General features: G+C 40.5%; 1 protein-coding gene across 1 annotated transcript; it reads left to right on the forward strand.

The window, feature by feature from the left end:
* Nucleotides 1-20,448: 20,448 nt before the first annotated feature.
* Nucleotides 20,449-82,061, forward strand: LOC111222199 (MAM domain-containing glycosylphosphatidylinositol anchor protein 1-like). Its single transcript, XM_022745824.1, has 14 exons — nt 20,449-20,627; nt 22,620-22,752; nt 35,573-35,842; nt 37,978-38,307; nt 39,643-39,942; nt 44,963-45,229; nt 45,368-45,516; nt 54,799-54,979; nt 55,136-55,159; nt 57,329-57,481; nt 57,668-57,829; nt 64,272-64,402; nt 75,811-75,919; nt 81,283-82,061. The coding sequence occupies exons 1-14, from the start codon at nt 20,568-20,570 to the stop codon at nt 81,366-81,368; spliced, it is 2,355 nt and encodes a 784-aa protein (XP_022601545.1). The 5' UTR covers nt 20,449-20,567; the 3' UTR covers nt 81,369-82,061.
* Nucleotides 82,062-144,179: the final 62,118 nt, after the last annotated feature.

A 144,179-nucleotide genomic window follows, 5' to 3' on the forward strand; every position in this document is an offset into this window, starting at 1 on the left:
ATTATACAGCAATAAGTCACACAGTGCTTCAGGAAGGAATTATCATGGGATGGCATGTCCTGAGAGAGTGGTCACTGCACAGCCAGGTGTTTTTCTGACTTTTATGGCATTGTGGATGGTTGCACTCTCTAATGTTGGTGATTTTGTTTGTTGTATTGGTGTTGGAGGAGATTAATTGGTCAGTTAATCTTAAAGGACACTTCTAACTGTGGTAAACACTATATTGAAAGCAGAGGGTAGCTGTATCCTAAAATGTCAAATACAAACAAACAAAGTCTTCTTTCAGAGATTTAAATATTGACAGGCACTGCTCTAAGATGTCTTTTATTGTAACTACAGCCGAGGGTATGTCACTCTTGTGCATATTGAACTGTATTGATTCACTTCCAACAGGCTGGGGGTGAGCAGCTTGAAAAACAGCCTGTGACAGTCAGGCAGACACTGCTGTAATTAGCGTGGTGCCATATCCTCAATAAACTGTGTGATATAAAGTGTTTAACAGTAACACTAGCTCCCATTAAGAATATTAAGGTGAACAGTTTGCATCGGCTTCTGGGTGAAAGTGTCATGCAAAATAACAGTGTTTTGACAAAAATGTTCACTTTGCTATTGTGTGTCATGAAATTTAAAGCACCTGCTGTTATAAGAAAATAAGTTCTGTTTGAAATGGCTCTTTTAGTTTTACAGCAGTGTTTGATTTCTATGCTTCCAAGTCCGTGACAGCCAGAGCCGGAGGCTATTTTCCATCCATCCATCCGTCCGTCTGTCCCATTCTTGTGAACGTGATATCTCAGTTACGCCTCGAGGGAATTTCTTCAGATTTAGCACAAACATTCTCTTGGACTTGAAGATGAACTGATTAGATTTTGGCGGACAAAGGTCAAGGTCACTGTGACCTCACATTTCACGTTTTTGGCCATAACTCACAAATTCATACGCTAGTTATGAAACAATTTAACAGAAATGTCTAACAGAAAAAAATGTCATTTTATATCCAAATAATCAAAGGCATTAAAATTAGAGCTGTGTTTCAATTGTTTAACCCTTGTGACTTAGAGTGAGGCTAGTAGTTTAGTAGCCATTTATGCTCACTATGGACCTGCAACTGCAAACCACCTACTGCCCCCATGATCCTGTTTAACACTTGCTGCTAAACCTGCTAAAATTTACTATAATTAAAAATGATTATTATTAATGTTATTAGCTATCATTACTGTTTTTATCAGTATGAGCACTACAGTTGCCACTACATTACTATCACTGTTACTACCACTACCATCACTATTATTAATATTGCTATCACTGTATGTTCTTGTTCTTTTCCTCTGTGCTCTCTCTCTCTCTCTCCAACCCAACCGGTCGAGGCAGATGGCCGTGATAGATGACCGATGACCCTGAGTCCCGCTGGGCTCGAGGTGTCTGCCTCTTAAAAGGAAGTTTTTCCTTGCCGCTGTCGCCTAGCGCTTGCTCTTGTTGTTGTTGGATCTCTGTAAATATTATTATAAAGAGAAGGTCTAGACCTGCTCTATCTGGAAAGCGCCTCGAGATAACATATGTTGTGAATTGGCGCTATACAAATACAAATTGACTTTACTTGATTGACTTGGTACTTGGGACAATTTAAGTCACAGGAAATTGCATGCAAAAATCATAAATGCTTTGGTTGAACAGGGTATATCAGGCCTCATGAACAGACTGATGCATCCTCTGGGGAAGGAGAGCAAATAGAGAAGGGTGAGTTGTTGCATGAGCATGAATGAAGTAAGGAGAAAGCTATAGGATTGAGAGCTGGAATTAAAGATGCATCCGTGGAAACTAGACTAGGGACTAAGGCGAATGAACAGGAGCAGCTTGAGTTAGAACATGAAAAACTAAGGCTTGCACATGAGAGGAAACTGAAGGAGATCTAGCATAAAGCTCAAGCAGGAAGTGCAGCGACTTATAAGTCTTTTTTCTTCTAGTTGCGCTAGATTTGATGTTGGTAAAACATCAATCTGGTCCCTACCTTCAGTGAGAAACATGTTAAAAAGTATTCATCACACTTTGCAGTAGCCTAAGCACTGCTGGTCCTACTGTTACAGTGTGTTGTAGTTGGTAAAACTCAGGAGGCATAGTCATCACTAATTTTGGAGAAGAGCACTGACTATGACATTACTAAAGCTGCTGTTTTGCATGCTTATGAGCCAGTGCCAGAAGCTTACAGACGTGGCTACTCTAAGAATCAAATCTATGTGGAATTTTCTTGAGAAAGAGATTTTATTTGATCATGGATGTACATCCCAGAGGATGGAGGCTAGGGAGCAGCTCAGGTAGCTGGTTCCTCTGGAAGCATTGAATGATTCTGTTCCAGAGGTAGTTCCCACTTATTTGAACGAGCAAAGTAGAAACTGTAAAGGAGGCTGCTGTGTTGACGGATGAGTATGTTCTGGTTCATCAAGTCACTTTTGGTAACAGGTTTCATACTGATGTTGAAGGTCCTTACAACTCTGAGAGAAAATGAGCCATAGAGAGATTTCACCAAACCAAGAAGTCTTGAACCTTTTGTGTGGTCCAGAGTGGGATGAAGGCATACCTCTTTTTCTCTTAGACACCTGTGAAACATTGGGGTTAAGTCTTACTGAGTTAGTGTTTTACCACATAGTCAGAGGCCCATTGGAATTGCTGCTTGAGTAATTGATGGAAGTTGATTTTCTGCCTAATGTCAATGTGCTTGATTTTGTGAGTTCGAAGCAAGAAGCACCTGATTTGTTCTCAGATGTGTGCACATGCACAACTGTATTGCAATGTAACATTTACTGTATGTAGGTGAAAGTAGGAGGTAGATACATGGATTGCATAGACAGGGTAGGGTCAGCTCAGTAAGTGAGAAGGCTTTGACACAGAGAGCCTTTGACATGTCATTTTCTAGGGTTAGCTGGTTACAACGGGGCATTCTGCTCTCCACTGACTTATTTTATCAGCCCTGCCAAGGAATTAGAGTGGGACTCCAAATATATGGAGCCCTTCCAAGCCGTGGAAGCTGTTTTATGCAGATCACCGGTTATGGTTACCCCCATTTTTGCTGATCATTTCAAACTTGAGTTTGATGCTAGTGGTACAGAAGCAGTGGTGAAGAAGCTGTTCTGATTTAAGAATCAGCAGGCAATGACCACCCTGTGTGCTCTTTTTCTAAAAAAAATTCTTGCAGTCCCAGAGAAACTACAGCACTATTGAGAAAGTTGCCCTGGATTTGCTGTGAGTATTTCCGTACTTTGAAGTGTATGTTAGTTCCTCTTTGCATACTTTTGTTGTTTACACCAACCACAACCCTTTGGTGTTTTAACATTGCATTTATAAGAGCAACCAAAGGTTACTGCATTGGGACAACATTGTCAAAAATTACACATTAAACATTTGTCATAGGAAAGGCCAGGAAATTGTTGTTGCAAATGTCCTTTCACATGGGGGAGGAGTGTTACATCCTGTTTTGTTTTGTTGTTTCCAGTTTCCAGCTCCAACTTGATCAGCTGATCGACAAGCACCTTTGCTGGCTTGTGGGCTGAGCCCGCAGGTCGTTTGTTCAGGTCCTTTGTTTAACTTTCTCTCTCTCCCCACCCTGCTGCAGCAGCACCTTTGGGATGCTTGTTATATGCTTTTCATTTATTTATTCACCTATATCAATAAGCACTCATGCAGTAACCTTCTGCTTGGTTTTGTGTCCATTATTATGTACAATGTTTGAGCCAGCCATAACACCGTCAAAATCAATCAATCTGTTTGTCACTGGGGTTCCTTACCCAACTCTGTTCTGTAAGCAGATTTAACTACATCCTCAAATTAGGCTAGAGATCTTTAATCAATTAGAAAAGTTCCAATTTTAATAAGTAAAGTACTATTGTTTTCCTGCAGCTCTTAAGACAACAATGAAGGAGACAAATATTCCTTAACATCTTGTCCCACTCCATTTTTGGTCTGAATTTTTGGTCTGAGTTTGTCAGCAGCTGTTGCAGAGGTGCAAAACTCTGGATTGTTATAATATTCCTACCATAAGGTTTTCCAAGCATGCAATATCAGTGAAGCAAGCATTTATAAGAGACTTCTACAGTGGCCAATGTTGATATGAATTTAGCTTATAGCAAGTATAGAATTGTGATACAGCCATCGTTTTATCACAACATTGGTCATTTTACCACAGCCTTATCAAAGTTTCATAGTTTGCTCGCAAATCAGCTGTATTTGTCGAGACAGATGGATGAGCAGATGGAGGTGATGAGCACAAACCACAATCAGCCTGCCATTACTTCCCAGACATATGCTTAATATAACATGTTACAATTACACTGTCACAGTGTAGCCTCATTTATCCAAATTTCAGGCACCATCTAGTTGTGTCAGATTGCTTTGATAGAGCAGATTTTAGCTGACCCAAATTTTAGATATCTTTTAGATTGCTCTAACAGCCTCTCTTAATAGCACTTAAGAAAGTGTAACTACAGTCAGTGAAATCTCTCAAGGATTTTCTTTCTTTACGCCTCAACAAACACCACACATATCTGCTTAAAGGACCAGTGCATAGGATTTAGGGGGATTTATTTGCAGAAATGGAATACAATATTTATAATTATGCTTTCAGTTGTGTAATGATCTAAAACTAAGAAACACTGTGTTTTCATTCGCTTAAAATGAGCTTTGTATCTAAAGAGAGAGTGGGTTTCTTTCCCTCTTCCACAGAGCCTACCATAGCCTGACAGAATGGCCCAAACGCTGGCTCTAGAGAGGGCCTTTTGTATTTTTATGTTACCTGAAGGATACCTTAGGTTCTCCTACAGTACAGGCTTGGAAAGGGAGGGGTGAGGGGAGGTTGCAAACTGCAACCTCACCGCTAGATACCACTAAATCCTACACACTGGTCTTTTGAACGATCTATGGTCATAAACGCTATAGCCTCAATTTCCACTGCAGCAGAAAACCAGGGCAGGTGTCACATATCTGATTAGAGACCATATTTGAGATGCATAATATTCTTTTAAATAGAGGTCAGTTAATATACATAATCTGCATAATCAATTATCTCAGTGACATGCAAAGCTATGTTTCATATCCTGAAAGAAACCATCTATATACAGGTTTTTCTTTTGTTTTTTTTAAGTCAATATGTTCCTGTCCCATACCATATCTTCTAGGAACTGCAGCCTTCCAGTTAGGTTAATTTGTGAGTACAGTATATGGGTGATCTACTGTAGAATCCGTGTGTGTGTGTGCGCGTGCGCCGATGTGTGTGTGTACTTGTATGTTTACATCCCTCCATGAATGTGTAAAATTATGATGTTTTGATAGAATGAGTTTAAATGACTGTATGTATGCATGCATGCACAGACACCAGTGTGCTTCCCATCGCAAATCTCCCTACAGTTTCCTCACCCCAGGTTCCCGGTGGGTGAGTATGGTGAGTCACTGATAACATGTGACATGGGTTTCCATGACAGTTTGGGGTCGCCTGCGTCCCCACCCCCATGCACTACATCAGGGACTACATCATAGTTAACTCTTTTAAGAGCAGAGCTGTTTGAAGGCTTTGTTAACCATAAAGTGTGTTTGACAAAGACAAAGGTGGAAGGGAGGACGAAGGAAGGAGAGAGGTAAAACATCAAGGAGGGAAGGTTGAAAAAGAGAGTGGGAAGAGGAGAGAAAAAGAGGAAAGGAAAAAAGCAACACAGTGTAATGTGGAGCACAGGTGCAAACAGAAAAGAAAAAAAGGCAAAATTGTAATAAAGAATGCCTAACAAATTGTGAGCCATTGTGATCTTGCAACGGTCATACCATAGCTTTAGACAATAAAAATGGCCAGGAGGAATGTGGGTTTTTTTTTTTTTGTGGCAGTATGCCAATTTCTCATACATAGTCAAGTAAGGTAAGGCTTTTATATCATTTTTCTGGGTGTAGATGAGAAAACTGTGTTTTACTGATCAAAAAGCCTGACTGTCAGATATTTATAGAGAGACATGCAGGGTGAGGTAGAGCAATGTAGAAGAATGAGGGTGAGATATCCTAACAGTCAGAAAATGTGTAAATGTAGTAAATTAAGGAAAAAATACAGCACGATTAAGAATTGTGCAATTTTGTTTCGTTTATTGATGTTTTTCATATTTAAAAAAAATAAATTAATTAATTTCGTTCGACACAAAGGTGTTCTGAACTGAGTCACCCAAAAAAGAATGAAGCCTTTAATAGCAAGAGATCCATGGGCACATAGTGGGTGCACACATGCAATAGGTTGAAGTATGGTTTGGTTATAAGCTGTCCTGCAGACCATGAGGAGATAAGACCACTCCACTTGTCCCCATCGTTTGGCTGGCTTTATCTAAAATGTGTTTTTCCCCTTCCCCTTTGTTTTTTCCATCCCTTATTTATTGAGTCTCTCTTCTCTATGAAGGTTATACAAGGCAGCGCAGGCTTGAAATTATCTTGACCTTATCACCGGCCGCTGTAGCACACACTGATATTTTTCTCAAGGAAAATAACCATTACACTGGAATGAAGGATAAATCAAATGGTTCATGGTGGGTTTCCTGTGGTGCTGACAACGTAAGAGAGAGACGGCCAATCATAAAAGAAAGGGACTGAAAGAGTGGAGTGGAAACATTTTATAAAGTATAAGTAATGTGCAATTCAAGGATCTATTGTAGATTGCAGTGTGCTACTATTGCATTATGAATATTTTGATGCACAGGAAAATCATTTTGTTTTATTTGCTTAGTATGAAAATATATTGGTGGTGCAGGAACATTACACATCCAGATTTCCACCATAGCCCTGGTATAACAACAACAACAGCTGCAATTCATTAGGGAATTGCATAGATTACATACTATATGTCACTTTTGTTTTCCTACAGCATAATTTATCTACTTTTGCTCAGCAGAAATTGTACCGTTGGTCTTTCATGAGAGGCATTAAAGAGAGTAATTTTCATTTCATTAACTTCCCCTGTGATCAAAATGACCTTATGGTTTGCTGATGGCCCTCTGTAAACCCAATTCAAATTCAATAAAATGGCATTACCATGACGTTGCAGTAATTAAGATGTCCAGTTGTCTTTTCAATAGCCTCCGGTCAATACAGCTGATCAGATTTCAGCTAGTCCCTTTTCACTCAGCTGTCGTCAATTCACCGGCCCAACTATTGATGTGCTGGGATGAGATGTGGGTAAAATAATTCTAACTTCAATGTGCAAGGTTGAGAGACGGTTTGATCCTTTTCATGCATCATATTTGTTTTAAGTTGCAGCGGATCCATATCTGCTCCGTTTGGTTGTTCAATTTGGGGATATTAAGGATAAATCCTGCACACATGGCTAACTCCCCTGCTGGTAGCTATTCTTAGTGAGTGGATCTTCTGTCTGACACCTAAACCGGCTATGAGATGGAAATGTGCGGCTATAAACTAGACAACTGACAGTGAACCTTTCATTTAATTTCCTTTAATACTTTTTACCGCCCTCACAGGTAGGATGGCTGTTCAAATTAGCCAGCTCCCCCCAGCCTAAGACCCCGCTGGGCGGCATCTGTATTCATCAACGCCATAAGGCCAGACCAATTCTAATATTATTTTATGATGATGGCATTTTTCATCCAGCCAGTCTCCAATAACTTCTAACTTAGATTTTTATGGCTTTGCTCTTCCTCTCTTTTTTTCTACATTTTCTCTCTGTCTCAGTGTACTGTGCCTCCTGCTCACTTTCATCCTCACTCACTCTCAATCTCTCTTGCCCCATCTCTACCCTTACTATCTCTTTCACAATTGACTCGTTCTGAAGGTTTTGACCCTTTCCTCTCCTTTCCAATACTTCCTCCTTTACTTTACTCATCCCTTCCGTCCTCCCACATCTTCAGTTTTTCATTTATGGCTAGCTGCAGTGGGCTGGGTAATGAAGGCAGTGTTATAAAGTATGGGAGGTGCCCCAGGGCAGGCTCACAGCCTGTGTATCAGCAGATAGAAAAATTGAAATAGGATAAGGATGGAGACAAAGGGGGAGAGACTAGAGGATTAGACTGCCATGAAACATAGAAATGATCCAAGATTAGAAAAATGTAGAAAATATTATGGAAACAAAGAAAGTCATTGCTGGTATGGCAACAGTTTCCTTACGTTATTCCATCTGTAAAATCTACGGTAGATCTATGAAAAGAGCAAGAAAACTGTCAGATATGTCAACAGATAAAGACCTAATCAATGCAAGAAATAAACCAATCTCATCATCACCTGAGGAAGCAGGTGAGCTCAAGATTTTTTTTTGAAATAGTGATGGGTTTCAGAGTTTTAAGAGACAGAAATAAAGAGAAGTGAGATGCAGAGAATAATGTATAGTGATGCAAGGAAGTGAGCTGGCTGTGAAAGAGCTATTTGCTGGTCTCTTTTATTGCAGTTTAAAGCACTAATATATTATATACCAACATACATAGAGTATATGCATTACATGCTATTTATTAGATATTGTAAACCAACATTCCACCAACATCTATTAATGGAGCATTATTATTGGACTTATTATGACATATCCATTCCCTCAAGCCTCTGAAAACATGAAATGTCTTTTTAAATGAAACCAAATTTAGTTGAAAACAAAATAACACAGAAAACATGTTTTTCCTTATACTTGAGATTACGCTTTTGTGCAAAAAGAATAACATAAAGCTTTTAACCTCAGTCCAAAGTGAATCATAACAAGTTAATAATAAAACACTTACAGTCCCTAACCCAAAATCTGTTCAAAATATGTCTGTAAAGTGTTCCTGCCTGGGGAAATCATGTGTTCCTGTAGAAAAAGGAGGAAAGGACCAACAAAAAAAAAAACTGGAAGAGGCACAAAGACATAAAAAATGTAAAGAAAGCAGGATATAAACCAGAGAATAAACCCAGCAAAAATCTGAAATGGGTATCCAGTGGGTGCACTACCACAAACACAAGGTGTTAAATTTTGTTAAGAGTGGGCTAGCTCAGCACTTTCTGAGTGCAGGCGTGTTGGTGAGTGCCACACAAATCAGACCGGAGAGTAGGCAGTAACCATCACAGCCAACAGGCAGGTGCAGTTGTTCTCTCTCAAAGCATCACCTAATAAGCTCTGTGAAGAGTTTCACTCTGGGCGGTTCCTAAAATAACTCTCATTTCCTCCATGGTGGAGTTGGACTTTTGCAAGAGATGGACTCAGCTTTGTCCTCTCTGTAAGTCCTCACACATTTAGATTTCAAACACTCTTTGCAGTCTTACTGGCTTGGCTTGCACAAGCTAAGTTATTGACTGATATGTAACAAAATATTATTTTACTATTATATTATTATTTTTTCATTCCAAAGACACCTGTAAGTAGATGGTACTATGTTGGCTATCAGACATGGACAAAACCTTACATACAAAACATCACCCTATTGTATGTGTGTGTTCCTCCAAACAACAGTGATGAGTAGCTTTTCATTTCAGTGTTTCATCTTATGTAATCTCATATGTTTACTCTGCCAGCTATGAGTTTCCCTCTAATATATTGCACCAATTTATATATGGTATTTCACAGGTATTTGTCAAGTATATTGAATTGTGCTCTGACTCGTAACGCTGCATTAGTGTGAAAAACTCGGAATCCTCCATGACCTTTGACCCTACAAAGCCCAGTGAAGGTCAGAAAGGCCACATATTGAATCCCAAAGTAATGGTTAATGTGACTGCCATAAAGTCAGAGGAAACACTGAGAGATATGTGTGAATACCTACTCACTGAGAAGGGTCCACTAATGGCGTCCGCTAATGGACCCTGAGGGGACAACTGGGACTACACATTTTATATATATATATATATATATATATATATATANACATCACCCTATTGTATGTGTGTGTTCCTCCAAACAACAGTGATGAGTAGCTTTTCATTTCAGTGTTTCATCTTATGTAATCTCATATGTTTACTCTGCCAGCTATGAGTTTCCCTCTAATATATTGCACCAATTTATATATGGTATTTCACAGGTATTTGTCAAGTATATTGAATTGTGCTCTGACTCGTAACGCTGCATTAGTGTGAAAAACTCGGAATCCTCCATGACCTTTGACCCTACAAAGCCCAGTGAAGGTCAGAAAGGCCACATATTGAATCCCAAAGTAATGGTTAATGTGACTGCCATAAAGTCAGAGGAAACACTGAGAGATATGTGTGAATACCTACTCACTGAGAAGGGTCCACTAATGGCGTCCGCTAATGGACCCTGAGGGGACAACTGGGACTACACATTTTATATATATATATATATATATATATATATATATATGTAACCTCAGAGTTCTCCTGTAACGGGCTTTAATATATTTTAGGTCATTTGAAGTGGAATGAAAGCAGGGTTTACAATTTTTTTTAATTTTTTAATTTTTTTATTCTTGTTGTCTCAAAATTCAGACACATTTACAGTATCATCTGGAGCTGTTGAATATTTATTGAGTAAGCAGATGGGTTTTCAGTTTCTTGCTTGAGGGCATGTTGGTAAGATTTGTTATTAGCTCCAGCTGAGAACCACTGAACCTTTGACCTGTCAGTTATTGGTTATTAGGTGATTAAATTATTGGGCAATTCCCTTGCGCTAGTGTCTTGAAGAACTATTTGTGAGGGGGTGACAGAGTTAGACATTGAGTTATAATTTGAGCAAAGCTTGCGGCCCAGCATCACCTCATTAAATGTAACATATACTTATTAGCTCAACTTCAATAACACCTTTATTCTTGAATCATTATATTTTCCAATTACTGTGACATAATACCAGAACAGTTGAAATTTAAGACTGATAGACAAATTCAGTTATTCATTATTATGCCTCAGTGCCAGCCACAGCTCTGGTTGGAGTCATTATGTTTTCAGTTGCCTGTACATACATACATCCGTCCATCCCATTCTTGTGAACACGATATCTCAGGGATGCCTGGAGGGAATTATTAATTACATCTCACAGAAACAGTCACTCAAGGATGAACTGATTATATTTTGATGATCAACGGTCAAGGTCACTGTGACCTCACAAAACGTTTTTTCGGCCATACACTCATTATGGCAGTGTATGTGATGACATTTTATAATCAAAAGGTCAAAGGTCAACTTCGCTGTGACATAATGTTCTGCAAAAATGTTTTTCTGGCCATTTCTTCAACGCTGTAACTCAGGATGAGAAGGGATATTGTGACCATGTTTCACATTTGGTCAGATGCTGAATTGGTGAATCTACTCTTGGGTGCCCAAGGTAGAAGGTGTGTTTGACACAATCCATTTTCCCAAAGAATTTGTAGCTCCTTTGCAGCAAATTCTATGTTTGAAGCATTGTCTACTGCTGTGGCTACAACTTTGTGTTCCATTAGAATCACCTTTATTGGCCAAGCATGTGAACACATCGTTTCCCTCAGTGAACCTACACGTTAAGACAGTAGACATGCAGCAGAACAAGAACAACAAAGCCAAGTCAAATCAGTTTTATTTGTATATCCCTATATCCCAAATCAAAATATACACTTTATACATTTTATTAAAGCCCTTCAAAGTCTCCTCTACATATATTATATGAGTCGGGACAGATATGGATATAAAGTGCAACTTGACTGGCTGGCGGAGGCATACAAGCGCAGGGTGATAACTCTGCTTCTGGTAAAAATGATGGCTAGTATTGTTTTGATAAAACGTCCTCTGAGATGTGATTTTTTTTATTTTTTTTACACAACATGATACTTTATCGCTGCATGTCTTACCTTACATAGTGTAGCATTTAAAACTTCTTATCCTCTACATTGTGTTCTTCAGTCTAACAAAGTGATAAAACAATTCCAGCTTCTCACTGAGACTGGTGATGAGACTTGTGTATTCTGTGTTTTCCGGCCTGTTGTTGTGTTGGGAGTCTCCTCACTCTTATTTATGTATTTGTTCACTGTCCCCTGTTAACCAGGAGACAATGAAAGTGAGGTTGTGCCAGAATACCACTTTAGTATCTGAGCAGGAATCCACAGAAGTGGTCTAAAGCTGTTTTAATAAAGGCATTGAGCAGATTGCCCCTGAGTGTAGTGTTCGTCCCGCAACACAACACAATAAAACACAAGCAATTTAATAATTTTAAGAGCAGCAACAGCCTATATTACTGTGTGTGTGTGTCTATATGTGTACTCCATACTGTATATTGCTGTGGTCCACAGCGCCCTGGATGCACCAAAGCTAATCAAATATGCAGCAAGCCAAAGGGTTAGACACCACACATCTGTTGCCTGGCTCTGCCCACAAATTTGTGTTACGTTTCTTTTGCCAACTTTGAGGAACAGTGACACTTGACTCTTTATCTCAAGATAAGATTTTCTTAAACCTGGTATCTAAAACACATGTACACAGTACTGCATCGAGCCGAGCTGCTGCACCATGACCTGGACATCTTTATGACCACAGAAGGAGTGAAAAGGGCAAATTTTGTCCTTTATCTGCTCCCATAGATAACTTCAGAAGGCACTTGCAGGGACATGGAAGGACTTCCTTATTTCTGCCCTCTGGGGCTGCAGGGAGGAAACTGAGATTCATGTGCTATTTTGGCCTTGAGGAGTTTGTGTGTATATTTGTTGGTGAGTGCTTGTGTGTAGGCATATGCGTGTCTGGATGTATGTGCACATTTTACTACATAGCTGTATGTGCCTTTTGTGTGAGTTTCTGTGTGTGTTTTTGCATGTGTGTGCGTTACTGTAGCCTGGGGGCTAAGTGAGTGAACTGTATGGCTTTTTGTCCCTTAACACCCTCTCTGCTGTCACCACTGCAGCTCCACTGTCACACTCACAGTAAACAATCATGCCCAAATAAGACTCTTTATGGCTTAAAATAATGGAGTCACACCACCATGAATGTTTAATACCATTTCCCAGGCTCTTTGCTGACAAAAGCATAATTAAGGCTTGTACATAACGCGCTGGCTCAACGAAAATACGCCATTTTCAGCAAATTCATAAGTGTTAGTTTGGGAGAAGATACACGGTGTAATTCCTCTTAACACAGGCTCCTGTGCCTTGCTGTTATACCCAACAATACAAAATGTAACACAAGGTGTTACATACTGTATGTAAACTGCAGTGCTCCTCGAATTATTTGCTATTATCAGGAAAGTTAAAGGATGACTGCAACCAAAAGTGAAAAGTCATGTGCACAGGAATGTTTTACAGCAGCTTTTTACAATGAAAAAAACTGATGAGACTTTTTTTTTTTAAATAACTGAAATAAAAATTGGACTCCATATCAAACATAACCAGAATGCATCCCTCTCTCTCTCTCTCTCTTTCTCTTTCACAACACTCATTAGAGCCAAGTAGCTTCTCACCACTGTTTACATGTGATAAAGAAACTCACCAAACTTATTTAAGGCCCATTGTCATTACCGTTCTTCTTCTTATTATTATTACTATTATTATTATATCACAATGTTGAATCTGATTACTTTTCCCAAAAACATTCAGTCAGGACATCTCTCAGGTTAATTTGAGTTCTGTATGCTGCAGTATTATATTAATGTGGTGCAGGTGGAAGGTGCTGCTTTCATTCCGACTAGTGTTTTCTACTGTATTTACTTTTTTGACAATATGTTTGGCGACTCTCTGCCTACCTCCTCCTCTTCATTTTCTCATTCTTCTCTATGTCTCTATCTGTAATGTAATGTCATCACCTCTGTCTACATATGTTACTCTGCTTTTATTTAGTAATTTGTCACTGTCTCTCCCCCCCCCCCGCCTTTCCCTCTGTGTTTCACAATGAAAGGACTCCACTGGCATCCATAGTTTTACCTTCTTTAAAGGGCATAGACAAATCACACTGCTGACGTTCATAGCTCCAAAAACGTATATCGGATTCCTTTGATTCTATACAAAGATAATAATTTTGCTGGGAAAGTCTCACCATTCTTGCATCACATTTGTTATGGGCTAAAGACTGAGGCATCAACAAAGGTAGAGAGACACAAACCCATGATTTGTGGAGTTAAAAAAAAAAAAGACCACTGATTTGTTATTGTAAAAAAAAAAAAAAAAAAACGAGCTAAGAAAATCAACCTAAATCAATCTTTACTTTTGAACATTGCACTTTAAACACAGGCAATGTTCTCCTTATTTCCAAATGTGGGTCTCTTGCATTTTTTATGTCCTCTTTAAGGCGATGTCTATGAGCAGAATGCTGAATAATTGACGAGACGCGAAGCTGGATCAAACGGCAAGTCTGCCTCTGTTCATGCCTCTCTATATGCGCAGTGTTTTCTCACTGCGTGAGTGGCTATGTGCACGTGTGTGTGTGTGTGTGTGTTTGTGTGTGTGGTTGATGGCCTATAAGAATGTGTTTTCAAACTGTGTGTGTGTGAGAAAGACAGAGAGAGATAGAAAAAATACACAGACAGACAGAGTTGGTTGTTTTTTTTCTGAGTTGGTGTGATGATTGCTTATTAATGCAGACTGAAATATGCTTGGAGTCTGTTGTCTATAGAAACTGTTTTTTAGTGGACAGCTCTTTTCTTCCTGAGAAACTCAACATTTTTTATCTGTTGTTGTCGACCACCATCACTGCTCAACATGGTGATGATAATGATATTGGGCTGCACACTTACATCTCTGTATATCCCCAAAGCAGATAAAAGTCCACAGGTTATATACAGTTGAAGTGAAGACAGGTAGGAGCTATTCTGAAACAGTGTTTGGATCGATTCGGCCATTATTTCAATCACTCAGTCACTAATGACGGATAACAACTGCTTTTGATTTGAATTGAAATCTGCTTTGCTGCTGTGTGGGTTGTTGGTTGTGGGTCAGTTCAATTGCAAATGAATTTGCTCAAATAATTTTTGCTTAATTTAAAGCACACATTCTAAATGTTTCCGTAAGATTCTTTTTATGGATGTTTATTCATACACATGCTAATTTTGTTATTTGCTTGTCCAGGGTCAGACTTAGAAAACAGTTAAAACTTTTTATGGTTTTGCAGAAGAAACTTCACATTGTAAAATGCTCAACTTGATCATTTCCGTGTTTAGTGTGTAACAACTCAACTATTCACCCACTTGCTCTGTGCTGAACGGTCTTTATCACATCTGTTAAGGATGATTACTGTGTGTTAGTCTTTTTCTATTTCTTATATACCATCAGTTTTTTTCTGACTGATTGTTTTGCAAATTGATAATAAATTATGCGCTGACCTTCAGTGAATTACAGTGATTACAGTTGTTTACTGGGATAATACATTTACCGTTCCATATTGTACAATAGATACTGAACATAGCTATTGTTACTGACACAATCACATCTCCTCACCCAACCACCCTCACAGACGTGTACCACAGAAGCATCACACCACACCTTATTCTCCTTCACTGCACGCTCACACTCAATTGAACCTGTCATCTTCTCTTTGGTCCCCTAATGGCTGTCTACTCCTAGAGAGCTATTAGAGTACAGGACATGTTATTGGAAATCAAAGAGGATTTGGAGTCCAGGGCATCCTCCAGCAGAGGAAAGCACCCAGCAGAGGTCAACTTGTTACAAAAACACACTCGGTCAACCCTGACCGCGAGGATGGATTGCTTCTGAGTAAATCTCTGTTTCCATCATTGCCATGGTTACTCCAGGTCTTTCGGAAAGATTTTTGAGGCATGATCATGAGGAACTTATGGCATGCAGACACATTTCGAGTCTGTAAAATATACATACTGAGCATACAAAGGTTATGTTTGTGAAATTAAATCACTGCTAAAATACAACAGATAAACTCTTAAAAATGACTGGAGGTCAACACAGAAAAAAAAAGCTGTGTTTTTGTTGCCGTTCTCCCCGCTGGGTGTACTGCATTTGCTCGTAGTATAGAGTTTGTAATTCTGACCACAGCTCTAATCATCTGATTCCTCAGATAACAAGCGAACAACATCTGTACTGGAGTGTTTCTTTCTGCTAGTTAGTTTGCTTTGAAATTTGTATTAAAACAACAAACATCATTTTCAAGAGAAAACATAATTGGAATACCTGACCAAAATTGAACTCTTTCCAAACCTTCAGGGAAAACGCTGAACAAGTTGGGTAATTTTGACTCACATGCTGGTGTGTAAGTGGCTTTCCTGCATCGCTCTTTAATATAATTCAGATGAATTGGTCTCTGAGAATATCTGGAGCAAATAGAAGTATAGTAGTTTTTGTCTTTCTAATGATAAAGGAATCTCATTAACAGGCAGCTGGTCTAACAGAATCTGGTGGCCTGATCAGGACTGTACGAAACATTGTTGAATAGCCCCTCTTGAATTAATTTGTGTCAACCAGATAAGACAGTGTACCAGAGATTTGCTGTTTCCCTTATTTTCTTTATCAAAAAAATGTAAATGAAGTAAAATTTATTCATGAAGTGCGATTTGAACCGAGTTGTTTACCACTATAGGTAAATGTTAAAGAGCTAAAATGGCAGCAGATAAAAGATGCACAAATAAAGTGTTCGTTTTTATAGACATGGCTGTTTTTCGGTTTCTAGCAGTTGTCTGTTTCTTCCATCTGAGTTAATGTCAGAAATAATGTCCAAGGATACAGGTAGCCGAGATGAACTCCATAACTGGGACCTCACTGATTTAATACCACTGTTGGACTTTTATTGTGTGTGTTGTGTCTTTAATATTGTTACGGTATTATTTTTATCCCGTGTCTTTCCAGTCTTTTTGAAGTGTATCTTCACGATACCAAGATTTTTCGTTTTTGCAATAAAACCACTTTAATATTATTTAGCAGGTGGCAACATATTTTTCCAAGACTTTGATTCACTGTACAAACATTAAGTCTTCAATTTTATTCATTGATAATTTAGCATGTAAGAAAAAGTAGGATTTGTTTTACATTTGTCCCCTTTTTTACCCCCAAATCAACAGGATGTAATCCAGAACAAACATGCAAAGGCTTTTCTTGGTGGACAGACATATATCAGAAAAGTTTAGATCCTTTGAGTAGCTACCATCGGCCTGTAAAACACAGTAGGTGTTACTTTTTTATCACATGGTATTAACTTCACAAAATATGTGTGATTGTGTGCTTTAACCACATGCATTAGTCCGAGCTAAGGGCCACACTCTGAGGGAGAACTACAGTAAAATGTCTCTGCGTCAGCACCACTGTGTAGCGTCTAAGCAGAAAACAATGCCAGACCCCCAGTGCAGCTTGAAATTTGGAGGCGTAGATGTACATTAAAAGCTGCGGCTAACAGAAGCAGTGCAGTGCAATTGATCTAAGCTGTGTACAAAGGCAGGGCTTTGGGGAAATCAGAAGCTTCATTAAAGTTTCATATTGTATTTCTGTACACTTGCAGTTTCATCTTGTGTCTCTATTTACTTAAGGGCCCAAACTGAGTAAAGTTAGACGCACCCTGGGAGTTTGGATTATAAAAGCTTTAACAACCCACTTGTCGTGAAAAAAAAACCAAACAAAAAACAACAACAACAAAAAAAAAAAAAACTATTGTCATCGTTTTATCCATGACATTAGTAAAGCAATTTTGAAAGTTTAAAGTAAGCTGGCACAGTTTTGTGTGTTCCAGTGGGATGTTCGTTTGAATCTAGTTTTGTTTTCTTTTTGTACTGCTTAAATTTACTATGTTGATACTAGCAAAGTGAACGCTCTTCCAATCAGTATTTCAATGTAAAGCCAAAAATGTGCCAAATTAAACATGTATGGGCACTGTATCCATACAGTCAAAATCTCCTTGGCTGTGTAGGAGCAATGTCGACCTCTGACTGACTGTTTTGTCCATTTACAGTTGTGTCATATTCTCGAGAATCTACCTGTCTGTATCTGCTTCTCTCTGTGTCAATCTGTCACTTTCCACTTTCTCCAGATTCAACCATAGTGTCACGAAACAGACAGAGTGACAGCAGATAGTCACACTCGCTTCACTCTCTTGACACACACGTATACACTACCGGTGCATTAGTCAGCTAGGATTCCCCCTGCACTGCAAATGATCTGTGAAAAGCATACAGAAATCCTGTGCGCACACACACACACACACACACACACACACACACACACACACACACACACACACACACACACACACACACACACACACACACACACACACACACACACACACATATACAGGCACATATTCACAAATTCAAGTATACAAAGGTGCTTGCTCTTTTGCCAGATCTCTTTCACACACACATGCACATGGCAGAACCAAGAGGCAGATATCTTTAATAAGTGCCCAGGTTTGAAGGCCTGATGCTGGCAGAGGCTTTTAGAGAGACTGGTGGTACCTCACTGTCTAGTTTCCCGCAGGGCCTTATGGAAGAAACAGTGGGTTGTCGTTTTATGAATGAGGGTGTCCATGGGGACATGAAAGGGATGGAAACAGGTGAGCACTTCACAGATCACAGAAATAAATCTCTGAGAAACTCTCAATTAACACATATACAATAGTACTAGTATCAGCTTAGCCACGTCAGACACAGTATTTTTTTGGCCATGCTGCCGGCAAAAAGCAGTTTGATTTTTTTTTTTTTTTTTTTTGAGTATAAACTAAATTTCCAGAACCATCATTTTCGTAATAGACATGAAGAAGCTTTTTATCCCTGTGTTTGGTGAATTTTGAAGCAATTATGCAGGTCATTGCAAGGTCTGATCTGTTTTGGCCCAGGATAAATAGGAAATCCTCCGTGGACCAGACAAGACTGCGTCCTCTGGAGGATGCAGTTCCTAAATTGGGACAGAGATACAGAGAAAGAACATTCAAAGATCAGATCAAATGCACATAAAAAAACAGATATGTAAAGTTAAACCTCTTCAGCAAACGTAAAAAAATCTGCTACTTTTTCTTCAAAATGATGTACTGGTGTTATACCCAACATATTTCAATATATTCCAATACCCATTCTGACTCTTCTCTTCTTTCCCAAGACATTCAGGCAAAGTTCACACATTAGACTGTAGCTTTAAAGCACGCAATAGAGCGCTATCACATCATATGATTTAGTCCATTTTTCTATGACCCTGTCATTCACCTTTTGTTTGAAAAAGTCTCATGCAGTGCCTGGTTTGTTTGGAAACACCTGAACGAGTTCAAGTCGCCTCTGTGTGTTTGTGCCAGTCTGTCGCAGATCTCTAAACTTCAAACCACAAACGTGCTCTGATGCTGTGCTGAGGCTGGACACACTTTGATGTGGGTCCAGATGTGAGTATGTATGCATGCATATGTGTGTGTGTGTGTGTGTGTGTGTGTGTGTGTGTGTGGGTGTGTGTGTGTGTGTCTGTGTGTGTGTGAGAGAGAGAGAGACACAGCCCTCATGTGACAGCTGTGCCCTTATCAACAGCACTCTCAAAAATCAAGCATGCTTATCCACACATTGTTTTTCTCAAGCGTCTCCAACCCAAAATACAATACTTACCTCCCTCCATCACATGGGCTCGGCTACGCTCACATTTGATGGTGTCAAGGAACGTAGTGGCTACACTCACATCTCACCTTTTTTTTCTACATCTTACACACATGCCTTTTTGATAAATCTACAGCACATGAGAGGAGTTGACAAAGGAAAAAGGAAGCGAGGGACAGGAGCAGAGAAAAGAGGAAGTGAGAATGAAGGAGAGGTCAAATGGAAAGGCAGGAAAAGGGAGCAAATGCTACACCGGTGTTGCTGGAAATTGTTTCCATGATGTTTGAAGTCCGCAACAGTCCAATTAGGCTGCAAAGAATTGAGATTTCACACAACTCTCTGTAAGAGATAGAGGCAAGGAAGCGAGGGGGAGGAGGGGATCGAGAGACAGGGACGGTGATGAGGAGTGAAAGTCGCAGTGAGTTTTGGAGAGATGGCAGAAACCAGGGGACAGCAGCTGAAATCCTATCCACCGCAGGAAACGGGAGATGACACTCCTATGAAGGCACAGGAAAACTAGGCAGGAGGGGGGAGGAGGTGATGAAAAAAAAAAATGGCAGAAAAAATATATAAATGTTGTGTGTGTGAGAGTCACAGCTAGAGAGGGAAATGGCAAAATGTACAGATCATTCGGACATTTGTGTTCGTTAGAAGCTTTGATCCATAGGCAAGTGTTTGGATAGCTTTGGTCAGTGTGAGTGAGCAATTCAGCCAACAAACAGCATTTGTTTGCCCTTATTTACAGTTGTGTCCCAGTTACCAAATCGCATCTCTGTCACACATAATTTCACCAAGGTTTTGCACAGAAAAAGCGACAACCATTATTCAAAAAATTAAAGGCTATTTTTACTCCTATAAAACCCTACCTTGTGAGTTTCTTAGTGTGATTTTTTTTTGTTCAGTGTGGCACAAAAAAAATCCTAATGAACACGTTTCTGGGGTGTAATAACCAGTAATCACCCCCTGCAGCAATATCTGAGTCTTCATGTTTTTATCTTTTGCTCCTTTGCTGTGCTTTGCAGATCTTGACACACCAGTTCTGACGGTGCACCAGACCATCAGCGATGTGCGTGGCAGTTACTACCAGGAGAAGACGGTGTTCCTGCGCTGCACCGTCAACTCCAACCCTCCCGCACGATTTATCTGGAAACGTGGGAGCATGCTCATCGAACAGAGCAAGGACAACGGAGTGGACATCTATGAGCCGCTTTACACCCAGGTACACATGAACACATACACAGCACAGACACACTGCCAGGTGTGCCATCGCAACCGGCTTTCTGTTTTTCTCTTCAGAAAGTGCATCTCCTCCCCACAACAGAACTGTATCCTCCTCTACTCTCAAGTTTTACCATTGAAAAAAAATTCCACTCTAAATCTCTCTCTTGCTTTTATTTGGTTTACTCCCACTGTTTCTGTTCATACATGCAGTTTTTATACGAACACTGTTATAGCACTATGGTTTTGACCTAGGGAGGTCAGGGTCATACGAATTGAAATTACCATTCACAAAACCTCTTTCCGAACAGCAGCTGTTCAGAAGCTTTAACCTTGACTCAGTGCGGAAGGTCTGTCAAGCTGTGAGTTTCTCCAAATGTCAAAGTGGTGTCATGGGGCTCTAGTAACACTGATATTGAGCATTTATAGAGTTTGGATGGTCATATCACTTTTTGTTAGCTTCTTGAAAACCAAAAACCACCAAGAGCGAAAGTGTATAGTGAGGCAACAGTGCATTTGTCTGCTCTAAAGTAAGACACTGTTGTTAGCATGTTCAGCTGAATACCATTTGTAATCAAGGCCAAGTGTGGAGGTGAATTACAAACAGCCCTGGTAACAATATCACATCCACTGTCTGTGTAGTATTTCAGCCATGTGCTGTATATGAGTTAACGTTGGCTGCTCTTTCCTGCTTTTTTATTGGGTTTGAAGTTCATGTTCTAGCAACCACAGTTCGATTTGTTACCTTTTTTCTTGTTAGGGAAATTAAAAGTCAAATTATATATTAATAAGCATTTTGAGGGGTAAATCTCCCCTGCTGTCACTGAAAACTGCATATGTGCCATGTGGGAACGGAAAGCTAGAATGCACTGTATACTGAAAGAAGAAAAACACACAGACATATAGAGACATGTTTGCACATAGAAAATGAAAATGAAAAATTTTACTATTATAGCATCGTATGATTGTTCTTTCTTCTTTGTCTGTCTCTGGCTATTTGAAACTAGCAGCCTCTTCCATCAGTCAGCCAGTTGTTCAGCTGGCCAGACATAGCCAGCAAGCTAACTAAATAACTAAATAAACAGTCCCCCAGCCTGATCTCGCAGCCTGAGTGCACAATTGTTGCCTTCAAACAACGGCTCCCCCTTTTCTCCACTTATCAAAGCATCAGTCAGCCACAAAGCAGAGCCCCTAGAGTTCAATTAGCCAGCCAGCAGAGCTCTTCTCAGGAATGCCTAAGACAGCGTTAGCACATCACCTAGTGAAGCAGGCTGACAGACATAAAGTCTCGATATGAAAAATCATCAGCGATGTGCGTCTCCATGAGGAGCACAGAGAAAGATACATGCAGTAGTTTCATGAATAGTCCAAGAGAGGATGAATGTATTCAGCTTTTTTTTTTTGTACTGACAATCAGATGATTCCCATTTTCCTGATGGTCTCATGCAAAAGCAATTTGAAATTCATCATTCATATTACTCCATATGTAGATGATAGATGCTTCAGCTGATAATCAGGGCATCATACAAACACAGTATGTTTGTATTTGGGTTTGTGTGTGTGTGTGTGTGTGTGTGTGTGTGTGTGTGTGTGTGTGTGTGTGTATGTGCGCGCGTGTGTGTGTGTGTGTGTGTGTGTGTGCGTGTGTGTGTGAGTGTGTGTGTGTGCGTTCGTGCATGTGTGTCTGTGTGTGTGTGTTTTCATCTCAGTGTGTCGTTGACCCTGTTTATCACACTGCGGCTCATCAAAAATTGAAGTGACTTTTACGCAAGATTACAACCCAGTTTAGAAAAGACTAAAATAAAAAAGCTTTGAGCTCTTTCACTGATATAATGTTATGTATTATGCAATGGAGATGTGATAAAATTAGATTTATGTTTAGATTAATATGTATGCTTCATATTAGTTACCTAAAGGATTATGTTGTGAAGATTTTTTTTAAACTGTGGTGTTGTAGCATGATGTTGTCGTGTGTGTGTTTTGTCCCGTCTAGGGTGAGACCAAGGTGCTGAAGCTGAAAAACCTAAGACCCAAGGACTTTGCTGATTACACCTGCCAGGTGTCTGTGCGCAATGTGTGTAACATCGAAGATAAGTCGGTCACTTTCAGGCTCACAAATGCTACCAGTAAGTTATTTGATTGTTTTCCAGAAACAAAGGACATGCACATGCCTTCACAAAAACAACAGTTTTTCCTTACTTTGACTTTTGCACTCTCTGAGTCTTTCATCTCATCTGACTTCTCTCTGCACGCTTGCTGTGTCTTGGCTCAGGAATCTCTTGCTGCCTGTCTCTTTCTCTCATTGTTAAAATGTCCCCCACATTCACTTGTTCAGGAAATAGCATCCTCCTTTCATCCACTCATTTTCTCACTTCCTTTAATCCCTCTCTCTCTCTCTTTCTTTCGTCTTCCATTCTTCACATGGGCTTTTCTTCTGCCCTTTGACTTTCCACTCAAATTTGCTCTCAGTCTTTCCATCTCCTTTCCTGCCTCCCAGCGTGTTATACTGTCTATCTGTCTTGTTTTTCTGTTGCTGAGAGCTCATCTCAGGGCCGTCAGCTGTAATTCAGTTGTCACACTCCCTGTTATCTCCAATTCACTCCATGCCGCTCTGTCCATCTCCACGCCACCGCCCGGCAACTCTGTTACTTACAACAACATTGTTGCTGTTGACAACCCTGTCAGGATTGTTATGGTCAGACTGATACACCACAAGGCAAAAACCCCCTGCTTGTTCAGTTTTTTACTACTTTTTCATTGTATTTATTTTCTCCATTTCTTCTTGCTGCATTTTCTAAATGCCTGCAGGAATTATTGTTGCTAGGTAGTTCTGTGCTTCATAGTTTTTGTACAAGTGTATTTCAGCCCTTTTATCAGTCATATTTAAATTCTTTCTGTCCTGTGAGTGTATTCAGTTGAAAGATCCTTTTTTTGTCAATCTTAATGAAACATTTTTCCTATAAACTGAAAGTACTATTTGTTTTCTACATGCGCAAGAACCATTTGAAGATTCAAGGACTGTTCAAGGCTTGGTGTCTAAATCCTGTCTTTCTCACGGTCAGAGGGCCTGAATAAATATAAACTGAAAATGTGGAAACAGCGAAGTTGTAATAAGTGCTTTAACTGAAAGGAGGCTGGAGGTTAGAAAAACAGTCTTATGTGGAAAACATAACATCTTTAAATCTCCAAACTGGTTGTAAAACTGAAAGATTAATACTCCCTTTAAGCAATAGTTTGACATTTTGGGTAATACACTGTTTTAGCTTTCTTGCCTGGAGAAAGATGAAAAGATCGATGCCACTCCCATATCTCTCAGTTAAATATGAAGCCACAGCCAGCAGCCTGTTAGCTTAGCTTAGAAGAAAAAAAGATGTGGGAAACAACTCTGATCAATGTCCACCTACTAGCACCTCTAAAGCTCAATAATTAACACATCATATCATGTTTATTTAATCCTTCTAAAAAAAACAAAGTGTGTTAATAGCAAGTTGTTGAGGGTCAATAGTCCAAAGAAATAGTCCAGCACATAACCTTGGTGGTAGTTTCATATTGACCATACAGACATGAGAGTGGAAGTGATCTTCTCTTTCAAAATGTAGAACTATTCCTTTAACATGAAATTTTCCTTGAGCAAGGCTATTATATACAATTTAAAAAATCTGAAGAAGTTAGTCCTGAACACAGTGTTTTTCATTAAATACAGATGTGGAATATAACTAAGTGCATTTCCTCAAGTCACTTGAACTGGAGGTACTTGTACTACTACTACTAAGTATTTTCCTTCCATGCATTTTACACCTCCACTCCACACATTTCAGAGGAAAATAATATACATTTTACTGCACTGCATCTATTTAATCAGCTATAGTTACTAATTACTTTACCAATTAACGTCTTGCATACAAAACATATGAAAGCTTATAAAATATGATGCATTGTGACAGATGAACCACCCTATGATTAGTCAATAATCCATTAGTTGTTCAGCAGTGAAGTATTTTAATAACTGTTTAAATGTTACATTTTTTCCAAACATTTCATGGGTCCAGCCTCTCAAAATTGAGGGTTTGCTCATTATTAACATTTATAAGCCAAATAATCAATTGATTAATTGAGGAAATAGTCACCAAAAGTAATCAATAATGAAAGTAATCATTAGTTGCAGCCAATATAAAACAAAATTGTTAGTTAAAATTGGCTGCACCTGAACTACAACAGTAAAATGCTGCTCATGCATGATAAACAGAGAACATTTGTGCCTTGAGTACTTTTACTTTTGATACTTTAAGTATTTTTTTATTTCTTTTAAATTTGTATTACATATACTAAGATACTTTTACTTATGGAACATTTTAATTGCAGTACTTTACCTTGTAAGGGAGTCTTTTTACACTACAGTATCAGAACATTTACTTAAGTAAAGGATCTAGTTCATTCACTCCTGTATAAATGTTATTTTAAAATCTGTGTGGATCAACAAATAGTTAAGAAGACAAAATAGAAAAGTATAGTGCATTATCTTTTTAATGGCATTAATGTTACCTCTATTGATATCCCAGTCACACACTTAAGAGGAAAGAGATAAGGGTTCCTTTTTGTTATGTTTTTATGATGGCCACAAGTTTACATGACTTGTTTATTTGTATTTTTTATTTGAAGGAAAGGTTATCAATGGAGCAATAAGGCCTCTTTCAGATAAGAGATAACGTTTCCAGGGGAGCCGGCTAAAGCGAGCTGAAGGTGGGGAAGATAAAAAAATAAAAATAAAAAAACTCACTGAACAAACTCTGTGATATGATGTTAAGAGGAGAGGAAGCAGAGTTTGGCATCTCTGTGAAAGACTGAGCACGAGAAAGAGGTGGTTGCAGACAGATATAGAAAGAGGAGGAAATGAAAGCCTGAGAATAAATCAGATAGAAAATGAAAGATGGACACGGCTTGCTGAAATACTCTGGGAAAAAGAGCAACACTAATGAATCAGGCTCAGGTGAATGTACTGTGGCTCAGTGACATGTTATTAATTAGAGCAAACACCACATAGGACCAGAGATAGAAAATGGATAGTAAATGGATTATGATGAAAGAGAAATGTCTTTAATAAAGAGAGAGACCAAAATGGAACAAAAAAGAAAAAGGACTAAAACGTGGATTTTAAGTCCTAATGCAGATTAAGGGTGACTATTTGTCTCACTTGGCTATATACATATATATATAGCCAAGTGAGATATATATATATATATATACACCTTTATTCATTAACTTTTTTTTTCTGTGAAACAGTCGTAAAATTCACAGGAGGTCAAAATCAAGAGGCAGGAAGGTGAAACAAACAGGTCTTAATGCTCCTACTGTGTGATAGGTGTTCCTCACTCTCATTCCCTCTGTCTTCCTCTCATCCCCTTTTGGATTCCTGCGGCTGAGATCAATTGTATCCCCGCGGCCTAGTCAACACACACACACAAAGACATAAATACACAAAGACACAGATACACAACCTCCACAACAATAAGTGTCTGCCTGGTGCTGGCATAATGGCTAAGAGACTTGCCAGAACAGTCAATCTGTCTGGACCTCACAGCCTCACAGAGTAACAGAAAACACACTCCTCAGTGCCTACTACTTAGTACTTAGTACTTAGTGTGTGTGTGTGTGTGTGTGTGTGTGTGTGTGTGTGTGTGTGTGTGTACTTCTTAACCTGCTCCCCAGAGTTCAGCTAACTAATGGCATGAGCAGACTGTTGCAGAACAGGATGGATGGAGCTGCAGTTCAGGAAATTTCTGTGTATTATTTTATTTTTATTTTGCAGTTTTTCTCACTTCGTACACACATTTTCTTAAAATAAACCTCATCATACAACAGTTACTTCCCACCAAGTAATAATTTGATTGGACGAGAGGCATTCCATGAGTGCTGATATAGAGTATAACAGCACTGGGACTTTTAACTATATGTATCACTCCGCTTAATCATTAATTAGAGTTACGTTAACAGTCTTTATCTATCTTAGATTGTAACAAACTTTGCGAAGATGAAAATATTTCCAGAAATAACATTTGAATTGAATGATGTGGTCGTCAGAAGTGGATGAAGGGAAGAAGCCTGGATACTTCAGCGCACAACTGAGTTAACGTGTAGACACAGTAGCAAGCTAGTGTGCACTGTGCAGGTCAGGAAAACTTCTGATGTCAGGAAATAATTAAGATAATTTTGCTGGTAAAATGTTATTCTGCTGTCACCAAAAGACTGTATAGTAAACTTGCACTGTTGGTTATTTGTGTACAAAGGGAATTAACATTGACACAGAGAAAAAAAAAAAGCGTCTTCTCGACATGGCAACCGAGTAAAACTAAACCAAAGTCTTTGCAAGGCCTTTGCTCCGAGTAGGTTCGTTTGAGGGTGTGCCAAACCAGCCAGGGAGCAGGCGTCATGAGAATGTGTTATATAGTGACATAGAAGTTATAGTTACGGAAGAAAAGCCTGGAATACAAACATGTTCCCACACTAAAAATGGATACATATGCAAAGTCAGAAATATTTGTGTTTTGAAATTTGAATATACAAATTGAAGAATAACAGAAAAAAAGAAAAAATGCAAAAAACAAAAAGGAAAAAACCAACAAAAATGCTCAGCATCGCTAATTTTTGTAAGTCTCACACTGTACATGGATTTCCTATTGCAACCCATTGACATTGTATCTAATACTATAAGGAACTTCAATTAATTTGATAGTAAAGATTTCTAATAGTTGACTGCTACCTCTGAAAACCTGCTGTATAGTATATATTCAAGTTAAGGTGGTAAGGTAGTAAGTTAGTGGTCAACCTAAACATATTCCAGCCACAACACTCTCAGAGACATCACACAGTGAGGGGATAAAAAGGCAAAGTGGGAATAAAGTAATCCAGGTTTATGAATTTATATAAATCCAGCCACAATACACAAATAACAAACCCTTTTCAGACAAGCATAAGCATAATGTTGTTATCTCAGAAAATCACCTCTCTAGTCTCAGATCTCCAAAACGACAATGAAATGACAAGAGTGACAGACGGGGAAACACTGAAAAGAAAGAAAATTACAAAAGAGATAGAAAACAGATAAAAGGAAATAGATACATGGAGGGCAAAGACAGGGTGAGAAATTGACAGATGGACACAGAGATAGAGAGATTGCAAAGAGAGAAAACAAACAATGAGTTGCCGCTTTGTTTTTTATCCTCTATAATATTTATCTAATGAGTGTATTTTGTTATTCCCCACTGAGCTCCCTTTTTGTCCTTGCAGTGTCAGTCACTGCTCGGATTAGATTCATCCAACTAGGTCATGCCATCACCGCTGATTCACCGTGCTGGGACGAGTGGATTGATAGATTTTTATATCATAATCTCAGCCTGGGATTTGAGTACGGGGCTTGTGCCCTCCAGTAACTGCCGACAGCCGCCAAATCCTCTTCCCCTGCCGCTCATAAAAAAGAACATGGGGGCAATGCTCCAGAGCTTGACATGTTATTTAAAGCGGTGGAGTACAGGGGTGAAGAGGGTAATGGAATAAGGCCCGGACATGTGTAGGGATGGAACAAAACATTAGATTGCATTAGATTAACTTCCACCATAACTGAATGTGGACTTTGGGTTTTGTCACATATTGTTTGGCCTAAAGGAGAAGGAAAATGTTCATGAGGAAATAAATATGAAAAAGTCAATTAACCAATCAGTTGCAATGTCACGCCTACACACTTTTTTTTTTCTCTTCATATCTTCTTATAAGCCACAAATGAGTGCATAATCTTTCCCTTTTCATTCTGAGCAAAAGCCTGAACACCACCACCACTAGTGGCCTTTAAGTAGATAATACAGTACTTGTAAAAAACATTTTTTAACTTTTACCATAAGGGAAATAATTAATCTTTCCCAATCTGTGGTGAAATGATACAGTGAAAATGAGCTGATCTACATAAAAAACTGCGAGGTTTAGTTAAACGATTTCTAGTTAATATAGATCAGAGACTTTCTGACACTTTCTAAGTGCTGTGCCTTTGATGAACTTGGAAGAACTCTTCATCGTGCAGCTCTAAGTGTCAAAACAGGTGATACATTGGCAAAACTGAAGATTTTTTTCTTGTGATCTGTTGATATAAATGTGACAGAATGCTGAAACACAGCGAAATGAAACAATGCTACAAGAACACACACTAACACACAAGAACACACACTAATGCACACTAACACACGAAGATTTAAAGCTGCTGACAACCTTTGAGCAGATGGAGTTAGCCAGTTCATCTCGAGTATGGGCAAGATGATTCAGTCTTTTATTGATTACTGTAACTCTTACTATAGTATACCTTCACAATAATATGACAGTTGTACAAGTGTGTGATATATATGATTAGATCAATAGGTGGCAAATCCTACTGTGTATGACTCCCCCCTTGAAAAGCTTAAGATCAATGGGCAATCTGCAATAACCCTTAGAACTATAAAACCACCGTGGGAGGATATTGTACTGCATCTGTGCAGTCAGGTTTATGTAAGGCTGTAATCTATGTCTGACAGTGGTTATGTGGAAAACAGAGAGAATTAGAGAAAATAACAGAAAAAAGAACGAGACAAGAAAAAACACACATTGATCATTATCTAAAACACCAAAGATTTATTTAAAGCTGTTGTTTACAGCACATACTGTTTGTTTATGTTTTCTTAATTTCTATACAAATGTTCAAGTTTAGATATTTAACAAAAAACATGTCTCTCGGTCCTGTGGCTGTTGGTTAATCATCTCTAACATTTCTTCACCACCTCAAGTCCAGTCCAAATAGATGGAATCGCATTTTTGTGTTTAAACTGGCAACACTCTGATCACAAACTGCAAGTTTAAACTATGTCCTAATGCACTCCTGTCCAGGCTTTGGATTAAATAGTTCACCCTGTTCTGACCTAAAAATGCTGCCTTAAAACTGACAAATTTTACATTGAATTTAGTTCACCAATCAAACTGTTGTGTTTGACTTTCTGCACCTGAAAATGCATGACAAAGCAGGGCTGTAGTTTCTTTTATCAAATTTGCAAGTGCTTGTACTATATCTGATAAGTGCATAAACATAAAGTCAAACAAACACACTTATGCTGAGTATAAAGAGCTAAGAATACACATGCATACATATATGCACACACGCTCTTCTTGCCAAGACAAGCATTATTTCCTGCATTTTTTCTCAAATAGCCTAATTTTTAAATGTACTCTGTTTTGATGATCTTTTAGTCTGTTTCTGGTTCTGATACTTGTTTAAATGTTTTGATTTCAGTTCATGATTTCTGGTTGACCACTGGACTTTAAACACTCAGGTTGAGGTGCTCACTTTGCTTCAGGGTATTATGTCTATAGAGGTATAGAGGTAATAACCAACAGTCCTCCATTTTCTAAAGCACCCCTGGAACATAAACTCCTGTTGACAACAAGAATCAACAGGAACTTTTTGGTTGCTAGTTGGACGTATTTTTGACTGATGTTGTCAAGAGAATGACAACCACTGTTCCTGGGTGCAAAACACAAACACAACTACAACTTTTATTTCCCCCTATTAACCCCTCTCCCTGTACTTCATAGCTGAATTAAGTCATGTAACAGGGCATGACAGTGAGAGAGAAAGCAAGTCGGAGGCAAGGGAAGGTAAAAAGACAGATGTTGAAGATACAGATGTGACAAACTGACAGAGAGATAAGGAATAGGGGGAGTAAGAAAGTGTGAGTGTGGAAGAGAGAGGCATTTGTTACCTGGTTGTAAACCGTTGTGCCGCACATAAATCCCTTTACTTTGGGAAGAGCACTGGCTGATCCTACCGTTGCCATCACCCACACATCCCCAGGAAATTGAAGCTATAATTCTCAAATCCCCGGTTCCTCCTCCCTCGCTTCACTCATAGTGTTCTCTCTTATGTTTTTTTTTTCCGTCTTCCCTTTCTCTCTGTGGTGCCCTCTTCTGTTCTTGGGATTACACATTTCATTTATTTGGTTGTTTATTTATTTGTTGCGCAAATTACTACTTTTCAGTGCTCTGTAGAAAATGATGAAGTATGTGTGTGTGGTGGGCATTCATGTGATGGAGAGCTGATAATCAGATCCAAGAGTCCACATGTGTGACCTTGAAAAGAAAGACATCTTTATGACACCAAGACCACAGGTGCCTCTTTTCAGTCTAAATAACTTGTGTGTGCTTGACATCATGCATGCATTCAATTAGGACACAGCTGTTCAATCCCCTCTGAGTTTGACCAGCTCTGTACTGTAGGTTGTAATTCTTCTCAAGCACGACGGGTCTTTCTCACAATGGGGTTTTCGGTTAATTTTCTCATTGATCGAGTGTCATTTCTTCCTCTGCTGCTATCTAAACTTCTGTGGCCGTAGTTCATCCTCCATCCTTGCATTATTTTTCAAATGTGCTTCACCTGATATGTTATAGAAGACACAAGAATGGAATAAAAAAAAGACAAAGGAAAAAAAAACATGTTTTAGTTAGAAGAATAACTCAGTTTTATTACAAGCAAGAATACATGCCAGATTTCAGTAATCTTCAAATCCACCAAGGAGAAACCAATCAGTGTAATCAGCAGTTGTAATCTATAGATATACTGGAATCCTCACTTATCAGACATAAGGCTTTTGCTTGTCTTCACATCTTTGCATTCTGTGTGTAATCATCAGTATGCTCATGTGTAAGGTGGTCAAACAACATATTATAGTGAATGCCTTTGGGGGCTTCGTGGCTTAATTCTTCTAGGGCCATGGGGGGATTGAGTCTTCTTTAGCATTTGTGACATCAGACAGGAGGCAGCGACAGATCCTGAACAGGTCCATTGCCAGGCTAAAACAAATAGACACACGCTAACATTTACTGCGGCCAATCTCCAGTCTTTATGACATGAGTGCACTCAGAGGAAAGCCACATGAGCAACATGTAGAGTCTCTTTGATGTACCGTGCGTTAAAATACCAGTTATGACAACATATAGAGCTGTGTAACAATATATCCCCAATCGCCCTGATACTTTATTCTACTGTATTTAACAAACAGGCAAATTACCAAGCAAAATGGTTTCCATTGAGGGTCATTTAATACTTAGAAAGCTCTTCAGCCCTATAGGGTTTTACTTTCCTAGTGCTGTGATACAATTGGAGTGGACAGTGCTATTTATGTGCTGATTACAGTTGTTACACCAGTGAAATTTCTTGTCAGTTTGAGAGCCATCACTACTGAGATTAGCTAAAGAGAGATCCCATTAGTGTGTGTGTGTGTGTGTATGTGTGTGTCTTCGCATGAACATTTTTGTCATCCTTTTTAGAGAGCGCAAGCCTGTGTGTGTGTGTGTGCACAGCTTTGTGCGCATTCTTGTATTAGCAGAAACATGCATCGGTAAACTGGTTTGCCGAACCTCTGTGCACCTCTTTCATTACAGCGATTGCAATCTGTTAAAAAAGAGATTAGATGAGAGGATGTACTGCGTAAAGTCTATTAGAGGAATGAATTACTTCCTGTACTCGGTGGGGTCAGTCTCTCGCTGAAGATTTAACTCTCTCTCAGGTTGATAAAATCCTGGATTCTCCTCCAATCTTGTCCTCTAGAGCCCATTAAAAATAAAAAATAAAAACATTGGAGTATGCTCCATCAAAATGCTCAAATATAAATATTTAAAACCTTAAATATGTTTCTTGAATTGTTCAGCAACACAGTATGTCCCATGGTAAACAATCAATTATACATTGATCCCTAATAACAATAAAAAGAATGTAGTTGGATTCAGAAAGGAAGGAAGTAACTGACCTTACAACTGCCTCCCTATCTGCTGACTGGGTCACACAAGATCCAACACTTAGAATCTGTCAGGACACTCAATTTGTTACTGTTGTTATTAAAGAAAAAAAAAGCCATACAAAAATTCATATTGTATCACAGGCCCAGTTAGTTCCACCTCTAGAGTCAACTATGAAAAGGGCTGACTTCTCTACAATGGAATACTTTCTCTTTCGACCACTTCTGAGTGGTAAAAATATAAGAGATGGCATGGAAGTGTACAGTATTGCCAAGACCCTATTTTATTTTCCTAAGCACCATGCAAGTGTTGCTAATGGTAGAAAGAGGTGACTGGCCCAGATGACAGATGACACATACTGCTGCAGGTAATTCTTTAGTCAGGTTATTGTAGGTTCATCCGGTTCAGACTCTGAGGTTGGATTTGTTTATTTTTTACAAGCATCTAAACCTATTAGAGAGTGTAAGCCTCTTTCATCTTTCTTCATCCGCTGAATTGGAATAAATTCACATTGGCAAATAAAATAGGTGTTTACCACTGCTTTATTGTGTGTGTGTGTGTGTGTGTGTGTGTGTGTGTGTGTGTGTGTGTGTGTGTGTGTGTGTGTGTGTGTGTGTGTGTGTGTGTGTGTGCGCGCGTGTGTTGTGTGTGTTGTGTGTTCTTTAGTTTTTGTGCCTAGAGGAGATAAATTCTCCAAACGAGGAGCATATATGAAGCAAATGAATTCATTTACAGAATAACTGGGAGGAAACTGTAAGTTTATTGTTTGTTTTTTATTTTATCTCTAAATGACCCTGGAAACACTTTCTTGTAATATGTCATTATGCTTCCATCTGCTCGACAATATAGAATATAATAACAAAACGCCCTTACAGGGCTGCTATAGAAAAACAAACAAAAGAAAATTACCATCCTATGTGACATGGCATCTTAATAAAGAATACATACATATTCCGGAGATTCAGGTTGACTGGAACATTTAAAAGACAATAGAATGACCTTGTTATTTTCTCTCTTTTTACTCTTCTAACTTAGCCAAATAGTTACTAAGAGCGGTAGAGTCACACATATACATACACAGATTTGCACATTGAGCTCAGCAGTACAACCACAGGTTAGTAATTCATAGCCAGTGAAGCAGCTCCAGTAGAGAAACTGGGGCTTGACTGCTTTGCCCCAGGGTGTTTTTTGCTGTAGTTGATGAGGGAGGGGGGGGGACCTTTCTATTTTACTCCACCAACAAGATTTTTGTAGCCACTCATGGGATTTAAATAGGTGACATTTTGGTCACAAACTCATTTCTCTCAACGTTACCTTCCCATCACCCCATTTACGCCCTCTGGCAAGATATGGAAAAACCTATTACAAGATGTTGCAGGTAGTGCCACCTATGTGATCGGGAGCTTTTTGAGTACTTTAAAAAGTGCTCAGATTTATGTTGACTCAGACAGTATATCCATGTGGAACACATATTTTACCATCATTAGATTGCAGGGAAGCCCTGTTCGATGCTCCATATGAAACAGTATAGTAGTGACCACACAGGGAGCCTTGTTTTACAAATACGCTCTTAACAGCACACACAGGAATTATTATAGCCATGAAACTACCATTTAGTCTACTAAACTACTACTGGCCACCTGCCGGTACAAGTTTTTTCTCTCCTATAGCAGGTTAGGTAAAAGATGGATGTATTTTTAGTTTTGTCTTTTTTTTATAAAACAGAAGTTGCTACATTTTTTGATTCTTGGCCTCTAAGGAGCAGAACTGACACTTGACACGCAGATCCCTGTTTGGGATAACATGTTAGCAAAACAATTGCCTACCTACATACACACTGTATAAGCCCAAGTTGAGCCCATGTAGTTATCAGTCCAATGTCACTGTGGATGCGTTTCTTTCCCCCCTCTCTCCAAACATCCTCTTAGATGATTAATATCCTCTTTTTCATTTTGCCCTTTCCCCCTCTCCTGCTTTAGCCCTGTATTTTATTCTCTTCTTCCCCCGTCAGTGTGCCTCTCGCTCCCTCTGCTCTTTTTTTTTTTTTTTTTTTTTTGTATTTTGAAACTGCTGGGTTTCAATCGATCTCTGTCTGGCAACAGGATTTGTTATTTTTTTTTATTTTTTTTGCCTCTGCAGTTGCATTTTGGGTCATCTTGTACTTTTCCTGTTAGGTCAGTCATAGGAAATGGACGCAGTGGCTTGGGGAAGATACGGGCGATATGAGATCAGGGGAACCGGGACATGAATTACCTTTGGTTTACTGATTGCTGTGTGCTGAGAAAAGACTGGAAATTCAAACAGCCTTGCATGAATGCACAACGGCTCACAAGCACTAACACACAGTGAGAAACAAATACACTCATGTTTACACACTACATCATATTTGCATTCAGAACAAACGGCTACTGTGTGCTGATTTGATTGGAGGTCGAGGCTTGCCTGTGTGTCTTGGGATTTACACAGTGAAGCGGCGATCCTCTATAGACATCTGGAACTTCCTTCCACTGAATATCCATAAGTGGTTCTGAGTGTATGGGAGTTCATCATGTTCATAATGCATTTATACCAATTTATGTAAATATATATTTTAACCCCCACCGACCTTTACTTTGGCCAAAACAAGGATTGTGTTGGACACCAAGTAAATACATTTACATTTACCAGTATCAGTAGCTGTGGTGTTTAAAGACCAGGATGTCAAACCAGTAATAAAATTTGACCCTCATAGTGGGAAAATTCCTTCCAGAGTAAGACAATGTGTCGATGCCACACACTTTTATATGCACACACACACACACACACACACACACACACATACACATTAACATAACACTACAACACTCCCATTCTCACTTTTAAATAATGTCATCACTTGCATGCAAAATCCTGTAACCATCCTGCAACCTCACTGGGAAGCCTTTATTAGCATCTAGATGTGACAGGTGCACAGACAGTTAACATTATTACTGTCAGACTTCAACATCTGTACGTTTCAACATCTGTAACTACCACTGCTGTACAACACTTGCAAGGCACAAGAAAAACAACTTGGTTCTGTTCTGTGTAACGACAGAAAAATTGATTTGCACTTGTAATCCTCTGTTCTCTCTTCCTCCCCTGTGTCTGCCCCCCCCCCAGCTCCCCCAATGATCCGGCTGTCTGTCAACGACACGGTGGTGGTGGATCCCGGGCAGGATGTGCTCTTAACCTGCGAGGTTACTGCAGGTTTCCCCCTCCCCACTGTGACGTGGTCGCGTTACCCCGGCCCGCTTCCCCTCAGCGCCCAAGTTCGAGGGCCAACACTGATTTTGCGGGCGGTCACGCCGGCCGACGCGGGCTTCTACAACTGCTCGGCTGTCAACAATGTGGGCAACCCTGCGCGCAAGAACGTCAATCTGGTTGTCAGGAGTGAGTAACGCATGTGTGTGTTTGTTCCCAAGGGAGAGAAGGGCAAGAGGTGGGAGATTTACTGGTGAACCCTTGTGGTGGATAGCAAGTAGCCCCCCCCCCCCCCCGCTTGGTTTGGATTAAAAATGCTTGGTCCATAATAACATAACTTAGATTCCTTATTTAGCATCTCTGAAACTAGAAGTAATAATGTGTGCAATTTTAGATTTATTTATGTTGTGACCGTTCTTTCATTTTAGTAATTGACGGAACAATAGACAGCTTATAAAAGCAGATTCGGATTGTTTTTCATTATTTTTGACAGAGCAAGTACACACGCGCGCGCGAGCATGCACACACATGATAAATACCTCAGTATTCTTGAATATATTTGATTAAACATTTAGTATTTTTCCTTTGCATCACTCCAGTGCATGCCTATTTCAACCACACACTTGAAGTTTCCCTACTTAAAATGTCCGTTCTTAGCTTCAATAAGACTATGCATGTGAATGTGTGCGAATATATTCGTGTGTGTGTGTGTGTGTGTGTGTGTGTGTGTGTGTGTGTGTGTGTGTGTGTGTGAGTGAGAGAGAGAGAGTATAATATGTGTCTGTGTGGTGTGTGACACGCGAGCAGTTGATCCATCATTAGAGAGAGCTGATGTGAATCTTGTCAGAATAGGCGGGTTAAGTATCGCTCTTTTTCTAATTCCCCTGCCGTTAAAACAGAAGCCTTCCACTCTCCCTCCCCTCCGGCTATTTTTAGGCCCTTTAATCATCTTTATTCACTCCAATTAGTTAGACTGGAGTGGAAGCAATTAGCGACAGTCTCTTCTGTTAGTTAACACAGTAGAGAACGTATGCTGGATGGGTTTCTCCTGTTAGCTTAATGGGCCTGAACGCATCGTCACACCAGCACAGGTGGCAAGACATTGACTGAGACGGGCACACCCACACACACACACACACACATGCGTGTTCAGTGAGTGCATGGGGACAGAAGTTGTCAGATAGACAGATCGCACATTCACATTAAGGTGCACACAGCATCCTCTCCACGCTAAGCAGGTAAAGTTGCAGGATTGTGTTAACCATATGGTCACTGCCTCATATCCATGGCTCCACCCAAGCATCTTGTTAACAAGCTCAAAAGAAGTTTAAATCAAGCCCTCCTCTCCTCCTCGCAGCCTGTCTCTCCCCTTGGTGGGGAAACAGAGAGCTGTTTTGTATTCAACATGGAAATCTGTTGGGGAAACGCAGCCTTTGAAACTGAAAATTAAATGTGACAGTGTGAGAGTTACTCTTTGTCCTTGATTTTGTTCCCCCCCTCCTCCTTATCCCCCTGTTATTTTATTCTGTATCAGGCTCCTTTTGTCTCTCCCTCCTTCACAATTTGCTTCTTCCTCTCTCTTTCTCTCTCTCTTTCTTCTCCAATTTCCTTTTCCTTTGGTTTCTTTTTGTCATGCTGCCCCCTCCTCATGCCTCACACGCTATGTCACACACTCATCTACCAGTCTGGCCATCTCGCCCCTCCTCCATCCACTGTTTTCTTGTAATTGCTGTTTTTTTTACTTTCTCACCTTCCCTCACTCGCACACTACACAACCAGTTCCTTATTTTTGATGTCTAAAATGTCCTAAAAGTTCTTTTCAATTTCTTTGAGTATTTATTCCTGTTTTCGACAAACTCTAAACAACCTTTATTGGCGTGAGATACATAAATATGTGACGCCGAAACTGAATTTTAAAATAAAACAAAGGTCAAAAAGAATGATAAACACATACAATCGTCTACAGCTGGGAAAAGGGACACACATTGTCATTGTTGGCACTCAAACATCATAATTCAATCAAATCAACAATTTACAGTAATCACTGCTCCAGCACTTCAGTGAGGACTTTCTGGGTTTAATGCCATTACCGTAAAACTGTTCAAAGTAGAAAATATCCAAACAAAATGATGTTATTCTTTATCACTTCTTCCATTATTTTTTTTATCATTTCCCAGTCATTTCTAAATGATAATGTTTTGCTGGTAACATTCCTCCTCCAAACATTGTTTTTTAAGACTTCACCACAACCAGTCTCCAACACTGCATCATATATTTAACCCTTTCCCCTCTCTTCTTCTTCATCCCTCTACCACCACACACAGCGATGGGCAACCTGACCTTCCAAATTACACCAGACTCCAACAAGGACAGCGAGACCATCCAAATGGGTCGGGACCTCAAGCTGTCGTGCCACGTCGACGCCACCCCACAGGACAAGGTCAACTACACCTGGTACAAGAACGGTGCACCTGTCTTCAACTCGGATAGCCTGATCCTGCTGCGCAGCGACCCCGACATGGCACCCGGCACCAGCAGCTTGGAGATCGTGGACATGAAGTTCAGAGACTTGGCTACCTACAGCTGTGTGGCAAACTTCCCAGGCAGCAGGGTCCCGGAGCTCCGTGTGGATGTCAACATCTCTCAGAACAGTGGTGGGATTTAAATGATTTATTTATTATCTAACCCTGTCAGACTGAGGCAAATTTCCATGAAGCTGTAGTGAAACAACTAATTTACGCTGTCAAAATAAAAAACTAAATTCTCTGGTTGATAAATTTTTCAATACTACATACAATAATCCAGTGGGCTGTAAATGAGTGCATGTATTTACTGTAACTATTTGTTTGGTTTCATGATTGACTGTTCAGCCTGACTTGAACGTTCTCCCCATTCTCTGTTAGTAAAGACAACAACAGCAGCTTTGTTTAATGTGCAACGGGCCATGCAAAGGTACGGTGGACCTTGACGCACTGCAGCTTAAGAAAAAACGAATGCAAATAGACGAAGTACTAGCAGAGAAGAAGACATCTATTAATTTGATGAATACTCACAACACAACCAAATAGACAAATGCGCTGCAAGTAGCACAGATGACAATGGGAGCTTTTTTAGGGGACACAAAAAAGTGATGAACCCGACCAGGACATGCTTGTTCCTCTCCCAGCCACTGTACAAAGGTTAGATGGACAGTACATTTTAGGAATAACTACCACTCGTGTACAAGGCGCAGCCTGTTGTGATTGTACACTGTAAATCTTTGAATCTGATTACATTATTACAGTTTGAATATTTGTTGTTTTTTTTCCTACACCCAAATGGTAGTTTGACCTTTGAACAAAAAATGAGAACCTTAATACAATACTTTGCCTTTTCCCCTTTCTGTTCTGTACACACCTTGTCCCCTTGTTACGCAGAGAATTTGAGAATCACTGTGGCGTAATGTTAGTTCTTAATACTGAGCAGTAATCTTTTTTAATGTCTCCTCGTTGCATTGAGAATGTGTGATCGTCCAATGAAAGGAGCCTTGTAAATGTCATTTTTCTTTCATATATTTTTATTCTCCATCTGGCTCCGTTATACAATTTCTCTGCTCGCACCATCTGTAATTTCAAACTCATGTCCACCTCCCGACTTGTTATATAAGAACATATTCTTTTCCATTCCATTGTACTTTTTCTTGTGCACTTAATCATAGATTCATCTACCGACACCATTTAGAACAGTGATAGTGAAACCACTTTTCCTCAGAAAGGGTTTTCTTTTAGCTTATATACATAAGTATTTATATTTTAATAGTATAATTCTGAAATTATATTATATTTATATATTTATTTATACTGCTGCAGCAGTTTGTGTCATTGCAAGAAAATTCATACTTTTCAAATACATTATTCCTGTTTCTTTTAACTTATGTAGAAGTAAGAGATAAAAGCTTTTCTTACTATTCGTTTACCTTTTTCTCTTCCCTTCCCTTCTTTTTCTTCCAGTCTCTCCTCCGGTGCTGTCGGTCCCGTCAGGAGGTCAGATGGTCATTGTGCGAGAGAGAGGTAACGCTGAGCTGGTGTGCTTAGTAGTGGATGGCAAACCACGTCCACCTATACTATGGTCACGGACAGAGAAGGACCTGCTGATGCCATCAGGGCAGACTGTGGTGGAGACGCCCGATGGCCGCTTGAGGCTAAGAAATGTCAGCCGCGACATGATGGGGACGTATCGGTGCCAGACTGCTCCGTACAACGGGCTTAACATCAAACGCAGAGAGGCACAGGTCCAACTCAATGTGCAGTGTAAGTGTGAATCAGATTATTTCCACCTGGGAATTCAGCATACAACAATTTACAACAAGTTTCACTTTTGAGTACAGTTCTTTCTAATGGCACCTTTGTGTATACAAAGTCTGTCTTTGTTGCTACGGTAATATCAGAGATCCATCAAATCACTGCACTTTTCTTTTTCCCCACCCTCAGTAACGGCATAATCTTCACACTTTGCTCAAAACTAAGCCGTAAAGACAGCTACGGTAATGTATGGTAATGTAAAGAGTGTGAAAAAGGAGATTTTAAGGAAACAAGGACACACCTCTACAGCTTAAAGGCTGATATCTTAAAAGCCTGCCCTTTCCCCTTTGTGAGCACTCCAGTGGGGTCTGTCTGTCATCGTAAAACTCCCTGAGGATGAATTTTGATAAATGGATAGGATCTGTCTGGTTAACACACACTTTCAAGAGTTTTACTGACTTACTTGCACAGCTCCCTTCATGTAGTTCCATAAAACTGAGCAAGCTGAGAAAATGTCATGAGACCCTATCACCTTAGATAATCACATTGTAACCTCCTCGTTTATTTAATCAAACCAGATAAAATCACTTCTCACCTAAAGCTGCAGGTGCATGCTGTGTGGTTGCTGGGCTTTAGAACTTCACAACTTTCCAATAATTTGCCTTGCATTTTATAGCAAAATCCCATTTCTTTTGCTCAGGACACTTGTATATGCATGGGTAGCAGGAGGTTACAAATACATCCTCCACCCAAGAATACCTTCACGGATCCGTTAAAATTTCTACCCCAACTGGATGCTCTCCATTTGTGTTAGCACATCGGGGGGGCAAAATCAGCAAATCATCATATCAATATAAAAAAACTAATGTAACAACAGCTTGCAGTTACATGCCACTGTTGTTAAAACCACTGGGTAAAATCAAAAATAATAAAAATAATAAAATAATCTTCACAGAACTGTTGAGCACACCACACCAAAATTCAGGTATTGAAGTTTCTTTGGCGCTCATCCAAGAGGTTTGATCAGTTCTGAACTGAATTTAGGTGTGTCAGCTTTGTATCCATGGTTTTTAATAACTTATTCATTAAAAACACTCAAAAAGAGAAACAGATCTGTTGTGAGTGTAGTCATAAACACACTGTTTACTCAAAACCTCAAACATCCATTAGCTTAAAATGTTGTTAGGTGAGTCACTAATGTACTGTTTAGGCTGAAGCATGCCCTCTTGCACAGCAGTGTATCGTTGCATTGGTAAGTGTTTGATTCAAATCAGTAATTTTATTTTAACAGGAATCCAATTCAGCCCTTTCAACACACTCCCAGTGTGCCCTGTGTACAAGGTCAAGTTAAAAAGGCTGCTATTAATCACAGCAATGAAATGTAGAAGATAAAAGAAAAACATAAGGATACAAACAGTACATGTTTTGAGGTACCACAGTTGTAGCAGCATATAATAATTTATATGCCGATCAAGCGAAAGTGTGAGCAAATTGTTTATCTCTGTGGATGGAGCAGTTATGAGTATATATCCTGGACAGAATCACTAAAGTCACTAAATGTTTTTTATTAAGTGATTTTCCTCCTGTGCTTAAAAGCAGGACCTAGTAAGCATTTGCCCTGAGAATATTTGGCCAGTTAGGACCAATTTCTCACTCTGACATGGTTGATAAATACAGGCCCAAATCAGCATCCTCTCCTCTCCTCTCCTCTCCTCTCCTCTCCTCAAGAAAGAAAGATTTACCAAGCTTGCTAATGCAGACAGGGTGGGAAGGGCAACACTCTGTGAGCTCTGCTGTCCACACTGGCCAACTCTGATTAATGGCCCAGGTGGCCACCCCACTCTGGACAGAGAAAGAAACAGTGAGACGAGACAGATACATGAGCAGGACTGAGAGAGTGAGAGAGAGAGAGAGAGAGAGAGAGAGAGAGAGAAACAGGGTATGGTGAGGATGGTATGAAAGAACTTGTGTGTGACTGGGGAAAAAGAGAAACAGGTTGGTAGATAGAGAAACACCATGAAGTACGAGAGATTTCTGTGTATTTACAGCCAACAAAAGTGTGGGAAAACAGATCATTCCTCTTCTCTCCTCTCACTGCCATTCTTTATGCCCCATTTTACTCCATTTGTTTATTTTATCGGGTTTGTTTTGCCGCCTTCCATTTAGCACCACTGATCGATGTGAGGGAAGGATGCCATCATTTTTTATGGCAGCTATAATTAAGTGGATACGCAGATTTCTGCCATTCTTGCCTCCCCTGCTTCCTCTTTTCGCCTTGTATCCTTTTCTTTACTTGCCCACTTTCCCTCCCAGAGAGGTGGCTGTTCTTCCTCATTGCCATTCTCATCATCATCAATCAGCTAACTGCTGGCCATGAGAGAGGACCTCTCTCTGTCTTGTCATTCCCTTTCTGCATCCTGCATTCTCTCATTCCCTCCCCACCTCCCATACTCAATCATCGACTTCTCTCACTTTCACACCACACTTCCCCCATCATTCGTCTTCCTCATTGTCTGCTTCTTTAAGAGCACTTTCTCTCTCCCTTTATCCCACCTTACACACACACACATGCACACACACACATGCACACGTACACACACACACATGCACACGTACACACACACACACACACACACCCACCCTTCTTCTCATGTAAATTGATTTTGCCTTTGTGTACTGTAAATGTTTGGCTTGGTCAGTGTTGCATTCCCGGATGGAATCCATTTTGCATTCAATAAGACAGATAGCAATGGCGTGTTTACATGGATTATGGTCTCCTGACTATGAAACATTGCAGCGTGTTGCTGTTTGTCCCGAATAAGGAGCAAATAAATGCAAAAACAATGCTCCAGAGATTTGAAAAGTTGAGTGAGAAATTGAAGCAACCCAATGACTTGAAAAAGTTGAAACCTACTGCTGAGAAACTTACATAATTGTCAAAGTGAATACTTATGGTCGGGTAAAGGAATGTAATAACTTGTCCACCAAATTCTGCTGGGGATTGGATGATTTATAAACTGCTCACAAACCAGCTCACAACACACCTCCTCTCTACCCTCCCTCATCCCCTACTGCTATCACCGCTGCTCCACAGTTTGTCTGTTTTTCTTTACCCTTGCCACCTGTTTCCAAAGTCAGATAGCCATCGGTATGCACATGTGTGTCTATAAGCACGAGCAGGGTTTGTGACCATACACTAATCAGTCCATATGATTACAGTGTGACCTTTGACTGCTTACCCATCGCTCAACTTTATCACATGGTGCTGCTGTGGCTGCAGGAAGTACCTACACAGTGGTTCCAAGAGGTCAAAGGCATAATAATGACTGGCAGCAGGAAATATCAGTTTTGCATATCAGTGGAGCAAGAAAGTAGGAAAAAGTTTGGATGTTGCATCCGTATGCTGAGAATTTTGACTAAAACAAACACAGAACGTAGAAGCTTAGAAGTTAAATGTTATGGTTGTTTCCAATCTCTTTAGCATGCAGGTGCCTACTCATGTTCCCCTGACTGGAGTACAAGCACAGAATGGTAAACTGTGATTCCAAACAAAGGATCGGTTTGGCTGTGTATACCCGCGCCCGTAGCAAAAAACAACGATTAAAAGCTTGATTCGCAGAGAGGATAGATTGATTTTTGCAAGAGCTTCAGATTTCAAAAGAAGCTTCGCTTGACAGTATTAACTGCAGTATGTTATGGTTTACAGTTGTTGGGGATTTTATTAACTTTGACTATCTGAAATGTTAATGCCATATACTGTTGTGGTTGACTCCTAAAAATTAAAATGACAGTGGCCTACTTCCCATTAGAAAAAGACATAAAGAATGAGTAACAACCAGTCAAACTTTATTTTGTATAGCACTGTTCTTTGGGTAAGTGCAAAACTACCAAACTGATAATAAGACTACTATACAAATATCAAAATAAAACATATATAAAAAAAGAAAACATTAAATTAAATACTTTGATTAAAAAAACAATGATGACCATCAATGTCAAACAAAATGTTTAAAGATATCAACACAGGGGTAGTCTATGTTCACTGGCTATGATTTCCTCTACTATCAGGTGCTGGAGCATCATAATGATTTGTTATTCATATTTCTTTCCGAAAATTCCTGTTATTGCTATTAGTTTCTTCTCCCCTGGGATGGTTAATTCTGCCCAGAGATTTCCACATTGTATCAAGCACAGTAAGAGCATCTCTGTTTCAGTATTCTGCCCTGCTCATGTTATCTTTGTGTCTCTGTTTCTTTCTCTCCTCCTCACTGTAGCCAGTCTGTGTCCCTATCTGTCTGAATTACAGGCATAACATAGATTAGAATATAATTACACATCTGTGTCTGATATACTTGATTCATAAGGGACTTGAGTCGTGCTGCCTCACCTCTGGGGGCTTTAACACCAGATCTCATCACCGTTAGTACAGCAATACCACCATTAGCATCTTGTCTATTATCTACATGATTAGCCAGGGGTGAACTATAGCTGGCTGGTGATTTGTGGCAGAGTAATTTGGCTGTGTTGCGTCTTGGCTGACCCCAGGGCAACAGCAGCTAGTCAGTCATTAACCTCAGAGACACACACGGCTGCTGACAGGTTAATTACAGCTGGTTAGGATGGGTTAGCGGCAGGGAATGGGTTTCTTCCTCGTTGAAATGCCTGATCCCTCGTGGCAATAACACTTGCTCTGTGTCTGTCTGGATTTGTCAAAAACCAATGTTTTCTAATGATGCGAAGGAATTTACGCCGCAGAGAAGAAAAGAGATGACGAGGCAGACGAGATGAGACGTGGATGATGGTGATGAACATACATCACTACACTCCATTTCCATTGTCCACATCTCTGAGCTCAAAACTCCCTCTCAGACTTATCTGCTTTAGTTTATCTCCATCTTTTCCTTTGTCATGGAAATAGATTTCAAAATGGATTTATGGATGATGGGGGTTTTACATGGATTCACCTGTTCGCTATGCTTAATCTCAAACAAAGTGTGTCTAATATCTTGAGTTCTGTTGTTCCCCACAGATCCTCCCATATTGGACCCAGTCTTCCAGGACATGCGTTCCAGGAACTATCAGATGGTGACCCTGCGGTGTACGGTCCTACGGTCCAACCCGGCACGTCTGACAGACATCCGCTGGTTCCGTAACGGTGATTTCATTCGAATGCCGATGCCGGACCTTAAGGAGACGCCAGAGCTGAAGTTCAAGCTGGAACCTACCAACAACGGCTCTTATGAGTGCCGAGTCAGCAATACTGCAGGAACATCAACATGCACATTTAATGTCTCTGGTGAGTGAAATTTAGACAATTTAGTCTATCTATCTATCTGTAGATTATAAACATATTCAAGACGAGACAGTTATCTTCTTCACTGTTATTTATCAGTGATATTTTGTTCTCTCTCTCTCTCCTCCCCCTATACCACAGCACAACCCTACAATGCTGAGTTTTACTTTGACACACCCAACCCAGTCCGGATTCTGAAAGGTAACAACTATTCCTACAATCTGCAGTGGACACAGAGAGATCCTGAAGCCACAGACCGTATCATAGGCTACTGGATTAATATCCGAAAGGTAAATTATTCCCACTCGAACACATGCACAGAACTGCACATATTTACATGCGTCCACACACACACACACACACACACACACACACACACAGATCAGGGAGGTACATGTTGGACTCACCACTTTTGTTTGGAAAACACTCATGAGACTGACATTGATCAGTCTTGCGTAAAGCAAACTTAAATCACCTGCCTTTGTTTGTAAGTTTAGTTTCGCCTCGACTGAACAGGCTCACAACTTGTGAAGACAAGAACACACATACGCAAGTCCATTTAAGTAAACATGGGGCTTTATGAGCTTAGTGAGTGTCAGGCGTGTGCTGTCAATCAATGGCGACCTGCACTGAATGAACAAAGCCACGGCAGCTTCTTTCTTTCTTCTCTTCTCTTCTCACAGTAAACAAGGTTCTCCTGCAGTGCGCAGTTCTGAAAATCATTTCAGTAAAACAAAATGAATAGAAAAAAGACCAAATGCACACAAAACTCTGAACTCTGAAATTTAATTTGGATTTTCAAAATTTGTTCATCCAATTTGCTCCCATGAACTGCCTTTTTCGGTTTTCCCTCCTTTTCATATCTTATATTGTTGTTTCTCTTCTTGCTCATTCTCAAGAATAGCTGTCTTGTCTCCTTCATTTGTCAGGTCACATAACTCAGTCCTATCAAACACAGGCCTTATTTTCAACTTTCCACTCTGCAGAGATGTGAAGATGTGTGGACAGCTCAAAAACGCCCCATTAGAGGGCTACGCCTGTGTTCACAGAACTAAAGTTAGAAGGCGTGACCATCTTTTTATACTTCCCACATACAGTTAAATTACTGTCACTGAAGGATTTTAGCTTGGAGACAGATAACAATGTGTTTACTCCTGCTCTTATAACAACAACATCACAAAACCAGGCTTTCGATACCAAGGTCATTTTAGCCAGAATTAAATCCAGAGGCAGTTAAGAGAATACATGGTATTTTCATGTTTTAGCTTGTCCTTAAATGACTTTTGCTTTGCATTGATGTGACTTCATTTTCACAACTCTGAGGGTGTTAAATTAGTCACAAACTTGAATTTAGAATAAACATGTACTGGAATAACCTCATAAACCTCAACTCTTATGTTGCCTTTAAGTAGTTATTAAGCCAGACTACAAAATAAAAATGGAGATTTCAGGAGATAATATACACTTATTTTAATTTATTTTATGTATGCTAATGTATACATGCATCATATTTTATTATATGTAAATATGATATTATACAAATATGATATTTAAGTGACACATAATACATACACATACATCTACACACAGCTGTTCCATTACAGTTACATTACCATTACATTATAATAGTGTGCCAATAAACCTACAGACTAATGCTAAGACTAATCAGTAATGAACAACATCATGACTGATTTTTATACCTTTTAAATTTCAGGCTTTACCGCTGACCCCAACCAAACCCCTTCTAACTGTCTCGGATCCCATCTTCTTGTTTCTTTTTTAAACATCTATTCACAGATTACTGGTCTTGAGTCAGAAGACAGGAAGGATAACAGTGAATTATACACATCTGGCTGGGGGTTGGCGTTCGTGTATGTGTGTGTGTGTGTGTGTGTGTGTGTGTGTGTGTGTGAGTGTGTGTGTGTGAGAGTGAGTGAGTGAGAGAGACACTCAAAGAGAGGGAATGCAGGGTCTGCCAGCTTGCTTTTGTGCGGATGAATAGCTAATTCCCCTCCTACTTTAGGACTTGGCTGCTTACCTTATTAAGTAAGACTCTTCAGGGAGATGCAAAATGAACACTGGCCTTCCTAAGATGCACATTAGGTTGCATGCTTAAGCTCTCTGAAAACTCTCACTCTACTTCTCGCTTGTTCACTCTCCCTTTGTCCTCTGTCTTTCTGCTGGTATCCTCATCTCACTCCCAGTATTTTTTTCCCAGTCTCTTCCCATTTCTTCCTCTTCTTTCTTTCTCATCCCTCAGTCTGCCCCTTGTTTCCACTTTTGCTTCTCTCTTTCTCTCTCCCTCTCTCTCTATCTTTCCATTCCTCCCGGGGTACTCTGTTATAACCGCTGACTTAATGGCATTTAATGTTGAGTGAGCCGTGGCAACTGAAATAGCGCTGATAAATAGTTGCTGCAAATTGTTATGCTGACAGTGTTAAAATAATGGGTTGCATTAAGTGGCAGGTTATGACTTCTTAAATGTTGTTAAACTTTAATTTAATTTCAAGGTTTTTACCTCCAAGTTTTTATGTGTGCATTAGAGAGCGACCAGAAAGAGAAAGAAAAAAAAAAAAGAAGAAAGAAAGGAGAGCGTGAGCGTCAGCATGGAAGTGAATGAAAATGTGCGAAAGGGAGAAATAAGATGCAAATTAAAGAAAAACAGCAAATCTCACTGGTCCTCTCGACTATTAAATAGAGTACGAGAACATTCAAATGTAATACCATCTCAATTTCACAACCCATCTATTTCTGCAACACTTTCTCCAGCTCATCCTCTTAACACCTTGACACTCTATCTTTTTAGCACATTCAGAATGATGTGAGGGTCTCGAGGGAGACATGCAGACACAGAGGGGGATACAAGAGGACTCAGATCAGTTCATGTAGAGCCGTGCTCTTTACTGCGGGTCTGAGCACATGCTTTTAACTTTTTGCATTCAATGTGCCCATGTGCTTTAATGTTCGCGTTATGTTGTTGTGTAAGTGGGTGTGTTTCTATTTGGTTTTGTGTATATTTATAGAAATTTGTGCTATGTATCTATATATGAATTCATTTCTTTTTACCTGCATGTATAGTGTATGCCCATTCCTGTGTGTGTGTGTGAGTTTGTGTGTGTGTGTGTGTGTATGTGCATGTGTGTGTGTGTGTGTGTGTGTGTTTGTGTGCGTGCGTGCGTGTGGCAGGCAACATCGTTTGCTTCGTGACTCATTGCCAGGCTGTGAAGTCCCTGTTTACACTTATTAATTTAGTTTTCGCTCTCCCTGCAGGGGGTTTCTCTGTGTCGGAGTTAACAGAGTTCACAGGCCCTCCTTGCTTCACTAAACTGTCCGTACACACCTTTTCCTCACACCACAACCTCAACCCCTATGTTTTCTTAAATGAGTACTTTGATTTGTGAGAGATAATTATAATGTGCTAATTTTTGCAAGAGACAGACTTATGAAGCCGTTTGTGGCTAATTTCACACTTTCCTTCATTTAAGGAAGCTCAAGTTTTCTGTCATCAGTCGCACTTCATTTATTAATGCAGTGCTCCTTTCTCATACATATGCATTTAAGGGAGGATCATGAGAAATGTCATTCTTGATTCAAATTTACAGATTTTCTCTCCTGCAGATTTGTTCACATTTATTAATGATGGTTGCAATTCAGGGAAGAGGAAATTTAAGTAACCTAATTTTATAGAAATTTCAACAAGTCTTCCAACCTAAACAACCATATAAGCCATTTTGTCTCTACGCCCTTACACGACCAATAGGAGCGTCTCCTGACTTAGTGACCCCACAGTGACAGAAATCATTGTGGTTGGGTTTAGGGAAAGATCATGGTTTAGGCTGGAATAACTACTTTGTTAAAGATAGAGGGTCTTTGTTGTCATGGCTACAACAATAAACATGCAGTTAAGGTTGTGGAATGGTCATGGGTAAAAGAAACAATGTTGATCAGTTTGAAATGGGAAACAAACAACGTTCTCCCATGTCCATCAAACCCAGCCTCCTCCTGACGTGGAATTCATTGCTCTTTATGCTACGTCACCTGACTTCCTCCTTTGTACCATCAGAATTACTCCAGCTGCTAGAGGTCACCTAACAATAAAACATTACTATGGGTTGTTATAACCTGTTTTCACAGCTTATCACAGCTTTTTTTTTTTAATTTTTTATTTACATACCTTTGTATCTCTTTTAATCCCAAACATTTGCATTCTCCGTCCTTATTTTACCTTCCTTGTTTCTTTTTTCCCCCCTCCCTCCTCACACCTTCATCCTCCCATCTCGATGTCTTTCCACCTCATCTCTGTATCGACCAGCCGTCTGCCTGCAGCTGTGAAGTTATGTGTTGTGTATCACTGAAGTTGTGTCGCTGCCGGTCGACCCGGCTTCATATGAAAGCTACACCCAGGTTCACAGTCACGCACATTCACGCAAACGCACCCGTGCAAACACACATCCCCATTATCATATATATGAGAAATTAAAAATATTCATGATAAATTAGAGTTGTACATTAAATCAAATAAATGAATAATTTATGGACATAGCCAGCCCCACTATGCAGATATACTCAAATATTCATGCACTAGCATTGAGGCATTGACACTGATACGTACAGAGACACTGCACACATGCACAGATGATGACCTGTTCATGTACACACACCTGACATCAGTGGACTGCTGGGTCAGTCATCAAAGAGATCCATTAATGGAGGATAATAGAAAAAATTAACCTCACACTCCTTATTGTTTGAAGAAGGCCATCCCCTTTCATGCTGTCAATCTGAATTTCTCTCACACACAAGCCACCCTGTGTCTGTGTCTCTATCTCACGGCTGCCACCTCGCTCTCACCCTCTTTCACACATTCTTTGTCTTGTTGTCCCTTTGTTGACAAGTCTGGTGGAGACACAGCTGAAAACACTGTCTGGCTGAAATTTCTAAAAGTATCTGTGTGGCACAGACACACATGGGTGTGCAGATATACACACACACACACACACACACACACACACACACACACATACACACACACACACACACACACACACGTCAAAGAGAGGTAGATGGACCTCCATATCAGTCTATCAACCAACCACCTCTCTCCCTTTTTAAATATGTCACTCACTCACTCCTGTCACTGCTCACTACTGTCTCCTGCTGTTGGTCCTCTCTCTATGTGCTGTATATCTTTCTCACTCTCCCCCTGTCCCTTTCCCTATCACCAAGATACACACACACACACACACACACACATGCATACACATATATTATGTCCACTGACCTGGTAAGGGAAGCAGACAGAGACAGAGGCAGGGAGGCAGAGACTTTAACCTGCAGTAGGAGCAGCTGAATTCCTCTGAGTCACACCTCAGCACCTCATTGATCCGCTGTGTGTTTCCAGCTCCATGGAGTGTATGCATGTGTGTGTGTTTGTATGTGCATGCTTTTAGTCTAGTTCATTTTCTTTCTGTCGTCTACCTCCCACACACTTTTAAGACAGACCAAACAAGTGTCTGTGCACGTATGTGTACGTGCACAGACCTTGTCCACTCATGAAGAAAGCACATTACACGTACTTCTAAAGCTCCGACTCCTCAGCATTATTAACTCGTCTCTCCCTGCTAACACACACTTGATGCATATTACATGAGCATAGCTTTTCTTTCCTGAAATATTCCACATAATTATGCATGTGCTGTATGAGCAGTGTGTAAATGTTTATATGGATGAATGTGAGTGTAAGTGGGTGTTAAAAGGGCACAATACATTTTACTATGTAACTGCTGCCATGTAAAAATATCATTCACTGTATGATAATGTATGTTTCTATATGTAGCTAGTTGTGGTGGCAGCTTCACAGATCTTTCCACACACACTGCAGCTGATTTGTCAACAATAATAATAAAAAAAGCTAAAAGCTAAAATAAAATTACTGGCAGTGATAGTATTCATCCAACAACGCCACCACTTTTTCATTATATGGTTGATCCAAGGTTGATTCCAGCTGGAGTGATGTGATATACCCAGTGATGGGAAACTGGCTATTTAGATTTATTTTGTAAAACTTTGAATTACTTGTACTTTACAGTACTGTATAGTACTCATTCTCATGTCTACTAAATTTGACAGATATAATTACTGTATGAATACAAGATAAATACAAGATTTTGGCTTGTGGCCTACACAAATCAGTGTCTGGTTGTGGCCCTTTTCCACATTTGAGATGTTTATGAATTGTTCACAGTTCCACCAAAGAGACATTTCCCCTCTAACTTCTCATATGGTTTCATTTAAATAAGTTTTTGAGAATCCAAACAGATAAAATTCCTTAATATATTACAAAAACTATCCAAACTATCCAAAAATAGTAAGAATAGATTTTTGTTTCCTCTTATTTCTTCTTATCAGCCCAGAGTTGCCTGTGAGAGCCTGGGAGAGGCCCAACCTCTAGTTTGGTAACCATGGACAAAACTACCTAAATGTGTATAAAGTAGTAAAAACTAGCTTCACATCACCCAGCAGCACCCAACAGTAAAATGCTACCACACATTGACAGGGTTGTGCAAGTTCACACCTCGCAAGAGCTCAAAGTTCAGTTCACACAGATTAAAATGAACTAGTTCACATTCATGCTTCACAATTTTGAAGTTTGAAAGTTCACATTCCCAAAAATGAACTAGTTCCATCCCCTGCCCCCATCAATGCCACATTACAGTGTACTACTAAAATCACAATTTTAAAAAAAGCCAATGTACAGTAAGTATATGTTTTATGTATGTGCTGTGAGTTTGACTTAGGTGAAGGAATTTTGTGGCTGTTGGCTCATGATCTCACCGTTTTTTAATGCTTTCTCCATATATTTCAAATGATATTTGGAATTGTTTTTTCAAACATTTTGCTGCAGATTGACTACTCTAATCTAATCTAATCTTGCTAAAGAAACTCTAGTTTTATAGATTTTCAACGCAAGACTTTTACTCGTAATGGAATATTTTTAGAAAAGCATAAATACTTCTTTTACCACTGAATATATCAGTTTTCATGACAGTCATCATATTTACAGTAATAGAGGCATTAGAAATGTAGAGAAAGCATACATTTCACTTTCGATTTTTTTTTTTTTTAATTATTTCCTCATCTCAATCACAGACATACAAAACATATTCATAATGATCTGGCATTGTCATTCCAACCAAACTGTTATTTGTTCAGAAGATTTATGCAAATACCACACATTTACCTGATAATTCTATCAGGACCTTGAACAAGTCGGTGGAAAACTTCGACAAGACACATTAGTGGTTGAGAAATCGAAACCTGTGACTTTTCTTCTTTTCTTTTTTTTTTTTTAAATCTCCCATTTCTGAATTCTTTCCAGTCATGTAGGCACACTGCTAATGACAGTTTTAATTGAGTGTAATGGAAGATCAACCTTTCTTTAATTTCTAGATTGCTCCAACTACAATATAAGCAAACAGGAGTTCAGTGTTCAAAGGCCCCTCAACGCCCTATATTATTTTTTGTGCTCACAGCATCGTTGTAGAAGAAAAGTTTGAGGGAAGGTGAATTAGAGGAGAGGACATTATTCAGCGGGGGAAAGAGTGGTTTATGTTTAGAAACAGATTATTTAGTCTGCTTTGAGAGATACCTGCTGCACAAGGTTGGATGTTCCATGACTGGCAAGAGAAGGTGAAAAGTTAGAGCATCTGAAATGGAAACAGCCAGACTGGCACTGAGAAAGAAGCTTTAACAGCCATTAGTGGCATAGCGCCCTGTGGGGAAGGAATGATTTGATACCAAGTATGTTGCTGAGCACAAACTTGCAGGGATCGGGCTGTGGCTGCCATGTGGGACTCGCGCAATAATTGGAGTCATACCAAATTCTTGGCAGCCTCGGCAGGAGTCACCGTGGTCTTGTCAATAGAAATGATCAGCTCAGTCTAGCTGAGTTTGAATATGTGGTAGTGAGTAGACATCCAATGGGAATAGCACACCTCAACTTGAGTGTCAGAGGACAGGAGGAAAAGCGGATTTCAGTGTGGCAATATCATGAGCATACAGTACTGTAGCAATTATAAGCGATGTTATGGGATGCATCAGTGCCTCTATGCCTAACCAAACTGTTACTCTTTGGACTGGAGGAGCTGGGTAGAGGTGGAAGAGCAAGCGGCGTTTTTTTTTTTGTTGTATCTTGTTAAGGATACATTTTTTGTGTTGCCTCTTTTGTGGCCAGTATTTACTTTTTAAAAAATCTTTTGTAGTCAGAAATGTGGCGTGACTAAAACTAGTAAGTATTTTCAGTCTAATAAATAAATAAATAAATGAAACAAACAAAGCCATATACAGTAGATCATTTAAACCGTTCTATAATGGGGAGTCTGTGTGGATATTATGTGCCTGTCATACACTGATTGCTCACTATGCAAAGGCTCTGTGATATAGACATTTATGATACACACACACAAGTGTGTGCATACATATAAACACATACTGTACATCACACACAATATACACAGTACACACACCTCTGCTGCATGCATAAACTGATAATGGCATGCTGTGGGTGTACTAAGGTGTTACGGTGGAGTGGCTGACCTAATGCATTAGATTGAGCTCACTGTCAGGTCTTTAAGTAGCTGGGATCAGAGGCAGATACACAGCTAATGGATCCTTCTCTCCGTGGGTGGAATAACACGGCAATGGCTCTATTAAAAGTGTTCCTAACAAAAAAAAAAGAAAGAAAGAAAAGAACAGAAAAGAAAAAAACACCTAAGTTAACTTTGAAAAATAAGAAGAAAAGAATTGGACTGGATTAACAGTATAACCATTTTCTATTTGAATATTCACTCAAATAATTCATAACCAACCCAGTTTATTTCATATTTTGATGGTAAATCTTGGTGCAGGAGACCACTGAGACACTAAGACTAACATAGCCTCTCCTGCCTTCAAAGCATTTAGCGAGAAAACATTTTAGCAAACTATTCTTTTGACAGCTGGTTTACTTTGTTTTGGATAAAAGATGAGAGATTAAAAACTTCAATAGTATGTACATATACAATCCAATTCCTGAGCTGTATTGGTTGGCTACAGGCCCAGAACTGGCTGTATGCCCACACCTAATTTCATTGACCATAAATGGAAATGTGAGGAAACATGCACAGATATGGAAAAGTAAAATAACATGATGACACGGTGTGTAGATAAATGATTATTACTTACTACAACACAAAGCAAATGCCTGTGGAACATTGATCACATGCTTTAATCACATTTGAGCAAACCATTTTTTTCTAGGAAGAATATGAGCATGAGTTTGACTTTGTTTGCCTGTTTGGACGTGTTATGCTGTAGGAACTCTGGATGTTGCAGGGAAAACCCTCCAGATGGGTCAAGAGCTGAAGTTTTGAGTTGTTACAGGGAAGTGATGGGAGTTTCCCATCACTTGGATGACTTCTGATTGGTAAAAATCATCCTTGAACATATTTGTGTGTACACATGTTAACATGTCTGCATCTTGTGTGTATATGTGTGTGTGTGTGTGTGTGTTTTTTTTACCTGTACCAATCTAGAACAAGCAGAACCTGCTGTCGAAGCTAATAAACCTAAAGGGTAAGGAGCCAGAGAAGGGTGTGCTGATATCTCACACCATATCAGACCTGAGAATCCCTCTGTCCTACGAGGTCCAACTGGCCCCCATCACCACCTACAGCACTGGGGAATATGTCACTCGCATCATCCAGTACTCAGAACGTAAGGCACATTTAAAACCATTTTTTATCAAGCATCTTTTGTCTATATCAAGTCATTATATTTCATACATTTAAGAACTATTCACAAATCGAGATAAACTGGTGGATGGTGCATATCTCTGAGTGGTAATCAATATTATTATAATTTTTCTTACAGCCTACACCTACCCAAGGCCTTCAGGTGAGACTTAATTACCTCTGCTCTTCCACATTTCACAATCTTCAGCTTGTTGTTGTGACCTGATTGATGACAGGGTGGTGAAGTTAGGAAGGCACGTTGAATTTTGATGAAAGCTAATTTAGCTTGTATGCTGCAAGCGATGTCAGCACAAGTTTGTCAAGGCAAAGTTTGCCACGGCCCAGCCTTGGCCTTTATTAAATCTTGTTGCTAGGGAGGAGAGTGGGGTAACAGTAGGATGTGAGGAAGCAACCGATCGCTGGAAGCAGATCCATGACATTTTAAATGTCATGAAAGAGTGGTCGTGATTGGAGGATATGGTTATGGCGATGTGATTAGTGAAAGGCACTGAAAATACCTTATATGGGCTATTAGCTTGAAACTCACTTAATGAAGCTGCATTATTTTACATACATACATGTTACATCTCACCTTAAATTTCTATCTCCTTTTCCTTTCTGTCAGACACATCTCTCTCTCCGTCTCACCCCCTTGCACCAACTCCTGCTCTCGCCTTGCCTCTCATCCTCTCTCTTTTGCCATCCCTCTCTCTTTCTCAGTCAATTGCATCTTGTCTATTTTCCTCATTAAGAGACACGCAGCATTTTTCTGGCAGGAGTGGCAGTTGGCTCCGCCAGGGTGAGGCAATTAAAACAACAGCAGATTGGAACAGACTGCGAGAACAACAGTACAAATTGAAAGGAGCGCATGTAGTGGAGCAGGGTGTGAATAGTAATAGATTAGCTGCCCTGAAACAAAGAAGCACACACGAGCCATTCTCATGGGGAGCGTGAGCCATATGCATCTGCCGCGGACTGTGTGTGTGTCCAGGGAAGCTTTCACGGAATCTGTCAGCTTGGATGGCTTTAGATAGCTGTTACACTGGTTTGCTTCAATTTTCATTTCTTTAGTGAGTCTGTGATAATACCAGCAGACCCCTCCAGATGGACTAATGAAGGTGACAACACCATAGAGAGATGACCCTCTGCATGTCTTAACAAGAAACGTCAGCATCAAGGATAATGACAATTCACTCACAAGACAAAGAAAGAACTAAGAGCTGTTCTCAAAATGTGTATGTCCTTTATGCCATATGAAGCAATATTAAAAAGGCAAAATGTGACTCTAAAACATACGAATAACAGTTTATTGGTCAAGTGAAGACACATCTGAGCTTCCCCCAAAATTTGCTGTAGGAATTATGCATCTTTCAATTAAGAAACAGTCACTTGAATCAGTCAGATGGGAAAAGGTAGAGCTGTGCATCTAAATTCATCGCATTAACAACATGCACACACACTCCCACCCCCACCCCCACCCCCATACTGTACAAATGAGCCTCTATGCTCGCAGTCGGAAGAGGTTCACACCTTCCAAGATAAATGAGGAAAAATGTTTTCCACAACGATCCATACATTGACATTGTTAGACTTGGTCTGTTCGACCTTGCTTTTGAAATGCTAATATTAGTTAGTAGTAGTCGCATTTTTGTTACTGCTTGAAAATTATCAAGAAGCTCTTAACCCATGCAGTATCAAGTGGCCACTGCCACTTATTGTGCCACATCATTTGTTCATTGATTGTTGCATTGATGGATACTTGGCGTTTTTCAAATTGACGATTTAACAGATGTTTCATTTAAATCACCAACAACCTATAGTGTAAAACAGTAGGTCAAATGTTCTGCTCACTATTGTTGTACTGCTCTTTTTCTCTATTATCAGCCTGCATACCTTGTTTTGTCAGAAATCTGTCTTCAAGCAGGAGAGCTATTTGACAATGTTTTTTTTTAATGTTATTTTTCAATTTTTCTACATTTGAAATATCCCTGCTCAATTATAGTTGCCTCTAAAATAACGTAGGAGTTATGCATCAGAATATGCATAATATGTGGAATCCACGTTAAGTTTCATGTTATATACCCTGCCTCCTACAGTGTCCCTATCATTTTGTCAGTAATTGCCTGGCTGTCTGATCTTCACATTTGAAGTGTGCGGCAGAGGTTACTATACAGCTGCTGTACATTGTGCCATTAATTTTCCTGGGAAAATTGGGTAGGAAAAAAAAACTAAAAACATTAGGTTGGTGTCACCTGTAGTTTGTTACCTGCCTGTCATGTCACTGAATGTGTTTCTCTCTTGTTTTTTCTTCCTCCATATACACACATCCCAGACCATGTGTGTGGTTTTGAGGATGAACGGATCTGTGGTTTCTCTCAAGATCGGAGTGACATCTTTGACTGGACGAGACAGAATCACCTGACGCAGAATCCGAAGCGATCTCCCAACACAGGCCCTGAGACTGACCGCAGTGGAACTAGGGAGGGTGAGGAACCATTTTATGTGTAGCAGCAGAGACAGATCTGTATATTGTACAATGTGAATAGTTAGAGATTTAGGAAAACAGACGTAAATGAAAATCAAATTTCACTCATATTGATAATTAATAAAAATGTAATTTTCTGTTGCATTCAAGACCCTGGACAATTGAGTGCTGTTTTGTTGGTTTCAGGTTACTACATGTACATTGAAGCATCGCGACCACGCGTTCAGGGAGACAAGGCTCGTCTGCTGTCTCCGCTTTTTAATGGGACCTCAGTCAGAGGCCCCAAGGGCTCCGGCAGAGTACCATACTGTGTCTCCTTCTACTACCACATGAAGGGCAAACACATCGGTGAGTAATAGAGAGCAGAATAATGCTCATGAACACAAACATACATATTATTTTCTACCGCATGAAATCATCCACAGAAACACAATGGCACACATGGATATACACTGGAGAATATGCTGACGCATAACACTATCATATCACTGGGCTTCTGTCAAAATCTGAACTCTGTGCTTGACCCTCGCTTGTAGAGCTTGTCAGACACAACATCGTAGGTGTGTGTGTAGGTGTGTGTGTGTGTGAGTGTGTGAGAGAGAGAGACAGAGAGAGAGAGAAGGGAGGGGTTAGGGGTTGTGACCAAAGTTCTGTTTGTATGTTTCTGCCTGAGTGTGTGTGTGTGTGTGTGTGTATGTGTGTGTGTGTGTGTGTGTGTATGTGTTTGGAGGTGGATGAAGGGGGCAGTGGGTGTTTGATTTATGGCAGTGGCAAGACACAATCAGTCATTTGGGGGAGCTGTTCATCATAATATGCTCTGTCACACAGCAAGAATGCATACATCTTGTAGCCTACACACCTGCACACACACGCGCGCGCGCACACACACACGTACACACAGGCACGAATTCCCTCAAAAATACATATGGTAAAGCTTTCAACACATATACATACACACACATAGACACACTGATTTATGTGCACATAGCCCAAACATACAGGCTTCACTCTGATGGTATAGAGGGGCACAATATTTGTCTGCACATGTGGGTGTACCAATTATTTAACTATTCTGTGCAGCAACTGTATAAGTGAGAGCAAGACATCAGGAGGTTTTAATATAGAGTCACTCAATCACTACAAGTTTGCTTTTCTCACTTATTCCGCTACCTTTACAGCCTCCCCTCAGTTGATTGCAGCAGATTAGAGAGTGATGTGCCTCATCTATATTCTGTAATAAATCAAATACAAAAAGTCAAACATAACCATCTCACCTGCAGCCAGGCAGTGACATTATTTAGTGAGCCTATGCGCTTGGACAGATTTGTTCATGTGAAGGTTCAGCCCATTTTATCGCATAGAACCGTATGCAAAAATTATCTTCTTTCATTTAATAACTGGAAATACAACATAGATAGATAAAGCCAAAGTATGCTGAATAAATGTTCTCTATCTATTCTCTAATTTTTATAGTTGACAATGAAAAAAATGATTGTGTAATGATGAATGGGATGGCAGTGGCGCTAAATCCTTTGAGAATCAACACCTAACTCTGTCACCTGTGGCTCTCACCAGTCCACCGTATACAGCTGTGAGTTCCCAGTTCTTAGGAAAACAAGCTAGGCATCGAGACACTGCCTTCCCCACACAAAATAACAGAAAAACACCTAGTTGCTTTAAAACCCAGGCACCTAGCTGCTACTCAAGAGGTGGTGGACAGAAGTATTTTATTTCGAGAGAATATCAGACTTGCTCTGTAACTCCTGAATGTATAAGTAGGCAGTTGTTAGCTAACACCCTAGCCGTAAACGGCTGTGAGCCAGTACTTTATCTGGGCTAGTTTGTTATGAGTTTTTTGTCACAGTGCTGCTTATTGTACCCTTCAATAAGAAGAATATTCATTTTCTTTTAAAAAAATCTAACAAAAAAAAAAAAAAACAGAAAAAACATCTAGTTACTTTAAATGTTAAATGTATGCTTATTTGACTTATGATATATTGTAGTGAGTTTATTGCTGTTGTTTCTTCTTACTATTCTCTGTCATCTTTTACAATATATTTCTGCACATATTTATTACATTTATATTACATATTACAAAAGCACTTCATGAGTAATCTGCGATGGATACTACAGCGCTTACTTGAGCATGTGTGTTGTGCGGTTTGCTCAAAGGTCTTCTAGGTGCTTCACAGCAAAGCAATTAGACAAGACAATGCCACATCAGTCACACAGCGTTTGCTTACGATTAGTACAATCTGTTACCAGTTACGCCCAGCTCTACTACAAGCCTTCCGTCAATTTACGCTGTAGTTCTGACAGTGTCTTCCAATCTGTTGTCGCTTTAATTGCCTTACCTTGGCGAAGCTCACGCTCCTGCCAGGGAGACACAGTTTGACTCTTAATGACAAAAAGAGAACAAATGAGGAAAAGACAGAGGGGGTCAGTGAGAGGCAAGATAAGACAAGGAGAGACGGGGGAGTATGAGGGTCGGCCAGCCTTGGAGGAAAGAAGAGAGGGGTAAATGAAGAGCGTGAGAGCAAAGAGGATGGTAGGAAAAATAGAAGGACTGAGACAAAGGATTGAGCAAACAAGTATGAGGAGACATAGAAGTGAGGGAAAAAGAAAAAAAAAAGATGGAGCAGAGAGTTGCAGGAGAGTCCATCAACCTGGTAATGTTCAGAGCTATTGAGAGGACGCAAGAGCCTGGGCTTTCTGCTGAAGTACTGTTTTAGTCAAACTTCACTAGTGTTAATGTCCTCGACTGTATAGTGTTTAAGTGCTGTAAAGTGTTAAAAGGGTTGTATATGTTGAAAACATTTAAGCACTTTGACACAATGCAATTTTTAGAAACACTGCTGAGATATTACCCTTCTCTGACCCACATATACTGCTTGTGAGCTGTTTTGTAATCCTGATATAAAACAGGGAAAAGTATCTTTTTAGGATTTTGCAGACTAAGGAAAGAAAGCATAATGCTCTTTGACTAGTTTGGATTTTGGGCTTGTAATAGGCCAGCGCTGCAAATAAAGACCTCCCTGATTTTGTTCACCTTAATGTGTTTCTCTTTGGGCTAGCTGGCAGCAACAATAAACAACATTTAATTAGCTTTGTTTGGCACTGGGTAGTATTTTAGACTGGCTCAGGTTTGCAGAGTGCCACTGGCAAGCTTACTTGGAATCATTGTTTTTTTTTTTCTCTTCAGAGTGATGGAAGAGTTTGAGGTTATTTAAATGTTGTACTCCTTGTGTGTTGTTTTGGATAACACTTTTATTAAAAGTAAGACTTTAAATAAGGTCTCTTTATAAATGTTTGCAAGTCTGTGTGGCAGAAGTATGGTGGCTGTGTAAGCTGTGTTATAAACATCTGACATATTACATTATGCTATTTTAAACCAAATAGCAAGTGTTAGTGTTCTTTCGTTTTTAATAATTTATACTTTTTATTTCACTGTGTACCTCCAGTGTTTTAGATTTAGATTCTCATTTTGAAGAAAACATTATGATCAGCTTGTTTCCTAGCAAGGCTTGATTAAGAAATTATTTATCTCCACCTAAATTTGTTCCTCTTCTCATGCTCCAGAAATGGTTGTATACTCAGAACTTTGAATAACATGCTTCGGCTTATTGTTTGGTTGCAGAAGCAACACAGTTTAGCACAGCTTTGACTCCGAGGCTAACCAGCAGCACAGACACACATAGGACATGAACCCTATTTAGACAGAGATGAGGGACAGGCGGAGGGGGAGAACCAATTATCAAAAGAGAAACAGTCTAATTCATTTAAGTTCAAATATAGAAATATAGCTGTGTGTGTGTGTGTGTGTGTGTGTGTGTGTGTGTGTGTGTGTGTGTGTCACTGTCTCTGTGTGTGGCTGTGTACCTCTGCTGTCTCCCCCACTCATGATTCTGCAGACAAGTAGCCCTGATAGAGCTGTGCCTTCTCCTCTGCCTCTCTGACACTCTTACCAACACACTCTGCTTTACCTCAGTCCAATCAATAGACTGCTTATCAGAGTCCTCTTTCCTCTCCCCTCTGTCGGGGGTGTGTGTGTGTGTGTGTGTGTGTGTGTGTGTGTGTGTGTGGGGGTGAGTGGGTGGGTGGGTGTGTGCTGATGGGGAGGTTGCAACAGAGAGAGGAGGAGGAGAGAGAGAATGGGTGGTGAGTGAGGAATGAGACAATGAGGGTCAGATATGTGGAGGTAGAATGAGAGAGTGGGCTCAGCAGGTGAAAGTTGGCAACACCAGAATTAGCCGGTGTTTCTTTCCATTATATAACAGTGCCACCCATGTCCTTTCAAATTTAATATGTTGAATAGTTTCATGTGACTCTCTTATGTGGCTTTTACAGTTATAATACCTGTACATCATTTTTTTACAATGAACACCCTGCTGTTTCTGCGTGGAACATGATCCAAACTGTAGGTAACAATGCAAAATAGCCCTGCTGTGGAAGCAATAGCTTGACGTTTTGGGTAAATGTGCTTATTTGCTTTCTTGCTGAGAATTAGATGAGAAGGTCAGTACCACTCTCAAATGCGGTGCTGAATTTTCTTGGTGTTTCATTATTGCGATTCCATGTTCAGATAGGCAACAGGCAGAAAGACCTGAAGAAATTTGTGATTAATCCAGCATTAGCTTTTTACTGCTTACTTGCCTACTAATTCAAATAAATATATGATAGTAAATATGTTTTCTTTACTTGCTTGTGTTTTATCTATTTGTATGTGTTTTCTTAAGCTGCATCATGTTGACCTCTCAGGACCACCGTAGACATGACTGCCTCCAGTCCTTATGCTAAGCTAACTGGCTGTTGGCTTCAGCTTCATATTGAACAATCTTCTTATCTAACACCCAGCAAGAAAGATTCCTCTAAGATTTCATACGCACCCCAATTAAGAGTAGCTAGATATCCATCCATTTTGACAGATCTGACAACTTCAAGTCTCAGCACATCTATGAATTGATACGTTTAGCTTCTGTCATGTTTGATTAAACCAATGATTCACATATATGACAAACTGGGAATGTAAGAAATTGTATTTGAGAATTCCTAGATTGCCCCAAGCTAATTGAACGTTGTGTTTATCATTAGAGTTCAGAGTGATGACTGGATTGACAGTTTGCTTTCCATTGCTTCTCTCTGTGACTCATAAACATGCAAATTAAAAACAACCCACCTAACTTCTCCTGTTTTCCCCCACATCCACTACATTTGCCTTGGTCACACTTCTCATTTGACAGAGTAGGAAGTTAATTACTGCCAGGCTGCTACTTCAAGGTTTGACTAACATTACCTCAATCAAAGATACACATGCACGCAGCAGAATGATAAACATTTGTGCCCATGCACAAGCATAAATCTACAGGCAAACTCATACTGCAGCCACACACACACACACATGCACACAGTATATGTAGTATTCGTATAACACAGAGATACCATGACCCCTGCCTGCATATTTGTTTAAGAGACTGGTGGTTGGTTAATGTTCCAATTAGGAGCTGGCTGGGGATCATTAAGAAGATGAATGATTCTCTCACAACTTAGAGACCCGAGAGAGAGACAGAGAGACTATTTGGATCACATCACCATGGCCCAAATGGTGTCATTCTCCAGCTTGTTTTTCAGTGTCCCGGACAACTGATTTTTATGTTTCCACAGTAGCTAAAATTTAAACCAAACATTATGTGGAAGTGAGCGAACCCTGTGTGTTAGAAAAAAAAATCAGTTAATTATCAAAGGTCAGTTCATTAAAAAATCTTTCCTCTCTAGCTACCTTCCACTGTTATTTCTGCGTGACTGTCTCCCCTCCTTCTTCCTCGCTGCTGTCCTTTTGTTCCATAGCTGTGTCATATCACTGCTCATCCAAGGGGCTTCACACATTTAATCCACACCCAAATGTCACCCACATACAGCATCTGACCTTAGAGCTTCACCCTCGTATGCACGGTATATACTGCATTTGTTTTTACTTCCTATATAAATGAGGTGAGCCCATGACACAGCCATGTTTTTGCCTTTAGAAATGAAGGTAATTTGAAGTATGTGGTGCTCACACAATGATCCAGCAGTGTGCCCTCTCTCTTAGAGTTTGATCCCACGGATTTTTAGACAAAATCCTCTCTATATAGTATTTAATATTGACAGCTAGGTAGCAGCTAGATACTTGGTGATGCTGGGTGACTTGATGCCAGTGACTGTCAGAGTGGAGCGTGCTACTTGTAAATTGCTGCTGGTCTTTAAAACATGTAGCGGTTTCACTGGGATAAAGGTGATGGTTACAATCAATTATCTTCGGTCTCCTTTGCGACTCTAAACAATTAATTACAACGTCTGAACATACAGCGGAGCTATCATTAGGTGGTCACATATCTTACTGTGGTTAGTAAACGGGTAGATACACATTATAATTTTTTCACTAATTGCAGTAAGGACTGGGGCATCTCAATTGATTAGACACAATCAGATCACAGTCTATTTATTGTTCACTGTGTGTCAGTGTGTGTGTGTGTTTGTGAGTAAATAGCTTGTCCACTTTCAATGTGCTCCTTCCTGACTGTCGGTGGAGATAATCATGAGTCGGTTATTATGTTTAAAACGTTTCGCCTTTAGATTTCAGTAATGATAAGCTCTGCTCCCATCTTGCCATAGCTCATTGACAGTTTCTGATAATCTGTGTGTGTGTGTGTGTGTGTGTGTGTGTGTGTGTGTGTGTGTGTGTGTGTGTGTGTGTGTGTGTGTGTGTGCCGGTGTGTGCCTGTGGGAATGCATGTGTTCATACTTTTCACAGGCACTCTCAATGTGCTTCTGAGAGTAAGAAGCATTGCCTCTGTGGACTCGGTGATATGGACGAAGTCCGGTCATCAAGGCCCGGACTGGAAGAAAGCGTTCTTCGACATCAGCCCCAGTGGACCCTTCCAGGTAAGAGATTGGTGATTTCTTTTCATCCCGACACAGTCAATTACAAAAGCAGTGAAGAATGTGCTCAACTTAAACACTTAAACCAGCAGTATAATCTTTAAAGAGAATGGTTGTCTTGTTAGAAAAACAAATGAACAACAGTTAAGTGGATACAACTGAAGAGCTTGTGTTTCCTAGAGAAAGTAGTAAAGCTCCCCCCCGGTCCTGCAGCCTTACTCTAAGCAGCTGAGATGTGTTGCATGCAGTGGCATAACTGTTAGGAGTAGTTGTAGAGTGCTCTGTACTGCTATGCTTGATGTTAAAAGAACTCAGCCTCTGAATTGCCTCCAGTGCTCACTTTGCTTCTTGAGGGTTAATTTCCACCATGTGCTGACACCACTGTCAGGTCTGCTTTGGCTTGCTCTAAGAAGACGAAAACAGAAGAAAAAAATCAACCCAAAGAATTATATGCTTTTATGTTCACTGTATTCCTTTTTTCCTCTACTGCTGCCATTTCCTCTCTACTGTGTCTTTCCCCAAGAGGAAGGCCTCCGCTGCAGCCTAGATAGAACAGGGGGCATTTTTATACTCTGGTGGCTGTTAGGAATCAAGGGAATTCCACAAAGAATTGGGATTGAAACTCTGCTTGGAATCTAATGAATTTTTTAGAGGAAATTCACTACAGTGGCTTTTTAAAATCTCTGAAGAACCAGAGAACATCAGTGAATTTAGATTTGAGCTCCCAGAATTAAGGCCACCTCATATACAGTGATGTCAGAGTTAACGCGTACACAGAGTTCCTTTTCTCTCCCGTGGTTGGAGACAAAGTTTTTAGCAACAGTGAGTTGGCAAGAGTAGCGGAAGAACTCGAGCTCTCTGTTGGTGAGCATCTGCCCTGTTAGTGTCCCTGCCAGCACCTGGGCCACCGCAGCTAACCACAGTCTGAAAATGAGAGTTTGACCACTGGAATCAATATTATCACATAATTATTTTCCGAGCAACACAAATTTGTGCAAAAAGTATTACTAATGGATTCAATGAAAACTATGATAAATATAACCCAAAGCTTTTATATGAGAGACTTGGGTGCATTTTTCTTGAATTAAATAAATATTGGTCCAGCATTTTTAGCACTGAGGGGAGTTATTGATAAATGAGGAGCCTCTGAGTGAACATTCAGCTCATTTTCTGCTGAATGTCAGCACCAAGCCTATCCACACCGTAACCAGAGGATTACTCGCTTGATCAAGAATTTGCTGATCTCAGGGTGGAGAACAAGCTTTCACACACATCCAAACCGTATACATGTGTATCTACGCACTCTCATGACCTCAGGATAAAAATAAATAAAGAACGTGTATTTTTGTGATGCACCGAGTAGATACACCAGATTGGTATCAACGCCAGTACCAGATTTTTTTTACATAGATTGGGAAGTGGTCAGATATCACTAATCTACACTGTTTCTCAGTCAGATTTCAAAACCTTCCACGACAAGATAATTGGAAAGAATGTTGTATGCATGTATGTATGTACGTACATTTGTAGCTCAGAAATGATGTGTTGTTACCGCATCATATGAACATCACAGAGTGCAACAGTCTCAATCGTTTTTACGCAAAGAGGTATACAGGTTCAAAAATGAAAAACAAAACCAAACAGATTGGTCCCTGTATCGACCAATACTTTATGAGTTTATTGGCAGAATGAGGATCAGCAGAGAAAGAGTAGGTTCAGTGCATATAGGACGTTGTTAAGGAGTGTGGGTTTGTTTACTTTGGTTGGTTGAACTAAATGTTTTTTTGAATATAGTCCAAATACACACATCAGAATCAAGGTTATTGCCAAGTAGGTTTTCACATATGAGGAATTTGCTTTGGTGTTTTGGTGCATGTTGGAACCCAGTGTACTGTAAAAAATAAATAAATAAATAAATGTATATGATTGATCAACTTTTTGCTGTTGCACTTTTATTTTTAAGGACTTTTCCATCAGGAGTGCGCCTGTGCATTTGAGCATATGTAAACATTGCAAAACGAAAGTACATCACTGACTCCATTAAATATTGGGTTTCTTTCATTGAGGGCAAAAGAGAGGGACCAGAACCTCTCTGTGCTGTGTGCAGCGAAGTGCTGCCTCATGAAAGCATGAAGTCATCAAAAATGATACGCCTCTAATTCAAGATAAGTCTGCGTTTTTATTTTATTGGGTTTTTAGCCCTAGTTGCACTTTTGTTGCACTTTGTTTCCTTCATTTCATGTTTTTAACAGTGCATGAAAGCATTATGTAATACTGCACTATTTTTCGTGAGATAAATTGGTTCAAAAATGTGGGTTGTGACTTAATGATTCAGGAAAATGAAGCTAAGCCGTTTGAGAACCACTGAACTAGAGGATACTTGAGGCTTACACCTAGGCCAGTTCCCAGCCTGCCATATGTGATTTGCTTTTATGTGGACATTTACCTACCAATGTCTCTTCTGTTGAAACTAACTTTGAATTGATGTGAACTATTTCTCATATCTAAAATTCTGACCAAGCTCAAGTTAAGCTCAAGGGGTATAGCCTTTCCTAGTTTGAGCTGTACAATCATTTCCCATTGCCTACATTCCCCTGAAGTTTAAAGTTTAAGTTTACCGAACACATTCAGTCAATAGTGGAAGAAATAGTCTGGGAGACATAACAGTCCTCTGTTATGTTCCTGTGTTTGAGCACTGTCTGTTGACACATCATTGAGGTCCCATCAGCTCTTTGGCAGCTTCGCTTGCAGTTAGCTCTTCCCTGCTGGGATGTGGCCGAGTAAACTAGATGACTCAGTCCTCCTTTCTGACTGGACATGATGCTTCCTCTCTCACTCATTTCCCCAGCCTTTCTCGATCTCTGCGTGTCAATTTGTGAGTGCGTGTGCATGTGTGTCAGGAAGTTTACAACCGAGCAGAGGGAGAGGGCAGAAAAAGATGACGGTTTTGTTTTGCATGCGTCAAACTTCCTTTGTGTGTTTTTCAGTCTTTCTTGATTTTATTTTTTTTCCCCCTCTGCGCATCTTCTCTCTGGCACAGTGGTGGGACAGACGGACCAGTTGGGTCGATTCTTGCCCTGGTCCATTTCACACCCTCATGTCTCAAGGCTAATGACTACTGCCTCTAAAATCAACAGACTCAGGAAAGAGAGTCTTCAACCATCCCACTGTTCATACATTCACCTACACACACATTACTTCTATATGTATCTATCTGTCTGTGTTATCTTCACACACAAACCAAATCACATGCATAAACACTGTGTTAGATACAGACACATGCGCACATAAAGACAAACTCTTTTTTTAAAAACACACACACACACACACACATACCAGTCTCCTATCCCCTGCAGCAATTAGCTATGACAGGTCAATTAACAGGGTTATTTATGAGCAGGGGATGCCTGCTAGTTGTGTTGTAATGATTCCAGATACTCTGTACGTGCATAGGGGAAATTGAATCCATGATGAATGTGGGCTGAAGGCCTTAGCTGCGAGCTGCATTTGCTCTTCATTAACTATTCCTCTGCAACACCTTGTTTCTTTCAGCATTAAAGGGAAAATTAAGTCTGAAACAGTGGGCATACAATATGATTTAAGGGCACCTCTGTGATCTTAGCAGTAAAGACTTTATTGTATTTGCAAAATTTGAAGCTCATGCACAAATGCATACAATATACAGTATAGGACCCATTTGTTCTTCTACACGTGCGGCTAATTGGGTGTGATCTCTTAGCCAGTCACACTTTCTGGCCAGCCTTCATTAGTTCAGTACACCTTGTTGCAGACGAAGCTAACAGGTCCATCATGTCATGTGTCATCTTTTTCTCAAAACTCATAAATCTTTTTCCCGTTCTCGGACAAACACTATAAGATCAAGTCCAGGTCATTTTAGTTAAGTTTATACTGTTTTCAGTTGTTGAAGCAAAGTCAGAATTAATCAGACTTTGATGTGTTTGCCGTAAAATAAGAAAACTACCTTTAAACAAAATTGCATCCAATCCACCAAAATATTTTTTTTTCTCATGTTATCATGTTATCTCATCTTATTAGCCACCATAGTGATGTTAAAAGAGGGGTGCATGCCAAAAAACATTAAACTCTTCAATTACTGACATACTGTAATATAACAACAATCTCATTCTGAAGGGATTTAAATCAAGACACACAACAGGATTTAATCAGGTAGAATTTATCCTTTATCACTTAAGTGTTTAAAAAAAAAAAGTGCATTTATTTACACCCCAACTCCAACACAGCCTGAAGTGTTTCACTTTATATTTGTATGTGTTAGACAGTATGTGAGGAATGGTGGGGATGGGAAATGGGGGACTGTATTACAATTGAGGTTCAGGGTCAGTGAAAAGGTAAAATGCATGTTAGGGGCCAGATTGGAGGAATGCGCAGCAGATAAAGAATCAAGGGTCTGAAGGTAGAAACAGAAACAGGGTCTGGCCACTCTAAACAGCACAGAGACATATGTTCACATAAGTGACACATGAAAACAAATGCAGAGTCACCACTCACACACAACAAACATACAATATACAGTATATGCACGTTGTGACAGGAGAGGCGGCCAGAAGATAGAGCCTCTGTCTTTCCACACATTGTCTGTGCTGTGTTAAAGCAGCCAGCTCAACTGGTCCTGACAAGCATAACCTGCTGAATAAGAATTAAACAGTCACGAAGAAGACAACAGTCAGAACTGTGTATATGTGTATGTGAGCGAAACAGGGGGTGTTTTAGAGACGGATAAACTGGACGTGTAAGTAAGAGAGAATGAGATGCGCATGTGTCAGCAATACAGCATGTAATGCAACTTTACTGTATTCATCCTCCCATTTGTATCTTAACTCAGGCAAAGGCAGGTGAGGTTGGGTGGATGAACGAGAAAGGGTGCGTGCAAGAGAGGAGTTGTCTCCTTGTCAACTGAAGATTGTCTCATATATGACGCATATATGACTTGCGTAGTCTTTCTCATGTCTGCATGTCTGTTTGTCCAGTGTGCATTGTCCTCCATTCAGTACGGCCTTCCTTCACTCGATTTGTTCATGCAAACGTTTGTCCAGTCCATCATGTCGAACGCATCAAGTACTGTAGGAGTTCTCAGCCATGTTCCAGTGAGGATCAATAGTGTGCAGGTTATCACAAGTTCTGTCTCTGAGTGAACGCGTGATAATTAGTGAAATCAGCCGCTGTAGTCCGGTTGGAGGGACAACCTGTACCATCCTGTAACGACAGCAAACAGCTGAAAACCACATAGTTTATAACCTTTACAATAACTTAATAACTAATAACTTGAAGATATTTCAGTTTTTCAGTTTGCGCTCTTTAAAACACACACACACTCACTTACCCACCACACAAACCACTAGGTAACAAATAGGGTTGTTAAATAATGGAGAGAGCATGCAGCCTTGATCCCAGCACCAGCCAGAGGAGCTGAGCTGCTAAACATACTTTGTTACTCTCGCTCACCTCCTCTCTCACATTTCCTCTCTTCTTACTACTTTCTGTTATGTATCGCACTCCCCAGTGGCCTGATGAAATGAAATACCAATGGTGAACACCATTTCTCTACTCCATACCTGTCTGTCTCTCTCGAGTTTTCTCTCTTGGCCTGTTCTTCCTACTTTCTTTCAGCTATCGCCGTCTCTCCCACCACCACCCTCTGCTGCTCTTGTTACTCCAGCTGCCCCGTCTTTCCCCGGTCTCTTCTGTCTCTCATTTTCTCGATCTATCTCTCTAAGTCTCTAGGGAGTGCCGGTTTCCTTGCAATCAATAATAATGATTGAGCTGCCTGTTGTTGACAATTACCTGACACAACTGCTGTTGTGTTTTTCCATTTAACTTTTTTTTTTTTCGGAAAGAAGTTGGAATTGTAAAGAATGGCTCTCTTACATTTATTTTGCCGACTGCTATGGCTCCAGTAGCCACACTAGTAGTTCACACTAATACGATCTAAAACGATCAAACCCCCCCCCCCCCCCCCCCCCCCAGAATGATTTCAGTCCAGACGAGCGTTTTAGTTTGAAAACTCCAGCGTTAAGTTTTAGTCTGCTCAGGCAGAAACAAAGACTTTTGGAAACGATGACGATACGTTTTAGCTCCTCAGAAATAATCTCTGCGATGTAAAGAGGAAACAAAGTGTTTACTCTGAATTCGGTTGCTTAGTTGCAGAAAATACTACAAATGAGGAACAGCAATGAAGGAAGAAAGGAGATTTCTTAGCATTATAAAATGCAGAATTTGACTGCACAACAGCAGGTCACCAACACTTGTAACTCTTTAACCATGCTGCATTCACAACTTTGTCTGGAAAATGGTAACATGATGGGAGTGTGATGATTCCGGAAAGGATACGTCGTGACTGAGAAGACAGGAAGAGAGGAGGGAGGAGATCATTGTGTTTTGGCTGCTGGAAACAAAAGGGTTGGGTTGCTGTTTTACAGTATGATGCAAAGACTCGCCACCTTTGGCAAATAAACAGTAACCAAACAGTGTCGATGCTATGCAGAGTCCAAACAGTATCCAGTGTGCATGATTCATTGCATGAATTCTTAGACAGTGGAGTCAGGCTGTTGACAAGCGTTTAGGATTAGTCACAAGTGGTTTGTTTAAATTGTTTTGTCACAGTGAATTATTTATGCCTCGTCGAAACAGAAGAGGTGCGTGTATTATTGGTCTGATGAGCTCACGTTCAACCTGCATTTGAACCCATTCATTTGAGACCGCTATCGCAGGTTAATCACTGGTCGCCATCTCCCACAGGGATTCCAGTCTGCAGCTGCAGTGTGACACACATTTAAATCATATATTATGTAGAATTACATTACAATAACATTAAGTTTAATGCATACTAAGATTTAGTATTGCACATCCTTTGACTTGAGGTATTTGCAATACACAAAGAGGAATGGCCAAAATTAATCTAGTTTGTACAGTAAACATTCTGCATAACCCACATAACCCTGATTGACTTGACAGAGCTCCTCCAGAGCCACAGAAGATATTATTTAAGTTTTCACAGCTTGAATAGTTCTCTATTTAACTATACGTAAAACTGGTAGAGTGACCCTTTAAGTTTCATTTTCAGCCTCCCTACATGCTCGATGTGTCCCTGTCTTACTGTCAGTCTTTCTTGATCTTTTTCAGAGAAGTTTGGATGTTGGGTTCATTTTGAATGGCAGTAATATCAACATTAATTTCCCACTTCAATGACCTGTGTACCAAAGCTGGTTAATGTGCAAACCCAGTTTAATTAAGGTCCAGGTAATGTTGTGTATAGAGCGGATGCTCTGTCTGTGGCTGTTGCTTTGCTGTTTTATACTGATTCTATTTCTCTGCAGTTGAAGAAAACCATTAACCCAAACTCCCAAGAAAAATAAACAGCTATAGTCTTGCCGTGTCCATTATCTGTTGTTTCAAATTTCCCCTTTGAGCAGCATTCATATGATTTTCGAATCAGCTGAATTCCCGGGGGATCGGTTTTTGGATTAGATGTTATTTCGTTCCACGGACTGCAGGAGTGAGTGCATATTGACACTTGTTTGATTTGTGCTTCATGTTGAGAGCATGTCCACAGAGAACACAAACTTTCTAGTCCTGTGCACAGCTCGCTGACTGCATACACTGAAGGTCTTTGAGGTACTGCCACTCGGCTCAGCATTTCCCCTCTCTTTGTGCTCCGTCCAACAAAAGTAATGATGTCTTTGAGAACAGCTATCCTTCCTGCCTTTCTAAAACAGGAGCTGTAGCCCAGCCAGTGGCTTGCATTAATACAAGGCTGTTATTGTAAACAGGGGTAGAGCCAACCGATAAGGAAGCATTAGAATTTAAATTGTTTACTGCCTGCTGGCTATGATTATTAACATCTGTGTATATTCCAGTCGTAAATTCATGAAATGTGAACACCCTCTTTATGAGCTTTTCTGCTCTTGATTTGGATTCATTGCATCTTCAGGGAAACAGAAATCATTTTTTTGAGTTTTCCATTCACATTCCTAAAAGTCTCTCCACTATTACATTGTCAATCAGTATCTGTGGTAATTTCTATTGTTGTTATGAACCACCATCTGTCTTCTTTTGCGAGCAAGCCAATCACGTTCATGTCTAAAATCTCTAATTATCAGAGTGATTATTGGCCTTGATACTGGTTGTTCATTGAGATCATGAAATCAATGGAGTTCCCAAAAAAAAAGGAAAAAAAGAAAAGAAAAAAAAGAGGTAACATGTTGTAGTAGATTATTTGTGTCCCCTCTCTCTCCTCTGTGGATTACCCAGAGGCCATCTGTGTTCCTCGCAGTGTTTGGTACCTGGGGGGCTTGTTGGAAACCAGGCCAACCCACATTTGCCTGCCTCACACTGCAGTAAGTCTCTTCTGCACTGGTATTTCAAAGCTCTCTCTCTCTCTCTCTCTCTCTCTCTCTCTCTCTCTCTTACGCTCTCTCGCGGCTGTGTCCCCTCTGGTATGTGGACAGCACATCAATGGGAACATTAAAAGGTTACAAGGCTTGACAAAACGACACATTCACAACTCCAACCTGACACTTTACTGTACACCCTTTGATCCTACAGTCTCTCACACACACACACACACACACACACACACGAGCTGTCTATCTCACTTTGGCTTCCTCACACACACGCTCTCATATGACAGGAACTGGGAATTGAGAGAATTTTACACGTGATTTTGAAGAAGAGACTTTGAAGTCTACCTTTCCAAAACAGTGTGATGGTTTTTAAGTATTTGGTAAATGTCAAAGTTAAATATCAGACACATTAGATATAATATGAGCCTTTAGTAGCCCATGACCCTATTTTTACTTCCCACAATCCTGTGACCCCACCACTTACAGACCTGTCCCTGTTGCCGTGAGAGTTTTAGAAAGGCGTTCGTTGGTAATCTACTTTTAAGTGCGCAGATCGTTTATAATATATATAATCCTAATAATTGAATATTGCATCCTGTATACTTAATTTTTTTTTCATTAAAAATATATCTGACGAATATGAATGATGGAAATCTTGTCTGAAAATGTTAAATGACTTTATATCAAGCAACCTTGCCACACCCAAGGTTGAGAAACTCTTGAGATAAACTTGTGTATACGCTTCAGCACAGTGCCCAGCAGTGATGTTTAAGTGTGAGGAACTGTCGGCACAGGCAGGTCACACTTCAGCTCGATCTGTCAGCAGTGAACATTAAGTGAAAGGGCACAGGCCTGTTTCCCTGAGCCTTTTCCAGAAAAATAAACACATGAAATCATTTTTTTTTTTTTTGCCATCCTCTGCTGCAAAGCAGGATATTGCATTGCTTTGTGCCGTGCAATTCTGTTTGATAATCTTAGAGAATATGATTGCGTTGTTATGTAACTTAAAGGAGATGGCTGTTTGTGCTGTTGTTCTGTGTACTGTGTCAAGGCCAGTGTTTCTCTGGGCTTCCCTCTCCCAATTATTTTTCTCATCATCTCTAATTATACAACAATCTGGTGTCTCATGCTCGCAGGTGTACAGGGGCAAGCGTGCAAAAAACTCCAGTGTCAGTGCAGGTGTGTTTGTATGCATGTGTGTTTGTTGTTGGCTGTAGGGATCGTATTGTGTGCTGGGCTGGTTCTATTAAAGAATATAATTTAAGGAAGAAAGCCCATAAATGAAAGAAAATGGTAACCATAGGCACACGGTGAATAAACAGCATTGTATGTTTTAGATGAGAATGTCCTTTTGACCAATTACTCTCTACCGTCCCTGAATTTCATTCACATCTTCCCTCTGCCTAAGAAAATCTAATAACCCTTTTAAAAAACGAGGGAAAAAACCCATCCAGCCTGTGCTGCTGCTGCACTTATCTTCCTACTCCCTCCACACCATCCAGTCAGCTTCAAGGTTCTCTTAATTATTTTATTTATTCCTTCAGAGAAGATTTCTCCTTCGGGGACTAAGTTAGAAAGCAAGTGGGAAAGAGGTGGTACTGCTCTTATGTTTCCCTCCCCTCTCTGAATGTTGCTGAATTGGAGGGAAGGAGAGAGTGAGACACGGAGAGAGAAAAATGGTTCGGGCGAGCTGTATATGCACAAGTTAGCGTGTGCTGACATGCTGGGCAGTACTGGGATCAGCTGACTTAAGCTTAAGTGAATCACGGTAAGAAATGTTGAGCGATTCTCCAGCAGGAGCACAGTAACTGAGACAGAGGTGAGGGAGATTTACAGAATTATCATTTTCCACTAAGTTTCTTTATTCACCTTGAACTTGAACTTTTCATGATTACACTGCTGAGGTGAAATGGAGAAATTACTTCACATGCACACAGTCATGCTGCTCCTTGTCTATGGCAATAAATGGGTTATTGGTATCTGCCCCATGAATTTCTCTTTGATACTTCAAACTGACACAGCTGTTAGGAGCTAACAGCACAACGCTTGCAGATTAAAACGCAGGTAATGGAATGCCTGGGCAGTGAGAGATGGTTACTGTGGTGTTTGCTCCGCCATTCTCCACCTTTCATTTACTTAGACCATATATGGGGTCGGGGCAGGCTTTTCTTTGGGTTAATTGAATCCACCCTGGCTGCGGCTTGATATATTTACACACAAATTGATGGCAACCTTGCTCTGCCTGTTTCTTAGGTTAAATACTCTGTGCTGGGTTTCTAAAGTGAGGCCAGTCATGCATATTTACCACTCGATGTATGCACCTGTTCGCTCTGTACGTACAAAGAAATGGTTTACAGGTAGAATGCAGGCAGTTGTTTTTCCATCAGCCTCACCTGCTACTCTCCCTGCTCTGTTGGAAAAGCCTAAGCGTAAAGTGCCTTGCTCAAAGGCTAGTTGGCAGTTGTAATAGAAAATATATTTATGTGTATGTGCCAACGCACTACTAGTCTCTAGAAACCACCTAAACAGATCAAATAAGCCATGATTACTATAGGATTTACACAGCAAGCACCTGGACTGTCATATTTGAAATTAAACATTATAAAGTACCAATGTCTGCAGTATAGCAAATAACGGCTACAGTGTTGCTTTCGTTGTTATTGTGGAGCAACAATGTTTTCTTGTTTGTTTGCTTTTTCCCTCCTGATATTCCAGACAGAATACACTTGGTTTTTGATTAGCTGGGTGCAATGGGCTTTTGGTGCCTTGGTACACCACGGTAATTAGGCTGTCAGTCAAAACCAGATGGCTGGTGGCTAAAATGGAGACGTTGTCTGGAAAGTTTTCAGATCGGTCTCCTGTTTAATTTTGTTGTTGCGGGGTCCACAAATTATTATGGGATAAGGACACATTAATGCTTCTATATCTGCAATACTGAAGGATTAGTGCTAATGTTTCATCGTAATGTTTAGATATTGTCAGATGTACTCACCCAGCATCCATCTGTGTTTTTGTCTCTTCCCTGAACAGATTGTGTTTGAAGGAGTTCGAGGCTCGGGTTTCGAAGGGGATATTGCCATTGACGACGTGTCCATCACCTTAGGGAAGTGCAAACAGGAGAACACTGTAGCCAGCGCAGGTAAGACAGGTAAGATAGACTTTTTTTTGAGTGGAGAGATGTAAACACAAAGAATCATCTGGGATTAACTGTTTCCACCCCACTCATTGTCTGTCTACGTTCAAGAGAACTGAATTAAGGAAGGCAATATAATTCTTAAAGGTCTAAAAATGTTGATAGCTTTGTTGTTTTCAGAAGACATGACAGTAAAGCGCTTTGCCAAGAAACAGACTTAAACTGAGCTGAAATGAATTGATTTCAGCAGAAAAGAAATGAATTGAAGGGCAGCAGAGAAGGGAATTACTGTAGACAGGATTTCAAAGGAACAAGAGAAAACGAACTAAATGTCTTCTCAAGTGTTTTGGAAGTGTGGAAATATGAGAGAAAAATGTTGTCAGTGTGGGGGCTGTACACAACTGGACACCACTAGCATGGGGGCGAACTGGAAGGCTCACCTCCATCGTTTTATTTACCCTTTATCTTGTCATCCTCTAACTTTCCACGCGACAACCCCACTGCCTCCTCCACACCCACCTTAATTATTTCTTCTCACCTTCTGTTCCATATTAGCAACCAACCCTTCATTATCTGTATACCTCTGCACACTGCTCTTCATCCTTAAAAGCTTGTTATTTACCCTTTAGAGAGGGGGGAGAGAGAGGACAGAGAGGAAGTGTGCGATGATAAGGATTTAGAGAAAAAAAAGATCATGAGTGAAGTGGAATGTGCAACACAGCAATATCTGCACAGTGAGAGATAGAGAAACACAGCTGGATCCAACAGGGAAAGTTGTTTTCGCTCCATAAACTGATCATGATTTCTTTACACTCACGGCAACTTGCAGGACAAGTCAAACCAAGCTGTCAGCCCGTGAATAGAATACCAGATTACTAATTTGTTACTTCTGAATACTGTTCGTGAGGGTCCACTTCTCTATAAGGGTGAAACCAGAAAGACAAAACAGTGAGTTTCAGTGTATGATTGCATGTCCATGTCAGCGTGTGGAGAGAGACTCAAATAGCCTAGAGGGTATGGGTGTGGAGAAGAGACAAGAGACAGAAAAGGTCAGAGAGTGAGTGAAGGTGTGTGTGTGTGTGTGTGTGTGTTTGTGTGTGTGTGTGTATGATGTGTGTGTGTGTGTGCTGGTGATGGTGTGTGTGTTGTGGTGTGTTTGTGTGTGTGTGTGCAGGGGTAAGAAAGAGAGAGAGAGAGAGAGAGAGAGAGGGGAAGAGTTGGAGAGAGAGAGCGATTGGTCCCTGAACCAAAAGAAGAAAGAGAAAATGTGACTAAAACCTGCCTTAGGTAGAGTAAGAGCTGCCCTCTGCCAGCCAAGATGTGCATACAAATACACACACACATGGATATAAACATCAGTAAACTCTAATCATAGCCTTCATTGTGTTCTCTCTGTCTACTGATATGCACAACAGCTAGTTGGCACCGTATCTTATTTGACACTGCCATCACTTTGAAACTGTGACTGAATGAGAATCACATATGTGGATCAACATAATAGACTCACTTTTACTTAAAAAGTATCACAACATTTGAAAAATTATGTAGTTTGTAACATAATTTGTCCACTGTTTTGAAGTGCAATTTGAGTTTGAGTCAGTTTTGTGTATATAGTCAAACAAATCCCAAATTTGCCTCAAATGGCTTTATGGTCAGTGCAGCATATGACAGGCTCTATCCTTAGACTCTGAATTCAAATGAGGAAAAGCTCCCTGAAAAACCCTCTAATGGTGAAAAAAGGAAAAATCCTAAAGGTAGAACAACAGAGCAGGGACCTTACTGCTGCAAGTTCTTGTAGTATGATGAGATTCTATGGAGCAACATGTGGTGAGAACATGGTTTTGTTCACATTTACTGCTGTATGCCGTGCTACAAGGACAACATTGGAGCCATGGAAACAACACAAAAGCGCAAAGATGAGAACGTGAATCATTAACAACCCGCACTTACCAAAATGAGACGCATGTGTATGAGTGTGTTTGTGAGTGTGTGCTTGGATGTGTTGCAATCTCACACATATGTGCATGTAAAGACACTGGCGGATGAAGTGAATAATGAATGAAAGTGTAAACAGGAAGAAGGAAAGCTCTTCAGCTCTCTGACTGTGTGTGTGTTTGTGTGTGTGTGTGTGTGTGTGTGTGTGTGTGTGTGTGTGTGTGTGTGTGTGTGTGTGTGTGCTTTTGTGTCCTGCAGGTTTTGTGCAGGCAGAGATGTACAGCGCAGACAGATGGGTAATTATCAGGCAGGCAACTAAAGAGTCCTTGCCACTGTAAGAAACACAAATGCATCTGTCTTGAGTGGAGTTGGCGAGGTAAAATGAGGATGAGAGGAGGACTAAACTCAACTCGTGTTTATGTATAATTAATTGAAAAGGAATGTGACTTAGAGGAACATGCAAAATCAGTTAGAGCATACCTTCAGGTACAGTTAATACAAAACACACAGGATTTATTAGCAAGTAATTTTGTGCCAGGTTCATCTGGGTCCAATCCAAAGTTCTTGGGCATGACGATCTTCATATAAGTAGGTGTTTACCAGCATCTCCAGAACACAGTGGCAGTGTGGCAGTGCAAGTTTAGATGGATGAGGCGAGTGAGATAGTGATTTTCAATGCACAAGTACAAATCAGCACATAAAAGCAATAGCAGGTTTGATCAGCAAACTATTATGACTGTGTGTGTGTGTGTGTGTGTGGTGTGTGTGTGTGTGTGTGTGGTGTGTGTGTGTGTGTGTGTGGTGTGTGTGTGTGTGTGTGTGGTGTGTGTGTGTGTGTGTGTGGTGTGTGTGTGTGTGTGTGTGGTGTGTGTGTGTGTGTGTGTGGTGTGTGTGTGTGTGTGTGTGGTGTGTGTGTGTGTGTGTGTGAGAGAGAGAGAGACAGAGAGAGAGAGAGATTCAGGATGTGTCTGAGCCAGAGTACACTCCTCCGGTGAGAACTTGCTGCTCCCTACATCTCATATGGATGTGGTGGGACAGTATGTGAGCTAGCATCACCCAACTGATACATCACATCTGTGTCTCACACACGCGCACACACACTGCATACAGAGTAACTGACACACATACATCTGCATCCACCCAGAGGTGTTTTCAGTGGAGACGTATTATATTTGTTTGGACATACACATATGCAGGGATGCACATATACTCACAGACTCACACACATGTGACAACTGTAGCATAAGCCTTCTTACACACATACATGCACACACATTTATTTCAGGTTAACTATGTGCATGCACAGGGGACTATTATCCTGCGGTTCTCCACAAATGAAGGATGATTGCCTGTGACACATATGGTGCAACTCCACCTACATAAATTGCAGAGCTGTGCCCAGCTCAGTTGAAAGTGTTTGAAGGAGGAGAGAAGAGGTGGTGGAAGGTGAGCTTGTCTCTGACTGGTTTACTCTTAAACTGAATTCTCTTTTTTCTTTATTGCTCTTCTATCAATTTGCCCCCCCCCCCCCCCCACATCATGCTCTGGGAACTTTCTAAATGGGTGAAGCTGTAATCCCAGGAATAATATTTACACATAAACAGCTCAAATTTAAGACAGGAAGTATCTTAGCAGATGTGATGTTAACATGGACAGTTTGCGTCAGAATTTTAAATGTTTGACTATACTGTGACATGAACTTTTTTTTGGTTTTTGATAGATTATTGTGAGCTAAACAAAATTTCATTCTGTTTAGCTCACAAAGAAGCAGATGTAAATGCTCTAATTTATGTGAGTGGATTGAAATGACCATGTGCACTGCCTGTAGAGTGATACACACACACACACACACACAAACACACACACACACACACACGCACACAATGTCCATAGTAATTCATTATCTTTTTAACTCCAATTTAATTCCATGACAGAACAGACAGATGTATGATCTATAGAAACCGGTATCACTGCGGCACAGTCACTTGAAATAGACTTCCCTGCTCCTTTGCAAGACTGTGTGTAGAGAGCATGAAAGAATGCAAAAGAGAAAGAGAAAGAGAAAGAGAGAGAGAGAGAGAGAGAGAGAGAGAGAGCAGGGGTAGGATGGGTTAAAGGAAAGATAGAAAGAGACAGACGGACAGAAAGATGCAAAATGCCATGTTCCATTTCAATCTGTCACTTGCAAACTGTAGGAAGGGGAGTGTATGTGTGAGTGTGTGTGTGTGTGTGGGGGGGGGGGGGGGGGGGGGGGGGGGGGGGGGGTCTACATTTATGGATCAAAGCTTTATTATAAATATTGATTTTCTGCCTGGAGGATGGACCCTTGATATGAAATCATATTGATCTTTTTAATACAATACCTTCTTTTTATTTATGAAACTGTCCTTGAGCGGCTTGCATGTGTAATTTGTCGCTGTATTTGTGTAAGAGAGCATAGGTTGTATGTATATAAAAGAGGAGAATGAGTGTGTTTTTGTACACAAGAAGAATAAAAAGGAAGCCTGAGGGAATTTCATCTATGCAACTGTTGGGCTCTGAACAATGAAATGACCACATAAAAGATGTGTGTGCTATATCATCTCACTGTGCAGAAACACTAACAACCAGCAGGAAAGAAAATCAAGAAAGACAACCCATCATATATTAGCCTACTGATGATAACATCATTTGTAACTTATTTTACTCATTAAAATCTCAAAGCTGTCATAATAATGTGTGGGATATCAGCGCTGAATCTCTCTGTTCCTCCTACTTGTTTACTCATCCACCCCCTCATTCTTGGTTCAGTCTCTCTCTCTCTCCATCCTTTCAGATGCATTTTTCTACAACCTCCTTCCTGTGTTTGACATTGATAACATGGGTTGGTGTTGTTCACATGATGGTAGGCAGTAGAAAGCTCTAAACTCTGTGACACAACAGGGCTTTTTTCACTACACATGCCTGTGCACTCAGCCTCAGGCTTAAAGACAGCCTTTGGCCAAAGAAATGAATATATGCATGCACAGTTATCTACTTAGCCTGCGGTTCATGTAATGTCAAGTTTCGCCTGTTCTTTATAAAATAATACTCGAACTTGAACCTGTTTGAATTTTGTTGTGATGGCCACTGGTAAAACAAAATCAACCATTGCACATGTAAAATATAAGCAAGCGATGAAAGCTCACCTTATACAAGAATGAATTATGAGTAAGGACTAATTGACATGTGATGGTTGGAATGTAAACAGCCCTCATGATTGCACAGCGTGCCTCTAATTATAGGCAAGTAATACAAAAATAGGCGTGTGGAGAGTTCATCTTCAGGTGCCTTAATCACTAGGACTGGTGCCTTTTGGAGTTTTGCTTTAATACCTGATATACCACAAGCTGGCCGACTGTTACTTTCATGTATAAACTAATAAAGAATCTGTGCTTTCTTTTTGGCTTCCACAGTTCTGATCGGTGGATCACACTCACTCCCACTGGCCAGCTGGCTGACCTTTGGCCTCTCCTGCTTCCTGTCGCTACTCTACAGATGATGAGCACTCCCCACAACACCCTCACCTGTCTGCTCTGACAGACACTGCCCTGACTCGCGCTCTTGTACTTCTCTCTCCACCCTTCCCCTTGTCCTTCCCTCCACTTACCTGTCTGTCCTCTTCACTCGTCGTCTTTCTATCCTTCATGCATCCATTTCATCCATCTTGCTTAGATAGATGGTAAAACAAAGCCACAAAGCGTTGTCTAGTTTCTCCTCCTCTGCTTTCTTTGAACATTTCGTCCCCAGACACTCAGTATAGCCAACTGACACTTGTACCATATTTAAGGTGAACATACTTAATGATCTTCGACAGATGAACTTAACAACATTGATCTGATTAGACTCACGTTATCCATGTCAGTGTGTCACTTTGTCACCTTTTCCTGCCCTTCATCAACCCTCTTCGTCCATACTCGCACCCTCTCATGTACCTCCGCTCCCTTGAACCGCAATCCTCGACGGCCCTTCCACCCGATTCCCGAGACACACCAAAGTGTCGGACACTCTACCAAAGATGACAAAGGACCTGAGGGAATAAAACGAGGGAACAGGGATTCCAGGAAGAAAGTAAAAGAGAGAAAGTGGGGAAAATCCTTCTTTTTTTTTTTTTTACAGAAACGGTCTCCCTTCTGTCCCAACCTTTGGGACCATGGGAGCTACTGAATGACAAAGAGACAGATGAAAAAAAAAACTGATGAATGAATGAATGGATAAACAAATGAATGGTGAGGAAAGGACAAACCAGAAACAGAGGGAAAAAGAAGGGTGCTCCTGGTAGCCTCTCTGCTTTCCCTCTGCTTGCCACAAGAGACGAACCTCAGTGCGGATTATACGTGTACATTTATCTATATATATATTAAATATAACAAAGTTCAAACTAAAACACAACTAGGACAGTGGAGGACTTTACAAAGTGAAATTAAAGAAGCACAACGTTTATACAACCTCTACTGTTCCTTTGGGTTTTATTCTACTTATTATGTGATGTTGCAATTTGTCAGACCTACTCAATGTTTTTGATATTTTGCTTTCTCGTTTTGTTTTGTTTATGGCGTTATAAGGGTCAAAGGCAATGGGTAATAAAGTATTATATTAATATTTATGAGAGGAAGAGAAGATGATTTTGTGGTCCAGAGCCTGAATTGAGCATGTGGAGGGAAATGAGAGGATGACCCAAAGCCACCTGGATAGAAACCTCAACTTCTCTTCGCACAAACAGTACAGTACTGAACACACACACTCAGTTCTCCTCGATGACATCACAGTCTGGCTCTCAGCTCACCCTCTGCCTCAAATACATGTCTCATCTGCGAGTGACAAAGAAGGAAAACCAACGGATCATAGATGCAATTTTCATATTTCTGCTCCCTTTTCATAATCTTCCTGTCACTAGACATCATGACTCAGATGTCTGGAGTTATCAACCACAACAAAATAGCTGGACATGTCTCTAATGAGGAAGAAGGAAAAAGTGGTGTTTTACAGGAGGACAGGAAATAGCCTGGAGTTCAGTTGAATATAAGTTGAGAGCACTTCTTTCTCCACAGGTTAATGAATGTCATGTATGAATTTCCCATACACTTGTGAATGAAAGATGGAGAAGACTGTCAGTATCTGGCAGGTGTGAAGTGTGGTTTGCATATCAGATTCTCTGTCATTGTTTAATTAATGTTGAATGTCTGTAGTGTAAACAATTTTCATAATCACATAGATATGATTGTTAAAGTTAAGCAATACTCATATCTATAGATCTATATACAATAGTTTATGATTGCATTTAAGATCGCGGTTCAGTCTGCAAAAAAAAAAAAACATTTAATCCAAAATACATGATACTGGCTACTTCTCTCATCTTTTATCAGTTCTGAATGATCATTACCAGTGTACTCGCCATTCATGCAGTTCACAAAATATCCGTTGTAGCCATTTACATCATTCAGAGGATAGTGTGTCTGCATTTTGCTGCATCATGTTTCAACCTGTCTCAAGAAAATTCCACATTCACCCGTCACACTGCTTCAGTAACTGATAGGCTTGTGTATGCTAATGATTACCATGTGCGTTACATGTGAATCAGTCTTTTCAACACCTCATGTACTTTGGTCTGTGTCTTGTCATGTTGAGTTTATCATTACGCTTGTTTTTTCTTTGTTTTATTGTCTGTTTTTATTTTCTTTATCGTGGTTGTTACAGATTGTATTAATAACTGTTCAGTCATTAATAGTACATAACAATACAGAAATGATGTGCCTATTTGATCTGCCCAGTCTGCTGTGGGAGGTAATTTCCATGTTAAGCTGGCACTGATGCTCACTGTATGTGTAGACATGTTGGAGAACTCTGAATAAAACACCGCAGACAGTAGTGTATTATAAAAACAAAGGAATTCCTTTGAAACCTACTGTAAGCAAATTATTGCAGAAATGTTTTCTATATGTTATCTTATCTCTGTGTTGGTCTGATGAGTGCACCTGGTGGCACGTTGTACCTGACTGACACAAACTGTTCTGGAAGAGAGGCCGAGTGAAATGCTTACCTGTAAATGTATCTTCCTCAATCTGCAGTCGTATACAGTACTCAAAGGCTAAACGTAACATATTTTCAACTTTTTTTTATAATCTCTCCAAAATGCTCCTGTCACTCTCCCAAAACACCCATAGCAAAATGTGTTTGTTTTTAGATATTCATTCCACCTGCTCATATGGCTAAGGGAATGGGCTATATGTGCTATGTATAAGCTTAAGTTGTACAGTATCATAACATTATCATAGAGCAGCACACTGTAGGTCAGTATGTTACCCATACTAAATACATTTAGAAATATCATTAAACATTGATGTGCATGGCATTTCATCATGCTAACTGTCAGATCATGCATCATATTGCCTCATATTTCAATGACTGAGGTAATGGGGACAAAGCCATTGTTGTCATTGCATTTGGACATGTGACAGCTGCAAATGAATAGACACAACACTGAGGAAATCTGAAGATGAAAAACTGAAATACACACATGCTGTGGTTGTGTTTTGGCTTTTTATGACAACTCAAGTCTAAAGGGGAGGACACTGTTTTATTGCACCCACCTGAGAGCAGAATATCAAAGCGTAACACACACGTGCAAATACAATTAATCCAAATCATTGCTCAGCTTTTCTAATATTATCAGTGTGTTGACTGATGAAGCAACAAGCTTAAAATATGGGACATATGGCAATATGGCGGTGTTGGAAAGTAACTGGAACTGTATCCATCTACTCCTGTATGATAGAGCAACATTTTTTTAACCCAACATGAATAATACTCCCATACTGGCACACCACAGTCAACTTTCATTCATCATAAGCAGTGCTTGATTCCCATTTAGATAATCATCCAAATGGGAAGCTTTGTTTTCAACAGAATGTAAATCAAGCAGCTGTCATTTTTTGTTAATATAAACCATTTTAACGATGGTAAATGGTAAAATAAACCATTTTGATAATGGTCATGTCATATCATGAGAAAGCCCAAAGTGAGGTTTGCATATATCTTCCATAATAAAATCACATGCTGAAAGTTTCACTCACAATTCAAGTTATATTCATTATTTCAGTAGAAAAAAAAAACATTTGTGTGCTTCATTTGTTTCAAAATAACAGCTGTTAATAAAATTTAATTTAAAGAAGCACTGAAATAAAAAGATTTTATCATTGAAAAAAAAATCTGTCCTAGGTGACATGCTTTGGTAGCAAACATCTTTACCATGCTGGTCGTCATACAGTGCTGTAGCTAAGCACAGTCAGGATGTGTAGCACAACTGCCAGCTAGGACATTAATTCAGAAGTGTGAGGGATTTAACTTCAATGACCAGAAATGTAATGAATCTGAAATGTATAAATAGAACCAAACCTCTACAGTTAGATAGAATAGAACCCAGTACCTGTACAGTTCTTTGGTTTTTAACGAGCAAACATAATGGCCTTATTAATCGACTCTGAGAAATGTGATGAGAATGAGAATGTGATGATTTGTCCAAAAGTAAAAAACACTTAGACTGTACACCAGGTAGACGGAAGGCGCCTCCCGATTTAACTTGAGACTTCATGTCCAGTTTTAAATGATTTTGATAAAGACAAACCAAAGACAAGACAACTAAGTAAATGTTTACCATATGAATTAGTTATGAAAATGCCCTGTGCTGTTTGATTTTTTCTTATCAGGCAGGTGACACAGTTAATCTACTTACTATCTGAAAATCAGTCTGTTTTATAACGTTTCATTTGAAAGGTTCATCTATTTTAGTTGCAACCCTCTAACATAGGTTAAGTCTGTGAAACACTGCGGCTCAGTGTAGTCTTCTCAAGAAAGTATTGAAGTTTCCACTAGCTGCTTCCTGTTTCTGTCCATGTGTTTATCGAGCCCCTGTAGAGCTGCATATGCACACACACAAAAGCATACAGTACATACACACTCACACTTACAAACAGATTTCTGCCACCATGCAGGTAAATAACAACTGGAATGACAAAGTGACTGTTAATCCTCCACCTACTGTATACTGTGTGTCCTGTCTTGATTAGAATTGACCTGCAAGAGACTGTTTGGACTCACTCGGCCTCTGTCCGCTGCTTAACTGTAAAATCTGCCAATACACTGAGCAACTGCCTGGCAATAGATCAAGCATTCTGCCTGGAAACAATAAATAAAGTGAGGCACTTGTTCATATTTTCTTTTCTTTTTGTGGGACATAGTGAAAAACAATCAGTTTCAGTGCTGGTAGCACTCCCAGCTACTGCTCCCCTGTAATGTTACTTTATTATGGTATTACAGCCTTAGTTTAGACCGTCATGATCTTTTCCCCAAAACGCTGTGATCCTTGCCCTGGTTTCCCAAAAGAAGGTTCAAAACAGTGTTGATTTGGTTTAGGAAAACAGTGCTTAAATTTGATGTTTGATTGACTATTCTCTCTCAAAAAACATCTGGCTGATCCACACACTTTGCAAGTCCACAAGTAACTGAATCCCAGAGTGACAGTGGACTTTCTGACATTTTACCGACATAAGACGGTGTAAGTACTGTGTTCTGTGGCATCAAATGTTTCACCAAGCAGCATCTAAGTGATAAGCCTTCGAACCTTATAAATGACTTTTTAGGACTCACCTGACTATTGTAACTCACTGTGACAAGCGCTGTCTTTGCATTAAGTAAGTTTTGGAAAAGAGTGCATCGGTCACAGCGACAGTACACGTACTGACTGTCAAGTTTTACAGCGCACAGCAGTCTATGTATTGATCCACTTTGGAACAAAAGATGTGAAATGCACCTTCAACAGGAACAAAGGGGAGAAGGGTAGCAACCAGTGCTGGGTGTTGTATATCTCTGTCATGTACTGAAGTATTTTAGAGGAAAAATATATTTGAAATTTGACTCTGAAAGGTATAAATAAACATTAATGAAACAAAAAAAGTGTAGTTATTATCGTTTGTTGCTGCAGAAGTTCTTGAAGCTAATATACTTTCAAGAATTTGAAGAGTTGAAGCTACAGCCAGCACCCATTTAGCTTAATTTAACATAAAGAGTGGAAACAGTTAACGTGGCTCAGTCTAAAGGTAACAAAATCCACCTGAGCTCATTAATTAAGGAGTCACATTTCATATATTTGTTTACTTTTGTACAAAACAATGTTTTTTTTTTTCTTTCAGGAGGTTATGTGTATAGGGTTAGGAACTTGGCTGAACACATTAACTTTCTGGAGTCTTCACTGGTTGGCTGGCAACATCACCATGGTGACAAGACGCCAAACCTCAGTGTGTTGTTTTTACACTTCCATCTTTGTATGGATTAAAGAAACAAGATAGAATCTAACATATTAATAAGAAAGTAAGACTGTTTCCAGTCTTTGTGCTAAGCTAAGCTACGTGGCTACTTGCAGTAGCTTTTTATTTACCACACAGATGATATGACAGTGTTGATCTTATCATCTCACTTTTGGCAAGAAAATTTGTCAAAATTTCCAACTATTTATCATGAAATCAGCATCAATGGTATTTTTATGTCTTGGCTTTGAAACGGTATTTGTTTCAAGTACTTTTTAGCCAGTGGCACCATGATAGAAAGCAAAGTATGTATGTTGAGTCACATTTACAGAGATTAAATAGGTTTAGCTGCAGACTTACTGCACTGCTGGCAAAGTGTTTCAAGTCAGTACTCCTGAGACTGCCTGAGATGCTGCCTGGTGTGACCTTTCTTACGAGAAAATACATCACAACAGCAGGGGGGTAATTACAGGTGCCTCAAGATAATAATTACCACACGCATTTTATCACTCATTATGTGTGACTAATAGACCAACATGTTTGCTCTACTTAACAGATAAAAACATGAATAGTACTGTACATACAACACATAAATTAAACTGTGTGTGGCTGATTAACCTCCTCTATTTGAGTAAAGGCAGGTAACTTTCTCTGTCTGTTTGTCTGTCCATACAAACACCTAGTGTTTGGAGTATGGCAAGATAGTGATTGATTTTTGGATGAAGAATTTCTTTAACAGTTTTATTTATGTGTCTTTGTCTTGCTTTGACCCTTATGTGGGAGTGACAGATAGCATGTGGTGGATGCAAGGCACACAGCAATAAGTGAGAATTCTTGGGAACTGATAAATTACTAAACAAATTTTGGCACTTGCTCGCTAATGACTTTACTGCCACGGCTGCCAGCTCATGCATGCCAAATTTGTGAGATGTGTGTAAAAGTGTAATGAACTCACACAAATAGCTTTTTCTCATATTTCAACACCTCAGCCTAGGATGTCACCACAAAGTCATCCCATCACGACAAATGCAGTAATCAGAACTCATTTACACTCCAAGGGCATGTGATTATCTTCTCAATTGCATTGACATTATCACTGTCTTCTAAGTGTGTTTTGCACTTTGCTTTTCTGTTTCTCCCCTTTTGTGTCTTTTTCCCTCAGCCTTTTGTCATCTCACTGTCTCCCATTTCTGTTCTCCCACAACTAAAATAGACACAAGCCAAAAATATACAGTAAGTATAAAGAATGTGTCTGTTTTTGACCTTCTTGTAGCACACTGTTCCTGTTTAGCTTGCTTACTTCAGTCTGGAGAGCTGGAGGAAGTGATAGGTGTCACATTGTAGAGGTTTTCAGCTATTTTTGCTCAAGTCGTTTGCTGTAAGTTTTGACCTTTGACCTATGGCGAGAGAGCCTCCTCTCAGAATAACCTTCAAGGTCCATCTGAGACATGACTGCGCTCTCTCTCTCTCTGTCTCTGTCTCTCTCTCTCACACACACACACACACACATACATACCTTCACCAGCTCCACCCTCATTTTTCACTTAAATTTTTTTTTCCTCATGCTTTTCCTCATTAGTCATAGTTAATGTAACAATGTAGAGAGAATTAAATAACAGGAGTCAGCTTACATTCGGACATTTTAAAAAAATATTTAAAAAAAAAATTATTGTAAAAAAAAAGTATCAAGATGTGAGAAACGTGCTTCCATGCAGTCCCCCCCCCCCCCCCCCACCCCTTCTCTTTTCACTCTCTCTCCTCTCCACTCCTCTCTCTCTTATTTGAGCAAGGCAGAGATGTACAGATAGAAGTCTAATTAACGTGTGCTTTCTACTTTGAGACGCCTCTTAGTGGAGCGCTGGGTGAATGGGTGTCTGCTGAATGGTTCAGAGCTGCGCTGTTCTCCTTCAAATGTTGTCTGTGACACTGGGGAGGTGGGATTTCTTACTGAGCCTGTAACTCCAGTCGTCTCGCACTTGTATGAAGAGGAGAGAAGGGCTTTGCTGCCACGCCTGGTTTCATTATTGATAGTATTGAACTTTGCTCCAGAGAAATCCTTATGACGTCAGGATGCTTCTCTAGAATCAATGTACATTTGTGAGCACAAAGTAGTCCAGCAACTGGTCATATCCCAGTTAAGGCTAGTTAAGGCTTAAACTAAGCAAGTTCTTGAGTTCATGTTTCTGTGAATGAACCAATTATAAAGAGAGACTGTCCTCCCAAGAAGAAAGACCCATGAGTCATTTTAGCAAGTGCTCCAAAATGACATACTGTATGTTTGTATTAAAGAGACAAAGCTCTCTAAAGTGTATAATAATAATAAGGAAGTCAGGTGACATTATTATAGAGCGACAAATTCCATATATGAGTGGATCAATAAAGCTCTGGGCTGTTTGTTTCCTGTTTGCAGTGTTTTGGAGCATGACCACAATTGTTCCCTTAACAAAGTTTATTATTGTAAGAACTTCTTTAATTTATAATCTAAACCACAATCTTTCCACAAACCTAACCAAGCTGTTTTTGCACCTAAACTGAACCAAAGCTTAGCCACAGCCCTGTGACGTCATAGAACAGATTGATTCGTCAACATTTTGTAATGGTTTTGACAAATAATGTTTCATTTAGAATCATATCAGACCTATAGAAACAACAATTCATCCATTCATTCAAGTGTCAGGACTTTCCTATTGTTATTTGTATGTTGTATTTTCTCTCCTTGCTCTATCTCTTTGTATTATTATAAATATTGTATATAGGAGTATTGTATACAAAGTAGCTGTTGAAATGTTACATCTGGTCAGGACCCTTCTATCTCAAGAGGCCTTCATGCAAACAACACAATTTGAACAAACTTCCCCTAAAGGTACTTAAAATCAGAAAGAAATTTCTGATGACAGTATCTCATATTTATTCCTTTCCACTTCTTAGAAGGTGAAATATTCCAACCTAACATTATTATTTCTGTTTCTGACTACACAGTACATGTGATGAAAATACCTAGCTGCATTGACTCTACATATTTCCCCATATATTTAGCCAGACATATTTGGTATTAGAGATTTTAAGATGCAAGAAGGCTTGGCTGCTCAACATAAGTTTGTACAAACATGGGATTTAGAAACAGAGGAAAGCGCATGATTAAGTGCTCACATGTCAAGGTGTGCACATACAGCACCACATTTCAGATCTCCTCTTCCTTCCTCCCTCCCTCCCTCTCTTCCTTACTTTCATCCTTTATTTTCTCCAGAGAAAGCCAATGCATCTCATGGATGAAAGCTTTGTGTTAAACACACACCTCAACATGTGCATTGCTCTCAAAGGAGTGACAAACTTGCAGAGAAAACGTTCTGTGATGCTTGAAGAGTGAATTCCATTTGTTTGATATTCAGCCGCCAGAGATCTTATGAGTTTTATTCTAGACACTCTGAGTATAAAGGGGAAAAAAAACTCTACATCCATATGACTGTCCTCTTTACATTATTCATCAAACGCTGCTCTTCTGTGGCTTCTTTAAATGCTCCCTCCATGGGCAGAAATCTGAAGGTAAAATGTTGAATTGTTCAGATAAATATTTCAGGGTCTCAAGAGAACGATTTACTATAAAGGACTCCAAACGACCAGAATATCCAACAAAGGTCACATCTTCCACATCTTCCTTTCACAAATCTGTTTTCTGACTGTGTTTGCTTCCATAATGTATTCCAAATAATAAGAAATATATATGTAAATATAGATTAAGATCAAATTTGAAATAAACATTCAAATTCTCCTTTCTAACCAGCTCATAAAAATCCCAAAATAAATAAGGTGATCGTACAGCAAAATATCCATTTGTAATGAACACACCATTATTAAACACAGCACTTTGTTTAAGCTTAGGGGAAAACTGGTTTGGTTTAATACAGAGAAAGTTCACAGTGACTTCAGACACTACATTTAATCAAAACTGTCATCTTTCCCTAACTTTAACCAAAGTGCTGTTGTTGCCTAAATCTAACCACAGACAGGACTGTGGATATGAACCCTGGTCTCTGGTGGGACAATCATGCGCTCTGTATTCCCACTGTCCACCCCAACCACCTTGTGGTGACTCAGCTACCGTAATAAATGCACCGTATCATTCATTCCCAATATATGTTTCTTCTGAATGTAATCCGGCCAGCAATTACGTTTCCTACTAAATACATTTGGAGTTGCAGTTTAATTGTATTGAAACATAATTTTATAAGGAGATAGAGTTTATTTATTATTTGTGCCTTATTTATCTTTGGAAGAGGTGGAATTACTGTGCGAGTGTATGACCTTGGATAGCTCAGTGAGGAGATAGTCTGTTGTGCTGGGATTTTCTGTGAGCAATTACAGTGAGTTGAACAGAGGACATATAATTCGGTGTAGAGGACATGGGAGTTTCTCCTTGAAAAAGCAAGTGTTCTGCTTCGGTTTGACACCCAGAACTGACTGTGTTATTCTGACCGTGCTTGGAAGTTAATTCTACCAGTGTTTAACAGTAACAGTTAAATGTTAATAATTACAATAGTTTTTTTTCCCTCACAAATTACAGATATAAGATCATGGTAAGATTGTTCCAAATATGAGTTCAAATATGAAACAGAAGTGATATAATCTTGGTTGTACAATATTTTGTGGCTTAATTAGGAGGAAGAAGGATAGAATCCTATAAACTATACCACACAAGATGTTGAGATTGTTATGGCTTAACACTTGTCTGGACATTTAACGTTTAACACCAGATTCTGTGTAGGCCAAGGTATAAAAATTCGTGAAGCACTTCTGATAAGCACAGGACGAGGTCTACAGCATCCAGCAACCAGTATCCGTGTATGTGCGGTGGCTGTTTTCAGTATAAGCAGCAGTTTCCTGACCTTTGAAAACCTTGAGCTGTGAGATAAAGTAATGGAACTGTTTGTTCAACAGTCTGTATTTGTTGCTACCTACGTTTATTTTGAGAGACCTTCAGACATGTTTTTCAAGTTAATTTATGTCCTGATGGTATGTTTTGAACAACTATGAACAACTGAATTCAGAGGAAGTAACAGGCAGTCACGTTTTAGATGGTTCACATTTGCCAAGTGGCAGATGTACATGATTTTATGGATTACTATATGTGTCTGTTGATAAGTCAGTCTGCCCACCACTTTGGGCTGAGCTATTTCAGAAACCATTGGATGAGTTGCTGTGGAATTAAAATACATTCATGCTTCCTAGAGGATCAGATCTACTGATTTTGATGATCCCCTAACATTAACTCTTACACCATGCTGTTAAATTTTGAGTTGTTTTTTGTTTTTTCATTAACTATAAGGATGGAATGCAATGAATTTTGTAAAGACATTTATGGTCCCTAGAGGATGAATCCTATCATGACTTTGGTGGTCCTCTGATTTTTCACCTAGTGCCACCAGCAGGTCAAAGTCTTGCATTATCCAGTTAAATATCTCTCTTCTTGATGACTTGGCACAATACCTTCTACAATCCTTCTACATTTTCCCAGATGATGTATCCTGACTTTTCCACTAGCGCCACCATGAGGTTGGAATTTGTGACTTTAAGTGGAACCTCAACTATTGAATGTTTTTCATTGAATGAGATTTGGTATTTGGTACGGACATTAATGCCCACCAAATTGTTTCATAAGACCATGTTAAAGTTGATTCTGTGCATCAGTCATTGTTGAATGACATATGGAAAAGGACGCAGGTAAAAGAACAAGGAGGGGCTAGATAATCAGCACAATTTTATTTTAGATTGAAAAATACCAAGGAATATGACCTCTACTTATGAATACTGATGTTTCTTGGCATCTAGCGGGAATTAAAGTGATTCAGATTGCTGTAATACTCACAGCTATTGATTAGTCTGTGCCGCATAGGCAAGGTCAAGCAGAAACTCTCTGACTAAGAACAACAGAGACAAAAACAGCTGCCATACAGGAAGGAGGTTTAAACACGTTTGGATTTACAAGAAAATACCATTCCCTTTTACATTTAGTTCAGTGTTATCCCAGGTTAATCTCGAAGGAATAACATTTTAAACACATCCTGAGTGCTGCAGTCTGTGTATGCTATACATCTTACAACTCACAAAAATCAAAACACTTTTAAATAGGCCAGACTGTGTTAAAGTCAGGTCAAGTCAATTTTATTTATAAAGTGCCAAATCATAACAGAAGTTATCTCAGGGCACTTTTCATATAGAGACGTTCTAGACCACACTCTTTATAATATTATTTAAAGATTCCCTCATGAGCAAGCACTTGGTGACAGTGGCAATGGTTGATAAAAACACATTGATCATATTTAGTAAAAAAGTGCTAAGCAAGAATCTTCCAGTTTGGTGGACCATCCATCAACACACTACAGACTTTAAGCAACTGACCATCGACAGTAGATGCAGCACACTCTCAAAGGTCAAAAACAAACCAAGGTTGCTGTTGAGCAAAACTGTTTTATTTATTGAACACACCCTATCCCTGAATTAATATTTTTTCATAGGAATAGAGGAGCTCCAAAATATGAAGACTTCTTCAGATAGTAGTCATCTCTCAGGCTAAAAGAAACATTCAGTCAGGCTGAAGGACAGAGTTGTTGATTTAAATGGCTCTTAAAGAATATGTTGTGAAAAAAAAAATAGTCTGACTTTCTTTTTTAACTTTTCTTGAACCATGTGAAAAAAGTTTCATCAAATTTTCAAGTTTGCTAGAACCTTCACACGTTTTAATAATTGGATTTAAAAATATACTATATATTTTTTAAAAAGGTTTTAGTTTTTCTATTCAAAATGTGTTAAAGCTTATTTCTGTTAATTTCATTTACATCCATCTCCGAACAGTGATGGCAGTGTCAGATATGATAACAGTGCCAACCAGCTGTTGTGCATTCTGTAGACAACGAGAGCACAATGAAGTCTATCATTACAATTTACTGATGTTTAGGTGCATATATGTGCCTCTCTCTCTCTCTCTCTCTCTCTCTCTCTCTCTCTCTCTCTCTCTGTGTGTTTTATGTGTGTGTGATGGGGTGAGACAGAGATAGCCAGAGGTTGGTAGAGAGGGTGTGTGGCACACCCATTCCCAGAGGTGCCTTTATATGCTCATCCTTTCACATAATGGCATTTTCTCTGTTAAATATAGCCTAAGAAAACCAGTGCAGGCATATAATGGCACATTAATCAAGAAATTTATATCATCCTAAATGCCTCATGTTTTTTAACTCCATTCCACCATTCACTTTCATTCACACGTCACTCTTTCTCTTGCCTGTAGCAAATCCAGACATAAGAGAATATCTGTTATTGGGAATTAAGAGATTTTAAAAGCAACTACAGATTCTGTAGGATGTGCTAGATGAGCAATTGTCTAGATTTCTGTACATATTCTCACCAGGCAGGATGCTGAATATTTTTGATTATGTGTTGTGTCAGGTCTCTGTAAAATACTTTGGAATATTTGGAATATCATAATCAGAGGCTACATTAGCAGTTCAAGACAGCTGTAGTAGTATTTTTCTCTATAATCTTTATTTACTCTTGGCAAATTGTCCAACAATAAGTTTTTTATTAGCATGAAGTGAAATGATGCAATGGGAAGAAGAAATCTTTATGTTTACATGTTCATGACTAAGAGTTAGGTGACATCAGAGGGGTTTAGAGGTGGCCACTGAACAGGTACAGGTGCAGATGAGCATTCGGTACTTTGTAAGTTAGTAGAAAAATGTCAAAAGCACTCTAATTACTAGTGGGCTACTTAAAAATACACATTTTATTTATAATTTACGTCCACATTTATTACATTTTAGGTCATTTTGAAGAAAGCTCTCTGAGGACTACAGATATGCTTAGAATGAAGAAATATGTGACACACAGTAGCAATTGTTATTTTTTACAATGGTCATTTACAATAAGTTAATAAAGAAAGGCCAGGACCTTAGTAATGTTTTCTTGCACACAAACTTAAATCAAGCCAGATGGATTAAACAACAACATGGACTTGTAAGAAATTCTGTATTTCCACTTTTCAAAGTCAGTAAAGAGGAACAAATAGTAATCCTCAAGATATTTCTAATTTTGTGTGGTGTGTTTAGCCCACCTGCCTAATTACACAAAGTCAGACATTTGGAGGTCATCTGGAAATTGTTTTTTGAAAACATAATGGACATAAAACTCTGAGTTGATCATAACAAGTGCTTTTAAGTAGAATATTTTCCACTGCTAATTTCACATGCAGATACACTGACAGTGCTGTAAAGGAGGCTCTTACATAAATCAGCCAGTAGACTGCTGAAGTCAGATCAGTAGAACTGGGACAGAGGCCAGATGCCAGGATGAAATGGTGTTTTGTACTCTCTTACGTTATTTAAGGCTAATTCTTCCACTACAATCATCTTAACTAGCAGAAATATACTTCTGGTAATGATGACTATGAATACAAAGTACAATAAACTGTGACCTTGTTATTTTTCTGAACTGTGAACAACAGTGAGCCTAACTTTTTTTTTTTTTTTTTTTTTAACATCAATATATATTTTTTATTCAACTGGAAAAACATCAGTGTTGGATGTCTGCCCAAGTACCTACAGGTGCCAACACCATGCTCTTGGTTGGCATTTATTTGGAGGATCAATATCCATTAGGATCATACATATTCAACTTAATACAGTAAAATTAAGTAAAAACAATTTTTCAACACTTTTCCTTGTTACATTGCTTCATACCCTATTAAAGCTGCACTAATCATATTTGTATATGAATAATGTGTGAAATGATTACATGTAAAGTTATTTATCTATTTTTAAAATAAATAAAATTTTATAAATAATACTATTACTAAAAATAATAATAATATATAATATGTTTTTATTTTCAACTTTAACAAGAATAGCACATAAACATAATGATGTACATATACATATACATCAGAAGTACCCCACCAACAAGGCTATACCAGATTACATGTAATGTGAAAGTAGTCACTCGTACTGACAACGTACAGATTTCCATGATAGATAGATAGATAGATAGATAGATAGATAGATAGATAGATAGATAGATAGATAGATAGATAGATAGATAGATAGGTGGATGTACAGACACATACATAAATGATAAAAAGTGGTTTAACTGCAGAGGAGCTACAGTATGTCTCTGACCTTGTGCGGATTTTTCCAATTCTCTGATTTCTGCTTCAGACAAGCTAAATATCTGTGTGGGTAATTAAGCCAGTGGTTTCATTACCGGCCAATTAGTCCCATACCCACTCTCACTGAATTGCCTGCTTATCTGTTCCTCTGTTTGCACACTCTATGCATAAATGTGCTCACACACACACACATCCACACACACATAAACATGCACAATCAGTATAAACTATGTAGTCCACATCAGCATGGACCAGATAGAGAACATTGCACTAAGTATGTTTGCTCTCCGATGGTGCTAATAACTAGATAACAGTTAATACAATCACCAATGTGACTGGCTTATCTTTCAGTTCTGTTATTGAAAAGTTGTTGGAAAAGTTCGAGCTGAAGTATAGCTTTTGTGATTACCTGAAAGTCAACCACAGGGGGAATGAAAAATAGATCCACTAAAAACTTAAATAAATTATCAATAAAAAAACATCAAATTTCGCAAAAGCAGCATGATTTGAAATATAGAAAATCCTTGATTAAACCCAAACTCCTTTTCTTTCTCCCCCTCTGTCTCATTTTTTCACTGTGGGCTCTTTTTCTTACTGTCTCAGCTCTACTTCCTTTGCATGTTCTGGTCTGTTGGTCTCTCCCAGAGTGCTGGCTCTCCCTTGGCCCCATGCTTTTTCTTTTTCCCTCTCTTTCATGCCCTCCTTTCTCAGAACTTTATTAGGTGAGATGTCCTCTGCCAGAGCATGGCACTGGCTAGACCTTACTTGCATTTCATAGAGACGTATTGTGGTACCACCAGCATCCTTTCTTCTCTCTGTCCACAAACGCCTGTCTGCTACTACCTCTGCTTGTGAACTGCACCAACAAAATTCAGCCAAATTCCAGCCGTGCCAGTGGGTGAGGGAGACTCTTGTGGTGAAGATGCTGAGAGCCCCACAATGACTAGAAATTGGCTGTCTAACAAGACCCCAGAGTTTGGGTTTGGAATAAAATGCAAAGATAAATGCTCTTTGTTACATGCTCAGTGCTTAGCCAGACTTTGTGTTACAAAGTCACACAAAGACAAAGTAGGTTTTGTAGACATAGAGCAAGAGGAAAAACAAAGCTGTGAATGTCCTCACTATATTGCCTTTGCTGTTTTTGTGGAACTTTGGTTTGTACAAATTTATTGAGGGAAATGGTGGAAAGGCGAAAAGAGAGCTGGCGGTGATATTAAAAAGATTCTTACCGGAAAAACAGACATAAGCTGTCGAAACTGTGGAAGAAGGCAATAAATCTATATTGTGCGTGTGTTCCAGGCATTATTTTATTGTATGAAATAATGACTGAAACAGCCCATTAAGACTATATGTTAACCAGCACTCACTTCCAAGCCATTTCTAAGCTGCTACTTCACTGCTAAAATCCTGATTTTATAACTGATATTGTCTAACAAAATCACTATACACACACACACACACACACACACACACACACACACACACACACACACACACACACACACACAAAACACAACGGCTGTGCAATGATTTCGGCTATATTTACTTTTAAAATAAGAGAGAAAAAGCGACAGAATACTTGTCTTATTTTTCTCTCACACAGCCTGATCATGAGCAGCTCATTCATATCTACTGTAGCGATAACGCTATAATTTAGAATTTGCTCTCCTTGAAAGGGGGCACCAGTCCTTGGGGAGGATAACAATTAATTAATTGACTAATGTGATCAATCTCATATCAGAAGCCATGACTTCTTGATTCAATGGATCTCTATGTCAGAAAAACACAACAAGACAACGACTGGGTGTAAATAAATAAGTTTATTAACTAAACTATTATCTACAGAGTAAATGCAACGTGTAATAATCATAAAGATGAAAATAATACTGAAAGGAGCGTTGTGATGAGTTGGCAATGGTGGGAGAGTGTCACAGTGCAGGTAAGGCTGGACCCAAATGCAGCCAACACAAGGATGAAGTGCAAAAATGTTTAACGGAAGACACTGGTGAACCAACAGAACAGGAAACCAAAGTAGAACTAGACCAATAACCGGAGAGACAGGGGATAACAGCTGACATGAACAGGCAACATGAACAAACCGAGGACAAACCAGGCAAGAGCACAGAGACTATATAGACACAAGGGCAATTGAACACAGGTGAAACACATTAGGGTGGGGCAGACAATCACCAAACAGAGAAACAGGACCAAGACAGGAAGTAAAAACATTGAGACACACAAGGAAACCAACTACAAAAATAACAGGAAGTGACAAAATCCAAACAAACTCAAACAAAAAGTGTCTGCATCCACTGATGCTCAGGGGCAAAAACAGGGCAAGTCAGGGGGAGGGCCGGAGGCATTAAGGACAGGCTGGGCAGGTCAGTGGGGTGACCCGGAGGTCAGGCAAACAGACGGAACCGTTTTGGAGGACGATGGCAAAGATGTGTCTTTCTGGAGGTCGAGCCAGAGGACGACGGCAAAGACTGTGTAACCCTTTCTGGTGGAGCTACAAAATATATAAGAAGCTGTAGTGAACAGATATCACATTTATCTATGGCTAGTAAGATCAGAAGCTCTAGATATGACTACGGAGCCAAGGATGAACCAAACAACACACCAGGAACTCAGACACAGTATCTCTCCTTTGAGAAAGAACTACTCTTTCATTTAATAAAAAAAGCAGGGAAGGATGAATAGAAAACAGTTATACAGTATACAGTAACACAATACAATTCTCACCTGGGTAAGTATAAAAATAAAAAAAATAAAATAATTCACAGCTGTATCAATAGTCTTTAGATTCAATGTTCAATTTAACCCCTTCAGCTCAATCACTTAGTCCTTGCAGCAGATAATACTGCTCAGTCCACTGGAAAGTGGCAACTGTTTGTCCTACCGCACTGTTGAACGAGTTGACGGTGTGTGGAAGCAACGTTTCTGGAGTTCAGGGTTCCAATCTTCTGCATGCAACTGAGTCTTTAGTTCTTCTCCATTGGGCTGTAGCTCGCCATCAAACATCCAATAGTCTCTAAGCTCCAACTCCAGGTGGGACGGGAACTCTCTGGATCCACAAAAACCCAATTGAACCCAATTCAAGCATCTAATCAGTACACCACCACATAAAGCTAGAATATATCTTCTAATTTCTCTGATTACTCTCTAAATTACCAGAGAATGAACTCATGAAACATTGTAAAGGGGACTTCACAATTATTAAGGATCAACATAGATTCAAAATATTAAAGAACTATGAAATAACTACTGAAATAACCTTCCACATAAATTAATTATAAACATAACCTTCCACATAAATTAATTATAAACAAAATATTTCCTCTTTCACACTAGCATAAAATAATATAATAATAAAAGGAACACACATGCTGTGTGCACCCTCTGCCATGCAACAGAAGCCTACAGTAGTCTACAAAACAATTTAAGTGCAGCTTAATGCACTTTAAGTGCACAGTAAAGGTACGTAAACAACAAAAAAATATTTAGTGTGCACAATTAGCAAAGTGCAGATTTGTGTGCTTAAAAAACACAAATTAAGGTGCTTAAATCTACACAAATAACCATTCAGCATGTAACAGATATGCAAGGGTTCAAAATAACAAAGCTAACATATTTAGCATAAGTGAATGGCATTACCATTGTGTGTTTGTTAGCGTTAGCGACTAGCGCACTCGCGTTAGCGGCTAGCGATTAGCACGGTCAAACTCTCACCAATGCCTTTTTTCTCCATGACTAGTGATGACAGGTCCTTCTCGCCGTGCTCTCACAGGATCGCGGTAAAGTTATCCAGCAGGGTTTTTTTTTGTTTTTGTTTATTTATTTATTTATTTTTTTAAATCAACTTTTATAGTTTCTTTCTTTGTTTCACGTGTTGCCTGTCTTGATGGTTGCTCTCGCTCCTCGCTGCGGCTCAAGAAAAAGACAAACCCCACGTGCGGAGGTCAACCAGGCGGGAGCTGACACCTGATTGGTTGACCGAGCCAGCATCTCGACATGTAAAAGGCTAATAAAAGAAACAGGAAGTAGAGGCTGGCAGAGGAAACCTCAATCCCTTCAAAATAAGGGATTGAGCAATTAAAAATGCACAGATTATTTCACCTTGGTTACAACTGGGTCTCTCGGCCGTCGTAGGAGGCAGAGCTCCTCTGGAGGTTGAGCGGGAGGACGGTGTCGTCCCTCTGGAGGGCGAACAGAAGGCCAGCCAGCAGGAGGCCGGCAGCGAAGAATGGGTATCTCCGGAGGTCGGACCGAATCATCGCGGCGGAGACCAGGGGGGCTCCGTCTCGACCTCCGGAGAGGTCCCCCCGCTCGTCCTCCGGAGAGACCGGACAGACCCATTCTCCGCCGCGATCCTCAAGCTCGGTCTTCGCTCCCGCTCAACCTCAACCTCCAGAGGGGCTCCGGCTCAACCGGGGCCCGACCTCCGGAGAGACCCGGTCTTCGCCGCGACCCGGCCACCGACTTTCCGCTCAACCTCCGGCTCGACTTCCGGACCCGGTCTCTGCCGCCGTATTCCCGCTCAATTTCCGTCCTTCAGCACAACCTCCAGAGGGGCTCCGGCTCGACCTCCGAAGCGACCCGGTCTTCGCCGTCCTCCCGCTCGACCTCCGGAGGGACCCGGTCTTCGCTCCCGCTCAACCTCCAGAGGGGCTCCGGCTCAACCTCCGGACAGACCGGAGAGATCCGGGGCTCTGGCTCAACCTCCGGACAGACCGGAGAGATCCGGGGCTCCGGCTCAACCTCCGGAGAGACCCGGTCTTCGCCGCGACCCCCCCACTGAGACCTGGCCACCGACTTCCGCTCAACCTCCGGTAGTCGAGCCGGAGGTTGTCTCCAGACACGGTCTTCGCCGCCGCCACCACCACCACCACGTGGCCGGCCACCCCTCTGGAGGTTGTGCTGAAGGACGGAAGTTGAGCGGGAAGACGGTGGCCGGGTCTCGGGGGGGGGGGGGGGGGGGGGGTCCTCTCCTGAGGTCCAGCGGGAGGAAGGCGGCGGAGACCCGGTCGCTGCCCAGCGGGAGGAAGGCGGCGGAGACCCGGTCGCTGCCGTCCTTACGCTCAACCTCCCGCTCGACTTCCGGAGAGACCTGGTCTTCGCAGCGATCCCCCCGCTGAGACTCGGTCTCTGCCCCGTCTTCCCGCTCGACTTCTGACTCTGGAGAGACCTGGTCTCCGCCGCTATCCTTCGGTCCGACCTCCAGAGAGACCCGGTAGCCGCCGGCCTCACGCTCAACCTCCCGCTCGACTTCCGCAGAGTCCCGGTCTTCGCCGCCGTCCTCCGGCTCGACCTCCAGAGATGCTCCGGCTCAGCCTCCGGAGAGACCCGGTCTTCGCCGTCCTCCCTCTCGACCTCCGGAGGGACCCGGTCTTCGCTCCCGCTCAACCTCCAGGGGGGCTCCGTCTCGACCTCCGGAGAGGTCCCCCCGCTCGTCCTCCGGAGAGACCGGACAGACCCATTCTCCGCCGCGATCCTCACGCTCGACCTCCGGAGGAACCCGGTATTCGCTCCCGCTCAATCTCCAGAGGAGCTCCGTCTCGACCGCCGGCCGGGTCTCTGCGGGGGAGCTGGAGGTTGAGCGTGAGGCCGGCGGAGACCGGGTCTCTCTGGAGGTCGGACCGAAGGATAGCGGCGGAGACCAGGTCTCTCCAGAGTCAGAAGTCGAGCGGGAAGACGGCGGCAGAGACCGGTCTTCGCCGCCATCCTCCCGCTCGACTTCCGCAGAGACCCGGTCTTCGCCGCCGTCCTCCGGCTCGACCTCCAGAGGGGCTCCGGCTCAACCTCCGAAGAGACCCGGTCTTCGCCGCCGTCCTCCCTCTCGACCTACGGAGGGACCCGGTCTTCGCTCAATCTCCAGGGGGGCTCCGTCTCGACCTCCGGAGAGGTCCCCCCGCTCGAGGCTCAGCCTCCGGAGAGACCCGGTCTTCGGCTCGACCTCCAGAGAGGCTCCGGCTCAGCCTCCGGAGAGACCCGGTCTTCGCCGCCGTCCTCCCTCTCGACCTCCGGAGGGACCCGGTCTTCGCTCCCGCTCAACCTCCAGGGGGGCTCCGTCTCGACCTCCGGAGAGGTCCCCCCGCTCGTCCTCCGGAGAGACCGGACAGACCCATTCTCCGCCGCGATCCTCACGCTCGACCTCCGGAGGAACCCGGTCTTCGCTCCCGCTCAATCTCCAGAGGAGCTCCGTCTCGACCGCCGGCCGGGTCTCTACGGAAGTCGAGCTGGAGGTTGAGCGTGAGGCCGGCGGAGACCGGGTCTCCAGAGTCAGAAGTCGAGCGGGAAGACGGCGGCAGAGACCGACCTCTCCGATCTGAGCGGGAGAGATCGGAGAATGGGTCTGTCCGGTCTCTCCGGAGGACGAGCAGGGGGACCTCCGGAGAGGTCCCCCCCGCTCGACAGACCCATTCTCCGCCGCGATCCTCAAGCTCGACCCGGTCTTCGCTCCCGCTCAACCTCCAGGGGGGCTCCGTCTCGACCTCCGGAGAGGTCCCCCCCGCTCGACAGACCCATTCTCCGCCGCGATCCTCAAGCTCGACCCGGTCTTCGCTCCCGCTCAACCTCCAGGGGGGCTCCGTCTCGACCTCCGGAGAGGTCCCCCCCGCTCGACAGACCCATTCTCCGCCGCGATCCTCAAGCTCGACCCGGTCTTCGCTCCCGCTCAACCTCAACCTCCAGAGGGGCTCCGGCTCGACCTCCAGAGAGGCTCCGGCTCAACCTCCGGTCTTCGCTCCCGCAGAGGAGCTCCGTCTCGACCGCCGGCCGGGTCTCTATGGAAGTCGAGCTGGAGGCTGAGCGTGAGGCCGACGGAGCCCCCCTGGAGATTGAGCGGGAGCGAAGACCGGGTCCCTCCTCGAGAGGGAGACCGGGTCTCTCCGGAGGTCGGAGCGGCGGAGACCAGGTCTCTCCAGAGTCAGAAGTCGAGCGGGAAGACGGCGCGCGATCCTCAAGCTCGGTCTTCGCTCCCGCTCAACCTCAACCTACAGAGGGGCTCCGGCTCAACCTCCGGACAGACCCGGTCTTCGCCGCGACCCGGCCGCCGACTTTCCGCTCAACCTCCGGCTCGACTTCCGGCCCCGGTCTCTGCCGCCGTATTCCCGCTCAATTACCGTCCTTCAGCACAACCCCCAGAGGGGCTCCGGCTCAACCTCCGGACAGACCCGGTCTTCGCCGCGACCCGGCCGCCGACTTTCCGCTCAACCTCCGGCTCGACTTCCGGCCCCGGTCTCTGCCGCCGTATTCCCGCTCAATTACCGTCCTTCAGCACAACCCCCAGAGGGGCTCCGGCTCAACCTCCGGACAGACCCGGTCTTCGCCGCGACCCCCCCACTGAGACCCGGCCACCGACTTTCCGTAGTCGAGCCGGAGGTTGAGCCTCCAGAGGGGCTCCGTCTCGAGCAGAGACACGGTCTTCGCCGCCGTCCTCCTCGTCCTCCTCGTCCTCCTCGTCCTCCTCCTCCTCCACCACCACCACCACCACCACCACCACCACCACCACCACCACCACCACCACCACCACCCCTCTGGAGGTTGTGCTGAAGGACGGAAGTTGAGCGGGAAGACGGTGGCCGGGTCTCTCGGGGTGGTGGTGGGGGTCGCGGCGAAGACTCGGTCTCTCCGGAGGTCGAGCCGGACCCCTCTGGAGGTCGGACCGAAGGATAGCGGCGGAGACCGGATCTCTCCGGAGGTTGAGCCGGAGCCCCTCTGGAGGTTAAGCGGGAGGAGGGCAGGGAAGACCGGGTCTCTCCGGAGGTCGAGCCGGAGCCCCTCTGGAGGTTGTGCTGAAGGACGAAGGGAGGGCGGGGAAGACCGTCTCTCCGGAAGTCGAGCGTGTGGCCGGCGGATCTCTCCGGAGGACGAGCGGGGGGACCTCTCCGGAGACGGAGCCCCCCTGGAGATTGAGCGGGAGCGAAGACCGGGTCCCTCCGTAGGTCGAGAGGGAGGGCGGCGGCGAAGACCGGGTCTCTCCGGAGGTTGAGTCGGCTCGACCTCCCCTCTGGAGGTCGAGCCGGAGGACGGCGGCGAAGACCGGGTCTCTGCGGAAGTCGAGCGGGAGGATGGCGGCGAACTCTGCCGCCGTCTTCCCGCTCGACTTCTGACTCTGGAGAGACCTGGTCTCCGCCGCTATCCTTTTGCGGCGAAGACCGGGTCTCTCCGGAGGCTGAGCCGGAGCCTCTCTGGAGGTCAAGCCGGAGGACGGCGGCGAAGACCGGGTCTCTGCGGAAGTCGAGCGGGAGGCCGGCGGAGACCGGGTCTCTCTGGAAGTCGAGAGTGAGGTTGGGCCGAAGGATCGCAGCGGAGACCGGGTCTCTCTGGAAGTCGAGAGTGAGGTTGGGCCGAAGGATCGCAGCGGAGACCAGGTCTCTCCGGAAGTTGAGCGGGAAGACGGCGGCGGAGACCGGGTCTCAGCGGGGGGGGAGGGACCGGGTCTCTCCGGAGGTCCAGCGTGAGGTCGGGCCGAAGGATCGCAGCGGAGACCGGGTCTCTCCGGTCTCTCCGGGGGTAGAGCAGGAGGTCGGACCGAAGGATCGCAGCGGAGACCAGGTCTCTCCGGAAGTTGAGCGTGAAGACGGCGGCGGAGACCGGGTCTCCGGAGTTCGAGCGAAGGATCGCCGGAGGACGAGTGGGGGGATCGCGGCAGAGATCGGGTATCTCCGGAGGTTCAGCGGGAGGGCTGCGGCGGTGACCGGGTATCTCCGGAGGTCGATCCGGATCCCATCCGGAGGACGGCGGCGAAGACCGGGTCTCTCCGGAGGTCGAGCGGAGCCCCTCTGGAGGTTGTGCTGGAGGACCGGGTCTCTCGAGGACGGGCAGAGGTCGGGCCGAAGGAGACCGCGGCTGTGACCGGGTATCTCCGGAGGTCGAGCCAGAGGACGGCGGCGAAGACCGGGTCTCTCCGGAGGTCGAGCGGAGCCCCTCTGGAGGTTGTGCTGGAGGACCGGGTCTCTCGAGGACGGCGGCGAAGGATCGTGGCGGATACCGGGTCTCTCCGGAAGTTGAGGCGGAGACCGGTGGAGCTCCTCTAGAGGGTGAACAGAAGTTGACTGGGAAATCAGGAGCAGGATTCGGCCGGAACACCGACTGGGTATCAGGAACTGGAGTCGGCCAGACCACTGGGTGAGGAAAAGGAACAGGAATTGGCCGACCAGAAGTCGGCAGGACCACTGACTGGGCACCAGAATCAGGAGTCAGCTGGGCCGCAGACAGGACACAAGGAGCAGGTGAGACGTTGGAACAGCTGATGCGTCAGGGTGGTTGGCGAAGGCTCCTGGTCACTGGAGAGCAGAGGTTTTGGAAAGTGGGATATTTGGGGCTCGGGCTGGAAGCTGGAGTTCTGAACACAGGTGACACACATTAGGGCAGGGCAGACAATCACCAAACAGAGAAACAGGTACAAGACAGGAAGTAAAAACATTGGGACACACAAACTACAAAATAAAACAGGAAGTGACAAAATTTTGTCACTTCCTGTTTTATTTTGTATTTTATACATTTTGGCTCTACAGCTAATGATCACTATTTTTATGAATGAGATTTGATGATTAAATATTGCTGGTGTAACCAAGGTTAAACCTGCATTTAAAATGCTCCGTGCGGTTATTTTGAAAGGATTGTTTCCTCTGCCAGCATATACTTCCATATACTTCCTATTTTTTAGTAGCTTTTTGCATGTCGAGATGCTGGCTCGGTCGACCAATCGGGTGTCAGCTTCCCCCTGGTTAACCTCTGCGTGTGAGTTTTTTTTTTTTTTTTGAGCCGCAGCGAGGAGCGAGAGCAAGACAAGCAACACGTGAAACGGAAGAAAAACTATAAAAGTTGATTAAAGTCGACAAAAAACTTGCTGGATAACTTCACCGCGATCCCGTGAGAGCACGGCGAGAAGGTCCTGTCATCACTAGTCACGGAGAAAAAAACGCATTGGTGAGAGATGTTTTGACCGTGCTAATGCTAACGCGAGTGCGCTAGCCGCTAACGCTAACAAACACACAATGGTGATGCCATTCACTTATGCTAAAGATGTTAGCTTTGTTATTTTGTGATAGTGAAAGTGAAATCTAAATGGGTGCAGTGTAATATGTGTTTTGTATATGTATTTAACCCTTGCATATCTGTTACATGCTGAATGGTTATTTGTGTAGATTTAAGCACCTTAATTTGTGTTTTTTAAGCACACGAATCTGCACTTTGCTAAGTGTGCACATTAAATATTTTGTTGTTGTTTAAGTACCTTTACTGGGCACTTAAAGTGCATTAAGCTGCACTTAAATTGTTTGTAGACTCTACTGTAGATTGCTGTTGCATGGCAGAGGGTGCACACAGCATGTGTGTTCCTTTTATTATTATTATTACTTTATGCCAATTGAGATATGTGAAGGTGAATGCGAATATGTGAAAGAGGAATTATTTTGTCTCTAATATTTTGAATCTATTATTACATATGTTGATCCTTAATAATATTGAAGTCCCCTTTACAAAGTTTCATGAGTTCAAACTGTTATTCTCTGGTAATTTAGAGAGAAATCAGGGAAATTAGAAGATGTATTCTAGCTTTTATGTGATGGTGTACTGCTTGAATGTTCTGACCTTATCCACAATAGGTCAGGTTTTTTGTGGATCCTGAGAGATCCCATCTCACCTGGAGTTGGAGCTTGGGGACTATTGGATGCTTGATGGCGAGCTACGGCCCAATGGAGAAGAACTAGAGACTCAATTGCATGCAGAAGATTGGAACCCTGAACTCCAGAAACTTTGCTTCCACACACCGTCAACTCCTTCAACAGTGTGGTAGGACAAACAGTTGGCACTTTCCAGTGGGCTGAGCAGTATTATCTGCTGCAAGGACTAAGTGATTGAGCTGAAGGGGTTAAATTGAACATTGAATCTAAAGACTATTGATATAGCTGTGAATTATTTTGTTTTTTATTTTTATACTTACCCGGGTAAGAATTGTATTGTGTTACTGTATACTGTATAACTGTGTTTTCTATTCATCCTTCCCTATTTTTTATTAAATCGGAAGAGTAGTTCTTTCTCAAAGAAGAGATACTGTGTCTGAGTTGTTCCTGGTGTGTTGTTTGGTTCATCCTTGGCTCCATAGTCATATCTAGAGCTTCTGATCTTACTAGCCATAGATAGATATCACATTTGTTCACTACAGCTTCTTGTATATTTTGTAGCTCCACCAAAAAGGGTTACACTATATTTCGACATCAACCCAGCATGAGCAGAGTGTTAAGACCGGCCTACTGTGAGTTACGATATAGCTGGAGACCCTTGACTGGATCCCAGGTTGCTGTGGTTGGTGTGGTAACCCTGGAGATGCAGGATCTAGGTGGATTCTCCTGGAGGCCGTGTCCCGTTATCACGGTGACAGATTCTGCCGGTGATTCAGTGATCAGCGATTCAGCTCTGGTGGAGTTGCTAGGAGACTTTCTGTCTCAGGGCACTCTTGATTTCTGGTCGGCTTCTCTGCAGGTGGTCGTGGGCAGATGTCTCTTGCGGGTTGATGCGAAATAAACTCTAATGCACTTCACTTTGGCTGAATAACTGTGGCTTATTGGCTTATAAAATAAAAGATCGCACATGTGGATAAAAAGAATGTAACTGGCAGAGAAAGAATAAAGAACACGGACAAACAATAAGGTGCAAAACGGCTAACAGCCGTGGCTAAAATCCTGTGGCTAAGAGCCATGATTTTGTGGCTAGGAGCTTAGAGCTAAAGCTACAGGGCTACAGAGCCTGGCTTAGAGCCAATGAGCAAAGTGTGAATTGATCACAACTGTTTTATCCCCTGGTGGCTGGTGCACGTTCCAGGTGTGTTGACTGTCTTCTCCGGTGTTTCAACTTGGAGAAGAGAGTAATTTTCCACAATTTTTGAATATTTTAATTCTAGAGTTTACCTATAAACTCGCTCATCTGTCTTCCACCATAGCCATAAAACATTAATTGAAATAACATATAAACCTAAACCTAATGGCACTAATAATGACAGACAGGAGTAATACAAATGAGTTACAGAACAGTTAGATATTTAATTATATATTCTTCCTCAGATCTGTGTCTGTGAAGAGTGTTCTGCTGGTCACTGCTCAGGATTGGAATGTGGGTTGTAGTTTATGACTCTTATCTAGAAAGGGACAGAGGAATGGAGGTTTGTGTGTGTGTGTGTGTGTGTGTGTGTGTGTGTGTGTGTGTGTGTGTCTGTGTGTGTGTCTGTGTGTGTCTGTGTCTGTGTTCATGCATGGCACAGAGAGGCCAGGATTCACACCCTAGTGATAATCTGACCTTTTGGTGTTACTTTTGCTATATAAGAAACAATCACATATCAATAGGCAGAGTCCTATTGCTAGAAACTGGAGATTTTGCCTTTGCTTTCCAGTTTGCCTGGTGTCCATTTGTTGATCCTCTTTGACCCTTGGTCTCGTTGTGTATCCCTCTGACATGCTAACAGCATGGTCTGTTTGTGAGAGAAGGGTCATTGTCTCTGTTTCATATCAATTGATAGTTTGATGGTGGGAAGAGTAATGAACTGCAAATTGTGGGTCCGTAACTTTGCATGTCCTTACAATGAACTTCTTTAACAGCTGGTGACTGATGCCAGGCCAGGTATGTCTGCTACACTACGTTAGCTGCTGTGCATGTGGACTGAATGAGCTGGTTCGCCTCTCGGTATCCCAATGAACAGAGTAGACTCAGAGGCAGGTGCCTCTTGCCCGCAGAGCAGTACTGAAGACAGTTTGGAAAGTAACAATAAGGTTTGTCCAGAAAGTCGCTAGATTTCTCGCTAGGCACTTTTTTTTTTTTTTTATAAAAAAGAGTCGCTAAAGTGATTCTGAAAAGACGCTTAATCTAGTGACAAAATCTCTCAGTTGGCAACACTGAGAGAAAATGGAAATGAAAACAGAATTCAGCCAGAAAGTTACCTATCTGGTTCCACTGGTCTGATACACAAGGTGTGGACTAAGACACAAAAAGAGCATCAGCAAAGATAGAGTGTTTATTTGCTGAATCAGATTGTTTATTAAGTCTGTTGTCTGTTGTCACACAGTAAACATGCACCGCTTGTGCCTGTTTTAGCAGGGTACGTTGGTAGGGAGCTAATGAATTGAACAAACTCAGCTGGGCTGAGTTTCTTTGGCAGAACAGAGAGGACTCCAACAGAAAACTCTCTCTCCCTTTCCCTCTCTCTCTCCCTCTCTCTCCCTCTATCTCTCTCTCACACACACACACACACACACACACACACACACACACAGTGGAGAGCACAGTGGACCCAGGCTGTATATTAGAGGTTCAGAGACAAAGTCATGCTCGCTACAACACTCTCCCGTGTAAGAGCGGAGAAGGATACATGGAGATGGAGGGAGGAAAGAGGGTAAAAAAAAAACAAAAAAACATCCAGCACTTTAATTTGCAGGAACCTCTCAAACAAAGCATGGCTTAATGAATTGGAAATGGTAACATCCACAGAGGAACACAGCTACAAATACAGCAGAGGCTTGAGGTGGGTACTGCATGGAAAGTAATCCCATCTCTGCACAGAATAGCCTGGACAACATGGCAGTGCTGGACTATAAATGAGATGAGGAATCTATTTTGTTTGAAATGTTTCCAGACGAACCCCCCCCCCAATAAATAACATAGTATGTTGAACATGTCTGCTTGTATTTGTAGTTTTGGTATGGCTGTGTTTTTCAGTTTTCGCCTCTGTATTCACAATGCGATCTTAATTTATTTTTTTTTATGTCCCAAAAATATGTCTGGCAAAGTGCTGTACAATGCATCAGGATTTATTAGCATGTTTGGAACCCAAATAAAGAAAAGTGCTCATCATGCGCCCTGTAGTCATTCTGCTGCTCGCTGGCATTGACCAACATCAGACCCCGTTTTATCTCATGATCCAGCAGCAGATATGCCCAGTGGATCTGTCTTTAGTGTACACTTATTGCTCCATTCACTCTTTTCAGGCAAAAAAAAGGCATCAGTAACCAGTCAATCAATCAATATGTTTATGTCTGGTATCAAAGGTTTGCTTACCACCTCAGAGACTCAGCGGAGACTGTGGGTCAGGTCGGCAGAATGAACCAGCTGAGGTAGTTCAAAAGGCTCTGCTGAGATTAGTTTCTTTTGGAATAAAAGCAGCTATTTTATCTATTATCTATTTCTATATTGAATCTATTTTAGTTCAGATGTGTAGAATTTCTCTAAAGCTTAATACAAGGTCAACTCAGCTTCTCTGAAAATACCCACCTCTATCTGAGTGATATTTTTTTCACAATAAGGTGCCAGTATTCAGAAAATGTATATTATTTTGCATGCATTATTATCATTATTATTATTAGCGGCCTGGATTCAGGCACAACACTCAGTGTTAGCAAATGATGTAATACTGCTACAGTACATTATACTGTAAAAATATCCTATGACATCATTGCACTAGGTTTTAACATTAATTGAACATAATGAAATGAAACCAATGTATTTCCTGTTGATAATGGACATTTAGGAGCTGTTAGCTGTAGACTAAGTGACAATACTGTGTCTCACTGCAGCCTGACCATAGAGACTTGTACTTCCAGGCTCTCTGTCTTCACATGCAAAAACACTCAGCCACACTCTGTAAATGTCGAAACCAAGGCGGCAATAGGGGAGTGAATAAGCAAACCCTTTCAAATGGGTCTGTCTTCACAATGGAGTCATGAGAGTGGCAGTATAATACACATGGTATTGAAGATAGCGAGCAAAAGAAAAGGAAAAAAAAAAGTTTTTTTTTTTTTTACCCATAATAAAGCAAGTGGAGCTCAGCAGGGTATGTTATGCAAAGTTTTGTTCTTCTAATCATCCTCATACTGTATCCAGCAAATTGGTACATTGATGAGTTAGCTATACAGTTACAGCAAAGCATGAACAAACTGGAATATGAGCTTTGAGCATATGTATCTATTCTAAAGTGAATAGGGTGCACAGTAACCTGAAACAGTCTTGCCACTGAAGAAAACTTCAACTTGCATTAGGTAATATTTTTGATATGAACACAATGTCTACACAGACCACATAGCAAATGTTACAGAGCAGAGCAGCAGCTTCAGTGTGTAGACTATCTTTGTCTATGCACAATAACAATAACACAGTATTGAGTGTAGGTCCCTCACATTTTGCCAACATTCAGCTCCCAGTAGACAGTCACTGTAGTTATGAGTGTAAAACAGTACCTAAATGCTAAAAATAGCATGTATAATATGTGAGTTGTTAGGTGCACATCTGTGCACATGCAAGATTGATAACTGAAAAGCACAGCTGAAACGCTTCCTGTTTAGACACACTGTCACATTTAAAACTGAACGCAGTTATAAGTAATACCTATCATTGCAGCTCTATGCAGCTATCTGCCACTTGTTTTGGTTTCTCATACTAAACGGTTGAGTCCCACTGCTCTCCTTAACCTCCCATACAAAACCACAGGTAGCCACTTACATCGAAGTATGAAACAGTAGAGAATCAGTGTAAACTAGTGACTGCTGATGAAATTTGACCTGGAAGTACATGTTTACATTTGTGAGGTGGTGAGAAATACAACTCCATTAGTTTCCTGATCTAGGCAGTTTTTTTGCTTTACGTAGCTTTAACTTAGCCATTACAACCACATGGGGTGTAATATGTCAGAGCCTTATTTCTGTGAGCTTACCTGAAGTGTTGGAGTTAAATTGCTCAATGCAGTTTTAAATAAATACAGCTAATTTCCATCAGAAGAGGTGTAAAGAATTAACCACTGTATGCACCATATATACTGTATGATATTACCTGTTTAACATTCTACATGAATGTATAGAATTATATAAATACAGAATTGTTAGCAGCTTACTTGTGTGTGTAGTGTAAATATATTTGGGTTTGACTTTGCATGCCTGCTCACCTGTTTGTGTGCTGCAGTCCTCTGATGTTCCAGACCTGCAGCCCCTCTAACCTCTCAGCCATAAAATAATTTATTAATGGACCCATGAAGCAGGAGGAAGACTGGGCCAATTAATACTGAGAAACAAAGCTGGCCTGTGGGAGAATGAGTGGGTGGGGGGTGGGGGTCAAGGTGTGTGTGTGTGTGTGTGTGTGTGTGTGTGTGTGTGTGTGTGTGTGTGTGTGTGTGTGTGTGTGTGTGTGTGTGTGTGTGTGAGTGTGAGTGCACTCAAGCGGGGGAAGGGAGAGGGATGGAGTTATGAATGGGAGACTGAACAGGAGTAAGAGCAAAAGGAGGGGAAGATGGGGGGGCAGGCAAAGGGGAAAGGTGAAGGTAAAGCAAGGGAGTGAAAAGGAAGCCAGGGGAAGGGAAGGGAGGAAAAACTAACTGAGACAGGTTGGTGGGAGAACAAGGAGTACAGGAAATAAAAGAAAGAAGGAAGAAGAGAGGAGAGGAGAGGGGTAGTAGGCTGAAGTAAGTGGGGAAGCATTTTGTTAGTTTTCACTGTTAAACAGGGATGTGACACATGACGTAGTTGATCAATCACTATTAATTATTGCATATATTCTTTGGTTATTTGAGTGTGTGCTGGAGTGTTGCATCTTTGTTTTTAAAAGAAATAACTTAGTAGATAAAGTGAGACTGTAAAGTTGACTGAAAGAAGATTTGTGCAGAAATCAGGCGAAGCCTGCATATATTTCAGTTTCACTGGGTTCTGTGCTCTGACATGAAAATATTTTCTGAGTATTACAAGAAAAAAACACTGTCCTTTTATTCCTCACTTGAGCCTATAGGGCCAGTTTTTAAAATTACATTCATTTGTTAAAAGACTCACATTCCTCAAGCAATTCTCTTTCTAGCTCTTGAAAACACATTTGTAATTCTTTCCTTCCTCTCTCCAAGTCCTTTATTAGGGACCAAATAGCATTTGGTGGGTGAACACTGATTTGTATTCCTTCAGCTCTAATTAAATTTGTTCTGGTAATACAAAAGAGAAAACCCATCAACAAACAAGATAACAGCAAAACAAACAAGAGGGTTGCATGCATAGAACCAGACGAACAAACGTGCTTTGGGGCTGATTGTGTTCAGATGTGCTTGATAAAAAACAACTTGGCAGAAAATGAGTAAATGAAGAAATGAAGAGGTTTGATTCAAGTTTATTTTATATATAGATATTTTTTGTTTTGTTTTTTGCCACTTTCTGTCATGTTCATTCAAAAGGATGGATATAGATAATGCAAATGAGCAGTATGACTACAAATTACTTTTAGAGTGAGAGTTCAAATTGAGGATGCAATATTTATTCAAGGCACCAGTAGCTCTGTTGTAATTTGGTGTGCTTTCCTCAGTCCATTTCTTTATTGGTAAAAACCACACTCAATAGTCATTGTCTACTGTGAATTTGTGATTTTACTGAATGGTGAATATAAAATTAAAAAAGTTTTTCTTACCTTGTTTACGTGTACACATGGTGTTTTTTTTTACAATACAAGACATATCATGAGTGAAATAAGCAGGTAACACTATGTCTACGTATTTCCACCATGGAACTGCAGTTAAGTAACAGCCTCCAAAAATTCAGACAGCCAGGTATTCATACGTCATACAACTAAGGAACCACTCCCTAACCCTTACTTCGGGGACAGGGGGCGGGAGTCAGTGTCAGCCACTGCCAGTTTCAAGCTAACAAGCAACATAAACAAATAAAATATGCTAGCTACGCTAACCATTCTGATATGTCTGCTAGGACATTTTGGTGCACAACAGACTCCTCATGTGAGGTCTGACTGACTTTAAATAGCATAACATCAGCAAAAGTGTGACATTGTTCTGAACTATGCAGTTTTCGTATAGTCACATTGGTTGACATCTAGTTGCACTTGATGAGCGTTGCAGTCCAGTGATGCACTGCCACATACCCTGCTCAAAACATATTCCAGCATCAGCTGATCTGATTATGGTTTTGGTTGAAAGTTATACTTGTGCTATAGTCCTGTAAGTGGATATTGTATTTAAGGAGCTGATACTGTATTTTTACAGTAATCATTATAGGGAAAAATAAATGACATTTTGTTGTCTAGTGAATATTTTGCAGATGGACTAAGCTTTTGTCACTTATCATATAAATTGGGACAGGATTTTATTAGCAGCAGTAGATTTCATGCTGGAAACTAAAACAGCCACTTGGATTTTCACTAAGACAGTGTTCTTCGCAGGCGGAAGTATAGTCCAAAATTCAATTGCACTACCTGCAGTGACACAGCTTCACCACAGGTTTGTTCAGACCCACAAAATTACCAAAACAGTCATGGGCACAACAAAAAACAACTGCCAACTTTCCAGCATTTGCACCATCACCAGGTGTTTGCCAGCATGAAAATACAGCCCCTTATCTTTTCTTTATTTCCTTTATTTTGTCAATTATCTTTAGTCCCCAACTAATGGGCTCAGTGACTCAACCACAATGAAGACTTCATCAGAGCCCATGCTGACAAATCTGAATTCAAGTCAACCTGAGAAAGCCTCTGCTAAACTAGTGCACTGTGGGATTCATTTGATCTTGCTCCTCATCTCAATGGTGGACATGAGCAGGAGAAAGTGGTCTCTATTAGGATGAAGTAGGAAATGAAGAGGACTCAGACTTACACCATGCTCTGTCAGCGAGTCAGAGTGCAGAAAGAAAAGTGTGTTTGTTTGTGCACACTCAGGAGTATATATATATATTTATATATATATAGTTTATATATAGTTGTATATATAAGCATATGTGTACCCTTTGCAAAGCAGATGGGAACTATTGTGCAAAGGTGAAAAATAAAACTTTGTATGGAATAAAAAGCTATGATATACTGGTATTGACAACAACTGTGATATTTAAAAACAATGAAATATTGATATTAATAATACACATTTTGTAATATAATGAAGGCCGATGATAGGTTGCCTTTCATTATCCATTCAGGGTAATGATTCTTTTTGTACTCTTTTCTACAGCTATGGTTACAGACTGTCTCTCTCCCTACACTCATATTTGAGTCTAATTAATTTGCCAAAAATAAGACAAAACACGTAATAAACAAAGCATTATCAGTATTATTATTATTTAAAATTTTAAATAGATATCGCAATAATATTGGTATCGTGAATTCTTTTCACCACAGTGAAAATCTGATATCCTGACAGCCCTACTATAAGCATTTTTGAATGTCTGCATATGTGTATTTTGACTCCGACTCCTTTGCCAGTCATACAGACCAATGACTGTTTTGCTACAGACAGAGAACACATGCCCACAAGCACCAGTTTGCATTGCACATTAATGACGTCATTCTCTTTATCTTGTCCATTTACTCAAAGCAAGCATTTCTGCTTGCTTGATAAATGTGACACAGCTGAACTTTTATGCACAAATATCCCATTTGCACACGTTATATCCCTCTTTGCTTTCATCTAGATCTCTTCTCTTTGTTGCTCCACACGTGTCCTCTCATATCCAGTCTCTCTTTCAGTTAAATGTTTATCACACCTTTATCTCTATTCCTCTTCCCAGCTCTTCTTTGCTCTACCTCTCTCTCTACTTCATCTGGTTCTAGCCGCACTATACCAGCTAATCAGTGTCTAATCTCACTTTTAATTCTCTTCCCATTAACCTTTTGCTATCGTTTGTTTTACCATTACCCCTTCAAACACACACACACTTAAATTGCCTCCTGAGCTAAATTGCGGTTTATTTCCACATCATGACAGAGATATGCTGAGTTAATTACAGGGCGCAAATGAATATCACAGCAAAGGCAGGAGGCAAGGGGAGGGAATGAATGGATATGGCATGTAAAGGAAAGCTTATACCACCAAATAATGTTTTTCCAGATGATGCCAATAGAGCCTCTTTTAATAAAATCAAGTAAAATCTGAATCAGTGTTCACCATAAGCTTAAAGATGTACATAAAACCAGTTTTAGCTAAATAATATGACGTCCATTTTCAGTTTTCTTTTCTATATCTTTTACTTGTTGAACTATTAGTGTTCATTCTAACAACAGATGAAACTCCCACATTTTGAAAATTATTCATCTGTGATTGCTTCGAAATCATTAATCCCTAAAATGCTGCACAAACATCAACCTGTTGCATTCAAATGAGAGTTTCAGTGGTGCAACTTGTGGACATAAGATGCTTTTTTAAAATCTTAGTGAGATATATTTTATTTTTTAAAAATTACATTACATTACATTTTTAGAAGTTACATATCAAGTCACTGTATTGGGATATAATTACCTCTATTGAATACTGAGGAAGTTAGACAACAGACAACAGACAGATGTCAGTCACCAAGTACATCAGGTAGTTTAACCGTGTGAGCCATCAAGCACTTTGGTCAACAAAAACACCAAAACTGTCACATCCTCTGCACACTGTGACCTGCAGTTGACTGTGCTTTGCATGCTACATCTTCATTTACAAAAATAGGGCCCAAGTGCTAAAGCTTCTTTATGCGTAAAAGTCAAGTAAAACTGGTAAAACTAAAGTTGTATTGAAAAAATGTATTGTGTTTATGACCATGTAGAGGATCTATATCAATGTCAATTTTTTTATTTTGTTGAAAGTGCTCGGGCCAAATGCGTCCATATGAATATGCAGTACAGTCCAAATGGTGACCTAAATTTTATACTGTATCATTAAGATATGTATCTATGGACATAACATTTTGAACTTGAATACTTTGATTAAAAAAGTGGTAATGGTACTGATTGTGAAGATGTGAGGATCTCCTACACAGGCGTAGCATAAAAATAATTGTAGTCTTGAATTATGGTCACTGCTCTTGCTTCTTTGATATTGCTTTCTTGCCCATCAGTCCTATTAAGGGTGAAATACAGAGGGAGTTAGCAGATTTTCCTCTATGAGATAATTACTGATATGGTTTATTAAGACTAAAAATTTTACTTTTACTCTGTCTTAGCTGAAACTGCTTGTGTAGAAATCAGCTGAAATTGCTCTTGACGTTTTTACTATAGCTGAAATGTTCTGCTAATTATATAGAGATGAAAACAGACCTGAATATACTCGCTGCTACATGTAAAAAACACAAACACAGGTGTCAACTCTGACATTTTAACGTAATAAAAATATATAATTCTAATTAAGAATGTTTTAAGAAATCCACTTGTTTACTAGTTTGAGTTCATAGGAAGCAGAACCTTGGCATGGTGGAATTCACGGAAGCAGGGTTAACAGTTATGGCTGGCAAGGCACAAATACAGTTTGCATTATCTACACAATAAAACTCCCACAGCGTAGGTAAAATGTTATTTTGCTGGGAAGAGCTCCAGGAAATAAAGCCCCACTGCTTTGAAAACACCTGTTTATGATGTTCAGCAGGGTGCAATAAGCATGGACCAGTCTACACACAGACACTGTATTGAACCATAGAGAAGCACTCAACACATATACAAGACTTATTTATTTCCTAACAATCAATGTCTTGTTTTCTTGCAATTTGGTTTGAAAATATTAAAAACTTAAATTTTTTCAATATTAGTTGTACTTTCTCCATAAATCCTTCTTTTCTTTGGCCTTATCTTAATTTTCCACAATGCAACTTGAATGTAAATATATAACTCACTGAAATACTAATTAGTCTGAGAGTTTTATACAGCGGTATCCTGCCTCAACTTATTAGTTTGCCAGGACCCTGGTCAGCAGTCTTCTACTCAGTAACACATAAAGTAACTGGTCAACTTGGGGCCTAAAGTCATTTAGAGATGCTTAGTATTGATCTCTGCTGTTGAAAGCTAAAAGCCACTAAATCACAGTCTCTGTGCATTTGGCAGAAATATTGCCTGTGATAAAATCTTAATTTTCCACAGGATTATAGGTAGTTAACGACACATTTGTAACTCACTAAGAGGAGAACAGAATGAATAAATGTAGGCCCAATAAATGATCACAAGACATGAGCTTGGTCTCCATTAACTCAAGAAGGACTATTTTCACCTCCAGATAATCCAAGTTTTTACCTGGGAGTCCTGATGTAGGCCTATGAATTTTATATGAGATATGATTGACTTTCTTTGATGTCATACAGCAGAGCTCTGCAGAGCTGCTGTGATCAAAACCATGATAGCTCTAAAGATGGTAAATTACATATTTAATGTGCTCATACCTTAATAATACAACACAACTATTAAAGAAAAATTATTGATGAATAACTAAATGATAATGAGTAATACATTGTTCCTGAATGTCAATTAAATAACCACAACAGTAATTTGATTTATTCGATTTTTATTGTCCTGTTTCTGCAGCAGTTAATTTTATGTGTTTCATATCTTTTTCATATCAGTCATGTTTTGTACAAGAAACTGACAAATTACTAGTGCACTAATAATTTCACTGAGAAATACAACAAACCATACAACAACAGATAAATTAGATTATTCAAGAAAAATAAAGCTGTCCAACAGTAACAGTCCAGAACAGGCCCACCTAAATAATCAGTTCTTGATACTATAGGATATAGCTAAGAGCTCCCATAATCTACACAGTTTTATATACTCTTGAGTATTTTGAATCTATAAGATTGCATTATATAGTATATTTTATTAGCTTATGATATATTTCTGCGCAAATCCGTACATATTGAGCAGATTGAGCATCATCATCAGATAATGGGCAGATAATCACAATATCATTTTGATTTATGGGCTATATAATTTTTTTCTCACTCTCTCACTCTGTTTCTTTTTGGCTGGACCGCAAGAACAGGGCGAGCTCTTTGAACACAAATGTCCGACTGACTGAGTGATAGAGTTGAGTATGTGATGGAGTTGCACCATTGGTCAGCCAAATGCCACGTGATGGACTGATAATGTTACATTATTTGCTTGGCTGAGTGCCAAGTTTCCCCAGTGGTTGTTGCTTTGTAAAAATGATTAAGTTTGAACAAGCAGTGTTTCCAGTTTAGTGCTGTTGTTGCTAGATTTCCTGACTTTTTTAGACCCCTTTAATGACTTTTTTTTTGTTACAAAAAAGCACCTAGCAACCCGTCTGTAGACTTTTAGGACAAACCTTAGTGACTTTCCATCGATGAGAGTTGCCAGTATTGCCTGGTTGGGCTGTCCCTCCTCAGGCACACCTCTCTATGTTGATGGCAGCTGACGTGAATCAGCTTCTAACTCTTTCTCTAAGTGATCATTTTAAAAGTAAATAAAGCCAAAATTACAAAATAGCCGTTGTCTGTAATGGACTTGTTTGGGGATTTTATCAGACAAAGTTGCAGTTATGCAATCAGGATTTTAGCGGTGCCGAGCAGCAAGTTGGAAATGGCTTGGAACTGACTGCTTGTTAACATATAGTCTTTAAGGGCAGTGTTTCAATCACTAGTTCAATCTCGTTCTGTTGTCCGACAACAGAAACAGAAAAACATATAAATGAGAGCAGCTTTATTGGAAATTCGGCTCTATAAAAATACTGTATGTGAGCACAGAGAGTAGGAGAGAAGCAAACAGATAAAGGGCTGAAACCAGTTGACACTATATGTAAATAGCCTATGATGCAGTCCAGCCATATGTTTTGACCTAGTTTTGTTTCTCTGTGAACATAACATTAAACTTGTACACAGAATACTGACCACAAGTTTAAGTGAGACTTTTATCATTGAGAGGGACATTTAATTCTCCAAGCTCGCATAAGCAGCAGGATATAAGTAACATTAAAACAGCTGTATACAGATCACCAGAGAACGAAGGAGACCACCGTGTTTAGCCCTCAATGGAGCCTATTTTCAGATCCCTAACTAATTTTTCTTCAGCTGAGTCAACAGTTCAGAGAAGGCATAGTGGAGATCAATGAAAAATGCTAATTTTATTTGACCACACAACACACTGAGCCATTCGCAGATCTGCTCTTCATATATATATATATATATATATATATTTAAAATGAGCTGAAGTAGCGATGGTCCATTCAGGACGAATGGAATTCCAATTGAGTCTCGGAGGAGACCATTAAAAATCTGGAGCCTAATATGCTTACTGCACCTCATCTTTCCCTCAGCACTTGACTGCAATTTACCTGTAAAGGTTTTGGTATTCAAGAGGTTAATGTCAGTATCCTGTAATGTTCCCATCTCCATGCAAGGCCTTGGACTGTACATAATTAGATAGCTACAGACTGTGCAGTGACAAGGCTAGTGGACAAGTCATTTATCAGCCTCATATGATGAAAAACTGGCAGTTTTCTGTGGTGGTGCGTTATTTTTACTCTGTAAAGTCCAGATTAGCCACACATCAGAGGCTTGATAAGTCCAACAGCAGCCACCGACCTGAAGAGACTGTTCACCTCTGTCGTCCGGGGATTGGGGAAACCTTCTACCTTATTTTCACTTCCAATGACTAGTGTTAGATGAGGAAGGCAGGACTTCAGGGGAACAAGAGGCTTAATTGGCCAAGCTGATGGCAACGCACTTAAAGTTAGAAGTGCATGAGGCATAGATCATAGACCCGGACCGGTTCCCAGGTGAGAGCTCTGCTGGAGGAGCTTTATAAGTCTCAGAGCAATTTGCTGTGAATGAAGACAGGAATATAAAGAAGGAGAGAGAGAGAGGGACACACAGAGCATGGATAAAGGATGGCTTACCATGTTTTCTGCCATCTATTTGCTCGCAACTTCCCTCCTCCTCTTTCAAATAATTTTTCCTGTTCTGTCTCACCCTATAGCCAAACTACCAAATGGAAGATAATTAGGCCACATTGTGTGACAATTCCCAGAGCACTAAGTGCTGCAAACTCTGTACTATGTAGTCTTGGACATTCCATTTTTCTTCTTCCTTCTTCTTCCTTTCTTTCTGTCCTTCAGTTTTGAGATGCTATTTTTGGCAAATCTGAAAGAGTATGGCTGCTAACAATGCCATTCCAACATACCTTCCCGGGTGGTTTCACAACACTTCACATTTTAAATCATCTGACACAGACGATTTTCACATGACTGCAGCTCGACCTTACAACTCACATGTGACCTCAAAGATTCTCATGTGCCCCTGAGGAGTGAATGACCCACAGAGGTTTTAATATCTGCTCATGCACCATGAATGAGTTGTAAAATGTCCATAGCAAGTTGCCTCATACATCTGGATATGGGTGAAGGTTGATACAAGTACTCTAGATGCACTTGATGGTATGTACTCAGTTCTGGTCAGGATTGGTGTACATTGTTATAATTTATTTCATCCTGGTGGTTTGATGCCCCATTTCAGCATGATATCTTATATTTACAGGTCCTTAAGTTTTAATTGTTGTCTAAATTTGCTTTTGCTTTATTATTATCATCTGGGAACCATCAACTGCCCAAATGTAATAAAGGTGTTATAATCACTTTCAAAATATTTACCAATATATACAAAAATGCTATTAAGTTCACAAGCTTAATCCCTCTTGCTGCTTCTTTAAAGTTTATTTTTCTTTGTTTTCTTGATTTTCAGATTCATACCGTCAAGATTTATGAAGAGTCTCCTCTAAGCATACATCAAATAGGATGCTGGGTGGTAGCAAGGTGCTTCAAAACACAGATGTTTGTTCATATGATCTGTACATGGGCTTGCCCTTGGCATGGAAGACTTATGTAGAAATGTGTTATGTGGCGTCCTGTCTAACTAAAAAATTGACTGTGATAGTGATTTTTCTCCTCTTCCAGCTTTTTGGTGGAGAAGTCAAAGTAGGGAACATATATCCTGCAGAATGAAGAATGAAGTACCACTTCTGAAGCCCTTTGGTGTTACTCCATGAGCCATGTTTCTCTGTAACTAATGTTTCTCACTGAAGTCATGAATAATATAAAATAATAATACTCGAGCTGCCCTTTCCCATCATGACTAGTTTGTCCCTCTGTAAAGTAAAAAATGAAAATGACTGAGCTACTACTTTGTCAGCTTCAGTAGCTGAAAAATAAATAATGATTTTTACGAACGGTTTCGGTCCACTGTTGGCCACAGAGGAGCTGGGGCTCAGATTTGTCATAATCTTACATACAATGAACAACTAAACTATTTATTTTTGATATAGATCTGATTTTCACAGATTTGCCATTCCTGCAACAACAGCATCATCACCCTTGTTTATGTTCATGCTAGAAATCAAGAAAGAAATCCAGTCCTTCATCAAAGCAAAAAGGTATAAAAGATTGAGAATACGTGACTTCAGGGATCCTGTGCATGTAACATGTCATATAACTGCTATTTCCCCCAAGTCTTTTAAATGTTTAAATATTGTTTGAATAAGGTCTATTGAAAAATAAAAACTTTTATCTGTACCTGCCTCACAATGCCTGTTTTTTGGCAGGACTGTAACAGCAGGGCCAGCCCCATAATCGCAAATGGCCCTGACTGACTGATTGACTGACTGCATGATCATATTTCCACCATTGGTCAGTCAAATGCCATGTCACTGAGGTGTATTGGCCATTGCTCTTTCAAAATGATTTGGCACAAATAGATTCTATTATGGGTCATGTAAAGTCTGCAGGTTTGCCAGCTTAACACATTTTTCGCTAGATTTTGAGACTTTTTTTCAAATAAGACTAAATATAAATCTACCATATGGCTGGACTGTGAGTGGGTGCCAACCATGGTCTTAGGGCTATACCTTCTATTACAGGCAGTCACCCAGCCAGTTTAGTTTCCCGGCTGCTCAGAAGCTGCAGGGATGCGTAATAGTGCATCCAATTCACTGAGCATCGCCTCCATTATGGCAAATAAAGTACTTTCATTACATGTATCATTATTACTAAAGGAGGCAGAGGAATAACTAAACATAAGTCACAGCGAGCAGAGAGAACAGAGTTGAAGGGAGAGAGAAGCCATATGTAAGCTAAGCTAAGCTAAAGAAACTAACAGATCTGAAGAGTATGTAAAAAACAGAAACATCTGTAACTGGAAATGAGACAATATGCTTACTGCAGCATGTCAGCATAGGCAGAATGCAAATAGGACGTGATGATGTCAGTTGTTTACAGGTTCCACAACAGTTTTCAACTACATCAATTCCGCACATTGACCATATGCGGTCCAGCCATATTCTAGGTTTTGACCTCGTCTTGTCTTAAATGTCTTTCTAAGAAAAAGCACGCTTTCTGTCATCTTATGATTCATGGGATGACAACTGGGCCAGTTCACCCCCTGCTGTTTGCATGGCTGTTTAATGAAAGAGTCTATGTTTGTGTGTGCGAGATTGTGTATGTGTGTGGGTAGAAAACACAGACTGGAAAATACAGAAAATGTTTTTAATTGGTCCTACAGCTCATTGCTTCACTTTAAATACAGAAAACCTGATTATTTATCAGACACAAAACATTTTTTAATGACTCACAGTTACATTTCGGCCGTACATACAAAATGCCATTCAGCTGAATTTTAATGTAGTCACTGAATGAGTTCACCAACTGAGTTAACTGTTCTCTAGTCAGCTGGGCCATCTAACCCTGCATGAAACTGTTGTCATGCTACACTGGCACTGAGGTGGTAAATAATAGATAGACCAGGCGTTACTTGATGCCCTGCTAATGTGTCAGTGAACCCAGAGAACAGGAAGGAGTGAGCAATTAAAATCCTCTCATTCTGTATCTCCTTATTGAACAGCTAATAAGAGAAGTGCTCAGAAAAAATCGTTTGGCTGTTGTGTAACACTGTCAGTGATGACACAAACTGTAAACAAAACTATCAATACACCTTTTCTTACGATACACAAGAGAAATGCCATTCCCTTTTGCTCCAAGTTTTTCTGAGTAACTCTAAACAACACATTGGTGACACCAATAATACATAGAGTCTACATCCTTTTTTCTCCCAAGCCCATTTTCCTAGAACTACATAAGCATATAGAAGTCTAGATCTTGTTTCATGCTGTACAGATCAAATATCCATCACTGAAAACCTCATTTGATGGCAAAGAAGCTACAGTGAACTTTGCATGTGGAAGAGAGTGAGAGAAGAAGAGAGATGCTGTGATTTTCTTTCTGTGGTGGAGCAAAATGGTGAAAAGTTAGCATCAGGAGGAGTGTTTTGCTGGTGTGTTTGTTAAGCATGTCCTGGAGCTGTAGGGAGCAGTGTACTGGGAAAACGGCGCATTATGGAAGAAGTGAGGGAGGGAAGTGGCAGAAAGGAGGGAGGGAGGGAGATCTTTGATGAGGCCCCGGGAGTGTCTCTAATGAGAAGCGATGTGAGGGAGCTGCTTCTTTCTTCCATCGCAAACGGAGCTGTGCCACACTGTTATAATCAAGCCAAAGACATAACCAACGGCCTTAATTAAAAATCACAAAATCACCATTCTGCTTCATGCCTTCTGTAACACAAACTCCAGCAGGAAATCTCTGAAAGAGCATACAAAGGGGAGACAACACTATCAAAGGCTTGTTTTGACAGGCTGATTTAAACTGTAGCCAGCAAATGAGATGATCTTTTACTCCATGATCAGCCATTTTAGCAACTATCAAGACGGCCAACAATAATATATATAATTTTAAATGGTGATTCTGTTATTTAAACATAGTTCATTAATCACATGACTCCTTTCAAAATATGTTGTTCCTTTTACACGCAGGTTTAAGACATTGCAACTGGTGGAAAATACAGAGGGAGTTTTTAGTTTATGTACTTTTAGCTCTCCTAGCACATTTGCTCCAGAAAAAGAAATTTTTCGACAATGGTCTGTTACAACATTCATGTTCCCTGCAGGATGAATAGTAATCACTTTGCTGATCCCTTAACTTCTCATTTGAATGGGTCATCAACAGGTGACCCGTCTTCAGGTCAAAAATTTCAATTGGCCAAGTACTTTAGTTTAGGACTAAATATGTGCAAAACATTTCCACCAGTCTTAGCTCTACTTGCTCTAACCCTAAACCTAACCCAATAAAAAGGTTCTGTGATTGATGCCCAGACCTGGGGCCTGACTGTGTTTTACTAATCTATGACTTGAAGTGTTGCCTCACACTGAGAAGGTTCTGTGTCTGAACCCTGGGCCTGTGGCCTTTCTATGTCCAGTTTACATGTTCTCCCTGTACCTGCATGGGTTATCTCTGGGTACTGCGGCTTACTCCCACAATCCAAAGAGTGGCACATTGGTTTTATCAGCGACTAATGCCTTAATATACTATGACTTTTTATGCCGCACTATACTATGACTTTTATGCCTTTTACTATGACATTTTTATGCCCTACTATACTATGACTTTGTAATGGGGTATAATAGTGGTCAGAACTGTTTGTCACACTGAGAAGGTTCTGGGTTCGAACCCCAGGCCTGGGGCCTTTCTATGCTTTCCTATACTATGGCTTTTTTTTGCCACAATATACAATGACATATTATGCCTTATTATACGATGGTGTTTCTTTATGACTTGCTAAACTATGATGTTTTTATTCCTTACTGTACCTTACTACCCTGTGATTTTTTTGCCTTACTATACTATGAATTCTTATGCTTTATTATACTATGACTTTTTATGCCTTATCATACTATGAAGTTTTTATGCCTTACCATACTATAGTGTTTTCATGCCTTACTATACTATGACTTTGTAATGGGGTGACAAAGAGAACAGTAGTTAGAACTGCTGCCTCACATAGAGAAGGTTCTTGGTTCGAACCACGGGCCTTGGGCCTTTCTGTGCTTTACTATATTATGACTTTTTTTTGCCTTACTATAATATGACTTTTTATGCCTTTCCAGACTATAATGTTTTTATGCCTTACTATACTATGACTTTGTGATGAGCCAGCATGGTGGGAAAGTGGTTAGAACTGTTGCCTCACAAAGAGAATGCTCTGGGTTCAAACCCTAGGCCTGGGGCCTTTCTGTCCTATACTATACTATGACTTTTTATGCCTTACTATACTATGGCGTTTTTATGCCTTACTAAACTATGACTTTTTTATGTGGTGGTACAGTGGTGCCGTGGTTAGAATTGTTGTCCCACAGTGAGAAGGTTCTGCGTTTGAAACCCAGGCCTGAGGCCTTACTATACAATGACTTTTTATGCTTTACTATACGTTAACTTTTTCAAGCCTTGCTAAAGCCTTACTGGGACTGCATATTGGTCCAGTGGTTAGAACTTGTGCCTCACACTGAGAAGCTTCTGGGTTCGAACTCTTGGCCTGTGGCCTTTCTGTGTCCAGTTTGCGTTCTCTTCCTGCGCCTGCATGGTTTCTCTCCGGCTACTGTGGCTTCCTCCCGCAATCCAGAGACATGCACATTAGGTTAATTGGTAACTCTAATGCCTTACTATACTATTACTTTTTATGCCTTATTGTACTATGATGTTTTTTTATGACTCACTATACTATGACTTTTGATACCGTACTATACTTTGACTTTTTTATGCCTTATTATAGTAAGTCATAAAAAAACACCATAGTATAGTAAGGCATAAAAATATCATAGAAAACACCATAGAAAACAACATGCTTATGCCAACGTAAAAATGCTGGCACAAACAGAACCAGACTCAGTTGGAGGTTTTAGTGATTAATTGGGTCTTTTTTTAATGAAGTAATATTTTTTCTTTGGTTTTCTCGCAAAACAGCACAGAAGGTCGTCACTAACAAAAGCCACTTTTAAAAATATTTGGTAAATATGTGTTAGATAATCCTTACCAACTGGACATTTCTTCTTGATTTTGCACTGTTAAACCTCTGTGATCTCAAATCAACACTTTCATAATCCATCTATAGCAGACTGCCTAAGTGTCTAAGTGTCAGGGATTTGTCAGCATTTAAGCAGGCAGCTGCTGCTTTCTCTCACTATGGTTCTCAGCGTCTCTCTACCAATCCGTCTGTCCTCGCACACATGGCACGTCACCACCAAACGATTTACCAGCTGACTGCACACGTACATATGTGCTTATGTGTGCACACGTGTTTGTGTATGTTTGCCTGCATGGATAGGTGTGTTAGTGTGAGGAGATCAGAGAAAGACCTTTTTTTGCTCCCTGCCTCACTTGCACTGTGACTGGCAAACTCAGATTAGCATGATTTATTTGACACTGGTAAACAATGCAGTAAATACATAAGGCTGTTCAATCAGTCTGAATCCTAGTATCCTAACCTGTCCTTCTAAAGCCATACTGTGGAACAAATGAATACGTGTGTGCACAGGTGTATAGGAGAAAATGTAACACTATAAATTACTTTAATATTCATATCTATCATCCATGTCAGGAACTGCTAACACAAACCTGCAACCTATGAAGTATTATAAGTTTCAAAGCACCATATTATAGCACTCTCTCTTCGTCCTCCACAAATAAACCTTTCGAGAGGGACAGATGAATTCAAAGTCAATCATTATCCAAAACGTTTGTTTGAGTTACAGCTTGCCTCATTCTAAGCCACATGCTGGAAATTTATGGCCGTTTTAACAACTTTTGAAAATACAAGAAAGCTGAGCATTTGACAGGACCAGACAGAGTTGTTAAGAAGAAGGAAAAAAAACTAAACAAAGAAAAAAAATAGAACAATATAGCATTAATAAAGAATGAGTTGTGGAATGGATATGACATGTTGGCTTAAGAAACCAGTGAGCCTATTCTTTGGAAGTGACTGTATAGGTTAAATGCTATGGCAGCACTCCACTGTCACCAAAGCTATAAGGATATGAATAATGCAGAAAGTGGATTACAGTGATGTATAGTGTTTGCTCAATGGCATAGTATGATTTTCTCATTACCAGGATCCCCTTTTTATCACAACACTTCAACAATCATATTAAGGTAATGCGTGTAAAGAAACCAGGAAGAATAATGTACTGTAATAGACTGTCACGATTATATATTCAATAAACTATTGGCAAGATGGAGGATGAGCTGTTGAAATGAAATGGACATTAAAGCAAAACCTAATTGCTTCACAGTAACATGCTATATTAACATAACCAGTATGTTTATTAACACAAGTAATAATTGTAACAAATATAAAAAGACAAGGTAAGTAACATAAATAAAAAGCTGAAATTAGAAACCATATTTAATCAGACTCACGTTTCGGCTCATGTCACACCTGGGAATTGCTAATTAAAAATCAATGCTTTACTGCAGTTTCATCAACACACTCGCTATGACAGCCATGTGCAGGTAGTTTGCTTTAATTTTTAATTATGCTTTGCATGCTAATATGAAATATAAACCAAACATCTACCAGTAAGGACACCTTTTCATTTCATGCTGGGATGCTCTCTTGTGTTTATGAAACAAGTGAGTGTGTCTGCCAGTGGATTAAACGAAGATGATGTGTGTCTCCTTACCATCAGGGCTTAATTAGCTATTTACAAAATCTGCAAAATATCTGTGAACTGATGGCACCTCTGCCAAAAATGTGAGAACCAATTTGTCTAACTCAAACAAGATTGGCATCATGTAATAGTGTTGGGACAGTATACTTGGTTATTTCACTCCTTTTTAAAATTGTAGTTTGAGTAATACTGTTTAATCATGCATGTATTGGAAAGTAGGCTGAATGACACTGCATTTTCCCTAACCTCAATGACATTGTACCAAGGGCAGATATTATAGAAAGAAATAACATAAAAAAAAAAACATTGCTGCTGTACATTAAAAAATTGTCACTGAATGTAATCTGAGGCTTTGGAGAATTGCCAAAATAACAAACATTCTTCATGACAATAGAGTTGTGTCATATGGTAAAAAGTTCCTACTGTCTTCTAATTCAGCTACAGAAATGTAAATGATTGTGCTGCAAAAATGTGCTAATTAAACTCTTTATGGTGTCACTGCAAACACTGATTGCAAAAAATCAAATTGCCCCTTATTATAAGATACAAATTATAAGATATAAAATATTTTATTATCCCTTGAAAACAGGGCTGATCCACCATAATTACAAACCATAAAACCAAATGGAGCCACTAGAGCATCCTGCTGTCAGGTAGATAACACATCAACATGAACACACAACACCTGAAACACTCTCATCTAATCCACTCATCCACCTCACCTGACCTCTTGATACTTGGTAGTTTAATACCTTCTTCTTTAACACCTAAAGCTTCTAACAGCTTTAATGACAGCCAAATGCAGTTTTCACATCTTAGTATGTTTGCAGAATCAGTAACATGATCTTCTGGTTGATATCAAAAATCTTACATTTGTGTAAAAACAATGCAGGTGCTGTTTCGGCTTTGTCCCAAAATTTTCATCATGACTTCTTCAACTTCTACAACGTCCTTGTTGTTTATATGAGCTGGTGTGACCACTGTTTTTGGTAACATGATAGACTGGTGCAATCATAAGTAAACATTTGGTTCGGACAGACAATTGTTAACCATACTGTATGTTAGAAAAAATAATGATATGATCATAACATTTTATGGCAAAAAAGGATAAAGCATCTGCTGCAGTAACTGAATAAATGTATGGGGCTGTTTTTGTGAATTAACACAAAAGTCTTTGTGATGCTATGAGAGCAAATGTGAAATGAATTCTCTGTACTTTTCTCCTGTTGATAAGAAAACTGATAGCAGTGCAATAATGACTTAATCCTTGCTTAACAACAATCTGCTTTAAACACTTCATAAGAGGACATAATGCCACAATCCTAAAATCTCTCTGTGACATGGCCAGTGATTTTAGGTGTATATTTCCTCCACAGAGTCTGAGCATGTCCAAAAGAAATGCAGAGATGGCATTAGTCCCTTTGGCTTCCTTCCCTCCTTGTGTCTAATTCAATATTATTACAATTATTAAGATAAAATAGTGCATAGTGACTGGTGACACATATATGCAGAAAGAGAAAGACAAACAGGACACCTGATAAAATCCTTGACAAGGATGACACTATAACCATCATGTACTTTTTACTCAATATAAGTGCTTGATTTCAGCATAAATGATGTTTGTCTAATACAGCCTCTCGAGCACTGAGGATTAATTGAAGCTGTTAAATTGATTAAGACTTCTAAATTACACCACTTAACCAAGAGCACTCTACTAAATACCATAACAACTACTGCAAATAGAGTTAGATTGAAAGGAACCATTGTGCTGCTTGAAGAATGATATTTGGATACAGTAACTATTACAGTCTGTGTCGACATCATGATAAATCAACATTAAGATATATTAATTGAGTTGGGCAGTCAAAACAGTTACCTCTGCCTTATATTTAACTATACACTACAAGTGTCATTATATAAATTTGAACTATTTTATAGTTCTAATTTAGAATTTTCCAACTCCTATAATTACTTGTTATCCACTTTGGTATAAAACAGAGAAGTCAATCCCACCTAGTTCCAGAAAAATGTGACTTACTAAGACCTTTAAAAAGAATGAGGTTTTCCGATCAATAAACTCCTGGCAAACAGTGAAGCCACATTCATTAAGGCCTTTATAAAACATATATTTCTTCATGGGGGACTTCAAGGTCCTCCATTAAACTTGATTAATTAATTAACCTTGTGCTAGTTTTAAATGACCTGCCTGATACTGATAATGATAACCCATTCACTTAAAGCAAAGAAACAAATTGTGCCTTAAGAGCGCTGCTGGCAACACCTGAAGAAATAGTCTGATCTAAGATGGAGGTGGAGGTGAGAAAAGCACTTGCATTTTTACCGCACAAAGCCATTCATGAATGCCTCTATATTTATTCAATACCATTTAAAAAAATTAAAAAAAACCCACCAAACTGTTTTAACATTACATGATCAGTGATCACTCCATTGACCAATCAGTGACAAATCCTTTTGTCAAAAACATTGTATGCTTTGTGTGTGTGTTAATGTGTTAAAAGAGTATGTCTATGTACAACATGCTACATTCTGTCCCTGTGCGAACAAACACAAGCAGTGGCCAGTGATAACTGTAATGCCATTTCATATTGAAAATGACAATGTTCTCACATTTTCTGCTCTGCTATAGAAAGTTGGTGTAGTAGCTTGCTTCATCCCTGACACCATGACCTATGCAAGTTAACAAAACATGTTCCCAAAATTGATCCTGCAAAAGGGTAAGAATTATGTTACTATCCTTTAATCTAATGTTGTTGCCCTTTATTCCCTGATGCCTCTACCATTGAAGTTTCCCTCACTACCATAGTCCTTGTAGTGTTCTCTCGCTTATCCATGAGGTGCTGAGTGATCGGCTACTTTTCATGCACCAAGGCCAGGCCGATCTTGGACAGTATCTTCGATATTTAAGCAGCATCACAGCAGTTTAATCTTTTTTTTTTGAACAACCACTACAATGTTAACTTGACCCCCAAAGTGAAATTCATGGACATTTGCCATTGTTGTTCTCTTTTCAGCCTTAACTGAATAAGCATAAGCAATGATGAATTGTTGGATTAATCATTTTCCAGGTAAAAGAAACCCCACTATAATATACATGTGCATTGTCAGAATATTGCTTATTTAAGTGTTCATTTTTTAAGGTGTACTTTGAAGGTCAGAATTTTAAACAACAGCGCTTCCTGTAGCTTTCTTTGAACTCTGCTGTCTATATTTTCAAAAGTGCATCAGCATGTGTGACAGATACCTAAATCGAAATGATCCTGGCAACAAAGGGAATGACAACACTTCTTAGCAGAAACAGCTGTGCTTCAACGATAACTGAGTCATACTATGGCAGGAAGCACAGGGCTTAAATCCTCTGACTTCCTGTCCAAGTTTGACACCTGAAGAAGGGCGAGAGGAGAGATGACATACGACCCTGTCATCTCAGCTTCATAGGGTAGAACGGCTCATGAAACTGGCAAATATGACGCAAAGTATCCACTGACAGGGGTACATGCGCACACATACATACACACACACGTAAAGTGACTCATATTGTACATATATGCATGTGAATTATCCACATGCTATTTTCATTTTTAGAAAAAAAGATAGGCAGTGTACAATCCTCTTAGACTCAGTAGGAAGGACAGGCAGACCTACTCAGCCATGGAAATGTAAATGGAGGTCATCTTAGTGAAAAGACATGCTGAAAAGAAGACAGAATATCCCAAACAACTCAAACCAGCAAAAAAAAAACTCACATACACAACATTGTATCTGAGTTATTAATAAATTAAATATTATTTCCCAATGTTCATCCAAAGAAGACTAAGGGAGTACACCTACACTTGCAGCTCCTAGAAACAGCACTAAAGCCAATCGTGCTTTGGGCTGAATGCTCACATCAAGCGAACGACCAAATTTCATGGCAATCCATCCACCTCATGGTGGCACAATGAAAAGTCAGAGGATTAATGAAGTCTGTAGGATTCATCCTCTGGAGACCACGAATTAGAGATATTTTCTGAACCAAAATGGTAGACCAACTGACCAACACTGCCATACATTGCCATGAAAATATAATGCCTCAATACACTGAGGAGACTGTATGTTCATCATTATGCCATTGCGTCTTGATATAAGAGATTTTCATTCCTGGAGAACCTTTGTCTGTGTATAACTATAGACTTAACATTAAACAACACCAACACATCTTTTTAGTCTTTGTTTAGTTAAAAAGAAACCTAAAGAAACAGTTTATCTCTAAACTGGAATCACAGTTCAACCCCGAACTTCATCTCCTTTTCAGTTCGTGGTGAAACAACCCTCGCTTGTGAACCTGAATCTGTCTTTTTTTTTTTTTTTTCAGGTCAGTTTCTTGTGATGTATGGCCACTACTAGTTTTACCAAGGGACTTTCACAGTGTGTTTACTTTTCTGCTCCACAGTGCAGCCTGTGTAACTGTAACTCTGATAGCAGGTAGTCCTGTTTGGGGATTTAGGACAAAGCCTGCACATGCACACTGTAGTACACTGTATGTATGTGAATGCTAATGTGTACGCATATACACTTGAAAACGCCTAAACTCACATGGACACATATGTACATTTATGTATCGACATGTACACAAACAGGAGCAGGGGTGTGTGTGGTGTGTTGTGCTTGTTGGTTGTGGCAGTGATAGATGCTGCAGAGAGGAAAATTGTACAGAGGGTGTGTACAATGGCTCTTGGGTTGCCTACAACACGCATGTAAATCAAATTATATCCAGGAGCTGGATTCTCACTGACAACACAACATATGGCCTTGTGCATATACATACATTCATTCTCCTTCCTCTCTCTCTCTCTCTCTCTCTCTCTCTCTCACACATACACACACACACACAGACACACAGACACACATATACACAAATACATTATTGCAGTGCAGATGTAACTTAAGAACAGAGTATATTGAACTTTAAATATAGTTTATGTTTTTTAATTTATTTGTTCCTGAAATCTGCTTCTTGCTGTAGTTTGATAATATGGAAAGTTCTAAACAGTATTTATTTAATTCCCACTGTGGTGTCTTAGCTGATTTGTGAGTCAAGGATAGAAATGTTTAGGAGAAGACTCTAGGGGTAAAGGAAGGCGCCGGAGGAGGGGGAGCACCCCCTCCGCTCTTCTCTCCAAAACATTCCTAGAAGCTGACTTTTGCTTAACCTACCAAGATTTATGGTATCTTCTAACTGCATGACCATGTTTGGACATAAATGTTGGCTCTGTGTCTCTATAGGTTACTAGGATTTAGCTATGTTATGAATATGTATAAAGAGGCTATTCAGCGTATAAATTGTATGGTTTTGGGGAAAAATGGGAGAAGATCCTTTTTGGCTTTGGGTCCTCTCACAGGCTGTTTTGATGCTTGTTCAACGATGCTGTGCCTTTTTGTAATAAACTTTTTTATATACAACTGAGCCGGTGTCAGCAGAAATTCCTTCATCATCATCACATCATCGCCAAGGAAGAAACCACACCACACTAAATGCAGCTTGGTAATAAAATGTCTACAGCTGCTTTATGCAATGGTCTAAATCCTTTTTTGAAGAAATTGGACGTGGATAAAACTGCTCCTTAACAGCACACTACAGTGTATCTTGACTCCCTGGGGGTTTATACTACACTAGAGCATGTGCATGTACAGGCAACAAAGGTGCTTCTTTAGTGTAAATGTTGAGATCACCTATGCACATGCCTGTGCCAATACTGCATCATTCAAGAAGAACCTGCAGGGCGCAGTATCTGCTCCTTCAGTTACATCACTGGCTGGACCGCTATTTGAAAATTTGGGTGGGGTGGTGGCATATTGTCTTTGAGGTTAAAGTTGGAGCCATGGCTCAGGGTTGCATCTATCACTCTGAGCCAAAGAGGTAGGATTTGTGTGTATAAAAACCAGTGGCTGAGAAGATTAACTAAGGGCAACTAATTCTACTGCACACCTAATTCAAACCATTGGAAAAAAAACAAATCAGGGGATCCTTCATATTTCTTACTGTATATGCAGGACCCAAACCAATCTGCAGTCTACAAAAAGATAAAATATAAGGCTCATACTTTTAAAGCTACAATTGCCAAAAATCTATTTATGCACCATGTGGTGTTAAAAGTGGGTGATCTTTAAGATGGACTGCTAAACAAACCAGGGAGTTCGGAATTTCAGTGTGTGAATTTCAAGTTACAGTACCTTTTCAAACTTAACAAGTCAAGGCACAAAAAAAATATCAAATTACCACTCACTGATCATCTTGGAGATAAGTTTGTCCCCATTTCAACAGCAAAATATGAGTTCATGTGCAATGATTGTCATGAGTGTCATGACTCAAGCCCACACATACATTGAGCCGTGTGAATCTGAAGAGTGAGAAGAGAAGATAGTCAAGAAGTGTCAGAAGCTCACACCAACGCACACAACACTTCCATGTTTATAGACTTTGTGCAAAACATGCACACAAGCTGAGTCCTCCCTCTAAAATGTTTCACAGCCAACTATCATCATGGTGGCATGCCAAAACAACCAACACCTTGTTACCACTTTATTATCACCCCACCTTCTTCAGCAATGGGCAACACCTCCACCACCGCTTTGTATCTATGGAGATGTTCACCTTTCTGCACAGACACACTACACATCCTCATGTTTTCACATGCACGCAGTTCAACAACACTTACACACAGCGCAGTCACCGAGTCACAGATACACTCCCACAAATGTGACATTTAATGGTCATTCTCTATCTTGAAAACACATGCCTACATACAACACTCTCCTACACAGGGAACCATGCTGTGTGTTAAGCGACAGGACCCAGATGGCAGCCACCTGGTGTGTGCTGATGGACTCCTGCAATGACTTCGGACAGGATATGGACACGCACACAGATGGCGACCCACTGAGTGCGGACGGGAGATGGACATGCTGACTATTGATTTGCTCAGATCAATGGTTCACAACCTGGTCATCTGACACTGGGGGAATGGCACCCACTGAGTTGGCACATTGGCCTGTCACATTTGGCACACACAGTTCAAAACACAAGTTTTAACCCAAACTGTCACTGCAGTAAATATTTTGAACCCCCAGGGCAAATGGATTAGAATAGCTTTTATCTTGCCCTCATGTCACAGTTATGTGACTTGGTGTGGTATGCAAAAAAAAAGTCCTTTCTAGATACCGATAATACAAAAGTACTTAATGTGATTTGGGCTGTGGTTTCAGAGACAATGGTTCATGCAGAAGTACTGTAATAGAATAAATACTGTTACACTATTATTAACCCAAGTCACAAATGAAGATTTAAAACATGTACCAGTACAAAGTACTATATTAGAAGGCATTAGGTGAGGGTGGGTTGAGCTATTTCAGTGCTTCTTGAACAGCACAGTACAGAAGGCAGTTAAAAGCCTCACATGATCTGAGACATGCAGCAGGAAACCGCAGGCATTAGGGCCATTAATTTTCTTTCATTTCTTTCTCATTGCTATTCATATGTTAACTGAGCACAGCTCAGTGCCACAGCAGCTTCATTTACCACATCACTGTTTTATGCTTGAGGGGTCTATCCTTCATGTCAACTCACAGACCATCCATACATGCTTATAGACACCAAACACACCAAAAAAGTTTTTTTTTTTTCATGTTTTAAAACAAAACAGGAAATGATCTCAACTCAACATAACATTCTGACAAACAAGCATAAAACTGTACTGTATGTATCACATCGACTTATCACACATGGTCTAAAATTTTCAGGTTGGTGATCTCTCTGGTCCCCCTCTGAGGAAGCCTCTTCCTCCCACTGAGTATACTGGAGCGTTAAAGTCACAGTGGGAAAAATCATGGGGCGGATATGTTAATTTGCAGAGGCAATTAATGCTGAACACCCCAGAAGCCATTTAAGTTTCTTGGCTTATTAATTATGCACTTTGTACATACTAAAATATCCTCCTATGCTGAAAAAAATGAGCTAATTAGCACCCCAAAAAATTAGTAATTTTTCTTCCTAAGACCTTTAAATAGGACAAGCACTGCAAATAAAGTGTGTGAAACCAAGCCAAGTTATCTTTTAACCCTGCTGTCATCCCTCGCTCATCCTTCATTCCTACATCTTACCTTCCTTTCATGGCTATATAACCTTCTCTAAAAGCGAGTTTATTATTAATGCGCTGGCACAATGTGCTCTTCAGACTGTCAGCGTTAATCAGCAGACTTCCGTCCCTCTGTTCAGAGGATGAAGCGAACACACAGCACTTCCTTGTCAGGTGTTGAATTACTTTATCTCAGTGCCTATTTGCCGCCTCCAAGGTAGACCCGTTGTCACGGTTACCTTTGGAGCACCTCATTATTCATAAAGGTCATTCTGGGATGAAAAGCAAAACTGAAGGAAGGAGGGATGAAAGAAATGAGCAGATTACTTTGCAAGACAAAAGTGCTCGTTGAGTTCCAATTTTCATATTTCCGTCTTCAGTTATTCTATTCCTGCGAGTCGAAACAGCAGAGCCGAATTCGCAAATGAAGGGAGTCTCTAGAGCTGGTGCAGACTAAATGAGAACTCAAAAGTTAGTCAATATAAGGTACCTGTGAGGTGCCCAGACCCATTTTCCACCAATGGAGTGCTCGAGTGGCACAGTGTCTGCTGGATGTGTACATTTTTTTTGCTCACATGTTGGCCATAGAACTTGATCTACTACTGTGTATATGGGCTGTGTTGCAGTATTTTAGCCCTATTAGTAGGCAACAGTACTTTACCATGCTAATGGCTAGCCGGTCTCTAAGGCTGTACATTGGCACTGTGGTGGTTCGTGGTGGCTAATGTCAGCATGCTAATGTGCTCAGAACGACAATGTTGACATGATATCAAATTTTTTCTACATTGTATCTCCACGTAGCATGTGTGGGTGGTGCATTGATGGCTGCTTCATGCTCACAGGTAGGACTACATTTCCAGGGTAGGACTAGTATTTCCAGAATTTACCACCGACAAAAAAACAAGAAAGGGTACTCCCCAATATAAAGTCTGCAAAATGCCCAGGAGATTTTCACAAATGCTATTTTAGAATTTGAGAGGTGGGTTTACCCTCCACTACACCCTTGAGTGGTAGTTAATGTGACTAAAACACTAGACTTGTGAAATCAGGGTGTTATTAATTTTGTTTTTCTTTCTTGTTAGGTAAAGGTGCAGGAAATGCATCCACTGGAGTCTGACCTAACGATGATGAATCTCCAGGATCTGGGGCTTCTTCATAGATGACAATGACAAATGCCCACAGCTATCTTCTTTTCTTTAACCCATAATTCTAATCTGGGGCCCACTGTTCTAAACTTACTGCAGAAACTAGTATATCTTTAGGAACTGGGTTAGTAGTCCATGTGGATTTTGTCCAGGTCCACTTTAAAGCCTCAGATGAGATGCACCTGTATTTGACATCACAATTTTTAATATTTCGAGTAGCTCCTCCAGGAATTTTACAGATGTCTGCTTATTTGCTTGAATAACTTGGAATAAAGACACGTTGAGAAATGGGTCTGTATCTATATATTTTCGAGTGACATGTATATATATGTGAATGATACTGCTAGGATCAATGCTTTTCACAGGGAGCAAACTGAGGTGGAGAACGAGGTCAAGGTTTGTTAAGTATGTATCTTAAACTGTTATTGACTTTAATTTGGGTCTTTACAACTGACATGCTGTGTAGCTCAACATGCGTTCATGAATAAATCAGCAGTATTGGCTGCTCTAGTTACAGTAATTGCTTGCATCACATTTTAATAGAGGTAAACACTCACCATTCTCCACAGAGATCCAGGAGTGCCTCTGGGGTGACCAGGCATCCCAACAAGTACAACTCACAATGTTCATCGAGGGGGAAGCCAGCAGGGACTCATAGACAACTGAAATCCAGCTGTTGTTGCGGAAGCAAGAAATAGATGCACATATTAATTTTCAGATCTGAAAAACAAAAAATAAAAAAACATAACAAAAATAAGAACTGACTTCTGTAGACCTGGCATACATCATCTGTAATTTCACATCACTCAAAAAGAAACCGACGACACTTTAAACCTGATTTAATGAACTTCAACATTAATCCAATCAAAATTTCATTCCTGGGTTCATGGTCCCATTAAATTTTGACACCAATCCTTTCTCTGGTTTGTACAAAGGTCACTGAACATCTCTGAATAAGAATATTGTTTTTGTGTTTTCACATTTATCATAGAATTTCATTGGTTTTGCATAAATCCATAAGACAAACCCGCGTCCTGTGTCCCTCTTACCGTCCCTCTTACCTTGAGAGTGTCCTCTTTTGTTAGACTCAGCATATAAACAATTATAATATTATTATAATAAGACTTTTACTACACATAGAACTGAAGGACAAAACATATTTTTTTTAAGTGACAGTGGAAAGAGTTCCTGATATAAATTCATATTCTCAGTCCCTCCTCCTGGTGCGCATATCACCTACTGCAGTGATAAAAAAAATAAATAAAAGCAACCTTCCCCTTTTGCTGTGGGAGTTTTTCTCTGCTGCCCTCTCCGTTGGTCCAAAAGGTCACTGGGTCCTGTTTACCTACGTGAGGATCCATAATGCATGGTTTGTATCGTTTACTTGAGGGACTCCCAGTGCCACTCATCACTTCCTGTGCTGTATGTGACAAGGAGGCCAAAGGAGAGAGAAGATAACCAAGTGTCAGGTCAGCCCTTGGGATAACTATATGCATACATACAAGTGCACACATATACGTCCCTGAGCCCACAGGAGGAGACGAGAGGCACTTAGGGGTAGATATAACAGTCTCCCACGTGCTTAGTTTCATGCTACCACCTCGTAAGAATGAACTTTGACCCAGCGTGTGAGATACCAGTGGATGACTTGCCTTCCTTTTGAGGTACTGAATTATTAACAAGTCAGATACAAGCATTCTTAGTTTTTGTTCTTATCTATAGAATAAATGTAAAGTTTATACAGCAACACCCGCGGCAGCATGTGCAAGAAACATAGGATCATAAAAAAGTCATTATAGCTTGCAACTTATTTTGACTGAAAACATTCATATGCAGTTAAATGACTATCACCGTTAGGTACAATGCAGTGTGTTTAAACAACAAAGGATCTTTATGTTATACACACAAAAAAAGGGCAGAAAATTAAATGATAAAGAAGTGAGGTACATCCAAGTGATCATATGGATAGTTCAGGGGTTGCCACGGCGTGCAACCTAGACACAAGGTCCTAGACCCTCACTTGGAATCAAATTTGTGTGTGTGTGTGTGTGTGTGTGTGTGTGTGTGTGTGTGTGTGTGTGTGTGTGTGTGTGTGTGTGTGTGTTTATGTGCCTATGCATGCATATCTGTCATTATGTGTGCATGCTGGCTGCATGTGTCCATGTGTCAGGGGACCCTGGCTCCTGCTGATGAAGAAATCAAGTCAGAGAGTCGTCCTGCGGTCACAAGCTGCCCTTCTACCCCAGGAGTCTTTCTCACCAGTCTGTCATGTTGGCTGCTAGTCACCTCTCAATGCCCAGAGTCTGATTAGAAATATGCTTCTCTCTGCGTTTGTCTGTCTGTGCATCTCTGGTGAGGTCACTCACACTGATTCAGTCTTAGTTCCAGCGCTCTCATTCTGTTTCCCTTTCTCTGGTGTTCTATACATCTATATCTGTAGCGCTCTTTCCCCCTTGGTGTGAAGGTGTTTGTATGTGGTTGTGTGGGTTGGCTGGGTGGAGGGTGTCTCATAATGCGGCAGACAAACTGTTTTACATAACTGCCGAACTTCAAATGTATTCATTTGAGCAGTACTTTTGTGCACAGTGTTCACAAGTCCAACACAGGATACTGTACAAAAAAAAAACAAGTCACAAATTTGGTTAAAATCCACTTTGCACAATCTACATTTCACTTTAGACATGAGTTTCTTTCTCTCAGCATACTGTATGATCAAAGTCCTGTTAGGTGGAGAGACTTTTCAAACTCCATCAAGTCAAACAGAGCCATCAACAGCAAAGACCAAATAAAGCTCATGTTATTGTCATTGTAGCAAAAGAACAGGTGCTACTAATAGTTGATTGTGACAGTGTGACAGTGAACCAGAAGGCACAATAACAGGACCATGAAGCTGAAGCTGCTAAATGGAAATTAGCCATTGTTACTTTTATCATTTATTATTTTATTATTTCCAACTGTGACATATAGAGTCAAAATGTTACACACAAACTGTTACATGCAAACACAGGCAACCAAACCGTATGTATCCATACTGGAAATCATAAAAGGTTTTTAAGGTGACACCAACTTCTAATCAATATTTTAACATAAACTGTTAAAGTTATTGAAGGACAGAATATGTGGTAAATTGTGGCTACTGGCTGAATCAGCGTACTGTATATGTAGCACTGCAGCTATGACGGGGTTAACTTACAAGGAAAAAGTGCAGCTGGATCGACAGTAACCCTCCTCTCCTCCTTCACTGTGTATTGCATATGCTTTGAAAGCTGAAATAGTACCTGGGACCAGGTTTGCCTTTTAAGTAATTAAAGACATTCAACTTTATCTGTTGAAACAGAGTCATTCAACCAGATTTTGCAACAAGGCTCCTCTTCACAACAGGTTCTCAGGATCCGTTAATAAAGTGGGACCCAATGCCATATTACATATGTTCATAATGTATTTCAGCAGTTTCCATATTCCCAGTTTATTACCACGACAAAATGCAACACAGTGAACCTGGGCCTTTCAGGGCCCCTAAAAGTGGAGACTCGGGGCTGCAGGACCACTTTGCACAGTTGGTAATCCAGCATTTGTTGCATCACTTGTCAATACAAAGTTTGAAAAAAACGTGTGTTTTTAGCTATTGGTTAAACCTCTGCTCAAGAAGAAGTTGTTTGGAGCTTTATCAGGAAGTAGCTGTGGTCACCGAAAGCCCTGTATATTACTAAATACTAATACTAACAATTAACTTACACATTTTCCTGCCCCAACAGATGCAACAATTAATAGCTGCAAAAAATGAAAATAAAATAAAATAAAAGGAGAACAAGGGAGAAGGCAATTATTCATGTTGAAACCCACACAGTCACAAGAAGGCAAATCAGGCTAAATAACTGAAAACAGCTGTGTGGGTGGACCATGGACGCGTTGGTACTTCAATAAACTGTAAAACTGTTTCCATACTACCAAAATAGTTGATAGCTGCTGCAGCGATTAATTTGTTTGTAAGTGACAATGTAATTTACGATAAACAACAATAAAAGCACAGCTACCAGACAAATGACAATGAGTAAACTCTTTTACAGCCAAAAATCAAACCCATAGTCCTATCCCTCCTTGTATGTCAATGATATACGCTATATGTACAGTATGATGCACTGATGGTGTAATGGTCAATCTTATATGGATTTAAGAAGTTGGCAGTCTAATCATGCATACACTGGCAGACATTGTATCAATCTGTCACCATACAAACAGTATAAAAAAAACAAAAAATAAATTTTTTCACAGCAGGTGAAAATTTCAGAGTTGTTGTTGGTCACATTTCAGAAATAAAGCTGCAAGAGAGTCTGAAACATTGCTACCATTTAAGGTCCTCATTGGCAACAGCATACCCATGTTTATACTAAGACTGTTGTCTTTTATTTGATAACCTAAATTCAAATAAACTTAAAAATTGAGTGTCTAGAGAACAGGACCATATGGTCTATGACACAAAAAGTGCCTCACATGTAAGAGGTGGGGACATTACATGGAGAAAGTTCACAGTACCTTAACAAAGTAGCACAGTGCTGTCTCCACCTTATGAGAACAAGTGAGGCAGAGTTAAAGTAGATGGAAGAGGAAGACGCTAGCTGCAGCTCAGAAATCATTCCCTCCAAACCCTGTTTAATTACATTGTGCAGCCCGATGTGAAAAGGTGTCAGAAGAGCAGAGAGGCGAATCCTGTCCTAATGAATGGAAACAGATGGGTGAGACAGCGAGCAGGGCTACCGCCAAGAACTGGGGTGGCACAGAGGGAAACAGGGTGCCAGGGAAAGAAAAGACTGCCAGACAGAGATGAGGATGAGGGTGGAGGCCAAAAGAAAGAGGCAGTGATGAAACCAAAAGTTTCAAACCCCTGCCATACAATTTTCCACATCTTTTGAAAATATGTGTAATTTGTTTAAAGGCAGGTCTACACCGAGGCAGAGGATGCACATTTTTCTACATTCAAGACTCACTTTCAGCCCTGAAGTTAAATGATAATGAGCGGTCCATCCAAAAGTGGATGCAACACAACCCTGTATTTCACATTGTGCAAACACCCCCATCCCACCATTGGTTGTAATCACCAGTTATCAGAAGTAAAATGACTTTGTTCTTTGATCTTCTCGATCTTTTTCTGTCTATCGACACTTGTGGCTAGAAAAGAAAACTGCATCAGTTATTTCAGCTAATGCCCTCTAAAACATGACATGTGACCAAGCCCTCTGGCAGCCGTATTCATTTTGTTATTGTAACAATGATGAGAAAGGTCCCTAACATAAACCACAATGTTTCCTTAAACTTAAGAAAACCATATTTGTGCCTAAAACTAACCAAACCATTTATTTTTCAATCATCCTACAAAAAGGGGCATCACATCAGAAAACACTTCCATGTGTTGCTCTAGGGCATGGACGAAAAAAAATCGTATTTTGTCCTTTAACTTCAAGGACGTGTTGTAGAAAAGTCCCCCTGCGATGATGCCATAAAAGGTGAGTGAAAGTGAGAGAGCGGGTGGTGGAGAGTGAGAGAAACCTCCCCTGAGGATTGTGAATTGGCTTTAGTTGAGTGAGTGCAGGGATTACACTGAAGGCTGAAATGGAGTAGTTGTTTAGATAGGGATATAGTAATTAAACAGAGGAATTTCTTTGCCAGACGTCCATGTCTTACTTAGACACACAGTCATTCACATTTCTGCATAAACACAGACGCACACAGAGGAACAGTATGGAGAAAACACCAGAAACAGCTTATGCTACACAACCTGGCACAAAGAAAATTTCCTGTCACTTCAGTTTTCCATTAAGGTTTATTTCAGTTCTCCTATGCAATGTGGATTTTTTTTTAAATTAGCTATCGTTATCATATAGGCATTTCCTTATTTTAGAGGGAGATTGAATTGTGTTTATTAGATTTAGTTTTTGAGTTGCTCAATCATAAAATTAAGAGCACCAATTTTTGTCAGTGTTCATTTTCTTTAGGTATCTGACATCATTTTGCTGAAGAAACCAATTTAGAGAAAATTATTTTTTTAGGGTTCGAGGATTAGGTTGGTCAGACCAGATCTGTATCTTACAAAGCTTTGGTAGTTCTGCTTCAGTAGGTACATGTGGTAGCCACCAATTGTCTAATAAAGCTTGAAACATATAACACAATCCCATTTCCTCTCACTGTGTATAGCACCGTTAAATGTTTCCTTAACCAGGTTTTTAAAAAGCTAATTAATTTACTCTCCGAGTCAGAGGCTTGTCAAGGCTACGGCTGCATTTTAATTAGCAGTCATGAAACACACAGCTCCATCATCACACATGGATCACTGATCAG

Source organism: Seriola dumerili, unplaced genomic scaffold (genome assembly GCF_002260705.1).
Source record: "Seriola dumerili isolate Sdu_G_001 unplaced genomic scaffold, Sdu_1.0 BDQW01000003.1, whole genome shotgun sequence".
Lineage (NCBI taxonomy): Eukaryota > Metazoa > Chordata > Actinopteri > Carangiformes > Carangidae > Seriola > Seriola dumerili.

Bases quoted from the DNA above. Each gene is read 5' to 3' on its own strand.
- LOC111222199 (XM_022745824.1), top strand. From the start codon at position 20,568: ATGCTCATCGAACAGAGCAAGGACAACGGAGTGGACATCTATGAGCCG. The intron at 45,517-54,798 runs GTAAATTATTCC...GTACCAATCTAG, and splicing joins ACTGGATTAATATCCGAAAG to AACAAGCAGAACCTGCTGTC. The intron at 57,482-57,667 runs GTGAGGAACCAT...TGTTGGTTTCAG, and splicing joins CCGCAGTGGAACTAGGGAGG to GTTACTACATGTACATTGAA.